The 143,468-nt window shown below is 42.3% G+C and overlaps 6 protein-coding genes across 22 annotated transcripts in view; 3 read left to right on the top strand and 3 right to left on the bottom strand.

The window, feature by feature from the left end:
* The first annotated feature begins 6,134 nt into the window (after window positions 1-6,134).
* On the top strand, window positions 6,135-48,864 carry arhgef9a (Cdc42 guanine nucleotide exchange factor (GEF) 9a). Of its 11 annotated transcripts, XM_026188334.1 has the most exons (16): window positions 6,135-6,421; window positions 7,760-9,441; window positions 11,443-11,781; window positions 12,575-12,701; window positions 12,789-12,898; window positions 32,194-32,373; window positions 33,292-33,381; window positions 34,382-34,582; window positions 36,575-36,754; window positions 36,992-37,224; window positions 38,356-38,485; window positions 40,288-40,419; window positions 42,314-42,557; window positions 44,946-45,014; window positions 47,605-47,672; window positions 48,592-48,652. In XM_026188334.1, the coding sequence occupies exons 2-16, from the start codon at window positions 7,834-7,836 to the stop codon at window positions 48,595-48,597; spliced, it is 3,717 nt and encodes a 1,238-aa protein (XP_026044119.1). In that variant the 5' UTR covers window positions 6,135-6,421; window positions 7,760-7,833; the 3' UTR covers window positions 48,598-48,652. The 11 variants fall into 11 exon arrangements, with proteins under 11 accessions (XP_026044119.1, XP_026044098.1, XP_026044105.1 ...); XM_026188313.1 differs by lacking the exon at window positions 47,605-47,672 and having other exon boundaries at window positions 6,136-6,421; window positions 48,592-48,864; XM_026188320.1 differs by lacking the exon at window positions 47,605-47,672 and having other exon boundaries at window positions 6,136-6,421; window positions 12,792-12,898; window positions 48,592-48,864.
* Window positions 48,865-53,203: 4,339 nt separating this feature from the next.
* Window positions 53,204-58,688, bottom strand: asb12a (ankyrin repeat and SOCS box-containing 12a). Of its 3 annotated transcripts, none has more exons than XM_026188414.1 (4): window positions 57,583-58,688; window positions 57,058-57,381; window positions 55,719-56,247; window positions 53,204-55,017 (listed from the first exon to the last, which is right to left on the bottom strand). In XM_026188414.1, exons 2-4 carry the CDS (start codon window positions 57,340-57,342, stop codon window positions 54,872-54,874), a joined length of 960 nt encoding a protein of 319 aa, XP_026044199.1. In that variant the 5' UTR covers window positions 57,343-57,381; window positions 57,583-58,688; the 3' UTR covers window positions 53,204-54,871. The 3 variants fall into 3 exon arrangements, with proteins under 3 accessions (XP_026044199.1, XP_026044182.1, XP_026044191.1); XM_026188397.1 differs by having other exon boundaries at window positions 57,578-58,688; XM_026188406.1 differs by lacking the exon at window positions 57,583-58,688 and having other exon boundaries at window positions 57,058-57,571.
* A 1,686-nt stretch (window positions 58,689-60,374) lies between these two features.
* zc4h2 (zinc finger, C4H2 domain containing) lies at window positions 60,375-73,118 on the bottom strand. The gene is made up of 5 exons (XM_026188425.1): window positions 72,931-73,118; window positions 72,111-72,282; window positions 71,727-71,899; window positions 62,584-62,746; window positions 60,375-61,095 (listed from the first exon to the last, which is right to left on the bottom strand). Exons 1-5 carry the CDS (start codon window positions 72,984-72,986, stop codon window positions 60,982-60,984), a joined length of 678 nt encoding a protein of 225 aa, XP_026044210.1. The 5' UTR covers window positions 72,987-73,118; the 3' UTR covers window positions 60,375-60,981.
* Window positions 73,119-75,109: 1,991 nt separating this feature from the next.
* Window positions 75,110-86,971, top strand: LOC113034125 (moesin-like). 4 transcript variants are annotated; one of them, XM_026188471.1, is made up of 15 exons: window positions 75,110-75,206; window positions 76,371-76,418; window positions 76,627-76,710; window positions 76,790-76,885; window positions 76,990-77,112; window positions 77,544-77,695; window positions 77,799-77,882; window positions 77,987-78,133; window positions 78,568-78,664; window positions 79,222-79,385; window positions 79,542-79,672; window positions 79,870-80,030; window positions 80,291-80,383; window positions 81,125-81,358; window positions 86,345-86,971. In XM_026188471.1, the coding sequence occupies exons 1-15, from the start codon at window positions 75,198-75,200 to the stop codon at window positions 86,507-86,509; spliced, it is 1,788 nt and encodes a 595-aa protein (XP_026044256.1). In that variant the 5' UTR covers window positions 75,110-75,197; the 3' UTR covers window positions 86,510-86,971. The 4 variants fall into 4 exon arrangements, with proteins under 4 accessions (XP_026044256.1, XP_026044273.1, XP_026044264.1 ...); XM_026188488.1 differs by having other exon boundaries at window positions 81,200-81,358; XM_026188479.1 differs by lacking the exon at window positions 76,371-76,418.
* Window positions 86,972-88,738: 1,767 nt separating this feature from the next.
* On the top strand, window positions 88,739-99,043 carry LOC113034111 (androgen receptor-like). 2 transcript variants are annotated; one of them, XM_026188461.1, is made up of 9 exons: window positions 88,739-89,870; window positions 90,921-91,057; window positions 91,284-91,400; window positions 91,548-91,691; window positions 91,819-92,025; window positions 92,616-92,760; window positions 93,668-93,798; window positions 93,948-94,099; window positions 97,825-99,043. In XM_026188461.1, exons 1-9 carry the CDS (start codon window positions 88,993-88,995, stop codon window positions 97,987-97,989), a joined length of 2,076 nt encoding a protein of 691 aa, XP_026044246.1. In that variant the 5' UTR covers window positions 88,739-88,992; the 3' UTR covers window positions 97,990-99,043. The 2 variants fall into 2 exon arrangements, with proteins under 2 accessions (XP_026044246.1, XP_026044237.1); XM_026188452.1 differs by having other exon boundaries at window positions 88,740-89,870; window positions 91,548-91,694.
* Window positions 99,044-136,739: 37,696 nt separating this feature from the next.
* Window positions 136,740-143,468, bottom strand: part of efnb1 (ephrin-B1) — a 55,440-nt gene continuing 48,711 nt past the window's right edge. Inside the window, exons 4-5 of the mRNA XM_026188509.1 lie at window positions 139,755-139,865; window positions 136,740-137,516 (exon numbers count right to left, since the gene is read on the bottom strand). Of these exons, the coding sequence (XP_026044294.1) occupies window positions 137,125-137,516; window positions 139,755-139,865 (503 nt within the window). The 3' untranslated portion in view covers window positions 136,740-137,124. The remainder of the gene's footprint in view (window positions 137,517-139,754; window positions 139,866-143,468) is intronic.

The raw sequence follows: 143,468 nt of genomic DNA on the forward strand, positions 1-143,468 counted from the left end.
AGAGTTGAAAATGATCAAGTGGTATTTGCTTCTTTTTTTAATTCATGCTACATACCTTTGATTGGCTTGGGCTGAGCACACTGTGAGAAGGACTGATTAAAACATAATGCCCTTTCTAAGTGAATATCATATATTACCCATATGAAATAATGCACACGCGAGCTTTAGCAGCATTTACCTTCAAGCAAAGATCAGGCTGAGAGCCTGAGACACAGATCAGTGGAGGAGTCTCTGGGGAAAAGTAAGTCTCCCTCCTGCTCCCAATGATAATAACATCCATGGTTACAGAGTCGAGAATGCAAAGATATCACTTTCTTTCTTCTTTTAGGGTCTCTTACACACACACACACACACACACACACACGCATGCACGTGTATATCAATATATAGAAACATTGCAATTACCTTCATTATTACCATAAAAACAATCTCTGTGTATATTCACACACCAGAGGGACCTATCTAATCGAATCTATTTCCTTTGCAGATGATGGATTCACCTTCTGTCATGGTGGATGTTGTCACATTTCCATGCTGGTGGAAATATGGTTTTATTTCCCGGCTTATCTCGACTGCCTCTACCTCATCTGCTCCCTGTTCCGACAGCATCTCACACCCGTCTCTGCCTCTCTCTCTCTCTCTGAATCTCACTAACATTACCACCAGCAGCAAAAAATGATGGTAATTGGCCATTTTGGACTTGGACAGCTGCTAACATGAAAGCAAAAGTGGCTTCAGTTTGGAGTGCTGGGCTCTATAACCTCTTCAACAGTTTTCCCCTAATAACCAGGATATCTCTTTCCTCTCACATAACCTCAATAGGAATGCATGAAAAGATGAATGTGGAACTCAGGTAATACATACAGGACACACAAACACACATGTGAGAACCATCTCTACTGGTTTTGCTCCGTCTTGGCTGATTGGAACTGAGAGCTGAAACAGAGGTATGTCTCCCCATATACAGATTAAAAAGCCTCTTATCTTGCTTCTTAAAGCCTTTAAGCAAGGACGATGTGCTTCACTGAATTATAAACGAGAAAGTTCCACTTGACTTGTAGTTTTTAATTTAAACCAAGCCATTACCTAACTTGCATCAATTAGGCATCCTTGGATTCTATGGAACTGGCCAGGAAAAAAGTGGCAGATCATGTTACTGTTATTTTTCTCAACATTTTTGCAAATGTGCAAAGCAAATAAAATGATTTCACAGTGTTACATGGGAAAATCATGATATTGAATGGAGGGATTCCGCTGTTTTGAAGAACATCCCGAGGCTCGGTACCTTGTAACAGAGATCCAATCGATGCCTGTGGCTTTAATCACATCTAAGTTTAATGCTAGCCACATCTCCGAGGTCTAATGCTTTACTTTCACACCAAATTACTTTTTAGCCCAGGGCACATTTTCTGAAAAAAAAAATGTATCTGTGGTCACAGCTTGAACAGTACGGCCATGATCCATTGATTGACACACGGCTAAAGGCTGAATCCCACTGGAGAGGATTCCTCGTAAAGCACATGCAGTAGCAGGAATCCTGCCTGTTTCTGTGGAATTACTGCACATGTAACGAGATATTTATTACAGAGTACGGTGCCCAAAGCCTTACGACAACTTTTTTTCATTTATAGCGAGCCTGGATTCAGGTGCAGACTAGTGCTGAACACAATCACAACCCCTTTATCAGGTTTGGTAGCAGTTTCTTATTGAACCTCCAACAATTGCCAATAATCCGATGAGAGAGTGAAATAAACCTTGGAACTCTGGTAGTTAATTAAAATCCTCATTGGAAATTTGGTTCATTTCATTTCATCATTTTAGATCCATTCCTCCAGTTTCACTTTATCATTCTGATTCCCCTGAAAACTGGATTTGCCTGTGTGAAATAGACAATATTCTCAAATGCATTGTATATCTGATTTTTAATAATAAAGGATTGTCTTGTAATCCAAAGCAACTTGCGAGATGAAGCGGTACGCTTTAAAAGAACCAGAGTGCCATCATGTGGAGGACATATTTAACTGCAGGGTGCTGTGTGGACTGCATTATATAAACTGTTACACTATTAAAAGTATTTACAGGAGTGACAGCATATTTCAGTGACATAAGTTATTGTTTTTTGAAACTTATTGTGTATTTTCTGTTTAGAGACTTGATTTAGTAGAAGAAAAAAACATCCCTCATGTCCCTGGTGTAAAAAGAGGACAGTTTCAGTTGGTTCCTCCAGATGTCTCTCTTTACCCAATTGTATTTGCATATTTGGCAAATCACACAATCCCAAACAGTGAGGATCTAGGGGGGGACAGTTGTTCAGATGGCACTGAGTGTACACAAGTAAATGCAAAGTCCAGAATATACAATGTCTGTCCATTTTCCATATATTGTAAATACTGGTATGTTGGCATTTGCACATTTATGCACTCTTCTCAGCGCCAAGAGCTGAACCATGTTCTGCTATTGTAATCTAAGGGTCTGCTGTGGCTATAGAAATAGCACACAGAGCTGGGTTGGCCCATAGACATAAAAACTGCAACTAAGTGAATAAAAATACAATTTTTAGTTTAAAGAAATGAGGCTTGTGTTAGAATTCCAGACAATACTTAGTAAGTGACTACCAGATAAGCAGCATTTGCTTTTGGATGAGTTTTGTGGGATTATAAAAGAATAATTTTGTTATGCTACTTATAGAGGCATCCTTTTACCACCTTCCTTTATACAGAGTATCTGATGATTGGAAGAGCACTTCCATGTATTTCCCTTTGCCAGGAGACAGTTCACAGAAAGCTGAGAGGACACAGGGAGAAGAAAGGGAGATAAATGATAGGCCTCATTATAGAGCTATTGTTTCGTATCTGTTAAAAACACAGTTGGTTAAACTTGATTTCAACAGCTAAACCAGCACAGCGGACACTGACCAGAAACAATGACGTGGTCAGAGGTCAACATTCATCACGGAGATAAAACAGACAACTCTAAAAGGACTTTTCCAGTGACGACTCAGTGCGAGGAATGCCGGTTTACTATCAATCATGCTACTGATCGTGTAAGAGATCTCGCCTAAGATCTCAGACCTTGACTCAGCTCAGCTGTACTGACACATTGTGCTGAGAAGATGCAGAATGATCTTCAAAGTTTTTATATCCTTTTGTTCTCCTCAGCCCTCCTCTGCTGACTATAATCCCACCCTTCTTTTCCAAAGTCCCCTGGGTTTTCCCAGTCAGAAACACTGCTCTCTGAAGAATCTGGAAGCACCCAGATGAGTGGAAATGGTGCCAGGGTGCTTTTCTGTCACTTTTACTGACCCAAAAACACAGCCAAGTTCAGTTCACCCCGAGGGCCCGTATAGAAAGATACAAATAAACAACGCACTGATAAAGAACTGGGGTGAATATCTGCATCATCGAAGTTTAGATTTTTGACAGCCACAAAACACAGAGGACATGCAGGAAACTACTGAGCCACATGCGAAACTAGGCCGGACAAATGCTGAATGCTAAAAATGCCGAAAATGCCAAAAAACTAGAACATTTAATGTTTTATGAAGAAAGTCCATCCAGAGTGCACTTATGACTTAAATTCCTAAAAAATCTGCTGTTTCCTCCCTTGCTCTAAAACAGGAAGTAGAACTGTGCTTGCCTTCCGCTCGTCTTGTTTATTGGAACCCGCCTTCCTGTTTTCAGATTCATCCTGATAATGGCTGAAAGTCCCCAGCTGAAAGCCTCTCTCTCTCTCTCTCACACACACACACTGTCAAATCCCCCTCATTCCTTTTTTTTCCTCCCTCCCTGCGCCTCTTTCTCCCTCTTGCTGTCTCTCAGATCACTGCTAGATAAGTCATTTTGTGAGACCTTCCAATCACCAGCAACATTCAGACCTTTCAGCACATTCCAGCTGTCCGTATGCGTGTGCCGACTGAGGTGGTATTTATGTGTGTGTGTAAGTGTGCAAAAAAAAAAAAAGGCTCATGATTGATTAACCCAAGTGATTGGAAGGTTCAAAGAGTCAAATGTCAAAGCGTTAGCTTGTAGGATGAGCTCAGATGTGTGTGTGTGAGTGAGATTTGGGGATTGTGCCATGTGCACCCAAGCCAAGGAAATATGCAGGTCAGTGCAGAGGGAATGTCAGGAATGTCAGTGTAATTCAAACTCTTGTCTGCCACCGGAGGCGAGTGCTACCTGGAAATAGTTTTTACACCAAAAGTGGGCAAATATGGGTGTGTGTGTGACTTTACATCAGAGCATGGTCATGCATAAGGAGTCTTATACACGGTCGTGACAGCAATCGGCGCCATCTAGGGACATGTGCTAAAGTTCCACAGTGTTTTCCAAACACCTGCACCGAAAAACAAGATTTCCCCGACTTCCCAGCTGTTCTCACATGACCTACACCTCCCGAATCCAGTTCCCAGGCTTTTAGTAAGCCTTTCATTTGATATCACAACATATCGGCCAACCCCTCCCTCCCTCCTTCCCTTCCCTGTCTGTCTGGCTTTTTCACGGCAGCCTGTTTTCACTCAGCGGCTTTGACAAAGACTGGCGAAATAATTACAGCTGGGCCTAAACTGGGTTTGTCTCCAGTAATCTCCACCAAAAACCAATGAGTGCGGACCGTGTCATAGGAAGAGGAGGAAGAGGCTGATTGTTCTGAAAACGAGAAGCCAGTGACATCATTTCAAAGAGCTCTGTTCCGAGTGTTCAACACTCGGGGTAAATGGGCAACAAAATAAACTCGCTGTAATGCACGCGGCTCGCCAGACACCAACAGAACTTATCATTTCAGGCAGAAGCCCATCTCCATTCATCGCCCATTTCCCCGCTTTCTATTCCCTCATACAAGATGCTGCTTTAATGAGTTTATTTTCCAAAGATCAGAGGCTGCTTTTTCTGTCTGTACAAACCAGATCTGAGCTGAAACATTTGTCCCGTTTCAGCCAGGATGTCTTTTGTGATGGCCCGGGGACAGCAGGAAGACTGCTTGGGGTTCTGAGGAAGTGTGAGTAAGGGAAGGGAGGAAAGGAGTGAGGGACTGGAGGCAAAGGAGAGGAACAAAGACATAAGTTAACTTTATGAGAAAAGATGAACAGAACACATAAGAAATGACAGAAGGCATTAATTTAAATCAGTCAAATGTAGCTTTCTATATGTATAGTATAAAAAAAAAGGGGGGGGGGGGGGGGGCAAGCCATTAGCTCGGCAAATGAAGACGTGACCTAAGATGCTCCATCATACGAGGGGGTCATATGAAGATGAGGTGGCTTTAATTCGCAGTGACAGCTGCTTATGAGTTATCTGGGGAAGTGTAGCATGTAAATCACCGTCTTGCTGCTACTACAACCGCTGGAGCACTCCAGGGACAGCAGAGGAGAGGAGTACGGCTCCATGGGCAAGCAAGGGAAGCATGGACACGCAGAGATATTTACATACAGTCAGACAGACTTCCTGGCATTGTCAGCCCGAGAGCGTTGATGTCAGATCCACTCCTTCCTGTGCAGAAGGGAGAACGCTATGTGATGACAATGGGCCCAAAAACAGGACAAAGAGGAAATGTTTAAATTTAGGCCCCTTCTTCCACCATCTCCTCTTTCACAGCTATGGAGCTCTGGAGCTGTTTAGTTTTGTGAATTCCTTCAGCCCCCCCACCACCCTGCCTCTCCAGAGCTCCCTCTCCCCATTGTGTCATTTCAATAGAAGGATTTTCACATTCAGAGCAAATCCCAAAGGAGGATCAGCTAGTGAGACCAGAGTTCAGTCAATCACTTGTTTTCACTGATGTTCCTTTAGAAATTATAAGTGCTTTCTCATAAATCCACCCAACAAATAGAAGAGAAGAGAAAAAACCAAAACATACATAAATATGTGCTTAAAAAGCGAGTGGAAAACAGATGAGGGGTTTTTAATGAACTGAAGACTTAAAATGGGATTAAAAATGTGATAAATATTATTTATAAAATGAAATGTTTCCAGCATAATTTAGCTCTAAACGCGTTGTTATGAGCCTGTTTAACTCAAATAATTACAGCTGCTCTGCTGGTGTGCAGGCATGTGTGTCTAGGTGTGTGTGTGTGTGTGTGTGTGTAGGGGGTGTTGGTGTGTGTTTCTCTGTCTGCGTGAGAGCTTTATCACAAATCAGAGTGTCGGCGTCTGTAGAAGCTTACAGGGCAAGAGTTCACCGGTTTGTCCAACTCGTTCTCGGAGTCTTGAGGATAGCGGACGGACTTCACAGGCAACAAAAAAAGCCCCAAAACACACGTGATCGGCAAAGGAGTCGCTGCAGTCCACGACTTAACTCATGGATAGAAGTTAAGCCCGCAGAGGACGGCGGATAAGTCTGGCTGACGTTAATAGCGACTGCTGTTATTGACTTTGACGACAGCAGCGACGATGCCTGTTTGACACGGAGGGGGGAAGCTTTCTGCTTTCAGGTAAGTTGTGAGCTCCAACAGCTAACTTCTCTTCAGGAGGACTTGTAAGGGAGAAAAAGACAGTTCGTTTTTCGCGGGTGTTACTTGACAAGCAAGTTTATGAAGTTCGTGAATTTCACAGCGAAGCCCACATCGGCTGACTTTTGCGCTATTTCGACTCCTTGTTTTCACTTTTTAAAACACTTTTGAGGTGGTTAAAAACTTAAAAGACCGTTTTACACTTCAGCCTAGCGTTAGGCAAACGTTAATTTTATTGACGCCATTTTTTTAAAAATGACTTAAACGCCCAGTGCGGCAGCCGTCTGTCGTTCACTGACAGCGGGGTAGAGCGAGCTGCTGGTGCCATTAAAACTTTTGTGACACAATAAATACTGAAAGCCAAAACTTAGTGAAACTTAGTGTATATCTCATTACAGTATAACTACCAAGCAGGGTGTATAACACTGAGCAAAACTCATAATGCTGCTATCAGAGAATAACAGTCTTTTAAAGCCATTTAAAAAAAGTACATGAACTTTTCTGTTTAAATGCTAAAATAAATACTAGCTAATGTGTGTAATTAGACAGCGCTTGTAAAACTGTCATTTCTTCTTTTTCTAATTATTTTTTTTTAAACTTTTTGCGCAGCTACTGTTTATTTAAATAGCCCTCTGAAAGGCTTATCAGTAAATTGAATTGTAAAATTGTGCTGAGAGGCCAGCTTAATTGAAACGCATCTTTCGTTGTGATCTGAGGGAACAACAAAGATTTGTGCTGGGGGGCCTCCAATTACACAAAATGCTTCCATACATTTAAAGGGATTACAGTAGAAGAGGGTGCTATTAGCATGTGGTGGGTTCGCTGTGTCACCGAGCATCTTCTTCCTCAGAGGGAGCTTATCTGAGCTCTGATGATGTCACAGCTGGAGCGGTCCTGAAATAACCACACATCTCTGTAGTGGGTGTTTCCATGACAACACATCCTCTCGGTTTAAATGGTGGATGGCAACTGTGTCGTAAATAATTACTTTGAATAATATGGGCAAAATACTGGGAAAGTGGGGAGCTGGGTGTTGACTTGTTGCACAGACGTCTGCCTCTCGCAATCACAGAATGAGACTTTGAATACTGTCATGGCGTTTCAGTATTTAAGCTCATTGTATTGGTTATTCTTGAATGTTTGACCTGCGAATAAAATTCAGTTTATTTAATATCCTCCGCTGATATTTCCCAAATTTGTGGTGCCCATCTACAGGCAGGCATTCTGAGCGAGTTACATTGGAGTAAGGATGATATAAAATGACAAGGCAGTCAGTTTAATGTCAAACTCCTGAATAAAAATGTGGTTTTGTTCCTCTAGGTGATTGAGAAAGGGAAGGGCCTGAAACATGATGTCCATTGGAACTGATAGCTGACACCGTAGAATGAGAGAGGATGGAGCAGACAGGCAACCCTGCCCTTGAGAGCAACAACCCTAATGGGTTTGTCAACCGAGTGTTTAATGTTTCTCTGGATGTGGAGAATGAGACCAGCAGTGTTTATATTCAGGAGACTGGAACAGGGCCTGCAGAGGGGCAGGGAGAGACCCAGGCTGCCTCTTCTCAGACCCCTGTCAAGGACAGACAGGAGGTCAACAGGAGGCCTCGTGCCACAGGGGGCATCTGGAGGATCCTGAACCGAAAGCGAGCTGTCTCAGAGCTGGAGAGGAGACCCCACTCCATGATTTTGCCTGGGGAGGCTTCCATCCCGAAACTCTCATTCGCTGACAAAGTTCGATCCTTCAAGAAGCTTAAATCCCCGGCTGTATTCAGAGGGAAGGCAGGGAAATTGTCCACTGCAAAGTTTACCAGCTCTTTGGTGGATGAGGAGTCTTTCTGCCGCGATATTGGCACACCTCAGCAGCCCAGTGGTGGCACGCTTAGACAGCGTGGCCAGAGGCATTCATATGCTGGCTATACAGCACAGTTTGACTGTTTGTTTGAAGACATTGACCTCTCAACTTCTATGGATGGCCATCAATCCACTATAACGGGCGAGGCTGTGACTCAGAATGGCTGCAAACCATCTGAAAAAGTTTCTTATACTAAAAGAAGCCACAACAATTCAGCCAACTGCAACAAAACTGCTGCAGCTTGTGAAGAACTAAGCACTAGAGATAGCCCGAGGACCCACCGGAGTGGAGGAAGGAGGCACAAAGATGTGTGGAGTTACCTGAGGAGGATTTCCCTTTTGGGGAAGACCAATCCTGTGTATTCAGAGAGGAGCTTTGACTCTGAGCTTCCCTCACTGGACAAAACAATAGACTCAGACTATGGCTCTGTGGACTTTGAGAGTGTCAGAGACTTTCAGCCACCTCCCCCAAAACAGTCGGACACCAAGGGGCACTTTGGTGGTCTCTTCAAATTTTTCAACAACTTTGCAGAGACAGCTAGACGATGGCGAACAACATCACGCTCCTTCTCTCCTCCGGAGGGGGAGAAGACTCCGATGAGCTCCCCACGGGCCCCACAGCGCGCAGTGGACAATGTTCACAGTGTGTCTCTGACACTTCACAATGAAGGACTTCCAACATCCCAGCCTACCCCTTCATCACCAGTGACTAGTAAATTCTTACACTCCAATAGCTTTAATGGTGACACTCCAGCACCTGTGACAGGTGGACGATCACCTCCAGTGGTCCTTAAAGCCTTTAGGCCCTGCTCAGGACCTCAGGCTGTCAATGGCCTTCAGAGTTTTGAAGTTACAGACAAACCTGCTGACAGAGAGACAAACCTCCGGTCCAAGGCCATAGTAGAAAATCATGTCCCTCATTTAGGCTTAAACACGGAGGCTGAAAGTGAAGCAGAAGTTGAAAGGGACCAATCAGATTCTCTCTGTCAAGAGAAAAATGTAGCGGGACAGACAGGAAATGAGCAGGATTCCCAAGATGCTCCGCTTGACTCCCACCAGATACAGGAAGTGAATGTCCAATCACAACAAGGTGATAAAGAGAGCACAACCAATAGCGTACCAGCATCAGATTCCACAGAGGAAATATTTAAGGTAGGTAACTTTAAATAGCTAATGAGCCACCAAATTCAAATGAATGCATTCAGTAAACAAGTGTATACTTTGTGTTGTTAAACCACCTTTGGTTTTCTGTTATTTTTTAGACAAAGGCATTTTCATGTGTAAAGGGTCACGTTTTTATGCCATAACTACATTCCATTGCAGGCTTTTATTCACAATATTAACACTGCCAGAAGCATGCGTCATGTCATTACTTCATAAATGCTGGAAATATCATTTATGTAACTGCTTTAATCATGGTCATTCTTTTGCTTCTGAAAAAACAACAAACATAGAAGCTAAAAGGGACCAGGGGTGATTTGGTTGCATGCAGGTAGCATACGTGTCAGGAAAAAACAAAAATCATTCAAAGAGCTAGACTATGACATGATTTGGGCACCTGCTTTGCAGTTGTCCTTTTGCCCCATCTGTTGGAGAAAAGAGGAAATAGTAACTGTAAAGGTGCACAACATCATAGTGGAGGAATTTGGCCTTTTCTTGCTTAGTCGGCCTTTTGTAGCCTGCAACAAAACCCCACGTTTCCCACAGAGCTAGGCGTGTGTGTGTGGGACTGCGGCAGCCCAGAGTTCTGTGACATCCGCGCATCATGACAGCACCCTTCCCTTCTCACTCCAGTGGCAGAATTAGTCATCTCCCTTCTAGTCACAGCAACGAGTCAGGACATGTTGGCCCCAGCTCCTAATGACAAAATCAGATATGACATCTCAGTACTCAGCACACTTTCATAGGGGCTTATTATGCAAAGGCAAGGGCTTTGGGAGCATGTGTTTTGGGAAGGGTGCTAATGTTTGGTCCCACTGTAAATTAGCAGGGTTCTATGCTGATACCACTCTTAAATGGAAAAGATAATAGGGGCAGAAGGAGGAATTAGCAGATAAAAATAATTCATGTTTAACAGTATTACAAGATGTAACTTAACTTGAAGCCTACTGAAGAATTTCAAGATGGAAAATGTTTTGAGCCTTAAGAAGGGCAGAATTTCACTTATTTAACCCAAATCTTTTTAAAGGGCTTAGTAAACCTGCGTGTGTTGAGAGTTCTGCTTTTTGAAGTCAGTGAAAAACTAAACAAGTAAGCCTTAAAAGAGCTAGCTGAAATCTGTAGGGTGATAAATGTCAGCCTAATTAAGGTTCACAAGCCAAGTAGCTGTGCCATGAAAATGGAATAAAACACAACTTCATTTTTTTGCAGAACTGTTTGTGCCAAATGTGTACACAGATCAGCAGTAGAAGAGAAACTGCAAACACTGATTATGTATTCACACACTGACTTAACTGCAACCCACTGGCTTTGGGGGAACTTGTTTCCCTACTAATACAAGTACCATAATACTTAAAGCCTTGCTTCAAGTATTGTGGTACCTCATTAAGTGAAATTGATCTATTTAATTCAGCCGTGCACTCATGATTTTGAACGTGAGAGGCTGGTAGTTACAAAGTTTTTGCTGCTATCAGGTTTGTATCACCTGCTGACAGCAGGTGATACAAACCTGACAGCAGCACAAATGTGTTTTGGCCTGTCATCAAGATAAGTTATTGAATTAACACAAGTTTGGCAAGAGCATTGCACATGGACAGCAAAAACTGTGAAGCTGTGTACACCGAGCTTTGCTAAAAAGAGCGTTACAGCTCAAAGTTGTGCCAAAATAATTTGTCACATTTACACTGCAAAGCCCTGTTTAGGGGACGTGATGGCGTGTGACAAGAAAATCCTTCTCAGTAATCACAAATTATTTAAAAATGAAATCCACATGTCTGTTGTGCTGATGTTTCCCTTGATTTGCCAACAGTCTTGTCATTCAGTTACCTACTGATCCACTGCAATTAAGCTACTGGGTAGAAACTTTTAAAATAAAAAAAATTTGAGGTATATTTTGTTGAACCTGCAGAGACATTTTTCTCAATTCCCTACACAAGAAATGTATTGTTGCACCTTTATCTGGGCCAAACTGCTGAGTATCTGTGCCAATCGCAGCTGTGTGAGCAGATTGCCAGCCAGACAGGCTGCAGTGTAAGACAGCCTGGCCCGGCCTTGCCCCACTCGAGCACAGAGAAGACCTCTGTACCTCAGAAGCGCTTGCGCCCTCATCCTCGCCCGGCATCAGCTGTCCTGGACCTTTGGAGACCCAACCCGGACCGAGATCTCGACAGCCATTACAGTGAGGTCGGCTCACTTTCCCGAAGGAGACGCAGGCCTGCTACCACAGTGCAACACTCTCTGGGGCAGAGAGGGATGACTTCCCGCGCCAGGCCTTGCTCTGTCATAGAAACCAGTGTTACTAGGGAGACGCAGTCCACGGAACTGCATCACAGAGTAAGATGTTAAACTCACTAAAAGCAAACATATAAATATGAACATAGACACGACAAGTAGTCCCATATATATACCAACACATGCAGCTATATAAAGTCTATGTAGGTGTGTCTATTACACATAAATATATCTCATTTTTACACTGAAAAAGGGAAAATAGGTAGGCCAAGTCTCACTAGTAGTCTCCACCAACTCACTGACAAATATAGCACAAGCCCATAATGAATCAAAGACACACCACAGACTATGAAGGGCATCCCAGTACTAACCCAGTATTTATATACCACTCACTGTTTAGCTGCAACAATGCTCAGCCTCTGCCTGCATTTTTGGATGCAGCTTTTATCCCTAGCTCTCATACTCCCTTTCTGCCTTTCTCTCTCTCTTTCTTTCTTTTTACTTTCTTCTGTCCTCCCTTGTGGTTCCCCTTTCTCTCTCCTTCACTCTCATTCTTTTTCTGTGGCCAATTTTCTGCCTCATCGCTTCCATAAGCTCTACCTCTCATTGCCCTAACTCAGAGTCAGTTCATTTTAACCTGAGAGACTGCCTGGTTGGCATGATGTATAGTCTCTCATGGTTTGCTGCAGGGCATGCACACTGACCAATGCACCAGAATAGACTTGCTGGATGTGAAATACTTTAATTCTCTGCACAAAAAAAGAAAAAAAAGGGGGACAAGGCAGTAATGTGAAGGGCAGGAGAGAGTGTGCATTCAGCCTTGTGTGTGTGTGCGTGCATCTGAGTAACCGTGTATGGAATATTTGAGGTGTCCTGACTAGTCAGTGTTCTCCAGGCCTTGTCTCGCCCCCCGGGTGTGTCACCGTTAGAGCCCCCACACAGGGCGTCTCTCCAGCGGTGTCGCTCCCTGCCTCTCCCCCCCAGCACTCTCACTGCATTGGCCCTGCTCCTGCCACAGTCAGGTATTGTTCCATATTTTTATTCGTTTAAATATGCAGATTGTTAATTGATGTATGCTCAGTTCTGCATGTCTTCTTGTCTCTATCCAGCAGACATGGGGCAGTCCTCATCTTCAGTGCGCCTGCGGTCTGGAGGTTCTGGTAGCTGCAGGAGGAGGAGGCTGTTAAGACCTGGGTCAGAACCGCTACAGGTCAACATAGTGAGTATAATATACACACGCTTGCAAATAATGGCATTGCGTAATTTTATTTCTTTTATTTCCTTTTAGACTTTTCAGGCCTTTGGACAGATTTATTTTTTAAAAAAAACACTGCACACAGTGGACGGTATGATGACTGATAGCTTCTCTCTGATACCGTTAATATTGGAGTTTACAAGGCGTTGCTCAGTGTTTCATCAGATAATGAAGGGACTGATCCGTGAAGATGGTGGCCACGTGGATTAATGTCACGCAGTACTCTTTGGCCATTACTCATCCTGAGTTGCACACCCAACATTTCAGATGTGTTGTTTAATGTGTCGAGTGCAATTCACTCAGACCAAATTGTTAATTTTCACAGCAGATAGAGAAATAGCAGTCAATTCTAAATAATACTCTTTGCATGCTGGATTCTCTTAAAACTGTCTAGAGTGTCAGTTGTGTAAAATTGGCTGTAGAGTATGCTGGAATAACGCTGCTCGGGAGGTGAAACCAGGCATTTCGGAATCGATGCTTTGAAGTGGAAGTGGCCTCTAGAGGATTCTAGTGAAAGGAGATACAGAGTCTTCTGATACATCCTGACAGGGTAGTGGCACACATTTCTAGTGCTGGGTCCAGCAGCTCTACTTACAGAACTATAATGCACAAGACAAACACTGTTTTTTGTTTTGAAAAATATTAAGACTAAAAATAAAGTGTCAGGAAACCACTCCTCTTTTTGATACACGTGACCCAATATAGCAAACAGTGCCCAAAAAGGGTCTGCAAACCTTTTCATACGTTGTCTGGTTGTCTTCTTTATGTTATTCTTTCTACCCCCAAACTTGCCATGATTTGTCTAACTTTGAGCAACATTTTAGGGTTTTTTCTACCACTAAAATTATGCTTTTAGCTTTTTGACACAAAAAAGGAAAAAATTAGGTTCACTGATGTTTGTTCCTTTTTTAATATAACTGTGCTTTTGTGGGTACAATCCAAGTAGAAATGACTTTGGGTCTAATGAAACTTTTAATAATTTGCTCACATTACTTTTTCCAGAATGTTTTAATCTCTCTGCACTCCCAAACTCACTGTTCCTTTCACCTCTGTGCATCATTCATTTATTGTAATAATTAAAGTGCTTTAATCTGAAGCGCATCTGAGTAGCTAATTTCCAATCCTCCGCTGAGATTTCAGGTTCCAAGTCTTTGTTCCATGTGTGTTCAGTTTTTCTAGGTCTCTAAAGGACTCGATATAAACTCGTAAAAGATATTTTTTCCCCAGAAACAGTCTTTTGTCATCATTATTTCGACAAGTGTAGTGAGTGAATTATGTTTATTTTTAAAAAGCTCAAAATAAAAAAAAGGCTTCTTTTCAGATCAGATGTATCCTTCAGTTCTTTAACATCACAGTTTGGATGAGACAGCTCTTAAGCCTTTTCATTGCTTTAGAGGGCCAAAATTTGAATGTAGAATCTGCATTTCCTGCGGTGTAAAACCGGTTAGACCACACTGTGACAGTCTCTTTGTTTTAAAGATTTTTCTTACATTATATCAGAATGGAGCTACATGTTTAAAAGTCAGCTTACCAGCCTGCTTTGGGGTAAATATGGAAACTTCAACGAATATTATTTATTTGTAGTATCAGAAAAGTATTTTTTTATTTTACTCAGAAATCACATAATTCAATGCTTTTAGTTGCAAAGGTATATTGCTACAAGTTGCATTTTCCACATCAGTCTCAAATTTCCAGTTATTTACAAGCAGTCAATGAGGACTGACTACAATATATGAATTACATTAAGGAGTCTCTTCTCATAGCAGTAATGCTGTCTGCTCAGCTGCTGAATTATGATCCCCGGGCTTTCGGTCCTGGCATGTCTTCCCATTGAAATTTTGTAAGCTGTGCCTTTGAAGAAGTGACACTACTGCATTTATAGGCTTTGATTATAACTTTTTTCTCCTGCTGATCTAAATAGTGTTTGTGAAACACTGCGCACTGTTGCCATGACACTCACTGGCTCCAGTTCATCTTCTTGCTTCTATCTTTAGGCAGCCTTTTTAAGCGTGAGCTAAATAGAGAAAGTGTGTGGGTGAGAGAAAGAGAGAGAGGCAGAGAAAAAGGGGTGGGAGAGAAAAGAAGAGAGATGCTCCCTTTGTCGTGGTCCTCCCCTGGGGTAGGGAACATGGACACATAACACTGGCAGTGTCTTATGTGTGCGGTTGAGTGGTGAGAAAAGTTTATTTGGAGCAGGCTCAAACGCTGGGATCCAAATAAAATCAGTAACGATAGCTTTATTGTCATTATAGTTACTGTTTAACAAAATTTCATATGACTCCTTAAAAAGCAAAGGGGCGCATGGTGACTTAACCTGATAGTATATAGATGATTGATGGATGGATCTCTCCAGGTCTTCATTGTTAAAAAGCTCTTGTTTGTGATACAGCGTAGTGTATATTATAGTCTTCCTGTTTGGATGACTGGTAGAGGCCGGAGGCCGCAGGCACAGAGAAAGCATTCTCACTGCAGTGGATTAACTGCTAATGCTGACGCCTCTCTTCTCCCTTTCATTTAAATGGATTTCTCCCCCAGTCAACCTCCTCTCCTCGTCTCTCCTCTCTTCTCCTCTCCTCTCCTTTCCTCTCCTCTGACAAACTCTGGCAATAGGCGTCTTTAATTCCTATGCAGATGAGAGGACAGTTTCCTGTGTGTTACTAATGCTGTGCCTGAAGCTCTGCTGTCAGCTTGTCAGTGAAGGGGACTGTCTTATTAACAGCTTCATGCAGATTAAGAGTTTCAACAGAAATCTTCTATGATTAAGTTTGGGCGAACCTAGGTCTGTCTGGACATAATCATATTATGCAATGCTATCTATTTATTATGAACGCATGACTCAGCAGGCAGTGGTTAGCTGGGCAAGAAATGGAGCAATGATAAAAAAGGACAACGTCCTTATGCACACACTTAAACACACGCGGGGAGTAACAGTGCACAAAATTTCTGTTCACTAATTTAATCGGACACACTCGCAGATTTCGTTTGTATTTGCATCCTGGGTCTTTGGCCCCCATGTGATACACCCTCTTTGCAACCCTCTGATGCACACACACACTTCACATGCTCTTCTGATGTATTCAGTATTCATCTGTCAGGATGTATGAGTCATTGCATTGACAACTTCATTATTTGGTGTGGAATGAACAGCACCAGCTAGTGATATTTCTGTCAACCACACTATGAATGTGTAGCGTTTGTTTCACCCTGGGCTTTCTTTTAGAGTCCCGAGAGAGAAACCATGGGAATAGCTCCACCTCAAAATAACTGCACGTTTGTACAGTTTGCACTCAGAGCCAGTGGCGACCTAGAATCCTTTATCAGTGTTCATTCAGCATTGTTCCTCAGTCAAGGTGCTGTAACTTACCGCAGCCACCAGCTAATGCTGTTTTGTAGGACGCTGTAGAATCTGATAAATAGCAGTGCCACTGACTAAACCCGAGTAGATGGTTGTGTTAGAGCCTCCCCAGGCTGTTTCTTCTTAAGAATGATTTTCTGCCTGTCAGGTGTGTGCATGTTGTTGTTAATGGCGCATAAATGCCCATGTGACTGTGCTTACATGTATGGGTGTGTGTTTCTGCGTGTCAGCGAGTGAGGCAGAGAGGCTAAGGGCCTTTCTCTTATATAACTGAGGAGAGCGTTGCCTTCACTGTCTACAAAACCCATTTCCACTTTTCAGATGGCTGCACGTTCCCTGGGACTGGAAGAACAGTGCCTGCGTATTAATTCTCTGAGTCACTGGTGTATCCTGTTTTACAGTAGCTCCGCATTACACTCTGTATTTTGTCAGAGCATGCATGCCTGTGCAAGTACTGATTTGCGTTCATGCTTTCTTGAAAAACACTCCACCGTTCTATCTCTCAAACTGTGATATGTTGTTGACAGTGTGGGACAATGGAGAAATACTGGTGGATGATTTCAGCAATATCACAACATGCAGTCATTTCACCTATGAGACCGTTTCAGACCTAAAGGACTTAGGGCTTGTTATCCAGCACCAGTTGTAGTTCCATGTGTACAAGTCTTCCCTGGCTGATTTTACCCACAGCCATCACTATCCACTGCTAGTGCTACTGTAGCACCTTGAAGGTGCACTGCATTGTCCTGTATAATATATAAAACCAATTAAACTAAGTTTGTGAGAGAGACTTGTAATGATGCCAGGTTTAGCAGAGAAAGCTGTAATTTGAATCGCCTATACAGAAATAGGTTAGAAAATACAAATGTCAATAAATAAAAAGTAGCTAACTTTCAATATGACGCATATTCATAAGGAATATGTGTAAAATATATTTATTATATTTAACAATTTATTAAAAGAGCTAACCCTGGATGTATTCAGTTAATATTGATGGTCAGCTCTTTGAAACCCCTATGTTATCTGTGATTCTTTACTCTCTCTGTGCACATTTAGAGACAGTCTCTCTGATTTGAATTACTATAACTAACTTACTCTGCTGAGTGTTTGGAGTCTGAATAAAGAAATAGCTCCGGCCCTGGTCACTTTATCCTGCATTAAAATAATGAGACAGAAGCTAACTGTCTGTACAGTGTTCTCCTAGTTAGAATGTATCCTGCAGGCCTCTGTGAAAGATGGGGTGTATTTTTCTGGCAGCTGCCACTTCTTGTGTACATTATTTAGCTTAACTTTCTGCCTTTGACCTCCCTGACTCCCAGCTACGCCACATGCGGCATCAGAGAAAACCCTCCATCACATCCACATATTATGCAATCTCCTTGCTCCTTGTAGTTCTTCTTCTTCACCCCCCCCCCCCCCCGTCTCGATCCGCCTCCCTTTCTTCATGACCTCAGCGCTCGTCATCCCTTCCTCCATCACATCCATCTCTGTTTTCTCCTCTGTTCACATCAAGTTTTCTTCCCCCCCACTTCTTTCTGTGCTTGCTTACCTTCTCCCCCCTCTTCCTCTATTCCTCCCTCCAGGCATGTGAAAACACCTGCTTCCTGTGGCCTGTTGTGTGGATGTGAAAGCTTGTGTGTGAGCACAAGAGCACAAAGTTTTAGTGCGCATCCATGGCTGTGTGCAGTCGTATATTTTAGCTTTTCAATGGAAGATGGTTATCAGACAGCCTATTAAGTCTTTGATGGCAAGAGCTACCCTAACAAAACAAAAAAAAGAAATAAGGTGCTCAGCAACAGAAAACAAGCCAAACAAGCTTTCACCCAAATATGGTTTCACTGCAGAGTTTTGCATTTCAATCTGCTGTTCTGCTTTTGAACTCTTGTGGCGTGGAAGCAGTGAGAATGTAAAATCGTTTTCGCTCAGAGGACAGGTAGAGGTTTCTAACCATCCCTGCAGTTTGTAGCTAGTCGCACATCTATGGCATGCACTGTGTGATAGTAGATTAGAGTGAAAGCATGGACTCATCACTGCTAACTGCTGTCCCACAGACTATGTGAGAAATGTTTTACAGGAAAAATCTAAACATGGACGTTTTTTTTACTCCTGAAAAGCCGTGCCCAACAAGCATCGCATGCAAATCATCCTGAGTTGGAAAAGTCAGGAAGAACAGGAAGGCACTTCTCTCTACATGCTTCCGGGGGGGTCTGGGCTGCAGGTGGCACCCAGTGGCTCTGATGAATGGTGACAATAACACATGCTTACTACACACACAGCCAGCACAGTTGAGTGTAGTGAAGCAATGCCAGTTTTTACAACCAACCTAGCAAATGCCACTTGACTTTATCCCTCACACCTTAGCTGGGGTCTCTCCAGCGACGAGTCTGTGGGCTTCATGAAACCACACACTGACTCTCACGCTGAACAGAACCATAACTAAGAAACTGCAGTTACAACAGTGCTTCGTATTGGTTGCAATGTCTCAAAAGCTGCCTCACCATTACATACTTTGTTATGTTAAGTAAATATTTTAACAGAAACAGAGTTCTCCCCTATATTAGAAGACATTTGAAAGCGGTCATTTAAATGCATGTTTTATCACTGAGATGATTCAGGGAGGCAGCTTAATGAGTGAAAGGGATATCAAGATGATAATTTAATGGCATCATTTAATGAAATAGTCACTTCTGTTATCTTCGTTAATTGTCTTTAAAGAAACATTTTTTCTGTTTGGGAAATTACACGTATTTCTCAAAGAAGAGAGATGAAACTATCGTTACAACTCACATAAATGTGAAGCTACAGCCAGCAGCTGTGTGGCTTACAGCAAACAGTGACAGCTTGAACAAGTGCTTTCAATCTCATTAGGATTTTTTCTTAATAGAGGTGCGGGAGGATAATGCTGAGATTCATTTGTTTATTGCATTTTTGAAGCTATCAATGCACAATTAAATTACTCTGTGTTATACGGTTATGACAGTAGCGTGGTAAGCTTCTGTCACAGAAGTGCGGAAAACAGGTGAGGCGTGCATCAAATGAGTTTCTAATTTTATATGTTTCAAAAATCTTCAAAGGCTTGCTTTCATTCCACAGAGAGACTTGATGTGGCATTCCCTAAGTTCAGCCTGTGTTTATTCAAAGACTTTCCGTCTTTAGTTCTGCTAGTGCTGCACAATGCTATGCAGTCTCACCAGGGACTGACCCAAAGACCACAGTCGCTGGACAGATTCAGTTTGTTTTGCAGTCTCAAGAACACACAGATACTGTATTGATTTGTGATTAAATAGCAATTCATTCTCGTGACTGTATCATGCATGAGCAGGACTATTTCTCTTGAAGCTATTAGGCCCTGGAGTGTTTTGATATCACTTTTGAAATATGTATCCGTGATTTTGTCTGCCCTACTTGGCATCTATCTTACTCTATTTCTCAAATCTCTGTGCGCTGACCCACTGACTCGACTTTACACTAAAAGCCAAATTGAGCTGAACGAATAAACAGCTGATGCCTGAACAATGGTGACAAAACTGCGTTCAGGAAAAGTCCAGCACTTTATTTTTAGGGCGCTTTTGTGGCTGAAAGGCCTGGGAGGAAGCAGGAAGTCAGTGTGGTTGCCGTGGGGATGGGAGGAGAAGAAAAGAATTGGAGCAGACAGAAGGGAAATGGGTGTGGTGGGCTTTGCCGCCTATTAACTAAATACCTACTGACCACAAACAGATTCATTTGCTAGCACTGAAACTTAGCAGTCTTTTTCAGAGAGAGGTCATAAGATAGTGGCGGCTTTTAACTAATCCAAAAATGAAAAGTAAGAATTAAAGTAAGTCTCAAAAGAGCTGATCCCAGACCAGCAAATGAGCAGCACTTGTCTTAAACTGATATCATGTAGAATCCAGCTTTTACCCTGGGGCATAAATTACTGGTTAATGTTCTGTCATATGCAGGGTGTTTTTTCCACATTGTGCAAGCCTTGTTCAAGGACGGCAGTTTTTACTTAGCTTTATTCTAATATTATTTAACCACCAAGTTGATATATAAACACGCACTGCATTAGCTGCTGTTCATTGGACCGACGCGTTTACACAGCTACCATATTGTTCAGGGGCATCAGTATCCCCTAATGTATTCAGACCTGTAGGAAAAAAGTCTGTCTACCTATTTTAAGCAGTTTATCTCAAACAGCACATGTTTAGTATTAGATTTAATAAGCATTACACGTGTTAGCAATTTACACTGTGACAGAAGAACAGCAGCAAAAGTGAAAGGGATGATTTACAAGATGGTATTGAGACCTGCTGTGATGTATGGTTTGGAGATGGTTGCACTGATAAAAAGAGAGGTGGCAGATCTGAATATGTTAAGATTTTCATTAGGAGTAAACGGACAAGAATATTAGAGAGACGGCTAAGGTTGAGTGGCTTTGAGACAAAGTTAAAGAGAAAAGGCTGAGATGGTTTAGACATGTGCAGAGGAGGGATAGTGGATATACTGCACAAAGGACGTTAAAGATGGAGTTGGCAGGCAGAAGGAAAAGAGGAAGACCTCAAAGAAGATTTGTGGATGTAGTTGAAGAATGACCTGCAGAGGGTTGGTGTGACAGAGGAGGACGGTAGGGTTAGGGTTAGATGAAGGCAGATGATCTGCTGCGGGAATCCCTAAAGGGATCAGCCGAAGGAAGAAGAAGCAATTCACAGGAAATTTGTAAAGATGCTTAGGAAATGTAAAAATGCTCCTTAATTGCATTGAGTTGTTTGTCAAGTCTTTGGGTGTGTAATGACAGCAACAGTTGACTGAAAAGTCATGTGACTCACTGTGTTTTTATCAAGGCTGCTGTCTACTAACTTCTGGGAACTTACACAGTAAATGAGTCTGTGTGAATGACGCTTTCTACATGCTGTTACAACTTGATCACTTGCATGCAAATGGATTGTCAACAGTGTGTCATGGACATAGTTTGAGACTCGTTAGCAACATAACACAATATTTTACAAAAACTTGTCACCATTGGAATCTTCTTCCTTTGGTGCTTAGTTTTGACTTTTAATTTTTTTTTTTTTTTAATTAAAACACAGTAAGCAGAAAAAACATTTTACAGTAATAATATCTTCAGAGAGTACAAAGTCACTGTGAACATGAACATCATGTTATAAGGTTGTATTGAACTCATTTTTTTTTTTTTTTTTTGCCTGTCCCGTTTGGATCTTTAGCCATCAGAATTGTTGTCTGAAGGCCAAGAAAGATGCCAAGTGGATTTACTTTACCAAGTGGATCATCATGGCCTTGCCATATTGGTCCATTTGATTGACCTTTATTATAATTATGTATTTATTTTATTTTCGTTTTTTAAAGACAGGACAGACATGACTGGGGGATAGGACAGGGAGAAAGAATGAAAGAAAGAGAGGGAGAGAAAGAAAAATAGAGGGGAGAAGAGATGGTGAGAAAGGGGGGAAGAAAAAAAAAAGAAAAAAACAAACAAAACACCTGGATCAACCGTATGGAGATAAAAAACCAGAAGGAAAACAAAAACAAACAACAAAGAGCAACATAATAAAAACAACACCATCACAATAAACTAGCTAACAATAGATAACAGTAGATACTTTTTTAATTTCACCTGTTGAGAATGAAAAAAGAAAACAAGCAGAAGAAAACGAGAGCAATAGAGTAAACAACATCACGATGATATATGGGAATATAACTGTAAATACTAAATATTAAACATTATTATTGATCTCATATTAAGATCGCTGAGGTCTAGACAATGGTTTTTTTTTTCTTGTCAATAAACCCATAGAATAGAAAAAGGGTGCACTTTCTTTTTCACAACTCGATATACAAATGAATCAGTAGTTATATTCAGACCTACTGAGGCTGGATTTCACCCATTAAAAAAAAGAATTCCCACAATTTACCTTTTATAAATTTCACTCATCTCTCCTTCAAGGTCATCTTCTGATTGCCCTTTGGACTGCTTTCCACATAGATGCTATTTTTAGATCACTCTGCTCTGTCCCCTTGCACTTGTGTCATTGGTATGCACAGTGGATCTTCCCGAGTATGTGAAAACAGCAACATTTCAACTTGAATTTGAACCCTGAATTGTGTTAGTGTGGCTTAAGTAACCTATGTTTTCAGTGCACAGAAAGACTATTGTCTCCCTCAGATGCTGCAGTCTGACCCTCTAGAACGAATTAATACTGTACAACCCTGTGAATACTTCATAAAAACTATAACCATGGTCCTGGTTTTGCTTCTAACCTTAGATGCAAATTTGAGGTTCACTGTAAAATTGCAAACCGTGCAGTGCAGGTAGTCGTGATGGGATCTAAATATAGCAGCAGTCCTGGAGAAAGTCCAGAGGTGCACGATAAGATCACCTTCGGAGTAGGATCGGATAAATACTGATCTGGTTTGGTTTTTAATGTCTGTAGGCAGAATCCCAGAACTTCCTAATTGTTACTCGGGTAAATATGAAAGGCAGTTATTTGTAGATTAGTAAAATAATAAAATAACATAGGAGAATCACTGAAGTGATTCTCCTATGTTATAAATAAAATAGACCTTTGTTTGTGTGAGCTGTTCTCTCATGGGTAAAACATGTCCCAGTGAAGTGGGGAGCCAGCAGCTGCTTCTGTGAAAGCGGTTCAGGGTCATTTTCACATGAGAGGATGAAGAGTGATGTCACTAAATTGACTGTCAGTTTGGTTTAGTGGTTGACAGTCCTGAAATTGGTGCAAGTCATACGACTGAGCTGCGTCTGTGCTCGTTCCCTAAGTAATGCACATTCACTAAGTGTAATTTCAGACTCATTTAACGTAATTCTCTGCCAGTGGGAAATATTCTGCCGTTTATACCATCTTTTTTTTTCTTCTGTATATGTATGAGTATATTAGCATTGGTGTCTGTGCAGATTTAGACTTTCAGATGTGACCTTTGTTGTCTAAATGTCAGGGAGATTGGAGAGGGAGCCCACAGAGGTAGGGTAGGCTTATGTAATCTCCTCACTCTGTGTTGCACACACACAAGCAGAGAGAAGGGGGGGGAAAAGCTTGTTTGAGGACGGTTGTCATATCTCAGCTGTGATGCCTTGTATGGCTCTCTGTTCTCTGAAAGCCAAGCTTTCAGGAGCCATTGCTTTTATCAGCATGTATGTGCAGAAAGTGCCCTGGAAATTATTTATGGCTTTAAAAATACTGATATATTGCACTCCTTTGGTGTTATTCTCTTAAAATGATTCTGAGGTCTTTTGATTCATTCCAAAGCTCACAGCTCAATGTGAAGTTAGAGTGTAGTTTGGAAAGGGAGTGTGTATCCGTGTGTAGGATGGTTGACTAGGGAGATGGAACTGAAGTGATTCTCCTATGTTAATTTATTCACAATCACGTTGTGCTCCACTCATAATCTGCCAACAATCCCGCAGGCTGGGATGTGCTCATGTTCATCTAAGGTATCACTGTGAACATGAAGGCCAAAATTATGTGCATGCCAATGGCAAACACGTGCATCAGATCGGAGCTTGGGCCATTTTGTCCTGTCACTTTCGATAAACTTAAAACAACTCAACACTGAAAAACATTGCACTGCACACCAGACACTAGTCTCCTTTAGGTCTGAAAGGCTGCTCTGTAGTTGTAGTAGTTGTTCCTCTCTCTTTTTCAGAGGACTTCACCTGTTTCCTGCACAAACTTCTAGCAGTTAGAGTTGATTTTGATCCGCAGAAACTTAACAGAACAACCCCACAAGCACAGCCTCCTTTTCAACCATTCAATCAATATGCTCAAAATGCTCCAGTCACACTAAAAGATATCAAACCACAGCTGCACTTGTTTATGTTGGCCATAGGTGTAAAACGCTAACTAAGCTAGCAGTAACAGCAGTCTGTGTTTCACATATTTCTGTTGCAAATGTGACAGTTTAGAATATATTGCTACTGACTTTTAAATACTTTATTTCTACAGTGGGCTGCTGTTGAAATCCTCCTCATTTCCCAGTGACCGTAGAGTCAGAAAGTTGTTCTTGAGTTTTGTAACTTATGCTTCACCGAATCACAACAGTAATCATCTCAAGGTACTTTACAGTGTAAGCTACAAAAATGACAGAAACGAGAAATGAGCAGGCATTTGGCAACAGTGGAGAGAAATAACTCCAGCAGAACCAGGATCAGGGAGGGAGGCCATCTGCCACGAGCGGTTGGGGGGGCAAAAAGAAAAGCACAGAGATCACAAGTAACAAACAGGACAACACGCAAACAAGAGGAGAGAGAAGACAGAGAAACGACATGCAGTTGTGGCATCTAAGCACATTTGGTGTCGAGGGGAGGGGATCGAAGGAGAAGTGATTTACAGGGAGCCGCTGAGCCAGTGTGGGCGGGAGATTTGTGATCTCCCTTTCTAGTGCCTGCACCTTCAGTTATTACTACTACAGAAACATAATTTAAGACTATGATGATGTCACATGGCCCATTATGGCCTTTAAAATACACTTTGGGGTATAATTACAGTTGTTGTTTTTTAAAATATCCTTTATTTTTGGGAAACAGTTACTATGATCTGGTTCTTTTACAAGTGATGTATATTGTTTAGTTTTTCGCAACTCTAGCTGGGGGTCTGAGGTCTACCAGCACTGTCAGGTTTGACATATCATGTCCATAAATCCATGTTTGCATAGATCATTGTCAAACAAAGCACATCAAATACCCAACCATTTGATGTCTAAGATATTAAAATGTAAAAACGTCCAATGGGTGATTTCTTTTAATTAGGCACCGCTTGGAACTGACATTTCCTCCGTGAGATCAGTTTCAGCCTTTTTATTGCAGCAGGCAACTGAAATAATTTTTCAAAAGTGGATACCAGTGCTGAAATTTACACGTTTGTCCCTCTGGAGCCATTAGTTTTATAAATCCCATTAGCTGCTTGAAGTTTCAAAGTTTTCCAACTGACCCATCACTTCTATCTAAGGAAACTGATTTATTACACAATTTCAACCACTGGATACATTTCACAGGTATTTCTCTTGATTTAAAATTTCTATGAAGTCAAATTTATAACTTAGAAACCTAAGCACCTAAGAGCTTCTTCTTTTCAAGTAAAATAAAATGATGGCAATGACACATACAGCATGTTCATTAACGTTCATGTAGTACCAGTTTTCCCCTTTTTCCCCCTCAAAGCACTTTTTACACTGCAGGCTGCATCCACAGATACATTTTCAATGCTAACACACATCAGGGGATTCTTGGGGTTCGGTTTCTTGCCCACGGTCACTTCAGCATATAGATCCAGGAGCTGGGGATTGACTCACCAATCTTCTGAAAACTATGCAACCCACTCTAAATCCTGGGCCCCCATGAACAGGATATCCTGTTCATGGGGGCAGATATCCTGTGAGAAATTTGCCACCAGTGAGGAGTGCAAGGGTCCACCCAAGAGACGTGACAAACCCCATAGAAATAGTGAGACTACTGAAGACTTGTACATGGTTAAACGTGTATGATGTAACAATAAAGTCATTCAGAAAAAATCTAGTTTAGTGGAAAAAAATTTACTTTGTTGCAACTTAATTGATTAATACTACATTTGTGGAGGCATCTTCCATTTTAAAAAAGCAACAACAGCAACAGGTAATATTAAAACTGTACAGAAATTGAAAAAAAAAATAATTGCAAGGAAATGGTGGTCTTAATTTTATCTCTGCCCTCTATAGAGAGTAGTGTCAGTGTCCTTTTATGTAAGGAACTCTTTCTTTATGGATGCACTTCCTTTGTTTTTGGAGCACTTTATTAGATACTAGAGCAAAGGTAAGTCTGCATCAGGCAGAATTATTGTAGCATAGATGTGGCTTGGACTTTGAACTGCATATGCAAAAAAGGTTGCACTGCAAATGAAAGAAATAACTTTTAAGGTTAGCTCCACAGAGTACATCTAGTCCAAGTTCTCCAGTTAAGTGCACGCTGGACCGGTCTTCACACGAACTTAGAACTTAAAACTTGAGGTTCATCTCTTGAGGTTCATCCACTCCAGCAGGACTGAATTGGACACCTTTGATCCCCGAGAAACCGTTGCATGTCCGAGAGATGGCACCTTTAAACGGTCTTCTTGCATCAGTGAGGTGCGCCCGGTGCACCAGTGGTAATGCAGAAAGTGCATGTATTTGAATATCAAACCAGCTCCTGTCGATGAATCTGCTGCCACTGATAAATTGGCAGACATTATGCCAATAAAATTATAAGATGGTGATCACTTTGAGGAACATGCATCCATTACTCTGACATTTATTCTCCTTCATGCCGGGGTTGTTAATGGTAAATGATAAATCACCACGGCACCACCACGATATTTTTAGATGGGGTGGGAGATGAATGAGGTTATGATTCTGGTCTCAGTGGTCGATGTAGTCAGCGAGGGGCTGGCTGTGCCCCTCCCCCGGCTGTAGGTGATGGCTGACGCCGGTAGTCTAGCGGCAGAGAGCTGATCACTATTAACACAGGACCGCCTCTCAGGCTCACAGCCGTTCTCCCTGGTCCCCCACTCACCGGAAGGCAGCTCAGCAGCTGCGAACAGCCTGCGCACAGCCTCCCTCTTGTGTGCTCTGAGAATCTATTGGCCTGAGAGACGGTCGGGTTGAGGGAAGAGGCGAAACACCGGCAGGTGTTGACTAGCGGGGAGAAATCGCGGTGCAGACTGATGACGATGATGATGGTGAGGATGATGCATCTCTTCCCGTTATCTTTATGAATCGCATCGCGCTGTGTGGAGAGAAGTAGGGGCATCTTTTCGTCATTTCTTGCCTAACTGTAATGGAGGATTTCTGGTTGCTTTGAGGCTGCGTGTCTAAGTGTGGAGAGCTGAATACCGCCCGTAACTGAGAGCACAGCTCAGCATCGGCCCGCAGCGCTGCGCCATGGCCTTGGACGTCCAGACTTGCGCGGTGTTTACGGTGATCGCGGTTCTGGTGCTTGTGAACGTGCTGTTGATGTTCATCCTCGGTACTCGTTAAATGGATCTGCGCTTGGGGCCCGGTTCGCAGCGCAGCGCACTTTCACACAGGAGAGGAGAGAACAGCAGTGCGCGTTGGTCGAGAGCGGGGACACCCGGCGCTCCATCACGGCTACGCGTTGAAATGAATGACGTTGGTACAACATAATGTATTTCTGTTTCTTCCCACCACCCTACCACCACCCCCCACCCTCTCCCTCCTTCCAATCCTTCGTTATGTTTTGTGTCCTCCTCCCCCCCGTTTGTGATAGCTAGTGTTGTCTGGTGGTGGTCGTAGTTGTGCGGATACAGATCTGTGATGCGCTTACCTTTTTCTGTGGTGACTGGAAATTCATTTTCCCCGCATAATAGTATAAACATCTCCTCTCCAACCCACCTTCCCCAACCCCACGTCGATCTTCCCCTCTCCTCCATGTTGAATATTGTGGATTATGCGCATTGATGAATTTTATTCTATAATAATATGACTTTTAGATGGGAAATGAATGTGACGGTGTTTTTTAAAAATTATTCTAACAACGTCCTACTGCTGCATAAGGACTTGTTTTTTTTCCTCCCTTTTGTGATCCACTGTAGCCTCATCCACAATATGGCAGCTAATAGCTGTGCTGTGATATCTCCCCACAAGTCAGTGTGATATTTGTAGCAAATAGCGGTGCAAGTGAGAGGTTTGTGCTGCTGATCACACACTCTAGAGCATCATTGTAGTCTCAGCTGAACAGTAACCAACAGCATGGCAGGGTAGGCCTAATAAAGCAGGGCCTCATCACTCCAGGTTTCCCCCATTTTAGATTCAGCTAAACTGAGCTCCCATTTCACAGCCCCCCCCCCCCCCATATTGTGCCCTGTTTTCTCTCTTGCACTTGTAGCACCTGTTTCTGAAGCCCACACGTTATGTCACCCAGGCACTAAATGGTGACTAATAAAAAATGCATCATTATATATTTCTTTCAGATGCAATGCAGTCCAAGTGAAAAGGCTTGTCAGCTGGAGATGACAAAAAAAAAAGTCTTTTTCCTTCCATTCCCTTCCAAGTGCATCGCCATAGTCTAATAAAGGATTGGAGGCAGGTGTCATGAATGTTGAATGAACGTCTGAAATAGATATTCTGAAAGCCCTATCCCAGAGCTGTCCATGACAGTCCTATTAATAGGGATGTTAGACTCACCAGGTTTTCTGAAGATACTGTATGTGCTTCCTCACACTCACTGCTAAGTGCTGTGTGTTTTCTGTGCGTGTGCAGTTAAGTGATAAATGTTGGACTGCAGGTGCTGTGAGATGTGTATTATGAACACAGATACCTCCATCACATGCTGTTGCATGAGGGCTGGTGTTTTCATCTCTGTGGCTGGTACAAACGCATAAACAGCATCCCCCTTTCGGAGACCCTCGCAGGACTGTAAGCATGCAAATCGTCGCAACGTCACAAGATCGTAACGTGGTTATGGGTCACATGGCCAACAAACGGAGTGCTAATTACAGATGTGTTGCTCACATGTAAGTATGCGAGCATGTTAAGTGATGTGGGTGAGAGGTAGTCTCAAGTGGGTGTTATGTGCTGTGCCTTTTCAGTCTGCATCCTGCGCACATCCCGAGCATTCACACGTTTGTAATTCCACCAGGGCAGGTGCCTTCTAATAGAGTTCTGTTAAATGCTGTGCAGTCAGAAGTGTCAATGTGCAGATGGTGTGCGCGAGTGGGACAGCGGCGTGTGTGAGGATGTGTGTGCATTTCTCACCGGTTTTAAGCAGAGCATCTTTGATTGGCTCCCAGACTCGGGGTATAAGTGTATTACATAACAGGGTTGGCAGACACAGGGAGGACGGACCGCGAGACTCACTCGGTGCATTGGAATACACTACCTTGTTACTTTACGGCTCAGGCTCTCGCGGAGGACCGTCACCTATTCCAAAACAGGAGTTCGATTATCATGATCGTATGAACCGGACTTCTCCATGCATACACTCTCCGAACAGTTACATGCCACAAACATGGTAAGGTTGGCTAAAGGCGTATGTGTGTGTGTGTATGCGTGCTTGTTCAGGGATGCTATTGGTACTTTGGTGCAGCTGTGCTAAGGTTGGATACAGAGGAGGATGTTGGAATGCAGTGGCTTTGCCAGTGCAGTGAATGCTGATGTGTTGCGCTGCAAAGATGATATAAGCAAGTGAATCTGCTTTCTATTCATACACATTTCCGTGTCAGGCTCCATGTCTGTGCTCTGACATGTAACAGAAAGCCCTGTCACAAACGCCTATATAAAGGGAAAGATTCCTCTGCATTCATTTGCATTGACCCAAATACGGGTTTTGCAGTTCAGAGATATCTGCTTAGCCCTCTGATCTTTCATGTAGGAACTGCAGTGTGCCCATAATGATGACATAGGTCATGACAGCTGATAGACACACATGTAATGATGAGTATGATGAGCAAGCCCTCTCTGTGCTTGGCTCTGTGTGTTTACTGTATTATCCAGCTAGGTATGGGGCCGTGCTTAGGCGGGAACGGGGGAAGATTGATTATGTAATGCTTTTAATTTATTCAGACATGTAGAGGGAAAAAAGGATGCAATATATTGGAGAGGGCAGTACTGATCTCATTAGAGAGATGGAGGGATAAACGGAAAGAACTGAGGAGGGAGGAACACTGTGAATGGATCTCCATCCCTCTTTCCTTTGCTCTTTCTGTCTGTTGCCCGTATTACAGCAGATTGATGGGGACAAGAGAGATTGCACTTGTAGTGAATGGGGCTGAAAATGGAGTGGTGCTGGAGGGACGACGAGGGGGTGGGAGGGCAAGAAGCAAGGCTGACCTCAGTGCCAAGGCTCATCTCTTCTATGGGCTTCTTTTTATGGTGTAAGTCAAGTGGAGCTGATTTGGCTTCCACTAGTTATTCCTTCAGGTGTTTTTTCCCTAATAGATCATTTAAATTCCCTTTCCTGAACCAGCAATGATTTTTTAATGTTTTTGAGCACTACTTATTGATCCTGTTTCCATGGCAGCGTGACACATGTTTTTGCGGTAACCCTCCTCTCTTCCTGAAGTGGAGCGCTTTGAGATATAGGCTACAGCTATTGTTACCCCAGCTACCTGTCCAAAGTGATGCCTGGCTAAACATCTTTGATCTCCGAACTGTCTGCAGAGGCCCGTGCTGTTTTCCTTTGCATTTTTAGATTTAATTTGAAATTGCAGTTTGTGATTGATTTTAATATTTAATAGCTGAGTGACACTGCAGTTATTCGGTGGTCACTCTTTGTGTGTGACTACTCTCTCACACACGCACACGCGCCTAAATGTGGAAATATTGTGGTGCACCCTGAAATGTCCTTGCCTCATCCCATCATCTTGTCAATATCAGTGAAGCATCCTCATCTGTCACCATGACGACGGCTGTTCTTTCACTTCCAGGCATGGAAGTCCGTCCCTCCCTGTATTCACTTCTCTGCCCTGATTGGCTTATAGCCCCTGTAGCTGTCTCAGTAATCCATCAGGGTGGTGGTCTTGTCTACAGGTTGGAGGGCCCATGTAGCTTCTGAGTTTGACACATGCACACACTGTGTTGTTTCTTATAGACACACTGCAAACTCACTGCATCGGCAGGAAGGTAGAAAAGCAATTTTGTGCTAGACTGAGGTAGAGGTAGGAGGGTCATTTTTGTCTTTTACAATAGACAAAATAATCTTAGATAATTAAAGAGAAAAAAAACAATTAGCTAAATGTATAAAATGAAAGTAGCTCAATAGGATTATGCAAAGGCCTTAAGAGAAGTAAGGAACTAATTTTGTAGCCATCCCTGTGACAGCTATTTCTGCAGGCCTTTGATAAGTCCTTACCTAGAGCCACAGCATCCCTTGTCAGGGTTGGTTAGCGCTGGCTGCTCTGCCCACAGCCCCAGGGACTGGATGCGTGGTTAAGCTCCGGACTGGAGAATGCTGATGAACACTACTGTGGAGAGAACAATTGGGACAAACAGTTGGATTTGTTCCACGGATGCATACACAGGTTTCATGCATACAGAGTAAAAACGTGGGGCTGCACGCATGCATGGGGTTGTGCTTCACAAGGTAACAGAGCTAAGTGATCAGTGTGACAGATGGTGACGCTTTAGATTGATGATTTCAGGCACTAAAGAACATGTCTTTTAATGAGAACAACCTTTAGCTTCTCCGGTTCCCCTTAAAGACTACTGATCACCTTACAATCTCTAATTGATGCACATCAAATAACTTTGCTCATGTACGTTGCACAAATTCAATCTTTATTTTTAGTGTCGCATAATGTCCACATTATTTATTCATGATTTTAAAGTCAATAGAAAAGATTTGATGAGTCATCCTTTCATGTTTGGTAGAAGACTGCTGCAGATAAAATAACAAGCCCCAGTGACAGCATGAAGGAAAGGAGATTATCCCTTCACATTTGTTTGCTCCTTAGCATTTATATTACATTAACACATGTAATTATTCTAATGTCATAATGGGCCAATTACCGTCCCTGTGTGGAGACTGGTGCTGTGCCACTGAACACAGAATGTTTTCCCCACTAACGGCTCTGCCTTTTTTGTATCGTTGTTTTATTGTTGTGTTGTACTATGATCTGTGTTGGCTATTGTGCCGTTCTATTTGCTGTGCAGTCCCCGAGCTGCTAGCGGGCCCTGGCTTTGAGGGCCTATGTTTAACTCCATTAGAAATCTGAGTGGGTTTAACAACAAGGACTCACACATACTGGAGCCAAAATCTGGCATATTACTGTACTGCATTCAGTTTCAGATTTGATTCATTTACCGTTTTGGATCACGTTGGATTGTGTTCTGTTGATCAATGTTTAGTGTTTACTCCTGCTTCACAGCTTCACGTGATCAGAATAATACATAAGGTATTTCTTGTCTCTCCTTCCAATTCCTACAGTTGATAAGTGGAGGTTCAATCGTCAACGCTGAGGCGGTATGGGACCATGTGACCATGGCGGACCGGGAGTTGGCGTTTAAGGCCGGTGACGTCATCAAGGTGCTGGACGCCTCCAACAAGGACTGGTGGTGGGGCCAGATTGATGAGGAGGAAGGATGGTTCCCTGCCAGCTTTGTACGGGTGAGTTAGCTGCAGCCATGGCTGGCCAGCGACCACAGACACAACAGACACCCACACACGTACACAAATGGAGGCACATGAACATATGCACCCGAGCTGATAAATAAACATACTGGAAGGTACACATGCACAATTATTCCGCCTTACACAAACACACTTTCACAAAGCACACACATTAATATGCTTCTTCCACAGTTCCACTGTTAAGTGCTGCTTTATTTTAATAATACATAACACTGAAGAGAGGAGAAAACAGCTAGCTAGGTGCCTTTATCGGATGTTCAGGAACAAGAAAACAAAGATGCTGATGAGCCCCCTTTTCTTTTTTTTTTAGCGTAGCATCACCTTCAACTTCTATCCTTGAAATCCAATTAAATTTACAACATCCTCGCATTACATCATGATTATGTAATAGCACCCATGTCTTAGTTCAGCTGAATCCAAAAACTGCACGCTGCCGCTGAATGCCTTTCCCTACTACTTTTACTTCTGCTTTCTGTAATTGCACTTCTCTTGGAATGGTGAAGCGTGACTGTACAGGAAGATGTATATTCATAGTTTAACTCTGCGATATGTTTTTGAAATTTCTTTGGATGAAAGCAGAAGGCTTCTCGCCTAAAGTCTTAGTCCAAGGCATATAATAATAAAAAATATTTTAATTAGACACAATTTATGATGCAAAGTAGAATATATCGTTGAACATTCCTGATATGGTTTAGTGTCTTTATGAAGGAAGGAAGAATTAGCATCTTTGCTGTAGTTGAAGGGATCCCACAGCAGAGCACCCACCCAGACACTTTCCATGGTCATTCCCACCTGTCCACCCTTCCATATTCACTCCTGAGAGGGCAGGGCAGACAGGCTGACTGACTGTCAACCAAAAAGTATCTTTCTGTTCTGTCATTCTCTCTTTCCAAGGTGGAACCCCACCCTCCTCAGCCCCAAACAAAACAGGTTTTCTATATCAACCCCATAGCAACTCCACGGTTCCAAAACACCACGTCAAAGGTGCGTTTTTTTTCCCAGCTTCATCTACCCATCCAGCCTGCCCGCCCACCCGCCCGCTCCAGTCTGTCCACGCAACGTGCCCTCGACATTACCAAACATTAACGTTATCACATCATTCCTCAACGGGCTCGATAGAGAGGCAGAACTGATGAGTCAAAAGTAAAGCTAATGTGAAATGTCTCCTTAAAGGGCCATTCTAAAAAAAATTGTACAGATGTATTCACGTAGAATTAGATGGATTTGGGAAAAATTACTCATGTTTTTTTTTTATAGTTCAATTATGGATCATTCTCTTCAGTACTCTATTTACTATTGACTCTGACTATTTCTCAGTCTTAATGCTGTGCTACTAGTTCTCGTCTGCAGTCAGTGCTCTACCACCCGTCACTCTGCTTGTCTGTGGCGCTACATTCCTCATCTTGTGTTTGACATTCTACCCGTCGGTTCTTTGATGTTCTCTTGGCAAACTGTGTGTCATCAGGTGTTGGCTGCTGGGCATCTGAAAACACGCTCACTTGGCCCTTTCTACGAGCGAGAGTGGAATACACGATGTATGTGGATATCTATGTGTGTGCGTGAGTGTCGGTGAAATCACGAGGTGGTATTTGAGCGCATGCATGCATATGTGTAGGGGGCAGATTTTGAGTCACACATTAAATGCCCTCAGAATATGTGCTCGGTCTCTGAGAGAGGCTTTTTTATACTCTGGAGTGTTTGGCAGTGTGTTTTTTGACATGCTGGAGAGCAACTCACTGTCTAAACTACCAGAGGACCTCTTAATGAAGCGCTGTGTTTATGTGTGGGATGTTTGGGTGTGTATGCTTTCATGTGTGACTGGTAACACATTAGGAGAGCTAATATTACTTGTTAATACTAACAATAATCATTATATATAAATATGTTGTCTAATCCTTTTTTTCCCCACCCAACCTTTAAGAAAGCTCTTTACTCATTCGAATGCATGTGGCTCTTGTGTGTGCATGAATGTATTTGTTCTCAGCTGTGGGTGAACCAGGAAGACGGTGGAGCAGAGCCAGCTGAAGGAACCAGCGAGGTACAGAACGGGCACCTGGATCCAACCAATGACTGCTTATGTCTGGGCTCACCCCTCCAAAACCGAGACCAGATGAGGGCTAACGTTATAAATGAGATTATGAGCACAGAGAGACATTATATCAAACACCTCAAGGACATCTGTGAGGTACTAAACACCGGCACACATTCATAAATCACACATCTATATACACTGCTGTTCCCGGCTTTGCTTTAATATGTCAAGTAAGAGCAGGGCAGGTTATAAACTATATGGTATGAAGCTGAATTAATTAAAAAGCAGCAGTCTTTTTGATGCTACGCATCTAGTATCTTGCATAAATTCGTAACACTCCCACATTCACACTTTTATTCCAGGCATTTTTTTTCTTTCTCGTTTGCTAAACAGGCCAAAAATAATGCTTCTTTAGCTAAATGCAAAACCGCAATATGTCAGCTGTACACAGTGGTCCCAGCAGTCCAGACCAAATTTGTCATTATATTATGAATCATCCTGAAGTGACAAGCTAAAATTCACACCTAATAAAAATAAACAAAACCCTGGCCATTTTTATATTATTAGAATTGCAGCTCTTTAAAAATGCTCCCAAGCCAGGAATCTCAGTCTAATAAATAATAAACAGGCATGTATCCTCTATAAAGTGCACACATTGTAACATTTGAATATATTAATAACTTAATTTCTAAAATATTTGGAGCTAGTACAATTTTGCCTCTATATGCTGCATCATTTGATTTAAATGTCTTTACAACATACACTACATACAGCCTGCTTTTCCCTGGCATGTGTCTGGTCTTTAAACAGTGGTATCTAACTCACTAATCTAAGTGACAATCACTGTTATTTACTGGCCACCACACTAATGATAAAAGGCACTTGACTGATTAATCATCAGCAAGTGTGAGCACCTAAAGGAAGACGTTTTGGCACTTTGCTGTTCAGGTGTGTGCTCACACAATCCCACAATCTTCCCAGGAGTACACGTCCCAGCATATTCACTCCATCATCAGACTGCGTGATGCTCGTAAAAACCCCAACGCTACATCTCAGACTCTGCAGCCCTCAGTTAGCATGTTTAAAGTTCATGACAGTGCAATCAAAGAAAGACTGAACAGGTATGGCTTGTTTGCAACCTTTGCCAGGAGAAAGCCTCTTCTCTTTAAAAAGAACATGCTTATGTTTTGATAAGCATCTGAAAAAACAACAAGACCTCTGCAACAATGTCCTTTGAACAGACAAGACCAAAGTGGAGATGTTTGGCCGTAATGCACAGCACACAGCAGTGCTCTATGCTAGAATAAACAGTTTTGAACTTAGACGATTTCCATCACATATTTTCCAATCATCTTTCCCTAAACTGCTCTATACATGTTTGTATTCCAGATCATATCTAGGTAAGCATCTTGTTTAAGAATAGTTGCAATAAAGCGTGGATTTTACCTCTGCACGTCTTGCTAATGTAAGCAACTTTGATCTTCCAAATATTCAAGGACATGCACGGGCAAAGGATTTTCTGAGCTGAGGAACAGATTTGAACAAGCTCACTTTTAAATAATAAAAACTGAAGTTGAAGAGCTAAAAACCAGACCAAGCAATCAAAAATACAGATGTAGAATATTCTGGATTTAAAAAGCCGGTCAGTTCATTAAAGTAAGTTGCTTCAGTGTTTTAGAAAAGTTACAAAGAAGAAGAAATTTTGCACTGCTGAATTCAAAATGATGCTAAGATATTTTTTTTTTGTTATTTAAAAAATTATTTATTAGATGCCTGTAATGTTTTTTATGTTTCTCAGATGTTTTAATTCATCACCAGTAAATGACTTGATCGTTGAAATGTCACATTTCTCAGATACAATAATGTGAAGTCCCTGTTGTGATTATGCATATTTGAACTGAGCCTGACTTTAAGAAACAAAACAAAAAGGATTAGCATGCATATTTCACAATGACAGCAGGGAGAAGTCTGGCTATCTTATATCAGATCTGTTCCCAAAGTGCCAAAGCTTCAGGGCATTTAATTAACTACAAGCAGCCATGGCACAGTTCGAGACCTGATACTCATTTTGAAAAATGTTTGTGCTCATCTGAACAGGATCTTCTGTCAAAGCCTCACTGTAGCTGTAACCGGTGTTGTTTGCAGGGCTACTTGCGCCAGTGCAGGAAGCGCGTGGACATGTTTAACGACGACCAGTTGAAGGTCATCTTTGGAAACATCGAGGACATCTACCGCTTTCAGATGGGTTTTGTCAGAGATTTGGAGAAACAGTACAACACAGAGGAGCCGCACCTCTCTGAAATCGGGCCGTGCTTTTTAGAACACGTGAGTATATTTTAGACAAACTTCGACCAAAAATGAAAGAAGAAGAAAATAGATTTTTCTTTTATCTCGTCCCGTTATCTTGAGATAATATTTAAATTGTGGAGCTAATTAACCAGCTAACAGCATCCTAAGATAAGAAGAAATTAATGTTTTAGAAACCATAATCACTCCCCTATTTATATGATTTTTCTTTTTAATTATCCTGACGATGTCCATCTCTACTCCTTTGCACTACAGCAAGACGGTTTCTGGATTTATTCAGAATACTGTAACAACCACTTGGATGCCTGTATGGAGCTGAGCAAACTGATGAGGGATGGCAGGTACCAGCACTTCTTCGAAGCCTGCCGCCTCCTCCAGCAAATGATTGACATCGCCATAGATGGCTTCTTGCTCACGCCCGTCCAGAAAATCTGCAAATATCCACTCCAGTTGGCCGAGCTTCTTAAATACACCGCACAGGAGCACAGGTACAGTACGCCGAGGCCACGAATAACTTTTCAGCTGTTTCATTTGTTGCCCTTTCATAGAAATGCATTTGCTTCTAAAAGTGAAGTCATTACTGATGCATCATTTTGTTCCAGATGCATTGTGTTGCAATGCAGCTGTTGCAGGTGTTGGGTTTAAACCACTGAAGCGGTAATTATCCATGCATGAACTGGAGCAAATGTTGTTTTGTACTCTTTTTTTTTTTTCCTTTTTTTTTTTTTGAAGAAAACATCTCATTACGAACTCTAAGTTGTCTTGAAAATACTAAATTCCACTGTTCATATATACAGTATTCCATTCCACACACACACACATATATATATATATATATACACACATATATATATGTGTGTGTATATATATACATCAAATAACTTTGCTATATATATGTGTATATATATATATATGTAGAGAGAGAGATAACAGGTTAAATATGAATTGAGGATTATTTTCTTCGGGTGTTGGCACACACACAACAATCTATGTTTTTGCAGCACAGAAGCAGAGTATGTAATCTAAACATTTGCTGATGAGCTTTCATGCATTAAACGCATATGTGCGCATCCAGATGTGCAAACTCATGCGTGCAAACCCACGGAAACATGGTGTAAGTGATTCAGCATGTCTCAGCCAGCTCCAGGTCATTCACAAACCACGCGTTCTCAGCCAGAGAGGGACAGGTGCCAGCTCTGCCAGCGAGGCCTGCCAGATCGCAGTGTTTGACTGTTAGGAGCAGTGGAGAATCTGCCAGATATAGGACTTTCTCTGTCACACAAGCACACACACACATATTATCTTCCAAAGTGAGGATTGGATCTGCAGCACATCTAAGCCAGAGGGATAAATCCAGCTCAGTTAGCAAAGACGCAGCCGGAGTTAACTGTGAATAGAGAAAGTGGCTGATTAAAATTAAATAGCAGTGTCTTTTTTCCCTTTTTTTGAGTGTGTTCCAGCAGATTTACTACTGTTACTTGAGTTTATAACCCCGCTCTTTAATAGGCTACTCTGTATCATTAACTACTACAACATTACATGCCTTTGAGTGGCCAACCACCAAGAGCTACAACCCTCTTAAACACCCAAGAGTAATTATGTGTGCACTGTGTCTGTAGTGACTATCGATACGTGGCAGCAGCGCTGGCAGTAATGCGGAACGTCACCCAGCAAATCAACGAGAGGAAGAGACGGCTGGAGAATATTGACAAGATCGCCCAGTGGCAAGCCTCGGTTCTGGACTGGGAGGTATGTGTATGAATGTACCGTACTGTACTGAACAAAAGCTTAATGTTTATGTTTTTATGTTTTCCCAAATGGTGCCATTAATTCCTAAAATGTGGGGCGTAGACAGCATTTACACCCAAAGCATCTCAGACTAAAGAAAAGGGTCCATCAGCAACACCTATGCCTTTGTTTTCATTTTACCACCAGAAAGGGTCTTTGCACAAATGGCAATAAAAGAAATCCAGCCATGGCCAGCAGCCCGTAGTAGCAATGTAAATTACATTGAATGGTTGTGATATGCTACAGTAAGCTCCCCCGCCACTGCTTTTCCCTGTGGGCTTTTCTCTAATTTTTTCATGGCAGATTCGGGTCGAGTGAGTTTAAAATACTGAGATATTTTGGCGGCATTTTCAGACGTTTAGTGTTAACTATGAGGTGTCAAACTGGAGAAAAAATGTTAAGAACAGCGATACAGAGAGATTAAAGCGGTTAAATTGCCCGTTAACGTGCTCGAGACTGACGTGTGTGAGAAAGTGTTTGTTTGAGAAAGGGAAACAAATGAATGCAGATGATTTGATCTGCAGACTCTTTTCAAGAAACTCTGTGAATCAAGCACAGGCCTTCCTGGGGGCAACAGTGCTGCTCGTTGATAATAATTAATTTACTCTGATGGTAGAAATTCACACTGCGACACACACTTACTCAGAGCATACTTTTTATTTTACCACCAACAAAAACAGTAACATACAATAATAACAATAAGAATATATCATAATATATTTATGCTCTCTCTTTCAGAAACAAGCAGAAGAAAATGAGCAAAAACGCAAAAAATAAAATCCAAAGGTTACGTTATAGTCTCCTGCTGCATTTCAGATGTGTCCTTTGTATTTAATCTTAAATTTAAACATTTACTTGTGCCGGTAATTTTTTAAATAATAAAGAAATAATAAACAAAATAATGTCTTTATAACTACTTCAAGGCATCCTGGTGCATTTTAGTCGACAGATGATCTCCTGTTGGGAAGTTTTAGTTGTACTTACAGTAACGTAGTGGCTTGACTTGAAGTTGAGTAACATCTTTCCTCTGCTCCTTTTTCATTGTTACACACATAGTCGAGACACGGTGAAACACAAAGCAGAGGAGACTAATAAGGCAGAGACTCTCACGCTGGCCTTCAAAGTAATGACTGCAGTAATGTAAATAACATAAATAAGGTAGTTTGTTTTGACTTGCTTTGCCAGCTGAACACTCTGGACCGCCATCTTATGTTTAAATGATGTGACTGTCTTAGTCTCTTTTTAAATGCCTGTAGGCCAACGAGTGCTTTTTTACTAACATACCAAAAAACAGATGAGCTAGGATTGAAACACACACAGCAGGAAAGCGAGTGTTTAAAAACTGAAAAAGACACCTTGATTTTCAGAGCAGGACGTAACTGTGTGTTGACTGATTTCCAAAGGATTAATCCAGCAGTTTACTACTGCACTTTGCAAAGTTGGGCAGCTTGTAATAAGATTTTATTTTATTTACTAGTTGGTTTCAAGATTGGTTGGTTTCAAGCACTCCCCCTTCCTAACCTGGAGAGACATTTAGATGTTTCAGCCTGTAAAAAACGTTCCATAATTCCGATTTATCCCTGATGACATGATTATGACATTATCAGGTTTAATTTCCAAGACTTCTTTGTGAACCACAAAATATATTATGTAACTGTTTCCACAGGCTGAGTGCGACTAACGGTGATGAGTAAATAAATTTTTGCTGTAGCAGGAGTATTCTTTTCATTCGTTAACTCTTTAACTGTTGTGTTTATGTCTAGGGGGATGATATATTGGACAGGAGCTCAGAGCTCATCTACACTGGGGAGTTGTCATGGATCTATCAGCCGTATGGACGCAGCCAGCAGCGAGTCTTCTTCCTCTTTGATCACCAGCTGGTCCTCTGTAAGAAGGTAAGGCTGTGTCTCTCTTCAACGTCTTCCCTTTATTTAAAGACTTTATTGAGTGAAAACATGCTTGGAAGCTAAAATGTAGCCTCCACTCGTGTTCTTGGAAGTTGCAAGATCACATGGCTGGTGACAGAGACGCTTGAAGACAATGTGAATTCTTACAACCTGAAAACAGATTATATAATGCTGCATGAGACGCACCAGCCCTCGCTGAAGATGCGTTCAAATCCTCAGTGCCTTTCACAAAATGGAGCTTTGGTAGTTTAGGCTCTAATGCACCAAGGCTGTGCTCGCCTGTCAGACGAATGTTCACGCCTGGATTGACTCAATACACGCACAGAGATACAGACACAAATGCAGGCAGACACTTAGACACAAACACACACAGAGGCTGAAAAACTACATCACGAACACACACGTGTGGAAGCAGAGGAACAATAGTTTTATCACTACACAGACAAACACACACACAAAACAAAAAACAAAGACTTGGAGTTATATTGTCTTTCCACGCACACACACGCCCTCCACTGACTTGTCACATTTGAACATCTATGGCACCAGAAATGAACTCAGGTGTGTCCTCAGACCTCTCTGTGTGCCTGCTGTTCTGGTCCACTAACAAAAATCTGCTCCGAGTCATTCTACATTATAAATTCCAGTCTTTGTTTTTATTCTTGCTTATCCAGCATCCTCAGTGCTACATATGTATCGGCTCCTAAGAGCCCTCGAGATGCGTGAGGAGCACATTACATGTTGCCTGCCTTCTTTTCCTCTCATCTCTTCCTTATCAGCACAAAGATGCACATTTGCCTCTGCATGCTTATTAAAAGACGCCCCGATCCTTTCTTTGTACCTTCGTCGACCTCGCAGCGTAACGGGATGTTCATTTCCTCCTGAGGGAGGGGTCGCGGCGAAGAATTTTTCACGTGGCCATCTTGTTCCTGCAAATGATGAAAGTTAGAAGGGTTACAGTTATTGTGCTGTGTGCGCGCGTGGAGAGCTGAAATGCAAAGCAATAACAATGTCAGTCAATACTCATTCATTAGTTGTGTTTGTGTCTTTTGCAGTATGTGTTTTATAGCTGCTGGTGTGTTGGGCTCAGGTACTCAAAAATCATGTTGCTCAGAAATTAATAGATAGAAAGTTGAAATTTCAGAACATAAATTTTGAACCTTTAACTGAAATTTCTTCTTACTAAAAAGGACATATTCCATGACCTGACATACACCAAAAAAAGCCCTTTTCACAATTTACAACAGAATTTTCAGTTTTACACAGTAAAAAAAAATATGATATTTTCTATGAATTCACATGAGATGTATTTTTTAAATTTCAGGTTCTTTTATTTCTTTATTTCCTTTACAGTGTAAACCCAATGGGCCGTCCTGAAACATTTCTGATTTAATAAAATTTTCTTTTCATGCGAAAAAACAAAGATATTGCTAAAATTAAGCTTTTTCATCTTAAGATAGCTCAGGAATTACATTTATAGTTGAACGTCTTCATGTGCTTAGTAAATGGACATTTTTTAAAAAGTTACTAGGCACTGTTATCAGCCGTTATTAGGCACCTTCACTGATGTGGCCCATTTAATATGAAATTACACTGGATGCACCCTGTGATGTTAGATGAGTTTGAGACCCCTGCTATACAAATATTCGATTCATGGCGGTGTCATTTTACAGTCATTCGTCTGGTTTTAGTGTGTATCTGATAATCTAGTGCCATGCGTCCTTTTTTGTGATATTAGGCAAAGAACTGAAAAATAGGGCTGTTTTCTGCAGCGTGTGAGTGAAAGGTGTCACGTAAGGCAGACTCTCGAGATACCGTGTTTGTCGGCTCCTCTAAGATTCAGCACACACACAATGACAAAAATCTATCTGCTCTTCACCAGGATCTGATACGCCGGGACATCCTGTACTATAAGGGCCGCATTGACATGGATCGCTACGAGGTGCGGGACACTATAGACGGGCGTGACGAAGACTTCAACGTTAGTGTGAAGAATGCCTTTAAATTGTGCAACAAAGACAGCGAGGAGATCCACATCTTCCTGGCCAAGAAGCCAGAGGAGAAGATCCGCTGGCTCAGGGCCTTCGCCGAGGAGAGGAAGATGGTGCAGGAGGATGAGAAAATTGGTTAGTCACACACCGCTCTACACCTCCCTGTTTGAAAACTATTAGTTTTGTTCACAAAATGCTGGAACTTCAGTTTATTCTTTTGTATATTTATCACATTTACATAGATGAGATCGTCAAGCACATTTTAATATTTTACTAAGAAAACCTGAGTAAATCCCGAGTTTTTAAATGGTGATTTCATTCATTAAGGGAAAAAAGCTATGCCAGTCTACCTGGCCCTGTGTGAAAAAGTAATTACAAAGCCATTTCTAAGGCTTTGGGACTCCAGCGAACCATGGTGAGAACTAATATTCAGAAAGCGGTGACAGTGGTGAACCTTCCCAGGAGTGACTGCCCTACCAAAATTACTCCAAGGATGGATGCATTAGCGGCTCATCCAGGAGGTCACAACAGAACCCAGAACAACATCAAAAAGAACTGCAGGCCTCACTCGTCTCAGTTAAGGTCAGCATTCATGATTCAACAATAAGAAAGAGGCTCGGCAAAATGTTCAAGGCGAAAACCACTGCTGACCAAAAAGATCACAAAATCTTCTGTTGCATTTGCCAGAAACCATCTTGATGATCCATAAAACTGGGAAATATCTTCAAAAGCGGAACTTTTTGGAAAGTTTGAGCCCCATTGCATCTGGCAAGGAGCTAACAAGGACATCGTACCAACAGTCAAACATGGTGGTGGTAGTGTGATGGTCTGGAGCTGCTTTGCGATCGTGGCTCAAGAGTTGGGAGTTCACCTTGTAATCGGAAGGTTGCCGGTTCGAGCCCCGGCTCGGACAGTCTAAGTTGTTGTGTCCTTGGGCAAGACACTTCACCCGTTGCCTACTGGTGATGGTCAGAGGGCCCGGTGGCGCCAGTGTCCGGCAGCCTCGCCTCTGTCAGTGCGCCCCAGGGTGGCTGTGGCTACAATGTAGCTGCCATCACCTGTGTGTGAATGTGTGTGTGGATGACTGGATGTGTAAAGCGCTTTGGGGTCCTTAGGGACTAGTAAAGCACTATACAAATACAGGCCATTTACCTTTGCTGCTTCAGGACCTGAATGACCTGCCGTAATTGATGAAACCATAAATTCTTCTCTCTACCAGAAAATCCTGAAGGAGAATGTCTGGCCATCAGTTCATGCCTTGAAGCTCAATAGCACTTAAGCTATGCACCAGGACAATGATCCAAAAACACACCAGCAGGTCCACTTCTGAAAACACAAAAATTAAGGTTGTGGAGTGGCCTAATCACTTCAGCCTGATTGAGATGCTTTGGCATGACCATTCATGCTTGAAACCCTCCCCTGTGGCTGGATTAAAACAAATTTGCAAAGAAGAATGGGCCAAAATTCCTCCACAGTGATGTGAAAGAGTCATTACCAGTTATTGCAAGCACGTTATTACAGTTCTTGCTGCCAAGGGTCACACGGTCAATTATTAGGTTTAGGGGGAACTACTTTTTCACACAGGGCCAAGTAGGCTTTCGATACTTTTTTCCCTTAATAGATGAAATGCTCATTTAAACACTGCATTTGGTATTTACTCTGGTTATTTTTGTCTAATATTAAAATTTCCCTGATTATCTGAAAGATGAAAGTGTGACAAATATGCAAAAAAATAAGAAAGAAAATAAGAAAGGGGCAAATACTTTGCTGGAATTCACTGCAAAAAACATGAGCTAACATCAAAGGGACAGTTCACCAAAAAAGTTACATTTTTTCTTCCTCGGCCATTTAACCATTTAGATCGTTTCAGTGCAAGTTGTCTAGTTTTAAAAATACAAGTTTTAGAACTATCTGCCTTCACTTGAATTGAATGGAGATGCAGGTAATCAAACAATTTTTGAAAACATTGCAGCAGCGCCCCTTCCTAGAAATCATGACCTGCATAGCCCACAATGTCTACAAACCTTGTTGTCAGCAGTTTCATGTGCGACCTGTTCTTTCCAACCAAAAGGAGCGTGGTTGTAGGTAACGTTACAGTTCAGCAGATGCAGACATCAGTGTTGTTTTCTTGTCACAAGCATGAGCCTCTTGTGATGGTTACAGGGCCATTGCTGTCTGCAGGGTGATGCACCTTTTTTTTTATCTCTGAGGTTTATAGATTTTGAATCTGAAAGACCAAAGTGATGATTGGGCTTTTTCTCCGGCTGGCTGGGCTGTGATCAAAATGTAGCAGAAGGTGATAAACTACAAAGTGTTTTTCAGACTGGACAGGATTTTGTTTATTGCTGGGACTGAATGATGCTTCCTCTAGTTTCCACATACAGTAAAATTAGCTCTCAGGAGCTCTGTGAATTCCAAATTAAAGAAGTTTTACTGTATTTTAAAGTTATTTAAATAAAACTTTTTTAATCTGCAGACCCTGTGTGAAACTTCTCTCCAGCACATAACGCTGTTGTCTTTTAGGTTTTGAGATCTCTGAGTACCAGAAGCGACAGGCAGCCATGACAGTGAGAAAAGTGACCAAACAGAAAGGTGAGGCAACAAGAAGATATCAGGTGATTTCCCTTTTTTTTTTTTCTTCGCTGGTGTGCTCTGTCTTCTCATCGCTGTTTACTCTTCCCTTTACCTGCTCTGTTTTTTTGCTTTCTACACCTTTTTTGACACATACTTTGTTTATGGATGGACCTAGACTAGCCTTGTAAGTCTAAGTAAGCTAGAAAAGTCACGAGCATTCACGCGTTCTCGCTATATTACTTCAGATGTATCTCCTTTTAAGTTAAATGTCTGTCAGCCTATACATGAGACTACGTTGAAGATATGACCTGATATGAGTTGTAAAGCAGCTGTTAAGCATCAATGAAAAGACAGAGGGCTGTTTGCATGAAGTATTGAGTTTAAAGGAGGATGCCGGTGTTCATGACATGTGGGTCCTGTGTCACGCTTGCCTTGAAAGTGATTTAAAATATCGCACAGAGCTTGAATTTTTCTTCTCTTACTGAGGAAAGGCCTCTTCCCACTGCACATGTTTCGCAGAAGGTGCCGAAAAACGTTTTATCACTTGTAATTCTAATGCTGAAACACTCAAAACCCTGTTTTAGATTTAAACAAACTGCTTGGTTTCTGAGCCAACTACTGTTTTGTCTATTTTTATTCAATGCAGACCTTTTATTTATTTGTTTATTCGAATAGGGACTACATAGCATGAACCATGTCGCACAGCACAGCATGGGCTAATAAGTTAATTTGCATTGCTAAGTATAGAATATAAGAACTTCAGGACTCATAACATAGCAAAGCACACACTGTAGTATAGTGAATTATTATCCAATTATTCGGGAACAGCAGGATTGATCCCTCTTTGAAGGAAAAGTGATCCTAATCCGGATCCAGTTTGAGTCCCCCTATACAAAAAATCCTGAAACCTGTTTTTTACAATTGAGGATATAGACTATATTGCCAAAAGTATTCACTCGTCTGTCTTCACACGCATATGAACATGAGTGACATCCCATTCTTAATCCGTGGAGTTTAATGCCGGTCCAACGTTAGCAGCTTTAACAGCTGGGAGGGCTTTCCACAAGGTTTAGAAGTGTTTATAGGAACTTTTGACCATTTTTCCAGGAGCTCATTTGTGTGGTTGGATAAAAAGGCCTCCACCCTAATTCATCCCAAAGATGTTCTTTCAAGTTGAGATCGGGACTCTGTGCAGGCCAGTCAAGTTCTTCCACACCAAACTCGCTCATGCCTGTTCACTGGTGCACAGTCATGTTGGACTACGTTAAGAGTTCCTACGGGTTCAAGCCCAACTCCTGAAAAACAACCCCACACCACAATATCACGCCCACCAAACTTTATACATGGCACAATGCAGTCAGACATGCACTGTTCTCCTGGCAACCACCAAACCCAGACTCGTCCATCGGATTGCCAGACCAAGAAGCGTGATTTGTCTCTCCAGAGAACTGATCGAGCTCTCTAGAGTCCAGTGGTGGTGTGCTTTACACCACTGCATGTGACGCATCAGCTGCTCGACCATGGAAACCCATTCCATGAAGCAATCTACGCACTGATCTTGATCTGAAGGCTGCATGAACTTTGGAGGTCTGTAGCGATTGACTCTGCAGAAAGTTGGACACACAAGCTTGCAGTGATTTTTAAAATACATGGCTTGATTTAAAGTTTTTGCATACAAAACGTGTTTTGTTCCCCAGACACAATACATATGTGTGTAAATTAGTCAAACTTATCCCATTCTTTACATACTAGCATGTGTGGAGTCACTGCAGCCTCTACTGACAACCATGTGAGACTCACGAATCTCCTCCTTCTAAAAGTACGTGTTTTGATAGTGAACGACTAAAGCATTTTGAAATCATATGATTTTTTTTGATTCATCCTATATTTACCGAAAGGATTGTTGAAATGCAAACAGTGACATCCAATTGATTTTAATGATCAGACATTATTGTCTGTCTCATGCAATTTTATAAGACAAATGCTGCATTCAGTGGGAATTGGCCATGAGAGTGGTTGTTGGTGCTTTTGGTGCAAACAGAAACAAAACAATAGCTGTTTTGGTGAACACTGAACGCTGTGATATCTCGTAACATGTTCCACAGTTGGTCATGATTTATAATAAAATAGGGAGATTATGCCTTTTCTTCTAATTTACAGATTGAAAGTGTTCTGTTTTAATGCTACATATGTGACATTAAAAATCTATGACACATGTGTGGTATCAAAAACTGCATAGAGACCTACACTTGCCACTTATCTCGGTAAAAGAAGGAAGACGTTGAACAAGTTATTCAGAATGATAATTCTCGACGAAGCATCGGCGACAAAGCACCCACATGTCCAAACTGCCGGTATCATCCTTTACTATTTAGCCATTTTAGTGCTAGGCTAGATGTTTGTACATTTACCATTACTGATGTTCTTGCCAGTTTCACAATAAGCATGACCATCCATTAAGGTATTAATGAACTAATGACCACTGCTGGAATGTTCTCTCTGACATTAGGAACCCAGTAGATGTCTGTCAGAAGTAAATGTTGTCTGTTTCTAAGTGCTATATGTGTACATTGGCTGGCACAAGGTGAAGTACTCTCTTGAATTTCAGATTCATTTATAGATTTCATCTTGAGAAAGAGGGCCATGTTGTATGGACATGGTTTGAAAATGATAAAGGTATATGCATTAGAGTTCTCCTTAGAGCTAGCACAATAAGATGCCATGGCAACTGCTAAGCAGCATTGGGAGGTGTTGTGTCTAACGTTGGCATTGGAGCATGCGGTCACTGTCCAATCTGTTTACAAGCATTATGCTGTCTATAAACAGATAAACAGGTTCCACTAACACAAAGAGATCGAACCCTTCTAACTGCTAAAACAGTGTCTGGCCAAAAACAAAAGACACTGTTTCTCATCTTCTCATATTCTTTTCCTAAGATGCCATGGCAACTTTTGAATATTTCATCTCCAAATATTGATTGTATTTAATAATGACAGTAGCATAGTTGTGATGCTTGTAGACTGTAGCTCGACGACATTGTAGACTGTAGTTAAATGCATATTAACAGCTTTCTGTTGGCTCTATTTTCGCCACTCTTGTGTTCTCAAGTGTCGAGGGTGCTATTCAAACAAACGTGCTGTTAACAAACATGGTGGAACAGCGCCCCTTTGTCCAAATGCTCGATTTCATCGGCGTATCAGTTGTAATCTGCTGCTTCTCTTGTTTGCCTGCCACAGAGTTTGATTGAATAGCATCCTTAGTCTCCCTTGTGTCATTGCTAGAGCTGAATCTCCCAATTCAGCTTTCATCATATATTCATCATATTTTCGGGATTAATATGCAGGAATGTTAACAGTGAAGACCCATTTTGTATGTCTATGTGCCTGTTTTTGTGGAAGCATGACTTGATGTTGTGTTGTTGTGCCTGTTCCAGATGCAGTACTGATAACGTTTCCTCTTTGCTATCTGCCTCCCTCCTTCTTCTTTTTTTCTCTTTTGCTTTGTGCCCTGCGCTGCCTCCTTGTCCCCTCTCCCTCCCCCACAAAACCTTCTTGCTCTTTTTTTTGTTTTGTTTTTTTGGCGCCTGCCTTCCCAGGTGTAAACAGGTGCACGCCCCCTTCATACCCGCCCCCACAGGACCCCCTCAGTGTGGGGCAGTATGAGGTAACGGAGGACATGGCACAAGGAGAGGTTTTTGAATTCAGTCAATCCAAAAGAGGCCAGGCTCCTTTCTGGCAGAATTTTAGTAGATTAGCTCCATTTAAGAAATAGAGATACACAGACTCTTCCGATGGACCAGCTATTTTTCTTAGAAGCACTAAACACTGGATGATCATGTCCCCCCTCCCCCCCCATGATGAAGAAAAAACAAAACAAAAAAACACACAAACACGAGACTTTGAAGTTAAGGACCAATGTTAATATAGAGTGTGATTGGAAGCTGCGAGAGGACTGAAGACTTGGATTTAAAACAAAGAAAAAACATATAAAAAAATAAACACAACTTTACAGTTCATATATGTTAGTAACATTCTTAGTTATCATGCTTCTCCGGCTGAGTCAACTGTCACAAACTCTTCCCCCCTTTCTGGATAATCACGCCATCTGAATGTCCTGAAGTCATCGAGATTGTTACATGAGATCATTTTCAATCCATCTTCTGGATAGAAACACGAGGCCAAGCCAAGTCATTCCCAGTAGTATGATTGTGACCAAAACAAAAAAACTACAAAAAAAGCTGAGATCTTGCTGTGCTGCTATGAGAGATTGTTTGATGCATTCTTCTGAATGCGAGACGACGACCTCAGCCGATCGCCGCGGCCTGTGAAGGACTTGCCAAGCTCGGCTGTCAACCTCACCTCTGAGTTAGCTCCATCCTGCCACTGATCATGCACCCATCCAGCCATCTCTGCGCTGCTGATGTCTGCGTCTGGACCTCCTCCTCGCACTCAGAGCTTCATTCTCTTCTCTGTAGCAGCTTGCATATAATAGCCCCCTCCTCTCTCTTTCTTTTCACAGTCTGACATTAGGTGTTCCCTTCCTTCTCCACATCCCACTCGTCCTCTCTATCTCTCCATCCACCTGCTCTGCCTCTGTGAGTCAGTGGCTCTCAGAGGAAGAGTTTCACTCTTTTGTAAACCTGCCATTGGCCGTGATGTGATGATGGGTCAGGGAACAAATCAATAGGCGGAACATCAATAGTATATTTACATCCGTTCACCAACCACTCGTGACAGGGTATTCATGTCCGATCGCGCTGAGGGGGTGTGTGCGCGCGCTGGATTTGGCAGTGAGCTTAGATGAAGCAGCTGGGAGCAGGAGATAGGCCGGCAACGGTCCGCCTGCCTTGTGCCACAGCCCCTCTCCCATCCCGCCCTCCCTAGAGACCACCCCTGTAGCACTGTGCTGGCACCTGGGTGGAAAAGAGAGAAAAAAGCACAGCCTACCTCCAGAAAACGAGCGGTAAAAGTGAAGTTGTGATGCATTGGCCAAAAGAATAACATGTCAGCTGTCAAAGAAAAGACTTCGGTTGATTATTTTGTGTCACTCCCACTGTAAAAAAGCACAGCACGTACTCCCGTTTTGAGTATGAGCGATACAAATATCAACACGTCAGTGTGACCAATAAGTAAGAAGCCCATCCAGTATTCAAGGGGGTGGGGGGTGTCTAAAAAAGTGATAATGATTTGTGAAGTGGACCAAAACTAACTGGGGAAACAAAAAAGTCCACCGCAGCAGCGCAAGTCGATACCGTATACGGAGGTAGAAAGGCGAATTTAATCTGTAGCATGCAGGTTTCCTCTGACACATTCATACATCTCTATAGACTCCAGCTCCAAACCTCTGCTTTCTGCCTCACCCCTCCTCACGTTGCCCCACTCCCCCCAGATCTGGCAGTTAGCTCCAGCTCTGCTTAAGTGATTTCCAAAGGACTGTGGCGTGATCAGATTGGTTTTGTTTAATCAACAAAAACGTGTGTGAAGCCGTGGTCTGCGAGAGATCCTAGCATTATAGAGTCCTTCAGCAGTAAAAGAGAAGATCTGAGGAAGTGAAGAGGAAAATCTTACATGCATCGTGAAGACGTATTCTTTTTTTCCCACACTTGGAATGTAAGTGAAACATCTGTCCACGGTTTGTGACCACGTTTTGACCTCAGACACAGGAGTACATTTTGTGTTGAATTATATCACCAGATGGACAGTACATATACAGTTTGACAATTTGTGCAATGTGATATATCATTCTATATCTATCACTATTCACTACAGCGTGATATGAAAGAGTTATATTGTTCTATGTCATTTGTTTGCCTTCTTATAGGCCTTATAACCTGTTGGAGAAAAAACAGACCTTACAATTGCTTTGTATGTTGTAATTTATGTTTTGTTTCAGTAAAGGAAGTTGAGAAATTTTGTGAGTTGGCTGCTGGTGTCTGTAGAGATGGCTCCCAGTGAGATTGTTTTGGAAGATAGTTCTCCTGGCTGGGACGGCAAAAAAAGATATGGTTCCTAGGCTATCGTAACCTCAGGTCCCTTGTTATGGCCCGCTCTGCCTACCTTCCCTGCTCCCTCCAACTCCCTGCTTAACACTACCACCAGTACCAACATACAGATACAAGCATGCAGGCAAACGCACACACTAATAATCATGCTTACTTGCTGGCCCGTTCTGCTGCGGAGAGGAGAGATGCTATCTAACAGTGCCTTCCAGCATTCCACTAGTGATTATCTATTCAGTTTCACAGGCAGATTTGAATTAGTCATGTATTTTCCCTTCAGTGCATCTCTCACTCTCTCTTCCGTTCTGTTCCCACAACCCCCGCCCCTTCCCTCATGCACACTGGGAATTCCTCGTTCCCCAGTGCACGAGAGCCGCTCGGACAGAAACTTAGGCTACGTTCACACTGCAGGTCTTAATGCTCAATTCCGATTTTTTGATCAAATCCAATTTTTTTTGTCTGCTCGTTCACACTACAAATAAAATGCGACAGCAAACGCGCTCTAGTGTGAACCCTCAAAGCGGCCGCATGCACAAAAGAAGACGTCACACACAACGCGCTCTGTTTAGACCCAGAGCAAACAGTATTGTTTGACTGTTTCAGACTTTACGTTTCCCATTTTTGCTTTAAGTTATAAAGTTATTTTGTTATTTACATTTGGCCTAATAATTATCCTTATTGCTGTTTTAGAGAGGAGCGGTGCTTCAAAGGATAGTTAAAGACTTCTGTCAGAATCTGCAGATTATACACTACTAATAAAATGTTCACATTTCTCCAACGTTGTCTTCCCAACAGTTTCACTGACATCTACACTGGATGGCCAGGAAGCGTTCGCGATGTCTTCTCGGGCGCTGATAATTGGTGTCTGTCTTGTGTCAGTGACATAAAAGACAGATTTAATGCGACATGACCATTTAATTAATGACCATTCAGCAGTCGCTTTCTAAAACATCGGATATGTATCGGATTCAGTACCACATACGAAAGTGACCCAGATCGGATTTGAAAATATCGGATTTGTGCCGTTCACACTGTCATACCATGATCGGATATGGGTCGCATAGGGTCAAAAAAGTCGGATTTGATGTGCTTTAGCCTGCAGTGTGAACGTAGCCTTAGAGGTCAGCCCACTTTTTCCATATAAGTAGATACTGTGCTGTTTGACTGCGACCCATTTAAAAATTGAAAGACGACTCATTTTCATATATTATCGCACATTTACATAGGAGCAGTTTTATTGCACATTAGAAATGTATTCCAATTTCAGATGTTTAGAAACATCGACTTCTTTTATTGTGTATTTAACACGCTGAAAAACAGTTTAATTTGAATATATAGTAGGAAGCAGATTTCCATTGGTCAACTTAGGTTCGCGTGTCGATCTATATTATTAAAAGTGAGTTATGAATCAAGAGTCATCTATTTTACCTTTATCAGCTACACACTGTAAATACTGTAAAAAGAACAGATCATATATTTGGATATCGGTATTTTGCGTTGGAGACGAATGTTGTTCCAGTTCTAGCGTGCGGTAGATCTCAGTACCAGGTAATTGCATGCTTGTGGCATCCAATATTTTGCATGAGACTTAAGGCAACACTTAACGAGATCATTTAGTTTTGTTTAACTTCCAATTGAATCTTCTTTTCTTTTTTTTCCCCCCGGCAACACAGAACCATTCATTTGTGTGTACCCATACCATCTCACTAAAGGGAGTTCTTTTCTCTGTCCACCTGTCTCCTGCTCACTTGGCATTACAGGTTGTAGCTTCTGTTTTTTGTATTACTATTATTACTATTATTATTATTTATTGACACATAAGAGGGGAACATCTTTTCCTGAATAAAACACTGAACTGCTGATAGGGAAAATCAAAGGCACTGATGTTCTCTTAGCCCAGATATGATGGGTACTATAAACTCTAGCATCGTTTTAAACCCACACTGCTATGCTACAGACTGCTGGTTAATATTTTTTTCCTAAATATATGACTTTTTTTGGTTTGTTTTATTTTTTTGTGGAGTGCCATTATGTGCAGAGGCAAAACGGGTAATCATTTTTCTACGACAACAGTGAACCAAATATGAGTTAGCACTGATCTTGGGTGTTTGTGTATAGATTTAGAGCTGAATAAATTCGAAACCTCTTGGGACGGGCTAAAAATAAACATAATCCTGAAGAGACACACACACACAGTATTTCACAGCTGTTCATATCACACTCTTGTTCCTTTTAAGTACAATGACTTGACATTACAAAGCAGTTCCTCGCTTGTATTTATTGACAGCAGTATTAAACAGTACCATTTTGGCCACATGGTTTCAATGATGTATATACGCTGGTTTGAGTTTTCTTATAAAGCTATCAATCTGACCTTGTGCTCCGAGCTGAGAGGATAGCCTTCTGTGCAAATTTATTTCTGTTTTTTCGCTTTCTCTTTCCAGTCATATAACTAAGGCCAAGTTAGTTGAATGCATCAGAAGTTGCACAGATTTATGTAATTCCTTCTAGTCCAGGGTGAGCCAGTAGACGCGTTCACTCACAGTTAGCATAGCAACATCTTCAGTAGGAACTCCTTGGAGTCGGTTATGCAGTCCTGTGCTGTTCCAGAATAGTCAGGGTAAAAGTCTTCAATGAGCCATATGCCGATGTTGGTGTTCAATGGCAACAAACAGAAGACTGACATCCCACATTTGGACACTATTCATTGTATATTACCATCTGGTTTCAGGGTTTGGTTTGGGAGGGGGGGGTGTCTGGATTTTTTTTTTTTTCTCAAGTGAAAAATGTACTCACAGAATCCATATCCTTTGTCATCATATGCAAACATTTGTCATTTTCTTTCTTGCTGGCTTTTGAGTTTGATTATTTGTTGTAGAGATGAAAAACCTGAAAAATAATGCCTATTCAATCCAGAAACTGTGAATGGGAGAGTGGAAATGTCAACTGTATGTACATTATATGTTTTGATGTAATCAGAAGCACTGGGAATATGTTGTACTTTGCTGTAAAAAAAAATCAATCCATATCTGATATAGCTGTACTTTTTGTTGAAAATAAAACTACAGAACTGCGGGGGGGAGGGTTCGAGGCATCAGTCTGTGAGTGAGAGCATTGTGCTGGCCTTCCTGTCGTGTGACATCATCTCCTGTTTGTTTGTAGGGCCCATTCCTAACAGTTGACACATTAACTCCAGGATATATTATGTACGATAAATAATATTACAGTGGTAATCACTAATCACACACACACACAAAAGAAAACTTTTTTTTTTAAATCAACAAACTTCTAAACACTAAAATTGAATCCTGAAAATAATTATGCTCTAATCAATAAGTAATGAGCGTTATGGAAATATATTCTCCCAGCTGGAGGCACTGAAGTGGAGGCTTTTCATTCTGCTTCCTGGTGTTTTGAAGTCCAAAGACACAAGAATGTTTTTCAGGCAAGATCTAAGACATCCTGTTGTGGTGCAGACAGTGTGTGTGTGTGTGTGTGTCTGGATGTCTAAATAAGTAAGGTGACTACATGTGTCTGTGTAATGTTACCCGAGTGAAGGAGTGAGCCAAAGTGGATTTAGTGAGGTAATATCAGAATAACAATAGTGCCTGTGAGGAGCCTCAGATTTTGATATCCACAACGTATGGTGTTACTGTGGTCTCTAGTGGCCACTGATGTTGTTACACTTCCCAAAGATGCAGTGGATTTTCCAACATGGAGCCCTCCTTTTGCTTCTAAAAGCTTCATAGACATGAAAGAAAATCATCTGACTTCACAGCTATAAACAATTCGGATGTAAAACAGTCCTTTAGCTTGTTCTGGTAAAAATTTAAAAAATGTATAAAAGAAAGAAAATTTTTAAAAAAGAAGAAAAGCATCACATGGCGTCTGAGGTTTCATGTTTCAAGTAATTTCTCAGGATCAGAGGAATGTCCAAGCTGTCAATTGCAGGCTCCTTGTTAGCAAAAGGGAGGTATCCTCTGATTGCCAGTCGAGCCTGTGACATCAGAGATTTGGGGCAAACTGTTGAAGAAACAGAAAACAACATTTGTATGCTGAGGTATTATAGCACCAACTCATAACAAAAGGCACTTTATGACAATTTAGGTAAAGACCCCACAGAGTATTAAAGGGAAAACCACAACCATCAGATGATCCCCTATGAGCGAGCGCATGGTGACTGTAGGAAGAAAAAACTTCCTTTGAACAGGAAGAAACCTCTGGCAGAACCGGGCTCAGGGAGGGGCAGCACTTCTGCCATGACTGGTTCGTGTAAAGAAGAAAGATGAGAGAATATAAAATTGAATGGCATGCAGCAGTGGTGTATAAACATATGTGAAATGTAAAGAGTAAAGAAGAAATCCTCATTGCATCACGGGACAGCCCCCTGCAGCCTGAGCCTATTACAGCATAACTAAGTGATGGTTGAAAGTCACCTGATCCATCCTTACTATAACCTTTATTAAAAAAAAACCCAAAAGGAAAGTTTTGAGTCTAATCTCAAAAGCACAGAGGATGTTTGTCCCCTGAATTCAAACTGGGAGCTGGTTCCAGAGGCGAGGGGTCTGAAGGCTCTGTCTCCCATTCTACTTCAGAAACTCTAAGAACAATAAGTTAGGCTGCAGCGTGAAAGCAAAGCTCTATCATCATGGGGTCTGATCATTCAAGATTTTGTATGTGAGGAGAAGGATTTTAAATTAAATTCGGGTGTGACTCGCTCTCACCTCTCTCCTTGAGGAGAAGAAGCAGAGCTTCGTTCTGCTTAGTGGTTTTGTCAATGATGAGTGTCGGCAGATAGACGTCTGCTCCAAAGTCTATAAGAAGCTGAATGTACTCCACCCCACAGCCGTAGCGGAGACACACCTCCAAAACTGTCTTCGGCTGTTTGATCCTGGCCAACATTTTCTCATCTGTGCAGTTGTAGTTGGAATTTGCACCGTGAAGAAGGAGCAGTTTAAAGCAGTCCAAGTGTCCATACACAGCTGAGATGTAGAGGGGCCCTCTGCACGCTGTGGCGTTGGAGGCCCATTCGGGGACTTTGGGCTTCACATCTACCTCAGCTCCAAACCGAAGCAGCTCTCTGAGTATGTCGACGTCACCCTCTCGGGCAGCGGTCAGCACCGGGGAGCAGTTGTTGTACTGGCTGCCATTGGGATCTGCTCCAGCATTCAGCAGTGAAACTACACAGTCCAGATGTTTCCCACTGACAGCTGTGAACAGAGGCGTCTGGGCCTTCACGTCCAAGCTGTCAACCTGGATTCAGACATAAGAAACCAACAGGCTTTTTTAAAAGTAGAAACAAAGTTTGTTGATACAAGAAATTACGCCACTGATTTATCACCGCAAGTACTTTTCCCCTGAGTAAGTATCAAATACCGTCCTGTGTGCATGCGAGTAAGTGACTGGATCACAGTTTAACACCCTTCTAAGTGAAGGTATCATTTGCACAACCCAACATCCACATGTGTGCCACCGCAAGCTGTCACCTTTACTTCAGTACGATATGGTTAGCAGCTCTGTAGCTCACTGTAAGTGAAATGCTGAACTGACAATGTTGACTCTGCTCTGCTGCTGTGGGAAATCTAACCCCCCAAGGCTACTGATTAGGCTTTGACTGAAGATAATCAATTCGTTCTTCAAATCTGTTGATAGACATCTGCTGGCTTGTGCACTGAATGCACTGGAAACAAAGAGAAACATTGTTAATAGCTTGAAAAACCCAAAGAAGCATCTAATAGATGCTCTGCAGAACTGAGACGTGCTGCGAAGTTGGACTGTGTTGGTCTTGTGACTCCTAGTAACTGCTTCCACACTGCACTTAAAAATTTGATCTATTGTTCGAATTTAAAAAATCATTACGCCAGCTTTAATGCCCAAATTGTAAAATGTAATGATGCAATATATTGTAATATCACACCTTGTTTTATTACTCTTCCCTTTGAACAAAATAAAAAGAAAGAAAATCCATGATGTCCAAGTCCAAAATGTCATTTTTGTTAATAAAAAAATGAAGGCAACTTGTTGCACCCTCAACATTTCATCATCCTCTCTACAAAGTCTCACCTCTGCTCCGTGCCCCAGTAGCAGCTCCAGGCACCTCAGATGTCCCAGTGCAGCAGCAGTGCGCAAGGGAGTTACGGGGACCCCCCACCCACTTCGAGCATTGATAGACTTTCTGTAATCCTCCTGAGACAGAAGCTCTGAGAGCAGAGCTACATCGTCGCTGCTCACGGCGTTGTTCAGAGCCTGACTCTGCTCGCCGTCCTCATCCTCCTCCTTGGGCTGGAGCAGGGAGAAGATCTTAGAAATGTCCATCAAACTCATGTTGGCAGCTCGGCCCAGAACCATACTGGGACTCCAGGCTAGTTCAAGTTAAAACCCTTTCATCTGCAACAGCAGAGAAAGACCATAACACCATAACTTGTCTATCGGCTTATGTTTTGTTAAGACTCATTTTTTAACATCAGAATAGCAGAAACATGAAAGAATAAGGCTCACAAGCATACACCGCAATCACGAGATAAATCAGTTTGTGCCAACTGCAACTGCAGCAGTGTGGGATTTACACTGGGAAGACACCTACCTCACCTTGTTGCTTGTTGATGGTGTTTCCAACGGGATAAGTCGAAACCCTTTCAGAGCTCCAATAAAACACAAGTCACGTGAAGTAAAGGTCCTTGAGGAATGCCCAATGCTTCCACTGGTGCAACGAGTTGAGAAAAGTGCAGTGTGTGTATGTGTGTGCTTAAACTGACAAAGGTGCCAGAGCTCCTTTCTGGGGTGGGGCGGGGGGTGTTTGGGGGCTAATTTTAGGCCACAGATGGGCCTGACTAAACTTCCATTCTTGGAGACTTGAGTCTCATGTTTATAATTAGAAAGGTGATAGAGTTGTGACACTTAGCGATTGCCCAGTGTGACTTATCTCTGGGACATTGCTGTCTCTTTGCCACAGGTCAGCGTGTGTGGCATGTTAAGCTGGAAGGTGCTGCGCTTCTATATTTCTTTTCTAAGAAGAGTGGTTATTCTGCTGCATGTGTCCTGTCATCACCCCGCTTTGCCTGGTTCACACTGAGGGAGCCATTTTGGTGAGTGTCAGCTGTGTGACTGTCAGGGTCTTCAGAGAGGAAGCCAGTCAGCTGTTACCCTGCCAAACCCACCCATGTCTTCATGCTGTCCCACGTTCAGAAGGGAGGCTCTGACACACAGCACTCTTTCAGCAGATGGCACAAGACACCAGATTCCTAGCATTGTTCAAACCCCACGAAGAGGTTTTAATTTATTTGAGCACAAAGAGCAATTAAATACAGACATGGAGGATTGGCTTTTAATGCAAACTTCAAGAACACGGACTGAAAAATGGCGCAATCTCTAAGCTGGAATAAAAATGCAATAAGAAATACAGTGGGCTTTTTTTTGACCACAGCCAAACTAATAACATCAGTGAGACAGTTTGAAAATAAACTATGCAGACCATGAAAGCAATGCGGTTGCTGGAAATGTTTAGTCCTTCACGTCACATTCCCTGCTGTGACATATCACATCAAAAAAGTATTGTGTCACTAAACTTGACTGTACTACTTTTATAATTTTTTACAATTAATACATTGCACACAAAATAGCACCAAATTTTAAACACAACAGTCCCATTTTTAAATTTCTTTTAAATAAACATATGTGTAACTAACTGCACAACATCGCTCTCTTTTTTAAAGTAAGAAGTTTCTTAATTTAAGTCTGTGAAGGTTCTCAGTCATCCAGGTCATCGTAGTCAAAGGAGCTTGCAAAGAAATTTAAGAAACTTCACCTAGCCCTTAATAAAACAATAATGTAATAATAATAACATCAAGAACAATAATGTTCTGTTTTATTAAAGTCTAGAAATAGTTTCTTAATTTAATTGAATTGAAAGAAAAGAAAAAAACTAAATATGCTTTATTGGTACCCTTTAAATTCCCCCGTCGACCGCCAGATGGAGGTAGTGGCGCAGTGATGGCAGGAAGTGCAGCTGTAGTAAAAACTAAAGAAGCGAGTGACGTGTTGGGAAAGCCACTTTCTTAATGAGCCGTGTGCCACGTTTTCAATTGTTTTACTAGGGCCTGGTTTAGCTAAACAACAACGATTGGTTTCGATACTCTGTTATCCCTCCCAAAAAATAAACACTTGGTGCCAACACTTAATTTAGCGCCATAAGCTAAACTTAGTCGAGGTTAATCGGTTGCGGTATTCATTTTCTTGAATGCCACTTTATCGTTTAAATAGATAGCAGTGAAGCTCTGCGTCTGTTTGGCACAGAATGGAAGAGGAGGAAGCGCTGAGAAACTACTGCAGAACAATGATTTCTCGTGTCCGGAACAAGCGCCAGTGCCCCCGGGAGCACAAACATGGAGGAGCCAAAGGGAGCAACTGGTCCGAAACTGAGAGACAAGTTGCATCAGCGCACAGAGGGAGTAACCTCCATGTTCTTGAACGCAACATAGACCCAGCCTCCCCTCATGTGGGTCAAGGTCCCGCTGTCCCACACGCCCCCTTTCAACTAGTTACGATGCTGAGGATCAAAACCTTGAAGGAGGAGATGAGACGGGTTATGAAACATCCTTGTGTGACTCTGTTTCGCCCTGTCTGGATGTCATTACGGCTGTTTCAGCCTTCATGTGCTCTTATTTGTTGACAGGCTGCAGAGGTGGAGCTGCACGGTCCCGCTGTGTGCAGCGTGTGCGCGCAGGAACAGGCTTCTCTGGCCTTGAAAACTTTTATCAGGAGGAAAAAGACACAACTGCAGATCCAAGCCCTAAAGTCCAGACTAAACACACGTTTGGGTAAGTGACTGTTAAGAGGTGATCATCTTAAGCTAACCCGCCAGCTTACATGCATGTCAGAGTAACTGATCACATCTGTTATCTGATTCTGGGTTTTTTTCTCTTATAGGATTGGACACTTTAGGGGGAGTTGGCACAGAATCTCTCAAAGCCCTCCAATGCCCCTCTCTGGATCTGAGAGGAACTACTTGGCAAAGATATGCAGGTCACAGCAACCTGGGTTTCCTTAGCAACCGCTAAGGAACGTGGAGTTGCCCTGGCAACAGATGAAATGAGGGGTTACCCTGACAAAAAAGCTACAGGAACTCATTTAGGAGACCTCGCTGTCCTTTTTCAGACAGATAGCTGCAGACATGACAGCTGCGGTATTAATGGAGCGAGGGACAGTGGCGTAAGTGCAGTCGAACATATTCTTGCCTCTTTATTTTCAAACACAGGCTAAACCCACCAACTTGCACTGCTCGGCAGCAGCTGTTTACATTCACACCCCTAAATAACACAAATGTCCAGCCTTTGTTTTGAGTGTAATAGTGGTGGGGGGGGGGGAAATGCACACTAACAGGGTTAGTACAAAACAGCAGTTTATTTTCTTAGCATTGTATTAAACACACAAAACTATTCAAAGCAAATGAGTCTGGCCTTTTTTCCCCTCCAGTTTTGGTGGTTACTGAAACACTGTAAACATTAAAACAACACTGTGTTGCATTTCACTTTTAAACCTATTCGATTTTATCTTGGCACAAAAAAACAAAACAAAAACACAACAGACAGCCGTGGCAGCAGGCATGCACTGCAAAAGAAACGAGAAAATACAGTAAAATATCCAAGGCAATAACCAATAGCAACACGGGCAACATTATTCAGACAAGTTCAAATTTTCTGCATTATTACAATTACAATTGTCAGGTGCTAATAAACTACCATGGAAGTCGTACATTACATATAAACACATCCAAAGCACTGGAAAAACTACAAAATAACATTACTAGATGCTCAACCAAATCTTGACAGGTTAGGAGCAAGTTACTAAGACAGTTTGTTAAACTGGGGGGACTGTGTGGAAACTGGAAACACAGACCTGTCAGACCAGTCGTGGACTGTACACGGCTGATTCAAGGTCAGTGTCTTGGACCAGTTGTCTTTATACTCCTCTGAAGCTAAAGGTGGGAGTCTACTCATCTGGCTTCCTCTTGGGCTTCTTTGGGTTGCGGGAGCGGCTTTTAGCCTTACATAATGGACAGATGGGAGCGTTACGATGAATCTGCTGGTGGCAGGACAGGCAAGCCTGGAGAAAGGTGGAGGTGGTTAGTGCGAGAACTTAATTTGAGGACTTTCTTGTGTTGTACAGATAAGAAGCACCACAGGTTTCATGCAGCTACGTAATCCATCGGATAGTGTCTGTTGACTGAAGCACCACTAAAGAAAGACACGAGTGAAACTCATCAACTTGTACAGAAATAGCCACAAGCAATGAAAAGTGGGCAGGTCACAAATTAAATTTATCTTTTGTCCTTATTTTGTCCCCAAAGCTGATTTTAGAAGCAGGAAAAATGGGCAAGTGTAAAGATTTGAGAGAGTTTGACAAAAGGCCAAACTGATGGCTAAATGACTGGGTCAGAGTTTAAAAAACTGCAGCTCTTGTGGGATGTTCCCAGTCTACAGTGGTCAGTATCTATGTAAAGTCCGAGGAAGGAACAGTGGTGAACCACTGACAGGGTCATAGACGGTCAAGGATCACTGACGCATGTGAGGAGTGAAGTCTGGCTTGTCTAGTCTGATCCAAGAGACGAGGTCCCGTGGCTCAAACTGCTGAAAAAGTTAACGCTGGTTCTGACAGAAAGGTGTCAGAATACACAGAGCATCACAGTTTGTTGTTTACAGGGCTGCAGACCAATCAGGCTGCCCATGCTGACCCATGTCCACCACCGAAAGACCCAAGATTGGCATTAATAATAATAATAATAATAATAATAATGGATACTTTATTGATCCCCATGGGGAAATTACTTGTTTTTCTCTGCATTTGACCCATTCACTCAGTGAAGCAGTGGGCAGCCCACTAAGCAGGCGCCCGGGGAGCAGTGTGTAGGGACGGTACCTTGCTCAGGGGTACCTCAGGGTAGCCGTTAAGTGGATTCGAACCGCCGACCTTCCGATCATGGGGCGACCACTTTACCTACTGAGCTATCCCTGCCCCCCTGAACTGGACCACGGAGTAATGGAAGACAGTGGCCTGGTCTGATGAATCAGGTGTATGTCCGTTACTTACCCAAGGACTACATGACACTAGGATGCCCTATGGGAAGAAGGCAAGCCAGCAGAAGCAGCGCAATGCTTTGGATATTGTTCTGCCAGGTTGACCCGTACCACCTACCACTGTTGCAGACCATTAACGTGTTCTGCCACAAAGCAGAAATAGTTCAGGAATGGTTTGAGAAGCACAACAACGAGTTTGAGGTGTTGACTTGGCCTCCAAAGTCGAGCATCTGTGGAACGTGCTGGACAAACAAGTCTGATACATGGAGATCCCACCTCTCAACTACAGGAGTGAAAGTATCTGTTGCTATGATACCACAGCACACCTTCAGGGGTCTAGTGGAGGGTCTGCGGATCGGGTCTGAGGGTCGGAGCCGTTTTGGCAGTAAAAGGGGGACCGACCCAATATTAGACGGGTGGGGTGAGAATGTTATGCCTGATTGGTGTATAAATAGCTGAAGTTTATGTCAGTTAAATTCACAGTGCTTTGGCATCATTATCTGTGTGTAGGTAATACCTTCATAGGTGGAGGTTGCTGTCTGAAGGTGGCTGTCTGACGGGCATCTTGCTTCCTGGACACCTGAAGCTGCTGTGCTGCGGCTGCGGCGGCAGCAAGGGATTCTGGAATGGCAGGCTCATGCGTCTCCTTCTGCCACTCTGCCTTCTGCTTCTCAAAGTAACTGTTCAAAAGGAAAAGCGAAACCTGGCTAGCAGTGAGTCCTATTTAATGCTTATGAATCATATTCCAGTTGAGATTACCCCATCTACACCGTGCACCACGAGACGAGGGGCGGCAAAAACTGAACAAAAGGAAGACTTAAATTGAACATTATAGTGGAACTCACACGTTCTCTTTTTATGCACAACTTTGAGCAAAAGCACAGTCATGTGAGACTGTCTGCATGCATACAAACGTGTGTGTGTGTGGGCAGGGGAGGGCTGGAAAAAGAAATGTGGCCTTGGACTTTATGCTTGACTGGCTCGTTTTCAAAAAAAAAAAAAAGTGATATCCTATTTCATTACGCTCTGATTTTTCTCAAAATAAGTCTGCGATAGAGCAGAACTTTGAGCATTCACAAACCAAACTCGATGATCCACCAATGCTCCGAACAATAAAGATCATTTGCAAGCACCACATTAACACACACATCGATTCATGCGCTAAAAGTTTATGTGCCATTTTTGTTTTCATACAAGTTAATACCTCAGTGTGAGGTTTTCTTGCTATTATGGAGGTGTAGCGTGCTCATTTGTGTGCTGAGACATCACTCTTATACGGTCTCTTTAAAAAAAAATACCCAGCAGCACCCCACAGGCCTGTGAGGTGTGATTTAATTTTCTCAGAAACCGCTCCAACACAACTTGTGATACAACTACAGTGGCTACTATTACTACTAAGTACGGTTACTCAACGAAACTCGAGCAAATGGTGCTTCAAACGTCTCCTCCGACATCTCATGAATCTTTTTCTCACTGTGGTGACTTGTGTGTATGAAAAGCACTTAAGAACAACAGCGGTATAAGCCAGAACTTGCATTTACCAAGTACTAAAGTTGGTATTCAAGTATCTCATACATTCAGGATGAACATGAAGGAGCATGCCACTAAGAAAAAAGGAAGATTACCACCTGGCCAAAAATGAATTAATCAGCTAAGCTTCCTCATAGCACGCGGCCAAATTAAGAATCCAAACTGCCAACAATGTCAGCCTGCCGAATTTCCCCAACAGCAAATATATTGACACCCCTTTCTTTCTTTTTTTCCCCCAATGTGCTTTCAAGTTAGAAAGTTTTTCCTTGCATAGGGAGGAATGTCACATACTGCGAGAGAAATACCAGGGCCCGTATCCCTAAAGATTCTGAGAATCCTCTCAGAGAGCTCCTAACTTAACCTAAAAATTCCTTGCCAGGAGTTTTAGCTTAGAAGTGATTCCAGAACATTTTCAGTGAACTCTGAGCAAGGAATGGATGGAAAATCCTATCTTAGTGAGGAGGTGTGGTTGACCCCGTTGCTAGGTATGAGTCATCATTTCAAAAGCCGTGATTGGTTGATCCTACAAGTTTGATGGAAATGAGCTTTTGGTGATAATGAGCAAAGGATGTACCCTCAAATCAATAAACATATTATATACTCTAATCTTATGCTGACTGTAATTGTAAATAATATTTCACATTCAAGAAAATATCTGGAAAATGAATAGTAAGCTGTAGGGGTTATAGCCTAACATTAGAATCTAAAATATGTGAAAACTTAAACTCATTACACCCTGTTAAAATAATGATTTGTGTCTTATTTGCTCATATTAATATCCTAGCTGACATATTTTGTACTTTCACTCCCATATGGACCCTGTTGAAAACAAGATGGCCTATCTCAAGGGGCTGTCCTTAATGAAGTAGAAATCACAACGTTACAAGTCCAGTGTGGTCTTAACGAGGGTAACACGGCTCAGCTTTTAGCAATGTCTGCGATTGCAGACCCAAGTCATCACTGCTGCATTGTTGCATTTTCCCGGTTGCCAAATACCTCAGGGTTGTGATTACTTTAGTCTCCGGTGTAATAGTGTTGTGGCGTCGAGTTGGTGAAGTAATTGCATCTCTAAGGAGATCCACCACAAACATGATTCCTGCACGGTCCAATCTGTAGCGTCTCAATAATTCTCTGTCATCCAGTGTTTGCAGGACATCTCTCCTGCCTCTTCTGTTGGCCATTTTGTGCAGCTGCTTAGGGGAACTCCTAAGCCACTAAAAGTCCTCTTCCCTGCTCTTAGCAGATCTCGCCTTAGGAGCCCTTTTAAGCGCTAGGAATCTTGAGGAATAGCTTTTATATTAACTGGGATTGTCGTGTCACTTTTAGGGGAAATTCTAAGAAAACGTCATGACTCTGAGAATTTTCTTAGAATTTGGCCGCTAGGAGCCACTTTTTGCACAAAGATTCTTTAGGGATACGGGCCCAGATCATCATCAGTCTGGTAGAATCATTAGTGAAAATACACAAGTGTGATATCTCCACTGAAGACTGCTTTTCTACAGCTGTGCTAGCACAGACCTGAAAAAAACAACATGCATTTGCAGTATTAATTTAATCACTTTAAAATATTTGCACCTATACAGCAAAATGTAAAGGATACAATAAACAAAGCCAAAGCTGTGGAATACTTCACTTCCTAGCCCAAAAATGGGATCCACTGCACTATTAGGACCATTAACTATGATTTCCTCCACATCGTAAAATGTACAATCACCTACTGTTGATGGATGTCAGCCTGCAGTTTGTGCTGCTGGGAGTCTACTTATCAGCCCCCCCACCCCGCGAAGATGTACCTCTGGTGTTGTGGATAACAGGAACTTTTTGAAGCAAGAAATTTCTGTCAGCAGCTGAAACTGGAATCTAGACAAGTGGAATTATTTTATATTAGACTTAAATGTCTGAACAGGCTAACAAATCTGTTGATCACAAGAATACCTATCTGATGTTTAAACACCTAAGTGTTCAAAGGTTCCTGCTAAGACAAGAAAATTTGCCAGAGACTCTAAAAGTGTGTGAAAAAAAAGTAAATACTGGTCTTTAGAGTTTTAATGCCAGTTTCTAATAACCCCTATTTTAGGTGCCAGCTTCTAATAGCACATATTTCCCCAGTTACTCTTTATATAGTCATGCTGATTCTGTTGAGGTGATTTAACTTGCCAGTCTTTACAAATAACTGCAGTTGTTTCTCTGTTGCCATCCAAATACAGTCTAGGGATGTCACCAGACGTAATACTTACAACAACTTTAAAAAATGGAAAGACTGAAAATGTCCTGGAACTTGTTTTTTTGCTTTTTCCTTCCCCAATTCCATATGTGCTGTAGGTAGCACAGGCCTAAGTGTTTGAATCTATCTGTACAAGCTAAAGAAGAAGGAGGCAGACACGCTCAGGCATAGGAATACACGTGGAAGATGTGTTGCAATGGCTCCACCCAGACTTACTGATAAGAAAGGCAGAGTGGGGTACAAAGATATTTTGCAGAACTGTTAACTGAGTTCCCAAAACGTAATATGTAAAAAATGTTACTGTTACTTCTTTACTGTAATTCGAGAACCAAGAGAGGAATACTTCCAATTTAGCGAAGCACCTAAAAGCCTGTAACTAAGTTTGATTTGCATGAACATCCAAAGCAGGACTACACCTCATATTACCATTTTGTTTGAGACAGCTGGCACAATTGCTGTGGTATCCACTATTTTCATAGACTACAATGTTGGCAATGGCTTATGTTAAATGTGTGGCACTTGTAGGTTGCTTTGCTTTCACTCTTCTTTCCAGTTCATCCCAAACCAGCTCGATGGGGTTTAAGGTGAGAGACTGTGCTGGCCACTCCATGTTTTCAAGCTTACTACCTTATCCTTGTTTCCTAAGGTGGTCCTGGCATAGCTTGCACTTATGTTTTGGATTATTTTCCTGCTGTACAATGAACTCCTCACCAACTAGGCGCATTCCAGAGGCAACTGCATGGCGCCGCAGAATGCTGTGGTAGCCGTCTTCAGTGTGTGCCTCTCACTCTCTCACAAAGCAAAACAGCCATAGAACATTATGCTTCCTCCTCCATGTTTGAAAGCTGATGTCACACAGTGTGGAACCATCCTTTTGCTTAAATCCTCAGTGATGAACTGAATATTTAAAATTTTTATTTATCAGTCCATAACACCTTCTTCCAGTCTTCAGTAGTCTATTGGTGATGTTTCATGGCTCAGACAAGCCTCTTTTTCTCATTCTGATGTCTTAGGTTTCTGATGGCTTTCATGCTGCAAATCGACTTGTAAAACCTGCAACATGAAGCTTCTCTTCACAGATGAAACTGAGATGTGCCTACAACTGCTATTAGGCTGTGTTTGAAGCTGTGTTCCTGTGAGCCGCCTAGCAAACCAGCTGTTGACTCTCAAAAACCTGTCTTCTGATTCTGTTGTGGTTTCCTGTCATCGTTTCCCCCAGTTTCTCAGTGCTTTTTGATGGTGAAGGAAACCGTACTCGCTGACACCTTGACTTTCTTCGCAATTTCTCTGTAGGAAAAACTTACACTTTCAAATGTTATGATGGTCTGTCTCTCTTGCATTGGTAATTGCCTTTTTCTCACCATTTTTATAACACACTACTTTCTGCAGTACAATACTGTTCAAATAATGCTCAAGCAGGTACGACACCACAGTGTTTGTACTTTTATGGAGACATATGGAGTTATATGGAGTTGTAAGTAATCAAGAAAATTTGGGACACCTGTAGGAATCGCTAGCACTAACTTTGAAAGCTCAATCAACCTCCATTGCTGCAGAACAGCTATAAATTGTTAACCCATCTCTTGTTCCTTGAAATAAAAACCTTTTTGGATAGCTGAAATATACATCGTTTTCAGTTTTGGATAACCTTACTACTAAAAAAAAAAAAAAAAAACTTCAGTTAGTTCATCACTTACCTCTGTACCATTTATTTTTTTAAATATGGTGTTCTAAGACTTTTGACTGGCAGTGTATATACAGTGGGGCAAAAAAGTATTTAGTCAGCCACCGATTGTGCAAGTTCCCCCACCTAAAATGATGACAGAGGTCAGTAATTTGCACCAGAGGTACACTTCAACTGTGAGAGACAGAATGTGAAAAAAAAAAAAAAAAAAAAAAAATCCATGAATCCACATGGTAGGATTTGTAAAGAATTTATTCATAAATTAGGGTGGAAAATAAGTATTTGGTCAATAACAAAAATACAACTCAATACTTTGTAACATAACCTTTGTTGGCAATAACAGGTCAAACGTTTACTATAGGTCTTTACCAGGTTTGCACACACAGTAGCTGGTATTTTGGCCCATTCCTCCATGCAGATCTTCTCGAGAGCAGTGATGTTTTGGGGCTGTCGCCGAGCAACACGGACTTTCAACTCCCGCCACAGATTTTCTATGGGGTTGAGGTCTGGATTTTTTCACACCAAGCTGCTTGCCTATTGTAGATTCACTCTTCCCAGTCTGGTGCAGGTCTACAATTTTCCTGGTGTCCTTCGAAAGCTCTTTGGTCTTGGCCATGGCGGAGTTTGGAGTCTGACTGTTTGAGGCTGTGGACAGGTGTCTTTTATACAGATAATGAGTTCAAACAGGTGCCATTCATACAGGTAACGAGTGGGGGACAGAAAAGCTTCTTACAGAAGACGTTACAGGTCTGTGAGAGCCAGAGATTTTCCTTGTTTGAGGTGACCAAATACTTTTTTTCCACCCTAATTTACGAATAAATTCTTTACAAATCCTACCATGTGAATTCATGGATTTTTTTTTTCACATTCTGTCTCTCACAGTTGAAGTGTACCTCTGGTGCAAATTACTGACCTCTGTCATCATTTTAAGCGGGGGAACTTGCACAATCGGTGGCTGACTAAATACTTTTTTGCCCCACTGTAAACTAAACTTAGTATAAACCAAATACTCCAAATATTAAAAACACTAAGGGATCCAACACACCAGAGATGGCCACGAGACCACACAATGAAGCAGTATTCCAGGAAATCATCTGCCTCGCCACTGGAGCATGCCAAATTTCTGCTCTTAAAAGAATTTTCTCCTTCTTTTTCGCACCTGTGTTTTAGCACTGTCAAGTCTTCCTTTAAGGACCTGGTCCACCATATTGATGAGAGGGAAAGGCAGCTGTCATTCTCTGTAGATATTTATCCAATCCAATGGTCTTTCATCTCAGCAGTTTTCTCCAATGACTTAACTACTGTGTGATGGTACTAAATAAGCCAAGGCACAGAAGTCACAGGAGAGCCATTACTCTGCCAATTATAGCCACATAAGTCACTGACTGTTTTCATTTGCGTGATCAGGCAGATTCTCTCATGAACATTACATCACAACTGTTGAAATACTATCCTGTTTGCTCAAAAGATAACGTCTTGGACTTTGATAACTTTGTAATCACTTGAATAGACTTTGAGCCTGATGCTTAGATAATGCTGTTTGCGATCCAAAGCCAGAAGTAAATCTTCCTTTCTGTAACTACTGCAATCTCTGTTTTAATTACAGCAAAAGTAGAGCAATAGAGCAACAAGAACAATAAACGTTTTTAAAGGCTAACTATTTTATGTCTCATCCTGGTGTCATTTTCTTTTTAAGTACTGACAGCGAAATTTTTCTAATCTTAGAAATTTAGGAGTGTGTTTTTAGATCTCTTTATTGACATTCCCTACCCTTATCAAAATACAGTGAGATGCACTAGACTGATCCCTCTGTGTGAATTAATTCATCCCAATATACAAGTCCTCTAGCCCCGTCAGCAATACCTCAACAGAATCCCGCTCATTTAAAATTGTGTAGAAACCAAATTGCTGTCTGTCCTTTGGTTGTGTGTGAATATTTTTATGTGCCACATTTGCCAAAAAAATAAAAAATAAAAAAATAACAACATGCCTTTGCACAAACCACTTTCCATTAGTGACTGGATAATGCAATAATAAATTTCAAGTATGAATTCCGCTGTTGCTTCATCCCTCTGACACAGTGTCTCTGAAACAGATCCTGTCATCGGGTCATTAATTACAAGTTGGGGCCTGTTGAGAAATAAAACCTGCTGCTTGGTTGTGTTTCATGATTAATGTCGAACACCTGTGTATCATTATTACCTGAAGCAACAGACTCTTAGATTTGAACTGGAGTGTTTTTATTTCTTTTTTACCAAATGGAAATTTGCATCCATTTGAAATTCAATGATTACACGAGGTGTTCCACAAGGTTCCACTTTTGGACCTTTTTTTTGCAAATGCAATAATAAAGTTAACTACTAATTATGATTCTGGTTACCTTTGGGCATTGCAAGTGACAACATTTAAATGTGTAAATACTTCTATTTCATTATAGTAAAATGACTACAGGGTTTCTATTAGACCTGATGGCTGTGATAAGGGAGTTAAGGTTTAGTGATTGTGGTTGGTCAGATCTATGTGTCCTTCTGAATGCTGGAAAAGCAGCCAAAGAGAGACACCAAGGAATTTGCTAATTCAATCTCTGAAGAGGATGAGCTTTCCTAGCATACTCATCTGTAGTCTTAATCCATCAGCCGCAATCCAGTGTCAAGTATCCAAAGGTAAACAGGTAGCACTTCCACAAAACATAATGTCAGTCTGTTAACATCACCGAAATACATCAGCTAAAGTGAGATTGTCACCTTTTCCTGAAGTTTTATTCAAATGCTGCCTGTTCAGATTTGGATACTTGAGACTGGAAACATCTGGTCATTTATTTCCCACATGTAGCATAAAAAAAATGGTGTATGCATATAGAGTACTGTGCAAAACTCTTGTTTTGTGCCTTGTTCGTTTATATTTTGTTGGGAAATGGGAAATAAGTGTAGCGATTTAATGAAACATGCAAGTATACAAAACGTTTTTTTACCACTTTAACTAGCTTTAAAGTCAATATATTGTATGGAAATCTTTACTTTTCAACAGAGCCTGAAATCACTTCCTTGAAATTTGAAAAAGTAATACTTCTCCAGGCTTCTTGAAGGACATTCCAAAGCTCTTCTTTGATTGTTGGCTGCCTTTCTGTGCCTTGTTTTGTGGATCAACACAGGGCGTACAAGGCACCAGTTCAAAGGGCCAAATGCAATTCCCACTAATCAGTTTCCTCAATTTTTTTAAAGGACACAAATATGCTAAGTTATTGGCTAATATCTAGGAATCAGCTTGTCGGTACAAAAATGCTATTTTATGCCTGTCAAACTGTGGTAACGATGGTATTTTTGTAGATTCAACTAAAAGAATCGGTTGCTAGTAATCATTTAAAATTATTGTTTTGCTAATTTATCTATTATGTGTAGATACAGCACTGGTTTGTCTGGTTGGGTTAGGTGTCTATGCTTGAATGATTCAGTGTTCAGTGGCTTAACTAAAAAATAAACAACAGTCCTTTGAAAATGGGCAGGTAAGGCTGTATGACCACAAATCAAAAGTCACAAGTCACATCCATGACAGCTTTGATTGATTTTCAATCAGTTGTCCAGCCCTATGTACAAGGACTAGAATTCAGCCAGTATCCAAAGAATAAGTTTGAAAAACATTCTGAAAACCTGGAGAACTATTGCTCAATACCACTTTACAAAAAGTACAAGAAAGTCTGGGTCTTTGAAAGGAAACTAAAGAAACAAGAGGTCACTCAAGTCTACTGTTCCAGCAGGAAATCATATTTAATGTTGTTTACGTGATGCAGCTTCCCTCTAAGTGGAGATAAGTTGGTGGATATTAGCTGCACAACTAAAACAATATGAAGTCATAACATTCTCACTAAATTTGTATTCAGTTTTTCAAACTGCTGTATTTTTTCTACCCATGACACACTGTAGATCACATTGTCTTTTAACAGCACTGCATTCTTTGTTATCATTTCCATCCTGTTGCATCTAGACAGCAATATCTCAAGAGGGCAATAGACAAACTCAACAGCTGAACTACTGAACAAGTAGTAGTATGCACAACTACTTAATGTTGACAAGAAAATTTGATGAGATTTACTGCATAAATATTATGACGTTGGATGCACTGTGTGTGTGTGTGTGTGTGTGTGTGTGTGTGTGTGTGTGTGTGTGTGTGTGTGTGTGTGTGTGTGTGTGTGTGTGTGTGCGCGCGCGTGTGTGTTTTTACTGACTCCAAGGAGAGCTTCTCCTCTTCTTCATTCAAGTTAGGGAGTCTGTGTAGACCTAAAGTCATCCTCAGGGCATCAACATGCTCCTTCAGTGGTTTGTACTCATCATGCAGGCGCCGAGTTGTTTCAAGCAGTTTATTGAGGTCATTCTCTGATTGCTTGATCGTGCTCTCCATCTAAAAGCACAAGCAAAGCAGGGGCTGATTTTTGAGAAATGCACATGTAATATACTCAGCCTAAGCTATCTGTAGTAACATATAACCACTGGAATCTTTCATCCTGCTACATTACACCAGCAGACACTGCAGTGACTAGAAGTTGTTGTGAAATCACATGAAAGTTCACCAGTGATTTAGTGGCACTTACTAGAGAACAGCACCCACTCACCACATTGATATCTGCATGGATGAGGCGCAGCTCCTCCACATGGGCCATTTTTTCTTGAAGCAGGAGATCCATTTCTTGTTTGTACTCTTTCAAATGTTTCTCCTCAGACTCCAGAGCCTCAAACTCAATCTTCAGACGAGACTTAATCTTCTGCATTTGGATAGTCTTATTCCTGCAGGCAGTGGGACAAGGAAAAAGACATGAGCTGCCAGGTTGTCTCAGTCACTCCTATGCACACGGCGCAAAAGATTTTAAACATAAAAGCAAACACAAACACATTTCCATCTGCTTTACGGTATTGAATTTGTGCATATTTCTAAGCTCTAATTGCAGTAATGTTATGACCTATTTAAGTGAGCCTGCACTGTAATTAATTCATACATAATTACTTTATCAAAGCGTTATAGCAAGGGAAACATTACTTTGCACTACACTACATTACACCGACAGCCTGCTAAGCTAAGGAGCTACCTGGCAGACAGTAACAATTAGCAACGCACATCTGGCATCTTGTTGTCACACATCTGGAATGTGGATGCACATGGCTCAAATATGCGGTTAAATTACAACTTGCTTATATGTGTCATATTCAGCCCGCCTGCCACTTCGGTCAAAAACAAGTTAACACAGAGCTACACTCGCTCAAACCTGTTTAAAGAAAGGACACAGAGCAGGTCGGCTAATATTAGCTAGCTCAGTAACAAAAGCGAAGCCAAAGGGGCTTTTACCTTGGTCGGCTAATGTTAGCTAACATAGCGTATACTTAGTACGTGCCAAACATTCAGGCAACCTTTAACTGTATCCGACATCTGAGTTTTACCGTATCTCCAGGATGTTCTCCAGTTTGCACATTATTTCTTGTTCGTCTGCCATCATTCACCAGTCACTAGTCGTTCAGCTGGCCAGCTCAGTTACCCGCGAGGCCAGGGTGGTCCCCTTGTTGATAAAAACACAATAGCCAACGCGAGCGCGCACACGAGCACGCGTCCGTACTGTAAAAGCGTGGCTACGTAATGACAAGTGGAACCGCGAGCCCCCCTGCTCCAAGCAACCCCAAGCAACCTGCGAGACACTCAAGTACAAACTGTCCACTCCCTCTCTCTAAAGTAACTATATAAAAGCTATTTAACAAACAAACAAAGCACAAGAACCATATATATATATATATATATATATATATATATATATATATATATATATATATATATATATATATATATATATATATATATATATATATATATATATATATACTTGTGACTGTGTTAAGTGCTTTGTGCAACAGATCACGTTTCCTTAAGTTGTAACCTTTCACTGAGGTTCAGATGGATTTGATGTACTCATCAGAGTCTTATTCAGCTAAATCATCATGCAGTCATTGTTCACCACCTGTTATAAATATGGCTGTGCCTCAAGTTTCCAGCTTACGAAGTAGCACTGGCAGTGGGAAACATGGCATCAGATCTAAGCCAAAATGTCAAAGTCTAAAGTGCTATTTCCAAGCATTAATTTGCAGTACTGAATCCATAGCATGCACAGTTTTTACAAATAAGACCAGCTTAATAGTTTAAATTAAGAGAGTATTCTGAAAACTTGTTCATGAAATTAAGAATTTCTCTATTGTACTTCCCAAGCTCTCCCGCGGGGTTGATGCTTGTTATGCTCCATGAAAGTGTGATGGGGTTGAGGTCAGGTGACTGTGGAAGAAAAGCGCACAAAAGACAGCACTCTCTGGTCTTCTTTCAAGTAGTTCTTGCACAGCTCGGAAGTGTGTTTGGGCTTATTACGGCACTGCAGTATGAATCCTTTTCTACAAAGGTGCAAGCCAGAAGTTGGAGCATGTCCCTAAATAACTGAGTGCTACTCTTTGGTCAGACTGTCGCTGATTTTGTCAAACTCTACATTGCTCATGGTTTCCCTTTGAAATTTTCTGCTGTAAACTGGCAGGACAACCAAATTTACCTTAGCCAAGGAGGTTGTGTGATTAGTTTGAGCTGCCTGTTCTAATTTGAGAGAAGGTTTTATCAAAAAGTTATGGAAATACGGAGGGAAATGGGAGACATTATCATGATGTCTTCAAGAAATAACACAAACTAATCCAGATCAAGATATCCTTTTGGATCTGGGAGACTAAACTCATGTTATGGAGGAAATTTTCAGTCTTGGAGGAGGTATGCAGTCCCAGACTTCTCTTGTTATACCACAAGAACAACGGCTGGAAACTCATTTTCTTTAACAAGGCTCTGATGAGTACACTCTGATGAATCCCCCCGAGTGTAATCTGAACACTGCTTCAGCAAAAGGGATGCAAATCAGTAACTTCTGACAATGTGCACAAGGCGGTTAGAGGGATCAGTTCCATAGAATTACTTAAAAACACACTGCTGGTGTTTAAATACTGCAGAAACATAATTTTTTCACTTCACAAGTTTAGATGTTTCTAACTCTTCAAACTTTCTGTACTTGGTTGTGTGTGTTTGTAAAGCTGAGAAAAATGTACTTTTGAAAATGTATGATCTTAGAGTCTATGGAGTGCATAAACAAGGAATATTTAGTATAACTTTTTTTTTGGGGGGGGGGGGGGGGGGGGGGCTTATTGCAGTTTACTTCCAGGTGAAGTAAAAAAACAAACACTCTTCCCTTTTTAAACTGTATGCCATAACAACATATGCGTTGAACATTTCTGAGAGGATTAATAGATTAGAGGAATGCACTGCCGCATTCACTGATACTGAGAAATAATGGCCTGTGGTTAGTTACTGGTGATTTGTATCCGTCTACAGACAGGTTTGGCAGACGCACATCATGCCTCATTCAGATACTGCGAGTGATACAAGGTCAAAACCTCAATGATTCATGAAGAAAAGCGTAGACAGTGGGTGAAGGCTGCCACTTTAAAACCTGTGGGCCAGGGCTGCCACTGGATTAACTAAATGAAAAGTACTTGGGAATAATACAATGGCCCATTCTCATTCAGTATAATCCTTGCAGGTATTGCAAGCAGTTTCATATGACTCGGCAGCAAAAAGGCAACTACAAGCACCTCTCTGAAGAAGTGTTTTGACTATAGGTTAAAACAGAATACAAATGTCAACTGTAAGTAATCTGACTTTTATTATCTTTCTATATTTTTATTATACTGCGCTACATAAGTGGTTTAAGTATGGCAATTGGACCTCGTCTGTAAAAGCTACAAGATTCTTAGAGGTATTTTTAGTGCTTCTCTTATCAAGCTGTGATATTAAAAAGGTGTTTCTGATTATTTGCATTTGTGTTCCTGCATGTATCGAAGCTTATTGTTTCAGTTTTTTCTCTATACAAACAAAACAGTTGCAAAGTTGAGCTTTCTGTTCTTTCTTTCATGTGTAGCCTATTCACTGAAACAGTGTGTTCGGTGAGACTATCAGCTGTGCGACATTGTTATTGTTTCTGTCATAATTAAATCAGGTTCTAATGGAAGCTTAATAAAGCTTTAAAAAGCCTTACGGGGAACAGCGCAAACAATTTTCCCCCCACGTTGGTGTTTTTTTGTTTTTTCGCTATTTTACAAGTCAATCTATACCAGGGATGTCAAACTTACATTTTAGATTGTAGGCCACATACACCCCACTTTGATTGGCCTGGAAGAGTGAAACTCCCCTTTCTGTGGGTCTAAAGAAATTTAACTACACATTTAATCTCTGAGTTATCTTTGTTTGCTACATGATAAAGAAACGCTGCTGTAGTAAGTGAGAGAAATTTGTCAGCTCTTTGTGCTTAAATTGTGAGAAATACATGTGCAAAATTACAGAAAAGCATCTAGCAGCTCATTGGCCGGACTGTGCTGTAATTATAAAGCAGAAAATTTTTGTTAAGTCACAGAAAATGTTGTTTTTACTGTCGACAAATTTGGAAAAAACAGACATTTCAATAGTAGATAGTGAAAAAACTGTTGTTTAACTACTTTAGTGTAACATGAGGGATGTCTTTATCAGGAGGAAAAACATAAAACGTCTGAAAATACAGTTAAGTTTTAAAATGTATGCACTCCTTCACATTTTCCAAAGTCAGCTAGTGGACCAGAGTGGAATCTTTATTGGCCCCCAAACGACATGTTTGACACCCCTGGTCTATATCAACAACTGCAAAAAATATGTGCTATATATATGGTGTCGCTACTTTGACCCATCATTATAAATACTACTAATGCATCATGGAAAAAACCCAACATGTTGCAAGTTAAGTCTAAAATACACTGTGGGCTTCATTTTTTGATTGTAGTCCCCACCAACCTCTTGCGATTGGATGCTCCTGGTTGAACAGAAGAATGTAAGGAACACTCTCTTTTTGTTTTGCTGTAAAAGAACCAAGAAATTTAGCATTTTTTTAACGAACAATGTTAGTACAGATTTTGTAGTGCTCTTTTTTTCCACCCAGTTGCTCTCCATGCTCCTTGATGCTTCTCCAGTGACGCAGATGAATGCACAGCAGGGAGCATTTCCCCCTGTATCTCAGTGAGAGTGTTTTTCTCTGGCAGATAAATGTCCGAGTTACAACCATGGATGCAGAGCTGGAGTTTGCCATCCTGCCCAGCACAACTGGCAAACAGCTTTTTGACCAGGTATGCCGTGCAAGTACAGTCAAAGACATCATCTGACTTGCAAAAGCATGACTTTGATTGTGTTCCTTCATGTATTTAGATAGTGAAGACAATCGGGCTGAGGGAGACGTGGTTCTTTGGGCTTCAATATAAGGACAGCAAAGGCTTCTCCACCTGGCTCAAGCTGAACAAGAGGGTGAGGTGAACGAGATGTAAATTGTTTCCACTGTGTCATATTGTGAGGCTAATTATTAGCTACTTATTCATCCCTCTGCTTGTAAAAAAACACAAATAAATCAGGTGACTGCTCAAGATGTGAAGCGGGACAACCCTTTGTTGATCAAGTTCAGGGCCAAGTTTTACCCCGAGGATGTCGCCGAAGAGCTGATCCAAGAGGCAACTCAGCGGCTCTTTTTTCTGCAGGTTGGAGATGAGCACATTTACAAAAACCCAAGCTTTTGAAAGGAAGGTTATGTAAATTTGCACCAAAAATTGCAATGATGAGCATTCCTAGTCATTCTAATTCATGTGGAACCATTTGTTTTTTCCATTAAGACGACTCACACCTGTCAGTTTATTGCAAATGGCAAATTTACTGAAACATAAGAAACATTTGCATTTAGATAAAAAAAAAAACACAACAACAATAGGAATAATACAAATTTCAGTAAAAAGAAACAGCAGGTTTTGCATTGTTTCCATAAGAGAGTGCTTGCCTTGGAAAATGTGCATTCGGGTGCACTAGTTAAAGACAAGAATACACAGGGTTTCTCTCTGTGTATTTATACATCAATACTGCAATCCTTGTCCTACTATAAAATGGGTTATTCGTGAGTTTTTGTTCTCTATTTTAGGTAAAGGAGAGCATCTTAAATGATGATATATACTGTCCACCTGAGACTGCGGTGCTCTTGGCCTCATACGCTGTTCAGGTCAAGCTCGGAGACTACAGGGACGATTATCATGTACCGGGATATCTCGCAAAAGAGAAGCTGTTGCCACAGAGGTAGCACATCCTGTGAATATTAGCATTAGCCAGAGTTCACCTTAATTTCGAGTTTCTGCGACCTTAACTCTAACTGGCGTACCTACTCTACTGACTGAACCAGGGTTTTGGAGCAGCACAAGCTGAACAAGAGTCAGTGGGAGGAAAGAATCCAGGTGTGGCATAAAGAGCATAAAGGGATACTCAGGTACTACAGTTTTACTGCAAAAAAACCAAAACAAAACAAAAGGTTTGAATACACTTTTTTTGCATTCTGGTGTTTTGTTCATAATGATACTTTCTTCCACACAGAGAAGATGCAATGTTAGAGTACCTGAAGATAGCACAGGATCTGGAGATGTATGGGGTCAACTATTTCAACATCAAGAACAAGAAAGGCTCAGAGCTGTGGTTAGGGGTGGACGCACTGGGGCTAAACATCTATGACAAAAAGGACAAGTGAGTCATAATTCATGAATGCCTCTGAGACATTTACATACGTCACAGTCTGTAAATCTTTCTGTTCACTGGTGGATCACAACCACTGGCATTCATGGTGGCCAGATGACTTTGCTTTTCTTTATCCTAGAGACACCATTTTTTCATTTGAATGAAATGAGCTACTTTTTGTCGATTTTTCTATCCATATAATCAAGTGCTTGAAAAAGGCTCTACCATGTAGTTTGGTTCTTGTTTGATTATCAAATTCTATCATGCTAATATGTTAAAGTGATTGTGAAGATATTTGCATGCTGATGTTAGTGCTAAAGTCACAGAGCTCCTATCAGTAGGCAATCAGTTTCCGTCTGTTTTGTATTTTCAACATGCTAACATCTGTTACATTCCCTGTACACCACAGTATAATGAAAAACCACACACCATTTTTTTTGCAGGCTGACTCCAAAGATTGGCTTTCCCTGGAGTGAGATCAGAAATATTTCCTTCAACGACAAGAAATTTGTCATCAAGCCCATCGACAGGAAAGCTCCGGTATGCGAAACGGTATCGTTAACGGTGGCAACATCGCCTTCCATGAAGCTAAACTAAAATCTGGCAACAACCTCTCTGTTCAGCTTGATGGTGTGCTTATCGTAACTCACTTCATAGATGCTCATGGACGGTATTAAATAGTCTTTCCTTGTGTACCAGGGAGGGTACATAATATGTTAGTATTCAAACATAGGCTTTTTTCACGATATTTCGCTGTGACTGTAAACAGGAGGTGTGAGCGAATCCCATATTTTTATTACTGCCAAAATAAAAAACTTTGCAAACGCATAAATTACAGCAAGTAGTGTAATGAGCTTCTGCTTGATCTCATTTACAAACATGAGTTTAGACCCTCAGTCCAATTTGCCTTCTGACTGCATGCAGAGACTTGGAAAGTGCCCAAGAGTTTAGAAAAACTAATGCTTTCCTCAAAAACAAAACTATCCTTTTTGAATATTTAAACCCATCCTTGATGGTAAAATGGATTTGATGTGCTAGGGGCCTATCACAAACCAACCCTTGGACATTCAACGATTGCTGCGTTGTGTTTGGTATAGGACTTTGTCTTCTATGTACCTCGTCTTCGCATCAACAAACGCATCCTGGCATTATGCATGGGGAATCATGATCTGTACATGCGCAGACGCAAGCCCGACACCATTGAGGTGCAGCAGATGAAGGCCCAAGCTCGTGAGGAGAAAAACAAGCGACAAATGGAGAGGTAAGAAAGTGGTGGTGGTGTTTGGGGGGCAGGGAGTGAATAATGAAAGTTTATTTTTACAGTTTACAGTGTGTTCTCTCTGCTTTAAGAAAGGACTGTCAGGAGATGATGTTTTTTTTTCTTTGGATGTGTATTTATGCACAATTCTCCTGTCAGGGCTCTGCTCGAGAGTGAGAAAAAAAAGCGAGAAAATGCTGAGAAGGAAACAGAGAAGATTGCTCGGGAGACCATGGAGCTGATGGAGAGATTGAGACAGATTGAGGAACAGACAAAGCGAGCTCAAGATGGTCTGACGACTTTCTGAATGCAAATATTTCTTAACTTTGGTTTTATTTTTCTGTTAAAAAAACAAAACACTGAAGCATGGCTGTGCGAATTTAAACACTTTATATTTCGTGATTGTAAAGTTTAAACGGGCATGTTTGGGTGTGCTGGGACGGATGTGTGTTGGATGTGTCTGTGTGAACGTGCACGTTTGTTTCAGAGCTGGAGGAGCAAACTCGTAGGGCGCTTGAGTTAGAGAAGGAAAGAAAAATTGCTCTGGAGGAGGCTGAGCGCCTGGACAAAGACCGCAGAGCTGCAGTAGAGGCTAAAGCAGCCCTGCTGCACCACTCTGAGACCCAGATCAAAAATCAGGAAAACCTGGTACAACTGCACACAGCAGCCTTTTATTCATTTTCAGTCAAATTCACAGAATCCTATATTGACGAACCTACATACAGATTCAATCCGTGAAGCTAGGAAAGAGATTATTTTATAAAATCTGATTTTTAATTTCAATTTCAGTTAAATGCAAAGTGCATGCAAGCATACGTTCTCTCCTACACGTTGCACTAAAAGAGCACAATGACCTAATACCAGGAGGGCTTCTAACTCTCTGTCCATTCCTAACCATTGTTGTATAGGCCACTGAGCTGGCAGACCTTACTTCTAAGATCTCTCAGCTGGAAGATGCAAAGAAGAAAAAGGATGAAGAGGCGAAAAGATGGCAGAAAAGGGTGAGGGTAAATTAAAGAATCATGAGAGAAATCAAGAAGGGCTTCAAGCTTATACACATATCTGTCAACAGACCTGAGTACAAAAGACAAATACAGTGTTACCCACATCACTGCACTATCATATACAGTATATCTATCTATTTCTCTATCTAGCTATAAATGCTATACTGCAAATACTATAATGTAATTACATGAAAGACAAAAACATGAAACAGATAATCCAAACCATAAACTGTACATCATCATAGTTCTTTATTTATTCTGCTAAGGTCTGGCTTCTTTGATCACCTAAGAGCTTCTATGAAAAACCTTTTAAACTAGCTGTGAGTCCACATAGTCTACTATCACATAGCACCCATGCCTTAATACTAAAAATATGTTGATATCAGTGTTGCCAACTTAGCGACTTTGTCGCTATATTTAGCGAGTTTTCAGACCCCTTAGCGACTTTTTTCTAAAAAAAAAAAAAAATTCGTTTGATGAGGGAATCTGAAGCATTAACAATTATCAGTCATTACCCCCTTATATATCATTAATAAAAATAATCATAAATGTCAAGCAAAATAATAAATAGATGTCATGGTCAGCTATTTCAGTGATTGTACATCCATAAGACCTTTTTTAAGAATGGGACTCCCATGTTAGTTATATTATAATAGTGAATAATTACTTCAATTACTCAGTTACTTTTAATGTAACATTCCAACCCAGCACTTCAGTACAAGTCATGTCTGTCAACAGGCAGTGATGGTAGAAGCTGGTTTGGAGCAAACAAAAGAAGAGCTGAAGACTAAACTCATGGGTGTCCACATCCAGGATTCGGTCCATTCTAACATCCTCGACCACGATGAGACGGATGAGAGCAGCGCAGAAGCGAGCGCTGAGCTGACTTCTCCGGGGATGGTCCGAGATCGCAGCGAGGAGGAAAGAGTCACAGAGGCCCAGAAGAACCAGAGACTACAGAAAAACCTAAAGGTGAGGTCAGCTGAACACAGTCAAATGTCTGTCTAGTAACACATCACCTAGTCTGGCCAGAGGTCCTATTCAGCTAGAAGTTAGCAGTCATGGATTGTTTAAGAGAGCGGACAAATTATTCACAAAATACCCTCGATTTTTGTTGTTGTTGTTGTTTTTAATTGAAAAGCTTTAGGTTCTCTGAATAATATTCTGTAAATTAGAAACCACTCAAGCTGAATACTGAGACTAATGTGACAATGAGTAAATGGCCAGTTCCTGCAAAATGAGTCTGGATTAAAATGAGCCCATTCTACCAATGTGGGAACAATTCACACAAACACACACATGCAATCAATTCTAATTCCTTTTGCATTAATTAGTAAATCCAAATGTTACAGTTTTTCTTGTTGACACGACAGGATTTGAAGTCTTTCAAAGCCCTTTGTCCTCTGCACAACCTAAAGCATTTCTCATTCTTTGTTACCGTTTGCAAATTTTAGCACATTTAAGTAAAAGACTCAGCGTAATTGTTTACAGGGTGAAAAACTGTCGGTTGTATAAACCTTTGTGATTGAAATAGATTATGTACTTTTTCTCAGTTTAATGTCTTTACTCTCAAATATGCTGGTATTATGTAATGGTGTATGTACACAGTGTTAGACATGACATTCAGAGCAGTCCTACTGAACAGTCAAAATCTGCCCCAAAGTAAACATATTTACAGAGCATATGCACAACAGAGAGCACGGTCGCAGTGTGGGACCATGCACGGACTGCTCAGATGAAGATTTTAGGAGGGAAACAGATTGCCCAAAGAAAAGGAAGAGGAGTAAAAGGGTGTGACAGTGAAGAAAGGGGAAGACGACAGTGAAGACGCAGAGACATGCAAGTGGCCATCCTCCTGTTAGACTGCATGTGAGCAGTTATTACAGTTTAATAGTTTTTAATTAGTTTTTATAATTTCGTTTTGACATTCTATTTTGGTTCAGTTTTGTTTCAGTTCGTTTCCACAAGGGGTTTCAGGTTAGTTTTTACAGGTTGAAAATGTTTAGTTTTAGGCTTGATGGATGCTCAATCATCCAGGTAAGTAAATCCCAAAAGGTTGATTCTGAATAGAATAGAATAGAATAGAATAGAATAGAATGTCTTTATTGTCATTGTCACAGGTACAATGAAAGTGGTCTCCGATCGGTGCATCATCCATAAAATTAAAATTAAATAAAAACAATAAAGATAAAAAATAAAAAAAAAACTTAAAGTGCTAATAAGAATAATATAGCAGTTTGAACAAACAATTCCCGTACATTCAAACACACATACCTCACTCAGTGCATAAACCATATAAGCTGCATAATGACCATTATTTTGTAGCAACATTAAGAGCTGTTATTGCAGTTGTGTAAAAGCTGTGTTAGAGTCTGTCTGTCCTTACATTGATTGCTCTGTACTGTCTGCCAGAGGGCAACAGTTCAAACAGGACGTGGCCATAGTGAGTAGTGAGTAGTATCTCTTGTAATGTTCTGGGCTTTTTTTAAGACAGACAGCTGTGTAGGTCTTCCAGTGTGGGGAGAGGGCAGCCAGTGATCCTTTGGGCGCTGTTAATGACCCTCTGGAGTCCTTTTCTCTGAGCCACTGTGCAGCCAGTGTACCAGGTGCATATGCAGTAGGTTAGTATGCTTTCGATGGAGGCTCTGTACAAGGACACCAGCAGTCTCTGTTTGATGTAATTCCTTCTGAGAATTCTCAGGAAGTGCAGTCTGTACTGGGCCTTTTTCAGCAACTCATAGGTGTTCACACTCCTGGAAGGGTTCTCCTCTATATTAACTCCCCAAGAAGCAAAAGTCTGCCACCCTCTCCACACAGTTAACGATTAGTGGTGTTCATCTGGATGTAGTGTTTTCAATGGGAGAAACGTTTCGTCACTCATGCAAGTGACTTCTTCAGTCAGCTGATTGCAGGTTTCCCCAATCTTATAAACAGTACATTTGCACAATGAGTGACCAGCCCACTGAATGAGCAACAGGCTGTGAAGTCAGTTCCTTGATTATTAATATGCAAATTGTCATGACCATTGATCAACAGCCACTGATCAAAGCCCACTAATCAAAACCCATGAGATCCATTCACAGAGAGTTGGGGAATGGCTCCAGTCACAGCATTGTACAATGGTGAAATATGTACCCTTAGGCCCCCTCCTCGATTCTGAGATGGTCTTTCTCTTTTCACATAAATGGCCTCCTTGAGTCCGCGCTAAAACCAGCGTTCCTCCCTGTCCAAGATGTGTACGCTCAGAGTGTCCACTGGCCTGTAGGTGTAAATAGACTGCAGAGTCCTGGCCCGACGAGGTAGCTCTTCTGTGTTGTGCCATCCGCTTCGCCAGAGGTTGTTTGGTTTCCCCGATGTATAAATCCTGGCAATCCTCCTGGCACTTAACAGCGTACACTATGTTACTCTGTTTGTGTCAGGTGACCCGATCCTTGGGCTGGAACAGTTTTTGGTGGAGCAGGTTTTGGGGTTTAAAATCCACGGAAACGCTGTTTTCAGAAAAAATGCGTCTCAGCCGTTTCGATACTCCTGACACGTACAGGAACATTAAGGGTGTTCACTTTTGGCAGCTTATGAGCAATGATCAGTCAGCTTTGATCTGATGTTGTTTATCAATGGACATGACAGTTTGCATATTAATAATCAAGGAACTGACCTCATTGTTCATTCATTCGGTGCTAGTTTCAGTCATTGTGCAAATGTACTGTTTATAAGGCTGGAGACACCTGCAGTCAGCTGAGACTGAAGAAGTCACTTGGACGAGTGATGAAACATTTCTCCCTCTGAAAACGTTACGTTCAGATGAACAAAACCAACCTTTCAGGATGTTTAGTTTTAGTTTAGTTTGAATTAGTTTCAGTGTTACTTTTAGCTTTTGTAGTTATTTTATAAAAGCATGAGGCAGAGACAAGATATAGCAATAAAATCATACATTTTTGAATACATACATTTATTTTATTTTAGTTAATTTTACAAGTTTTACAAAATAACTTCTGTTAGTTTTTATTTTCATTCTAACTTCCATCAAATATTTTTCACATCTAGTTTTAGTTTCTACTTAACCAACTATAACCTTGCAATGGACAGCTTTAGAGGTCAGGTCACTGGGACTCTGTGACCGAAACAAGCGGCTGTAGTGTAGCACAGAGTGTGCCGATTATTATTTATTTGCTTTTTAGTCTTAATAGTTTAAATGTTTTTGTTCTGTCCACTTTTTTTTTTTGCACATTTTATTTTGTTTTTTTATGTTTTTTCTTTACTGCATCGCAATATGTTGAGTGGCCATTGCATTGTGTGCCTCCAAAATAAACACTTTGTTCCTCTCATTATATGCAAAGGGCTCCTTTGCTTTACAAAACACAATGTAAAATCATATGCATCTCAAACCATCAGTATTTCCTTTGATACACAGCGCTCAATGTCAGTGTAGGACAAGACTGGAAGGATAGGAGTACACTGTCATTATCGTAGAATATCAGCAATTGTTTTACCACTTTGGTGTCATGTTAAAGTTACTTGCCCTGTTGCTCTATTTGTTGACACAACTTTGGATTCTGAAGCATGAAAATAAGCTTTTAAGCAAGTTATGGCTTTTGTAGTTTAACTAATTTGTGTATCAGTTATAATATTTTCAAACATGTTTCAAGAAATGTGTGAAAGCGATTGAGAAAAACTGCAAACTTGTAAGTGCCACTTGGTGAATATAATAAAATATAATAAATACAGATTTATTTATATTGACCCAAATCACAATTTTATATTGTGAGGTCAAGACCCTGCAATAATACAGAAAATAGAGAAAACACCATCAATCGTACAACTCCTGGCGACAGTGGGAAGGAAAAACTCCCTTTAAAGAGGAAGAAACCTCCAGCAGAACCAGGCTCTGGGAGGGGCGGGGCCATCTGCAGCTGCAAGTTGTTGGTTAGGGGTAGGGGACAACACAAAGACAAGATGTGGAAGAGAGCCAGAGATTAATAATAACTAATGAGTAAACGCAGAGTGGTGTGAAAGCACACAGAGAGTTAAAAAAGGTGAGTGAAGAAAAAACACTCATTGCATCATGGGAACTCCCCAGAGCCTACACCCATCCAGCTCCAACTATTAACTTTGCGAGAAAAAAAACGAATTCTAATCTGTTATTAAATTTGTATTGGTGTTACATACTTTGTAGTAAGTGGCTGAGTTACATTTTTAGAGATTATTTATTTGACATTTAACAGTGGGACCACACCTCAAACCGACCCTTTCCAGCAGCGAATGCATAACTGTCCGCCGCAGCCATTTTTTTCTCGTTTCCATGTTCCACTTGCCCTCCCAAATTCTCTCTTAGTCATGCTTTTCGATAGATATCAAGCCAATCCTCAGTGAGCCTCATCCTCTAGTGTAGATTGTTGTTCTTCACCTAGCCGTCATGTTCATTTTAAATAACCATTGCAATCTGGTTTGGAGTTGTGAACTCTTACCTATTCCGCCAACCAGCTGATTGTTCTTTCCTACAGTCTGAAAATCGCATCTTTAGTTCCTGCTGTCCTGTTGTGCTGTCACAAACATTTAAACTAGTTTGTTAAATTTTCTGTACATTTTGTTGACACATTTGTATGGAGGTTTTGACTCTGCTGTAAAGACGTGCCACATAATTACTGCCACAAATTGTGTTTCACCAGAGCTAAGTGCACTTTACATAATTAAACATTGGTGGGTCGGTACATTATCATTCTTTTGTTTTTATTCAAGTTGCAAATCCCGTCTGTGCCCCTATCTCACAGACGTGACGAGAATTGATGCTGCATAGACAACGCAACACAAAAATAGACTTTATAACTGGGCACAATAGAGTGTTTTTTAGATGGGATTGAGGGGGAGTCTAGGGGAGTGGGGTAAGGCTTGTGAACAGTCTTGTACTTTGAGGTAAGAGGATTTTATTCACTTTGTGTTTGTGTTCTTTTTTTTCCCCAGTTCCTGAGCACCGAACTGGCTCGAGCTGTAGACGAGAGCAAAAAGACCCCCAATGACCTGATCCACGCTGAGAATGTGAGGGCGGGCCGTGACAAATACAAGACCCTGCGTCAGATTCGTCAGGGCAACACTAAACAACGCATCGATGAGTTTGAGTCCATGTGAGCGGGAGTGCTGTCGGCTGGCTCAGCCTGCAGGAGAGACTAAGTTCGGATGAGCTGGACACACACACAGAGATTTTAGAAGTGTAGGGGAAACATTATCACATTAATCGTAAATTTAGCTTAAGAATGACAGTGTGAACCCGAAAACAAATTATATTATAGACAATGTTGACGATTTCTTTAGTAAGCAAGTCAGTGAGAATGTAGCAGCTGTTCTTCTAGATGCATTTTTAATTTTGCACACACCCACATTCCCACTTCTCATTTATAAACAGGTTTGCTGTTGCCCTTATCAGTCTGATTACATCTTACTGCACTTCCAATATGTCCTATTGAAAACCTTATTAATGTTGATTAATTGAAGCAGTGACATTTAAGGCAAATGTTTTTATTCTAGCAAAATGTGAAATCATCTTTTCTTTATCTTGGAAATAGAAGTAAAAAATAAAATAGAGAGACACAACTGATGTGGGTTGGGTGCATTATTTTCCACATGAGCAATATTGGGTGTCTAATGAGTAAATCTGCTGCTGGTTATCAGTTTTAAATGCATGTTTGTGTAATATAATGTGATATAGGCGAAGTTAACTTGCCACTGTGGAGCAGGGATGTGGCTGAAGGGGGCTTAAATTCAACTGGCCCTGTCAATGAAAACAAGGGAAGAAATGAACCTTTTTGGTATAAATGCACCTTTGTAAGCATATTTATAAATAAAAAAACAACAACTTTATTTGATGATTTTGATTTTTATGATATGAGAAATGAAAACAAATTGCTGTAAAAATAAAAATCTTACAACATAATTTTTCAGTATTTCAAAAAATACAGTAATATTCTGTAAACAGCAATGCATTCTGGGAGCTTGGATAAAGTCTATAGGCTACTGTAAAATTCCATATTTACAGATGCATTGTGGGATTTAGAGTAGTCGTGAGAATTTCCAGCAATGCGTGGAGGGATTTCTAGTGGTGGTAAGTGACTTAGTTAATTCATTTCTTAATTTTAATATTTCACTCTTTGTGTTTAGCAGCTTTAAATTTGACATTTTTGAAAGTAATGTTATATCACCGCTCATTTTCTGCTAACAAGGTTAAGGTTAGCTTGATTGTTGCTGATGTAATAATAAGTGAATACAGAGGAGCTGTTGGCACTGATACATAAGGTCAGCTTTCAGCATTAATCATAATTTTGCAAATCACGAATTTAGTTTATGGTTAAATTAATAAAAGTTGATGTGCTCAGCAAGTAATACCAAACCTTTTCATTATATTTATTTTAACAGCATCTTTAGGATTTTACATAATTGTCCTGTAAAACAAATACAGCATCATCCTGTAAAAAAAACGTTTTCAAAAACTACAGGGCAGGCAACCCTGCTGCCAATATTTTTACTCTAAATTTTACAGGGTTTTTCTTACAGTGTTCATTAAGTCTTTCACTCTGCAAAGAGGAACCTAAAACAAGATGAGTGCACAGACTTTTTTTTTATTTCGCCAACTCAGTACGATAAACCATATTTCTGATTAAAACCGGACAAAATTATCTTGTCTTGTCCTGCAAAGCACAACATTTTTGATAGGATTTTCTCATTTCCCATGTGCCCACCCTGAATGTGAGTGTGCGCCACTCACTCCCTCTTGTGTCACCCCATTAAAAAAAGGGTCTGCCTAACTTCTTCTCCTCCTGCAATCCAAAAAGGAAGCTTTCCACAAACGCCCCAACCCAATCCAGACCTTTTCTATATACTGGGTAAAATTAATTTGCAGTCCCCAGCTCCTGTCGTGTGCTGAGTCATCACAAGCTATCCAAAAATAAATAGTTGAAAGCACTGCGTGACTACCTATCAGAGCCTCCACTGACCACCCCGTTCTTTTTAGTTGTTATTTTAATATGGTTTAAACACATCAATGATTGTGCATTCTGGTTTGTTGTTAACCTGATTCTCTGTGTGAATCAGACCGACAAACACAAGCAAGCTTATATAACTCTAAGTAGGAAAACAAACTACTGCACAGAGTGCTGTAATTATTAATCGCAGCTATGCTCTTGAGACGCCATTAGATTTGCACGTAAAATAGTGAGAGGCACGCAGCTGGGTTTTAAAATTGCTAAAAGTTAACCTACACTGGGTTCATTAATCACTGTATAAAGAAGAGTCTGTGCGAAAACCAATTCTCACTATGCTGGTGTTTCTCTTTCTTTGTTTTTGTTTTTTGGTAATTCGTGAGGTGAATTTTAATCCTGCGTTGAAAAAAAAAAAGAAAGTTACTATAAAAGTGTCGAAAAGCCCCCGTCATTTGTAAATCATACCGGCGGGACGTCCCTTCCCCTTCGTAACTTACGTCGACGACTGATGTGCATTTCCCATCCGCCTAGACGCACGAGAGTAGTGTCACTGGGTAGGCGTTTTCTAGCCTGGAAAGTGTTGTTTTGTTTGCTCGCCGCGCACCCAGTGCACTCTAACTCCGAGAACCGGAGCCGAAAATGTCCTTTCACTCGGTTTTGGAAGGAACAAACTCTTTAACGATGAATGAAGGGGATCGGTTGGATACCACCATCTATGCGTGTCCGGCTTATGAGCTCAGTAAAGCGGTGTCGGTGTCTTTGGGTTTGGATTCGGTGTCTTCTCCGCCCAATAATATGAACCAGAGCTCCAGCAGCGCCTTCGCAGAATGCGACTCCACTGTGGCGGATACTTCTCGGGGAGTGCCAGAGTTGAGAAGGACTGGAAATATGAACTCCGACAGCAGCCTGCTTGTCCTGGGTGACAGCAGCCTTAGAGAGGACGACTTTGGAGAAGTGTGCCAGGGCATACAGCAGGTGAGCTGTATGGATCTGTTCGGATCGGGCGAAATGGACGGTGCGCAAACTGTGACGCGTGGCTCGGTGATATCCAGATACGTCTGCAGGGAGTCAAATGTGTTTATGAACCCCACGCTGGAGCTGCCCGCGACCCCTCAGGTGGCCGAGGTCGTACCCTTAAAACCACCTTCGTCTTACTATGACAGTTCAGACCTATATAGGGATTTCCCACCGCAAATGTGGTGCGCAAATGAGCGCGCATACATCGACCGATCCCAGCCTCAGCCACAGCCACAGCCACAGAGGGGAGAATCAGGGGAACATAATTTTTTGTGCAAATACTGTAATTGTGGGCAAGCTCCTCGCGGAAACAGGCAGGAATGCCGCTGTATCTGGTACGGTAGAGGTGAGAAGGGTGGCAAAGGTCGCATGCGAGCGACGGCACAAGGATATGGTCAAACGGAAAGTTACCCAAGTGCGATTCCTCAGGGGCAAAGCACTTTCTCCACTATCAAGAGCGAGCCTTCGGTGTGGATGAATTGCACAGATCGCAGTTTAAGGTAAAGATCAGATTCGAATGATTTGTTTTGTGTGCGTCAGGTCAAAAGCCCATTCATACTGAGTACAGTACATTCAGTATTACCGATCCCTCCCATCTCTCACACGTTTCTTTAATGAGAAACACACAGCATGAGCATCGTGCCAGTAACTGCGCTCAATGCAGTCGGGCTTTGGTCATTTTGTCTTCTAAAAGGAGTGCTGTAATGAGTTTAGGCGTAAGTTCGCAGATGTTTAACGGTGCACTGTCTTTCCGGATTTCATGCTTAGTTTCTTGACGTTTCTGTGAGAGCCACAAAGCATAAGCTAATTGGATAAGTGTCAGCACAAATAAATCAAAGGCAGCGAACACGATTATTATATATCGCTATCAGCCATGACTTCTATTGATACTCTGTGGAGTCCTGAAATGTTCAGCAGCACTGAACCCTTTGTCCTCCAACAGCATGGTGTGTGTTTTTTTTTTGTTTTGTTTTGTTTTGGCTTTCTCTAAATCATGTTATAGCATGCAGCTACAGCAACTTAAAGTTTATCCTATTCTTAAGATTTTCCAGAAATGTCCTTATAAGCCCTGGGACTGCAGCAGTAGGAAATGTATCAGTGTCCCTATAAAGAAGAGATACAGCACCTGTTGCTGTTTCTGCTTCTAGAAAGAAAACCTTCTATTTTATTACAAGTTACGGATTCATTAAAAAAAAACTTCACTCTGGCATGTGCTAATCACAACTTTTACTTTGGAGCAAACTGACTCCCTTTGCTGACAAATTGTCAACCACATGATGGAAAAAATTTTAATTTGATTGGATTTTAGGGAATTGGCACGATAAGGCTCAGTGAAGGCAGACCTACTAACCCAAAACCGATAGCGTCTGTGTGAGTGCTTTTTAATGTCTGCTGCAATTCTTCATCAGTGTCTTCCCTCAGTTTTTACGGTAAAAGGGTTTAAAAACTGAGGGAAGACACTAAAACAACACCATTGCGTGCACGTGTGTGTGTGTGTGTGTGTGTGTGTGTGTGTGTGTGTGTGTGTGCGTGCGTGCGCGCGCGCCCAGGCATGAGGATTTTTTTCCAGGTGTGTATCTGTCAGAAAGGAGAGTGTGTCAAGTGTGCGGAGATGACGCCTCGGGTTGTCACTATGGAGCAGTCACCTGCGGCAGCTGCAAAGTATTCTTCAAGAGGGCCGCTGCAGGTGGGTGCAACACACACACACACACACACACACACAATTACTCACGCACTGATTTTAATTTCTTACACCCACTTGCTCTCTCCTGTAGACAGGGCACAGTGACCCTGACATTATGAGGTCGAGTTATTTGTTATCAGTAAACGCCCACATATCGTTGCTATGAGTGGAAGCCTAGGCATTGTTGAACTCGCACTCCTCATCCCCCAGCACTCTTGTGTGCCTCCAGGTAAGCAGAACCACTTGTGTGCCAGCCGAAACGACTGCACCATCGACAAACTGAGGCGGAAGAACTGCGCGTCGTGTCGCTTAAAGAGATGCTTCATGTCGGGAATGAGCCTTAAAGGTGAGCTACCAGAGACAAGGAAATAATGAGACATAAATAAAGGAAAGTATTTTGCAGTTTTAAAAAAATAGGTCAGCATGGTCAGATTCCTTACATTTATTAGATTAGAAGCCGTCCATCTGAATTCTAACAGAATCATCTCTCTAGGTCGCAGGCTGAAGGGAACCGGGCAGGCGAGTAATGGAGAAGAGGAGCAACAGCCAGCTAGCTGGGGACACGGAGAAAAAGAAGAGAGGGCAGCGAAGAAAGATGCAGTCTTGGAGTCCAGAAATGCAGCTGTCAGGGCTCAAGGTGGTAAGGATTAGTTGCACAGAGCTCAAATGTCACGTTTATTCAATGTTACTTTTGCCAGAAAAGACTCGATCTTGCCACACTTTCTGCTTCATGTTGTTTTTACATATCTACATATCTCGAGCAGCTTCCCAGGCCCTGGTTGCGGCCATCCCCCCACCCCTGCACTCCTGCCTGTCGCTGCTCAGCATCCTACAGGCTATTGAGCCAGCACTGGTCAATGCCGGGCATGATCCTGCCCAGCCAGACAGCCCCGTGTCCTTGCTCACCAGCCTGAACGAGCTGGGAGAACGGCAGCTGGTAACCGTGGTCCACTGGGCCAAGGCAATACCAGGTAAACTAATCTGAGCCAAGGTAATTAATTCCAAGTAGCTCTTCCAGAGAATCTGGTAGGGAGCACATTTCCATGGCTGCTTCCGTTTTGGTTTCTAGTCAAACATACCACTTGCATTCCTTGTTAAGCAAAACCCTGAAAGATCAGACTTGTAAACAACTTTGACTAAGACAGTGGATGGTAAATGGGCAGTTTGAGAAGAAATAAGCGTAATTCAATCAAAAATGACATTAGAATTCCCTGCGGTTTGGATGAGCAGTACCACTGTTAGGAAATGTATTTAATCTGCCAGCACTGAGCAAGGCCTCAGTATCTAGGTCAAAAGATGAGATACCTTTCCAGAAGTTTGCGCTGGTTTAGTGTCCATGCAAAACAAACAAAGTTGTTCAAATATTAGCCACTAGAGGGGGATGTTTCCCATTTAAACAAAAAAGATAAAATAGAGGAAGGCTGAGAATGGCCATCATTGTATCCATGTTTGCCTCAACAGTTATTTAATTAAGCCAAATCAGCTGATTTTTTTTAAAAATAATAAAACTGTGAATGCTTAACCCTGAGGAGAGCTTGATAACAGCGACTTTTGTTAACAGGGTTTCGGGACCTGTATGTGGATGACCAGATGTCACTGATTCAGCTGTCATGGATGGGGGTGATGGTGTTTGCCTTAGGCTGGAGATCCTACACGCTGACTAACAGCTCTATGCTGTACTTTGCTCCAGACCTGGTTTTCAATGAGTGAGTTTCAGCAAATATTCAATTTAACATCAAACAACGAATTCACAAAAAAGGAGACACAAAATCTTTATCAAACTAAGAAACGAGAAATTATCACTGTGGCATGGGGTTTGCTGCGATGCCATGAGACTTCACTTGTCATCGTGAAATGCGATGAAAGGCACGGTGCGACACTTTTCTGGTGTTTTTCAGCAGGAGGAAAACAAACAGCGAATGTCTCTCCGGGCACACCAGCAAACCCGTCACTTTGCATTTGATAAATGCGGCTGGCGGAGGGAATCGTCTCAAATGCTTTGCTCTTTTTCATCATCGCATAACCATTCATCAGTGTCCAAGAACTTCCACTCTGACAAGTTTTAATTTACACTCCAACCTCACCCCTCGGCCCCTTATCAAAATGTTTCTGACACCTCAACTCCAGCCTTTGTCTTTTTCTTTCTACTCCCAAAAGAAACCCAGACAACAGAGTTTGTGTCACAAAAATCACTGCACATGAGTCGTCCCCCCCCCCAGGCTGTTATCAGTAAATTGTTGTGTCAAGAACAAAGAAGGTATGACGATGTTCGCCAACTCTCATGGCAGCTCTGAATTGGTCAGTGTTTTGCGTGACGTTAGCACTCATTCTGTCTGTGTTACACCCATGTCACTCTATTAGGCTGCTTCTGACCTGCATAGTAATGGATACGCATGCCCTTGTTGCTGACCCTCATTTTTCAGTGCCTCACTGTCGTTCTCTATTTTCCATTATCCATCTAACTCGTTTTTTCTCACCTCTGGTGCCTTTTTTCTCTCCCTTTTTCCCCTTCATGTCCCCAATAACTACTCCTTTCTACATTTCTCACTACGTGACCCTCCTCCTGCGTCACGCTTTTTTTTCCCCTTTTTTCTTTTTTATCCCTCCTCACAGCCAGCGGATGCAAGTGTCCAGCATGTATGAACACTGTGTGAGGATGAAGCTACTATCCCAAAGGCTGTGCATGCTCAAGGTTACCCAGGAGGAGTTCCTCTGCATGAAGGCCCTGGTCCTCCTCAGCATCAGTGAGTCACCCGGGACCATGAGTAATGACGCGAATGTCAACTCAACATGTGAAATACAACTGCAATAGAGTACAGCCATACTTTAGAGAATTGATGGGCTGGATAAAGTCTGTGAGAGTTACTGTTGTGTTCTGGCTTTGTGGTCACAGTGCCAGTGCAGGGCCTGAAGAGCCAGAGTTGTTTTGACAAACTGCGGACCTCCTACATCAAGGAGCTAGACCGTTTGGCCAGCCACCACGGAGAGACCACCCGCACGCAGAGACTGTTTCAGCTCACGCAGCTGCTGGACTACCTCCAGTCGGTAATACACACAACTGCATTCCAAAAAATGCACCATGCTGTGACACTGGACATGGATGCACATGTCATTTTTTTAGAGTGAGCGCAAATCACTTGTATTTTTATTTTTATTCCTATTTATTCTATTTATCCCCTTCGTATATTTTATTTATATTTTTCTCTGTATTTATATATGTGTGTGTATGTGTGTGTGTCTATATATATATATATATATATATATATAATATTCTGTAACTGTAACTTCTGTCGGTGCCGTGCTTTTTGGAAATCGAATTTTCCAGAGGAACCCACCCAAGGGATTAATAAAGTTCTATCTTATCTTATCTTATCTTATCTTAAAATAATGCTCCTTCCTCTCGCACAAAATGACAGACACAACACTATACAGGCTTGCAATACAACTGTAAACTTATTATGAACACACAAGCAAGATTTTTATTGTTTTAAAATTTCACGGCTGGATTCATTCAACCGAATCTGTCAGCCATTGCATTTAATATCTAAGCCCTTGTTTTCTCCACAGGTTTAAGCCTGTTATTTTTTTATTCTCTTTTAGCTACTGTGTATCTGTGTTTCGGATTATATGATAACCTGGATTTGAGATTTGCTTCCTTGAAACGCCTAATCCATAACAGCCTACCATGATAATTAACAATTATAAAAGAATAGTGGTGCCAGATGCTGCTGTATTAAAGCCAATAAGATGATTTCCATTTGTAAATTATTTATATGGACTGAAGAATAACCCAGACACAGTAAATGAACTGCTAACTACAGTCATGTGAAAAATAAAGTTTAAAGAGGCCTTTACTGCTTTGTGAGTAGCTCTGTGAAAGCGTTCATGTGTGTTAACACAATGCCACAGTCTTCCCAGGAGTGGACGTCCCAGCAAATTTTCAAACCTCCGTGAGAATGTTAAATGTTAAAGTTCATGGCAGCACAATTAGAGAAAGACTGAAAAGGTATAGCTTGTTTGGAAGGGGTGCCAGGAGAAAGTCTTCTCTCTGAAAAGAACATGGCAGGATAACTTAATTTGAAAAGGTGCAACTGAATATTTTGCTTCTGGAGATTTTGAGAAACAATGTTTTCAACGTCAAAAAAATTCAACTGGAGATGTTTGGTCATAATGCATAGTACTCATTTGGGCTTGTTTTGCAGCCGGAGGACCTGGACACATTGCAGTGATTGAGTTCAACATGAACTCTTCAGTATACCAAAGGTTTCTAGAGTCAAGCACCGCAACAAATCTCTAACAGAATGGCTCACAAAGAAAATAATCAAGGTGTTGCAAAGGCCCAGCCAAAGTATAGACCTTAACCTGACAGAGATGGTGTGGCAGGACATAAGCAAGCTGTGCTTAAACAATTGCCTGCAAACCTCAAAGAACTGAAGCAATGCTGCAAAGAACACAGGGCCAAAATTCCTCCAGAATTATGTGAGAGGCTGATAAAGGTTATCAGCCTCTCTCATATGACCTTCATACAGAAAATTATTATTTTGAGTTATTGCTGCTTAATGTGGTTTTACAAGCTACCAAATTATGGGCTGTTTTCACATGACTGAATACAGAGGTGGAAAAAGTACAGACTTTCTTTACTTAAGTAGAAGCACAGATACATTTGTCAAAAAAACAGTAAAAGTTGAAGCACTGAAACAACTTTACTCAAGTAAATGTGAAAAAGCATTTTTGGACAAAGGCAACTGAACTTTGCACTATAATAATATAATAAAATAATGTTAGTACATGAGAATACCAATGCTATTGAATCTAGAGTCTAACTTTAAGAAATCCACTCAGTTTCAATCTGTTGTGCAGTGACAGGGAATTAAAAGTCGAAACTACCTAATATTTTCATGCAACACAAAATGAGTTTAGCTTAGTTTGTGTTGCAGGACATTTCACAACATGAAAACACATAATTTATCAAAACATATCATATGCAAATCCAATATGTGATTAAAATGAAGCTTTAAATTTGCAGTTTATCAAGTATTACTGAGCAGTCCTTACCTTCAAACCTCTCTTCTTCCTGTCCTGTCTTTCTTATCTTAGCTGATAGAAACGTTGAATTTGAAATTACCACCTTTTAACCACCAGAAAACCAAAAAACATGTCACTTCCTTCCTTCTTTGTCCTCCTCTGCAGCGCTAGCTAGATGCTGTACCGCGTACCGTGAACCTGCACTTCTATCGGTCCACTTTAACCCCGAGTGTAAATGCTATAAATGATCATTTTAAAACAAAAGTAACGAGCCTGTTTTGAAAATGTAAGGAGTAGAACGTTCAGATATTTGTTTAAAAATCTAGTGAGTAAAAGTAAAAAGTTGCTAGAAAAAGTATTAAGTATAAAAAGTATTTGTACTTCCTTACTTCCAACCTCTGACTGAATTTGACTGCATCTGACTGCTTTTTCTACTCTCACTCAAAACACTTTTCACTACAAGCCACATGTACCTATTCACACACCAAACACTTTAATCTGTGGCCATAATTTTGACGTGATGTCATAAGAGTAGTGTTAAACCTCGAAACAAATGCATAAGCAATAAAAAAGCAGGTTCATAAGATTTGCCTTCATATGCGCGACCATGCAGAAGGTTGATTAACGAGTTTCATTGTTATTTCTGTCAAACATTTGTGCACATATATACCCAATACCAGCAAAATCAGCAACACCTGAAAAGATTTTTTAAAAGCGCTTTTTATTATATTTTAACAAAATATAGAAAGGTCAAGTTGTGCTGTGACCTTCAGTAAAAAAAGAAAATGGAAAGATTATGAACCAAAAAAAAGGCATAAAAGTCCAAGTCCAGGCATTTGAGGTAGATTTGAATGAGTAATAAAAGGTCTTTAATTTAGTTTAAATTCACCCTAAATAAGACACACGCTGATAGCCATCAGTGTATTTCTAGATTTATATTCTGTTTATTTTGTTAATAATATTTTTTCCTTTTTACCTCTAAGCCGTAAAAGACTGACGTGGTATTGTAGGTACGCAGGTGTATCTACCTAAAAACACATGTAGTTTTCCTGTTACGATTTCTCGATGTGCATTTCTTGCATTTTTATTTTCTTTTTATTTGGTGAACTTTCTTTTGTTGTTGTAATACACACTAATCACTCATCTCATCCTTACTGAGGTTTAGGAGGGGGAAGTGTGTTGATGTAGATGTGCAACCACTAGGGGGTGTAAATGCACTACTTTTAACCCTTTTTAGGATTTTTTTTTTTCTTTTTGTACTTTTATCTCAATGATGAGAACAATTAGCTATCAAAGGAAAAACCCCCTACATCATTATATGAGTATGACCAGAAGAGTTAAAGCGCTATGTGGAGAGGAGCCACAACAGATTGAGCCTCCTGTCTTTCACTGTGGATTTACCTTTAAATGCTCGGCTTTGTGGCTTTTGAGCTGGAGGGCAGCCAGAGATTGTCTGGAAGGGCCCTTTAGGAAGAAGATCAGAGTTGATGAGGACTCCTTCAGCTTTGCCCTGTCTGTGGAGCTTAGTGTCACAATAAGTGTTATCTCCTAAAACCGCCTCTTAAGCTGTGCCATGAAAGTCTCGTTTGTTTTTGTTCATTCGTATTATTATTTGGGCATTTTTAGTCTTTATTATACAGGGACAATAGACAGCATCTACATGTTTTCCACATTACATATTTATTTATCTCTTTGTTTCTAATAACCCCAACACATGTATGTATCATGTTTGTCTCTTGACATAGGTTGTGAGGAAATTACACCAGTTCACCTACGATCTGTTCATCCAAGCTCAGTCCATGCAAATGCACGTCAGCTTCCCAGAGATGATCTCGGAGATTGTGAGCGTCCACGTGCCCAAAATCCTCTCTGGGATGGTCAAGCCCATCCTTTTCCACAACGCGGCCTAGTGAGTGAGAGTCTCCAAGACTGTCTTTTCATCAGCCACACCGACCGGAAAGAGTTCTCAATGATTTTTACACTTCTGTCCTGAGAGTAGGGTGCAGTCAAGGTGTAAGCAGATGTTAACAGAAGGGCAGACAGCACATTCTTCCAGTCTAATGTAGTTTGATTTCATCTTCTCACTTCTTCTTCTTATTGCCTGTTTGAATGTATCCCGCACATACACAAATGCTTTTTGGGGGCTGATTAAAATACTTGCATGCATTTCTGTCCACATACTAATGGTGAACCTCATGGCATGTGAACTTCTTCGGCTCTTCATGTGGATAATCACAAACTCTTCTGGGGCGTGCGGTGCAGGGGGCCAAGTTTGAAGGCAGCACATCCCGGTAGCTTGTCTGTGTGCATTAGCATGACATTTTGAACTAGCTATTTTTCACAATGAATGTTACTGTGTGCACCTGAGATGAAAAAAGGAAAAAAAATAATAAATCAGTGACTGACAGTTAATAAGCGGTTGTGACGTTCATGCTTGGAAGCAAAGCTATCTGGCCCGGAGGCATATAAAAACATTTTTTTGACAGCTGTCATCATCTATTAAAAAAATATCGGACTATTACTAGATTTCTGTTTTGTCAAAATGAAAGCACTTTCAAGGTGCGACTGGAGCGTCACCAAATTTCAAATGTATATTTATCCATTTTTGATGCCAAAAAGGTCACAGCAGTCACAGTGAAGGACGTAATTGGACAAAATGACTCCATTAGTCGAGAAACACCACGGGTGACTTTATTTTTTTTTTTTTTATCAGGAAAAAAAAAGGTTTTTCAGTGCCAAATATTATTAAAGTAAAGTTTTTCCACAGTGGACGTTTCATACTGTTGTAACTTTTCTACAGTTTCCTAAAGTGTTCTTTGCAAATGTTTTGTTGTGTATTACCATGTAATCCTCGTAGCTTATGACAGTTTTTGCTAAAGGTCCAGCCAAGAACCCGCTCTATTGTTGCAACATTTACAGCTTGACATGTAATAAAACAAAATAAAGCCAAAGTCTGAGTGCATACCTGATGGGTTTTTCTTTTTTGCTAATCTCATTGTCTTGATGATTATACGGGTGAATATTCCAGTTTTTCCCCTCCGCCTCATTCAATTCAAGCCCGCGAGGAGTTTAACTGGCTGAGCAGGGCGAACGAAACATCAGGCAGACATTTCTACTACTGCATTACCCACAGTCGGGGTTATCACACATTCTCCATCCAGTCAAGTAATACATTACAGCAGAACACGGCACAGAGCTGGATATTTAATAGCAGGCCTGGAGGATTTCTTTCATCAGTTGAGCCTGTCTGCCAATCAGTAACTCCAGCCTTTCGCTACCATCTAGTGGCGGCTGCGATAACCTGCACCAGTGAAATGAAACTTGGAAGTTGTGTAGTAGCACAACATCTGTTGGATCCATTGACATTTGCTTTGTAATGTAATTGGACACGGGTTCACTCAATGTTTGAGTGAGGTTACCATTAAATAGACCGAGGCACGAGAGTGGACTTGAGTGCATTAAAGAGTAACAGCAAGTAAAGGCTGCATGAAAAGCATGATTCAGGATTGAAAAACTTAATATAAATGTTGAGTGTAGGACCCTCACATTTAACCAGGCTGTGATGTTGAAATAACTGATTTAAAAAATGTTTTTCTTTCCTTTTCCAGAGAAAGACTCAGGTATGAGACACTATAAACAGTATATATAAAGCATTTACATAACGTCTGTAAGTCTAGATAAACAATGAGATTACTTTAAGAGCTGGCTCATTTTAGTTACGTGGTACATTTGAAAGCCTCATCCATAAAAACATGGGTAACCTCTGCCGCCATTTTTAGTCCCATTTCCTGAACCACCTCTTTCAGCAAGTATTTGTCCCTCTCATAAATGAATCGGAGCTGAACGAAGTCGGGATTGAAAGACACGCTGAAATATCACTTATTTCTAAATACGTCCCTTGCTCGGCGTGCCCCTGTGGCTTCCCTTGAAGGGAATTGCATCTGGTAGGTTTGCAATGATCAAAAATGTATGCGCTGAAGTCGACATTTGAACTTAGTTTGGATTCCATTTGATTTTTTTTGTGTTTCTCCGAGTCTGTTCCGCATCAATATTACATGTCTGCTCTGAGAGAGGAGGGGATTTTTTTTTTCTTTCGGGTAAGGACGACCACAGAAAGCGCAGTGACTCTGACCACAAACAACAAAAGTTAAAACTATTTCCTTATGTGTAGAAGAAGGAAAGATTAACACGAGGAAAGACAAAAAGGGCGCCCAATTAAAAGAGAAAGGGCGCGCCGAGCTTGACCCCAAAGTAACTGAACACCCACAATACCAGAGTGGTGGGGAAACGCGCTTTGCGCTTGGTACAATACTTTCTTTGCCAGAGCTTATATAAAACTCAAGCGATAATGTCTTTAACACCAGGTTACCGCAACTCAACTGCTACGGTGACCGGAAACCAATTAGATGGTGGAGGTGGTAAGATGACACCCCTGAATGGGGTGTTTCAGTGGCCTATCTAATGGAGGGTGATTCCTACCCAAGCACCAGTCCATTAACAACCAATTAACTTCCTATTAATATTTTACCAGACAGGGCCTCTCATCCTGACATGTTTTTAAGGAGCTTTTCCCAGGAGTGTTTGAACATGAGCAGCTTTTAGCGCAGCATAAAGAGGCCTGTGTAATGGGCTGGAGGAGGAGGAGTGGCAACCTGATAGCACTGAGAGCAGAGGAGGGGAGAGAGGAGAGGAGACAGACTTCTGCAGCTGGTCTGCCCCGAGCCGAGCCAAGCCTGAGCAGGGCCAAACGTACAGAGAGGGTGTAGAGGGGGGTTGCAGTGATAGGAAATCCACGAATTTTGAGACTGTGACACCACATCAGACATGATGAGTAATGATCTTGAGCGTAAGCGTGTTTTATCGGTTAAAGATGTCAGCGATGAGCGTTTTTGCTGTTTGGTCAAAAAAGAAGAGAAGGGGGGGGAAAAAAGGCTGAGTAGCAGTTTTGCTTCCAGGACCATAAGTGCTTCTCACCATCACGGGGTTCATCGTAAAATAAGTCTTAAAGAGCAACATTCCTGCTACCGATCAGCCCTAAACTTGCTTTATGCTGCGTAACGCTGGTTTTTGTGGACATTTCAAACTAGTTCAGGGAAACTCCCTGCCTTCAGAGAAGAGGAAAGCGAGAGAGAGAGAAAGGCCATTATGACTATAGCCTGCAGCTACTCCCAACGGATAAGGCATTTGTCTTCACTTGAAAGTATGATTTATTTTTCCAGCAGTCAGAAGGGTTATGTTTGTCACCGCGCACTGAAAGGACTTTTGGAAATAGCAGCAGAAATGGGGAAAAAAGAATGTCTGCTGGTTTTCTAATGTAGTCTTGATGTTTTCTCAAATGCTTCTCCCTTCTATGGTTACATCGCCTGCGATCGCTTTCAGTCTTCATTAACTTTAGTTAATCATACTGAACCTCGCGTCTAATTTATCAGCGGGAGCGTTTAGTGTGTGTGAGCTGATGATTAAGAGAAAGACGGGTATGTGGGAAGGTGGCGGAGGGGGGCTGCAGGGGGGAGGAGGCGACGTGGTTGTATCAGGTTCCTCCACTGGGTGTAGATGTGGTCTTAGATTTCTCTCCGGGCTGCTGATTAGCCGTGCGTACGTGTTTGCGTGCGCGCGTGCTCAAGTGTGAGCGCGCGAGCCGGGAGTTGCACCGGAGGAGGAGACGAGAGGAACTTCGGCTTTAATTTCCCCCAGCTCCAGATATTACACCCCCGCGCACTCCTGTTTTTATTGGAACGGAGACCAAAAAACACCAAGTGTTTATGATGCATTAAAACATGGCGGGGAACTTGAGTGTGGAATTGTAAATCTATACGTTTGGCCCCGTCTCTCCAAAGCGAGCTTAATTCTTTTATCGAGGATTTTGGCGTGTTTTACAAAGACTGATGATTGTAGTGCTCCGTGAAATCATGTTTATCATCTTAATGTGGAGGACAGAGGTGAGAGAAGCAAATGGAGGCAGAACTTTGGAAATAAAATGGGTTGTGGTTGAAGCACAGAAGGAGAGAATTATTCTGCATTCCCCTAATGGACATTTGAACAAACAGATAGGTGAGGAGACCACATTACATTCTATTAAGACCACTTTTGTTGTCAGTGAACTGTTAATGATGTACAAAGGGAGTTTTGCACCTCTCTCCAGGACACTGCGAGCTTTGTGTTTCTCATTATTCTCAGGAAAACGCCAACAGCTTTTATACCTGGAGACACATTAGCTGGCTCTAATTAGAGCAAATATTCTTCTGGTATAACAGCGGTATTGCCTCACCAATCCGGCAGCGATTAGCTCTGTGTTTTTCTGCAGGGCTGCTTATTCATTCCCGGCCCCTCTCCATCTCTCATTCTGATGTTTTTTTCTGTCTTGATCATTGCTTTCGCCTCTTCCTCACTCTTTCCCTCTCCGCACTCAATTTACGTCTCGTCTCTCTCCGCCGCTCTCTCTATCTCTCCCTCCCTCCATCCTCACAGCAGGCACGGAGCACCGCTAGCTGTGACAGAATCACACTGCCTGCCCATGCTCCACACACCTCCCAAGTTCATTATATCTGTACACACAGGCCATCTCTTGTAGGCCCTCATACCGCCTATGTCCCAGCCAAATACAATGTGACAGCGCCGCCAAAGCCCTCATTTAGGGCCATCACAGGACAGATTTCCCCTTCCAAGGCTCCCGTCTGCAGCCTGATAGATGGTACCCCTGCTTTTTTCTTGCGCGTGCATGCTCCAGTGTTGTTATTTTGTGGGCGTGCACACAGTTGTGTGTGCTTTTACATCCCTACATTCATCTACGTCTGCACCTGTGTTAGTCTTTGTGTTTGCAGCAGGCCTGACTTAGAACAGCAACGTTTCCCCTGTCAGTAGTAATCGCTGAAACAATGTGTTATGATATTACCGGGCTTTGCTTCCACTTACTCACACGCAGTGTTTTTATATCTAATGCACTCTGCATACGTTGTTCTGATTTTGCGCTTAACTTTCAGAGCGCTGCTCAGTTTTAAGTGCACGCTTCGTGCGAGACCCTCCATTCCTGTGGCGTGCTTATTGGCTCACCCTTGGGGCGGGCACATATCTAGTTGGGGGGGGGGGGGGAATGCTGCAGCACACTTTAGTTAGCGTGCACACTTTCTGGTATCTTGTCTTTTCTTCCCTCTGAATTTTAGACTAAGAGTGGCCGCCCCGGGCATCAGTTCTGTGTCATACTGGGAAGGTCAAAAACAGACACACACACACACACTCATAGATTTCGAATATCTCCATCAGCCCTCAGAGGATCAGATTGTTTTACGGGAAATCATGTCACGGGTCAAATGATTGAATTATTAATGGAGGTGTGGTGCAATAACAATCGGCCCTTGTCTATTATGATTCCAACGTGATATTCACAGGCCCCCTCTCAGCCTGACTTACTATGTTACAATCCAAATCCAATAATGCCGACTCGGCAGAAGAATGTTTCCCCTCCTCCTCCTGCTATTGTTTCATCAGTCGAAGAGCGTCTTTAGTCTGTTGAATCCACAGGCACGAGTATTTCCAAGTCTCTCAAACCATATCGACTGCCGTGCCATGTTTCCAAGGTTAAAGCAATACATTTTCATCAAAGGAGTCATGGTAAAGTAATCCGTGACGTAGGACTCTTTCACAACATGCTGCTCTATGAAAAGTGTATGTTTTTGTGCATACACTGGGTCTAATACAGTATGAGGGTGCGTAATCTAGCATTCCTTCAAAAAACTCTAATCTTTGTTCCTTTTTGCGGTGCCAAATATGGATTTTGTTTCTGAGCATAGCTGGAAATCAACCAAGCAAATCTAAGGCCTATTCATGATTCACATTATGGAAATGAAGGCAGACAATTCGGTATTCCCGCATTTGCATATGTAAAGATCCACACTCTGAGAGGTACAAGTATTTTAACCTAATTTGAAGCACAAGAGATTCAATTGGAAGCAATATGTTGGTTTTATGATGTTTTGAGAGGGGCTCAGTGCAAGTAGAAGCACTTCTTATCATTTTCCCTCGGGCCTGCTTCTCACACAGAGCCGGTATGGAAATGCATGTTCATGTAGGGAAAAGGGGAGGGGGGGATGGTGATGGATTCTTGACCTCGACTCAGGAGGATTTCTCGGGTCTGTTTTGAGAATGACCGTAAAGCAACACGGGGGAAAGAGACGTTAGGTCAACCATTTCGCATTTATTATCTGCTGGTGCCAGAAAACACAACTCTTTTAGACATCCTAAACATAGCACACTGGACACATGGGCTGACAACTTCACTTAGGCAAAGGAAATCAAGCAGGCTTGTTAATGCAGCTGTTGAAAACAGTCCCATTAGGAGCAGTCACTCCTTTGCTTTGTTTTTTAATCATTTGTTCTTGCCTTTTCATCGTCTCTCCCTATTGGGTATGGCTGTGGGGTTTTTTTTGGTTTTTTTTTAATTTTTAAAAAAGAGAGAAATGAAACATGTTCCCAAACATTTAATGAAGACATCTCTCTTCCTCTTATGGCTCGAAAAAGGATATCACAGAGAATAATAGAAGAAAAGAAAAAGAAAAGTTGTAATAGGTTTCTTGGTTTCATGTTCCCCAACAAAGGCGCAGGCATGTCTAGCTTAATCAAGCTCGTTTGTGTCATTATGCATTCTCATTACAGCTTAACAGAAGTTTCCCATCTGGAGAAGCAATGTCGCTGTTTACGGTCCTCTCTTCCTCCCTTCTCCTCCCATTTCAAACCCCATAGACATTCTCCTAGGCCTAAATGAGCTTGAAGACAAAAAGAGCACTGTGTAGCGTTACACGGTTCTGTGTAGAAATGAGCTTTTTCCCTCATTATGCTCCTCATTTTATGGGAATAGAAAACAAAAGAAGACATATGTAATTACAGCATGAGCAAAGCATAAACATGCCACATACAATGAGGCTACGCTCTCGGCAGCAGGCTAATTGTAACTTTGCCCTTCTCCTTCAGTGCCTGAGTTATGCGATCGCTCACTTCGAGACCCAGAAAACACGCATATGTGCTCCTAAACACGCACGTACGCACCCATGCTGTGCGTGTGCGCCCGACCGAGCTTCACTTTCAGTTTCTCAAAAACGGGGACAATTCCCAAGGTTGTTTGTGGTCTTTATTGCTTTATAGAGAGAGGCACGTGGCTTTAATGAGGGTAAGTGACACTGCAGCTATTTTGTCAAGCACATGATAGTCATATAGTTATATCTTCTGCACTTTGCTCAAATAAAATTTTGTTTTTTTAAAAAAAAAGATTCTGAAGCAAGCAGCATTTTTTTTTAGACGCAAACAGCGTTTGAGATTGCGACAGGCCATGTGTTAAAACTACTGTAAAGAACTTGCCAGTCACAGCCTTAAAGTCTCCTCAGGCAGTTAAAACCACAACACTACAACCATGAATGGCATCCCAGCCTTGGTCCACACACACATCATTCCACACATTACTCCCTTCAGCTCCCCTTTTGATGTGTCAGAGAGAGAACTAGCCACTGTTCCACTGTTTTTTTATTGCTCACACAGCAATGTGCGTGTACATATATGACTCTGTGTGTGTGTGTGTGTGTGAGAGAGAGCAGCAAAGTGTTTGCTCTTCAAAGGCAGCAAAGGGGTGTGCTACTTAAGGCCTATTAAACCTGGAGCTCTGTTCATTGTGGCTGGGAGAGAGAGCACTGCATGCTGAGGCAGACAAAACGGCAAAGGCGTACCTTTGAACTGGAATCATGTGGGAGCTCACATTTTCACAAGTGCTGCAGAACAGAAAACAATGTTTTGGAGAGTCCCCTGATATATATATGTGTGTGTGTGTGTGTGTGTGTGTGTGTGTGTGTGTGTGTGTGTGTGTGTGTGTGTGTGTGTGTGTGTGTGTGTGTGTGTGTGTGTGTGTGCTAAGGACCAGCTAACAGAGAATCTGTTATGGCTTTGCCCCTGACGGTGTGATATTACAAGCTCGCAGTACATAATCCAACATACTGCAACTTATTAAAATATGACCATAGCAGCTCCCTGAGGCTACATAAACTCTCTCTCTCTCTCTCTCTCTCTCTCTCTCTCTCTCTCTCACACACACACACACACACACACACACACACACACACACACACACACACCCACATTGGTATACATTCCTGTGGCACACATGGGAACGCACTGTCCATACTTCTGTCTCGCTCTCTTTCTCTAATAGCACATTCTGTAGACCCAAGCTGCACTGTGGCTCAGCGGCTGTTAGCACTGTTACCTCACAGCACGTCACTCCTGGGTTTGAACCTAGCGCTGGTGCGGATTCATCTGGGGGCTCCATTTCCGCCATAATTAAGCCAAGATCAATATTTTCTCTGTATTTGCTTAACTAAGGCTCTGGCTTACAGCTGGAGTTTTGGCACTTCGTTGTGGTTGCCTGTTGCTCCTTAAACTCTTTTTTGAATAATCTTTATTTTGTTATAAATAATTTACAGAAAAGAGGCACAAAAAGTACAAATATGACGGTGGGAGTTATATAAACAGACAATCATTTAACAGCATGCAAACTATTGTTCTTGGGAACACTTGTCAAATGTCAAATAGTATAAAGCTGTGCTGTAAAGTGATGCTAATACATTTTTCATACAAAAACATCATCATTTCAGTCCAGAAAATCCTTACATCACTTTGCATTTCATCATTAGTTATTATTAATCTCTGTCTTCCACAGTGTGTCTCTTGTCTGCCCCTCCTTGAGCCTGGTTCTATTGGAGGCTTCTTCCTGTTAAAAGGGAGTTTTTCCTTCCCGCTGTCGCCAAGTGCTTGCTCAAAGAGGTCATTTGATTGTTGTTGTTTTCAAATCAAATCAAACCACTTTTATTGTCACATCACATGTGCAGGTACATTGGTACAGCACATGCAAGTGAAATTCTTGTGTGCGAGCTTCACAAGCAACAGAGTTGTGCAAAATACAATAACATAAACAGGCAAAATATACGAATGGCTAAATCTGAAACTAATAAATATATGTACAATATATAATAGTATATGCAAAAATAATAATAATTTCTGGATGTGTATACTAAATGTTTTTCTACGTGTGTGTGTGTGTGTGTGTGTGTGTGTGTGTGTGTGTGTGTGTGTGTATAAATATTTTACAAATTAAATAGAGTCAACAATAAATAAAATATATAAAAATATACAGAGTTGAGACATGTGCAAAACAGTGGCATTACTGTACAGTATGTAGTGCATAATGTTGAAGTTCCAGTAGGTAAGCTGAGGTGTCTATGACGTGTTCAGCAGTCTGATGGCCTGATGGAAGAAGCTGTCTCTCAGTCTGCTGGTTCGGGACCGGATGCTGCAGAACCTCCTTCCTGATGGGAGTAGTCTGAACAGTTTATGGCTGGGGTGACTGGAGTCCTTGATGATCCTCCCCGCTTTCCTCAGGCACCGCTTCCTGTAGATGTCTTGGAGGGAGGGAAGCTCACCTCCAATTATCCGTTCAGAGCACCGCACTACTCGCTGGAGAGCTTTGCAGTTGTAGGCGGTGCTGTTGCCATACCAGGTGGTGATGAATCCAGTGAGGATGCTCTCAATGGAACAGTGATAGAAGGTCCTGAGGATGCGGGGGTTCATGCCGAATCTTTTCAGTCTCCTGAGAAAGAAGAGGCGCTGCTGCGCCTTCTTCACTGTTTTGTTTATGTGTACTGACCACATAAGATCCTCAGCCAGATGTACACCAAGGAACCGGAAGCTGCTCACTCTCTCCACAGCAGCGCCGTTGATGGTGATGGGGGTGTGTACTTCTCTGCACCTCCGGAAGTCCACTATCAACTCCTTTGTCTTTGCGACGTTGAGGGTGAGATGGTTGTCTTGACACCAGTGGGTCAGGGCGCTGACCTCCTCCCTGTAAGCCGTCTCATCACCGTTGGTGATAAGACCCACCACTGTAGTGTCGTCCGCAAACTTCACAATGATGTTGGAGTTGTTAGTGGCTGTTCTCTTGTTGTTCTCTTTATTATTGTAGGGTCTTTACCTTATAATATAAAGGGCTTTGAGGTGACTTGTTGTGATTTTTGGCTCTATATAAATAAAACTAAATTGAATTGTGTGGGAGCAGTTGCAGAAGAGAGGCATCACTGCTCACAGTTAGGATGGGTTAAATACATAGAATCAATTTCCCCTAGGGGGATTAATAAGGGAAAAAAATCCAGGCATGAGCACACACTTTTATTTAAAACTGCATTTGAGTTCACATCCCGCCATGGGAAGATAAATGTCGCCAACAAATCAATACTCTGATGGAGTTTCGTACTTTCATTACACACCTCTTACTGCAGCTAATTGTCCCGCAAGGTGAAGAAAGGCATGCCTCAGGAAGAGCATACCAGTGTATATGTTACTCAATATCACTGGATACAGCTGATAAGCATATCAGACACAGCTCTCTCTGTCAGGAAGCAGGAAGGAAGTGAGTCAGACGCACCGAGTCTGATCTGTACCACAGACTGCAGTTTATGTATAGGGAATCTAAAAAACAGAGTGAAAGAATTATCATAACCTGCAGGGCGTTTGTGCAAAGCAAAGTTTGGCTGGATTGATTTCCAAAACTCATTCCAAATAACAAGAAGCGAGTTGAGCGCAAGGGCTGCAGTAATGATAGATATGCCCGTATTGGATTCTTTTATAGAGTGGGAGTGGAGCACTATTGTTAGATCATAATTCAGACAACCTGCTTCTTTCAACTATGGTGGATGAGTCTCCCAGGAGGGTACTGTTGTAGTCATCTGCATTATGTGTGTGCTTGCATGCTTACACATAATGCATCCACATCCACCTAGACACGCACATGCACACACACATTCTGTGGGCTCATACAATTTTGGTGTTCGTGCAGTCCCCAGGGCGCTGAGCAGGACAGGAGATTTATGTTCTCTGTCGTCCAGACACGGTTCTCCCGGCTAGCTCCCCACTCATTAGAGCTCCTACATGGTCATACGTGTTACTCTAACAAGCTGAATAAAGCCTCCCTCCAAAGCCTGATGGATTCGATGGGTGGAGTGAGTTCTCCTCATTGCAAGAACCCCGAAGGAGACGTCACAATACACGAAGCAGCGCAGCAGCAACTTATCTCCATCGAAGCGGGAGGGGGGGGAGGGGTTGTTCAGCCATCCATCATGGTTATACACATTTATTAGGACTTAGTTTAATGATCCTTCCGTGGACATGGAGATGCACTTAAATTAAAATGTTTGGTTTGCGCTGTGTCGTGTGTAAAACTGAGGCGAGAAGCCCTGTTATCACCGCTACGACTGCAAGTGAAGCCAGAGAGCGTGTTTGCTAATCTCTATAGTTACCAGATATGAAATGAGTGTTGTACTCATTCACTCCCGGTTACAGAGACCGGAGTAAACATGGAGGCCAAATGAACAAACAGATGAGTTGTTTGTGAACTGCTCTGCTCACAGGGTTTATCAGTATTGTTTCTAATCCACCTGATAATGAATCCAGAGTCTATTTTGCAACCCGTGCCTGACTGGTCATGGTATGTGCACGTGTCTTTGTGTCTCTGTGTGTGTGTTGATTACAGCAGAGCTACTGATGTATCTTCCAATGAGAGCTGTTCGCATTGGTGGAATTGATTGCAACGTAAAAAGAGCTGTGCTTTGTTATAAATTTAATTTCTTGTGAAAGCTCGGGCAATAAGCGGTAATATTGCTGCCAATGAAGCTCATTTCATCTAAGTCTGCACCCTGGGATTTAATCAAAAACCCTTTAGCTGTTCGCTTACAAGTGTTGAGATCAGGCTCTCCACTACAGAGGAATACATTATAATGATTTCTGTATGGCAGATATATTGAATGTTCTCATGCTAACTGCTGAGGCTCGGATCAGGAAAATGACTGACCAAGCCACAGTTAATAATCTCCCACTGGACTAGTTTTTTCTTCTCTTTTTACAACCAAGGCAACAAAGTTGCACACAGGTGAAGGTTGCAATGAAGCAGCCATTAGTTGGTAAAGCGAGATGGGAGACAACCAGCCAAGCATTATTTACAACTTAGTTGGCGTAAGACGGGCTGAAGAGATGCCCCTACATGCTCCACACGGCCCATATTTCACACACAGCTATCAAGAAGTGGCAAATAAAATGTCTGCAGTCAAATTTTACAGACCAGTAAAGTGTAACTTAATAAAGGCGGTGAAATGCATGGTGCATTGACTGCCTGTGCAACAACATAGTGATTCCAGAATGATGGAGGATGCCATTAACAGCATCATTAATGAGCCAACTCAATGCCTTTGTAATCAAATGAATCCATTCAACGGCCTAACTTATTCAAACAAACAGCAGGGAGTGAAAAGAGCGGTGATAGCACAGCCACAGCCGGCAGTGCGTTCTTCCCAAGCCTTTCCTGATTAATCGCGCTAGAATTTTTGCGCGCTGGGTCATTCACCTCAGCAGTTCTGGCACTGAGAAGGACTTGGATGGCTCTTGGAAAAAGCGCTGTTTATCATCGCACCAAGAGCAGGCTTTTTTTTTTTTTAATGTAGCACAAGTCAATTCATTCATCCTAAAAGTGTTTGAGTTGGCATGCGGCGCAGGTTTTTAAAAAGATATTTAGTGATCTGGGGAGAGTTTCACTTTTCTAACGCAACATCCAAAGTAAACCTTTTTCACTTCCAATGATAGTGGATCAGCGCGGCACAGACAGAAAGCCATGCCATTGTAAATTAATCAGGTTTGTGGAGGAGAAAGAGGAAGAAAGCATTCCTCAAATGAGACAAACCCCAGCCCCAGCTTGATGCCGGCAAACCCTGGCTGTGTGATATGGCCAGCTTGCATTCTAGAGCCAAGGCAAATTTAGAGCTGATAAAGTTGGCCAGGTCTGTTACAGAGAACCTCTGCGTTATCACAGCTCCGGCCAATTATCTGTACAGATTCCTCCACTTGTGCGCTTGTCTATCACTCCAGGGGCACAGATGAGAGCCAATAAGTATGTAGGAGTATTTTTCTTTTAGGGAAATAACATTAGAGTCAAGTTGTGTCTTGGCTGTGTGACTGGGATTCCACCACTGAGTCACTGTCAGATTTGTGCCTTTTTTTCACCTCACTGGGGAATAGAGTAAGGGAGACTGTTGTGTATGCAGTCTCTGTACAAGCTGCTCTGTCTGGGGGGGACACCAAGCCAGCCTGGCTGCCCGGCCCCTTCATGGAGACAGTGCTGGGTTTAATTATTCCCAGCTGTGTCTCATCTCCCTCCCCAGCTGGGCTCTGTGTCCCAGTGTCCTCTGCAAGTATGCCACCTTCAGCAAAGTCAAGGTGAGACACAAAGATGAGTGTACCCACACACAGAGCCGGTGCTGGGGCTCATTCAAATCCACACAGAGAGAATCTCCTCTGCATAGAAGAAGAGAGACAAAGTAGCATGAATTCCATTTGGGACAAAGGTTTAGTTTAGTCAGCTTGCAGAAGCTGGCATTGTTCTGCAGGCTCAGTCAATTTGAATTATAACAACCCAGTTTTACATCAAATAGCACTTAGAGGAGTGTTATGTCAATATAAACAAGTGTGGCCAAAGTTATACCAGATGAACTAAAATAATATTTGGAGGTTTGTGTAAATTCCTCTGCAGTCAGTGACCGCCTGGAGTCTTTGACACAAAGACATCTGCAGATCCTTTCAATCCACCTTCTCTACTGCACACACGTTTTCAGCTTTTGCTTTTTTTTGTGGGCGCTCTCCACCTTTAGTCTGCTCCAAGAAAGTGGAATGCAGCTCAATCAGGTTGAGATCAGCAGACGAGGATTTCCCGCCTACACATTTAAGGCCGATTCCGTTGTGTGCTTCAGCATTGTTGTCCCGCTGAATTGTGAAACGTCCAATATGTTTTGATGCGTTTGGCTCAACCTGAGCGCACAGAAATCCCCCTGCAAACCTCTGCATTTATCCTGCTGCTTGCAGCGTCAGTGAAATCATCAATGAATACCAGCGTACCGGCGCTAGTGGCAGCCGTAATGATGACGGGGGTGCTTTAATCATGTCGCTGTTCTTTTTCATCCGCCTGACAGAGGTGAAGTTTTGTTTCATCAGACCAAAGAACTTTGTTCCACAACACTGCCTCACTTTTGTACATTTTTGTGAACTGATGCTTGGCCTATCTGTTTCTGAGTCTTACCAGATGTTGCATGCCTTCATCCTGGAGACCATCGAGGACTTGTGCAGCCATAAATGGTTTTTTTTTCGGAACTATTCAAATGGGTTGCCATTTTCAAGTTTCTTGTGTGCACAGGCTTCTTTTTTTTTTTTTGTAGAAGGAAACCAACTGTTGATTTTACCTTTGATATCTCTCTCTGACAGATTCTGCCATGTTATCTCATCTTACTCTCGCTCTCTCTCTCTCTCTGAGCCACTTCGGAGCTCTTTTATGCATGAAGGAAACTTTGAATAAACACACACCTGGCTCAAAGGGATATTGTGGCAGTTTCCAATTACTTTTGAATCTTGCCGTCTGGGCACCGTGTGGTTAAAATAGCTATATCTCCCACACAGTTTTTCTTTTTCATCACTGACACAAACCCACTCAAATCAATGCTGAAATTATTTCATTTCAAATTAAATATACAGAATCTCAGGGAGAAGGACGTGACAAGTGGAACTATCCAAAAAACTTGTATGTTTTTGTGCTTTAATTCATTTCAGTTTCATTTATATAACACAAAATCACAACAACAGTCACCTCAAGTTGCCTTATACTGCATGGCCCTATCTAGGTCCTATAAGACCCCACAATACTACAGAGAAAAGCCCAACAATCAAACGAACTCCAATGAACAAGCAGTTGGCAACAGTGGGAAGGAAAAACTCCCTTTAAACAGGAAGAAACTTCCAGCAGCAGCCATCTGCCACAACCAACCAGCTAAAGTTGAGGAGACTAGATTGCATTACTACAGAAACACAAGTGAGAGGATGTCAGGATAAAATGCTGTCGTTTTTATCAGAGAAACCATTTCCACGGGTATGTCTCCATGTTTTTAAGAAGAGCCAGAAACACTATCATTGCTCTAAGTGTACCAAAAACATGGTCAGTTACTCTTCCAGGTGTCCTTTACCGGTCCTTTTTGCAGCATGTCGCCATGGTACAAAAGTTTTTAAAATAAAGGTTGAATTAAATTTGGTCTACTTTAAATAGCTCGCCTAGTATTAATGCTGTAAAACTGAGTAGTTGGATTTCACAGAGTTGGATAAATAGAAGGAAAACCAGGCTGATCATACCCCACCCATATCTGACTTGTATTAATCTAGAGCTCTACCTCATATTGGGAAATCCCATAATCATCCAAAAAGAAAACTGAATTAACAGTGTTTTCAAGGATCTCAGTCTCAGAACATGAAGTATTTTTTGCTAAACCAGCATGTTACCGAGTTGCTCTTGTTTCCGTGAACGTGGCCTGTGCGGAAGGACAGCGACGCATTAATCATGCACACTTTCGCGTAAAACAGATGTGATGTGCTGAGATAACAGAGCAGCGATGCCGCATACTGTTTTCAGAATGAGACAAATGCTTATGAAAGCTGTCCCTGCGTGAAGCTTTTGCGTGACCACCACTCTGGCAGTTTTGATTGAATCCCAATCTGACTGAGTTTGACTTGGTCCATCTGTGCGACTGTCCTTGGCCTTGGTTTAGGGTTTTGGGGTAGAAGGGAGGGGTGTAGAGTTATCACACTGAGAGGCTGTTAGGGTCATTACAACCCTCTGCTTCGATATTTCAATTTTTTCCCCTTTTTTTTGATGGGAGCCAAATGTTGTGCTGGAATCCCTGTGTCTGTCTGTCTTTGTTCCTGTCTCTCACCATCCTGTCCAGGGCTATGCCAGCACAGCTGTGAGCGGCAGCGTGTAATAAAAGTCTAATGCGAGCAGCTGCTGGGGGTTTAAACTGTAATGAGATGGTGTGTGAGATTACCACACTTCGCTAGTCGCTGAGAGAAAGCCTGGCACCCCTACAACACTGTCCCCCCCAATGGTACAATTACACTTTAGATATGGCTAATAGAATATCCACACAACGCCTGTAAGCAAGATGCATAATGAGCTTTAGCTCTGCCTCTTCTCCTTCTTTTTTATCTGTCTCTCCATCTCCCTCACTCTCTCTCTCTTATGCCCACAGCTGCACAGAACGTCCACCCCCAAGGAGCTGCTGTAAACTGTGAGGGGCTGATGTAGGAAACAGAGACAGTGTTTTTGAAATCAAAGGCACGCCTAGTCAGAAGATTCCCACAGAGGGGGACAGTTTTTTTCTCCCCCTTTTTTCTCTTTTCTGTTTTTTTCCCGGGTCTGATCGCTGGAAACACAGTTTGCCTTCTTACATCAACCCAACAAATAATTCAGGCCTCAAGTCATGAATAGTTGAAAGCCCTGTGTCAACTTCATTAGTCATCACGGGGGAGTTGGTGGTGGAGGATGTATGCATACCCACATGGTGCCCATGCATTGAATGGCAGGGTTACAATAGAAAGGAGGCTTGCTTTAGGTCTGCTGTGGAGCCTTTGTTACGAGCTACTTTATTATGCAAAATCTTTTTTTCCCCACTTCTCTGTTATTGTCTTGCTTATTTTTCTCTTCTCTTCTCTTCTCTTCTCTTCTCTTCTCTTCTCTTCTCTTCTCCTTCTGTGTCATCCTATTATTAGAGCTCTCTATCCCGGGCTTGATTCGATGAATGTAGGAACATAAAAGTCCTTGTTATGATTCCCGCATCTCTTCTGAGTCTCTCTGTAATGAAAGTTCAGGGTGTCTGGGTGTGAGGCGTACGTACCTGTCATAGCGGTGCTGCGATAATAGGCCCATTGGTGCCACTGCCTCATCGTGGCGGATGAGGAACTCCTCTGAATGCATGCTGCTATTCATTACCTCATGCAGAAAGGCTAAACTCCAGATTCACAGCTCTGTAGGGCTGGATATTGTGAACGTGACCCCAGGGAGCAGAGCAGCGGAATTTCAATACGCCACTCGGCCAGTATTATTCCACACCTGAATGCAGAGCCTTCCAGACAATTAGCGGAGAATTATAGCAGGGGAGACGTTGGGTAATTTACAGAGTCCGTCTCGCCTCTGCCCCAGCCTTGGCCTTGCCATCCGTGGAAGGATATTACACATTTTGCACAGCGGGGAGATTGCAAAGTCGCTGGCAGGAGAAAGAAAATGGATGCTCTCAGAGTACTTAAATGGGAGCAAACTCCATTTCTACAGGTATTTAGGAGATGTCGAGTGAGGCGGCTCCTGCCTTTCAAAATCTTAAACATTACTGTGAGAAGTGTGCACATCAAGCCTAATGTCTGACTCCTTTTTTTTCTCCTCCAGCTGCACTCATACGTCTACATTCCCTGCAGGTATGGCTGTGAGGCTTTACGTGCAGCAAATGGCCTGTCACTGTTGCCAACTGTAACTGTTTTATCAATCCAGCGCAGACGAGCTCCATCCCATTATAAATGCAAAGGATGATCAAGTCATTAAAGTAATGTTTGAGCCTGGACCGTGGATATGCAGCCTTATCGGCGTATTCCACCGTCCCTTTCATTAGCCCACCTCGTCTTGTTATTATCATCAGCAGCAGATATCGTCTGCTGCAGATAACGGTTGTCATTTAACCGCGCCGCAGCCCTTGATTAAAGTGCTCCATTAACTGACACACTGTTGTTATTTTTGCCATGAATCCATCTCTTCATCTATACAGAAATTTGGGTGATTATAATACGGCATGAACATAATGGGAAGTTGAGCAGAATCTCCAAACAAATGCTCAAGCGAATGCATCAGTCAGCCTCACTTCTGTTTGCCTTGTCATCTTGTCGTGCGACGCCTCGGCTCGCCGCTCGATGTGGAATGCTCCTTGCCACATGAGATCTTCTCAGTATCCCAGCCCTCTCCTTCCAAAACGTGTGTTCCAGCTGTTACCACTCTCCGGAGTTGTGAGGTTATAATGAGCATGGAAGCAGCTGCTTCCTCCTACAGTAGAGGCCCCAGCCTCTCTAATCCTGATCATTAAGAAAGGAAAGGGTGTGTGGAAGCCAGAGCGCGCAGACTTGTGGGCCTCGACACTCCAGGACAGGCTGCGGAGACTTGGGTTACTCGACCATTTTATTAGTCCGCCCAGCAGGTATAGCCCTATTGATCTGCCTGAAGTGGTAAAAAGAACCAACTTATGCAAGGCAGCTGGAGCAGCGACTACAAAGAAGCACTGCCACTATGGTTTCCGCCTATCGTTGTCCAAAAATATTTGCCTCCATTACTCCACGAAGCTGCTTACCCGAGATTAAGACACAGTAGCCTGATATTTCGGTATTCTCCCAGCCTTAACGTCGCCATGCATAAACTCAATCTTACACAGAAAATATCAGATTATGAAATATTTATGTTCTGACCTTTCTCAGTAATGATTTCATGATTTAATTTTCTCTGGCTTTACCTTAAAGTGCTGAGAGAATACAAAACAGACCAAAGCACCAGGCACGGGCGGGGGGTGTAAAAAGATGATCTATAGAGACGATGACATTTGCATTCAGCTTGTAAATATCAACAACACTCAGGCAGATTATTCATAGGTTTAGACTTTCCTGTTCCACAAGTGTCTCTCACTAATCCTTCAGACATTGCCAAAGACATCTCTCTCTGTCTTTGATTTCACTCGGATGAAACAGTAGAGTGAGCAAAGTTTAAAACACACCGATACCCAACGCAAAAGCTGGAAATAACATACCGTGGATGCGTCGCCATTAAAGCGAAATATATGCAAGCGCACAGCATGGAATGTACCAGTGTAAAGTTAATAGAGTTACATTTAGAATAACAAGCTCGCTCAACCTTGTCATGGTTCGGTCGACGCGAAACTGCACCCAGAGCTGTGTCTCTAACAAGGCTCTGTCTTTGGAGATATTTTATGTAGATTAGTTATATGCTAATTTGAAGCATGACCTCACTGTTTGCCAGAGAAAGTCTGTCTCTCTTTTTGATCTGCATATTAATGCCCAAAGAGTCGATGGAAGTTGAGACATGAAAAGGTTTAATAAAATCAGCAGGTAAAACGCGGCCTCATAATTAATCCAGCAAAGAGGAAGTCTTCTGCAGACAATGGCTGCACCTCAGATTCATAATTAGGCCCTTTATTGATATTCCACAGCCTCTCTGGCACATCACCTGAAACAGTGATTAATCTTTCGCGGTAAGAAAAAAGCGAGACGTGCTTAACTTCCTCCTGTACGACTGGCTTAACCGAGCAGAATCCTGAATTATCTTGACCAGAGTCATAATACACCCCCCTCATCCCCCGATCCCCATGCGATAAATACACAAACTAGCAAAACTACTAACCAAACTCATTTTTCAGCTCCAAGCCCAAACGTAGATGGAGTTCACGGGACGGTGCAGCGGCTTTGTGTGTCATTGCGTTTGCTCTGCCTAACCTTTCCTGACACCTGGAGTCAGGGACCCCCCTCTAAATGTGTAATATTCAATCTTCCTGACAGCTCTGCTAATGACCAGAAGGAACCAAAACAGAGGTAATAGGTGAGCCTCAAAATTGCTTTCAAATTATCCCTGATAATGATTCCCGTCCAAGTAATAAACTCTGCTGTGTGAGCGAGTGTGTGAGTGGCGGTGTGTTTATGTCGAGGGGGGAATGTTAGAATGGCAGGGCTAATTATCAGCACTATTAAAGGTAAGTACATCCAGCTGCATCCCGGACAAGTCCTAATGAAGGACAGCAGACGAGCTGGACTCTTTCATCTGTCTGCTGTTGTTGGTCAATATCCACACCTCTGGACCACCGGTGTCTGTGCCACTCTGCTCCGACTTGGAGGAGAGAATTAAACATTGCGCGGTGACAGGGGTCGTATTTCTTCAGCGCCTGCTTTCTTTTCCACTTGTCAAGCAAAGGGCGATTTTGTGATGGATTATAAAGTTTTCAAATGAAAAACTTGTTGTGTTAGGTTGATTAATTCTCTTTTGTCCTCTTTTTTTACCTTCTTCACTGGTGGATATAATACAGCCAGCCTGACTTTGTCTATCTGTGGTTTATTCTTTATTTATTATTACTTATTTATTTATTTTTGACAATGGCGTTAAAAACGTACTGTCGTCACTCTTGAGTTGGGTTGCTTTCCCTATAATTAAACCATTAAAAACCCCAGTCTGCACTACATAAGAGTAAAACTGTACTTTATCTGTTGAGCATTTAAAATTGCTCTTTAAAGTCCTATGATTTATATATATATCATAACTGGATCAAGATTTTAATATACCTAGACAATTAGAATGCAATACAAAGGTATTTGGTGCTTGTATAATTTTGTCATCTGTCCAAAATTACTTCCATAAGCTTTCAGATGGTGCCTCACCAAACAGCTCCAATAGAAGGATTTTATTAGCTGTGTAAAGTTTGGAGGACAAGCACAAGAAAACACGTGAAATATGTAAGCGTATAAATAAATGTACCCCAGTAATATTTTATAGACAAGGTGCACATATATACATATATAGTAAAATCGTGTTTCCCAAATGCTTTGTGCTCTGTAAAAAGCCCCTGTAGGCTGTGGAGCCTTGGTCTCTTTATCTTTTTTGATAGGGGATTTAAGGCGTAACACAATAGGCAAAAAATGAAGCGTACAAAAGTGAAACACACAGACTTCCACAGACATAAAACCAGTGTTACTGTTGGAAACATGTCATGAAGTATTCAGTTACGAAAAATGGTGTAATGTCAGAGTCCTCATTAAGACCCTGAGAGGCTACGATACTCAGTGTATACCTCCAGAAGTCTGATGCAGGGTACTGTACTGTAAGCACTGTACAGCTAAAAAAAAGGAAGAAAAAAGGCTGATCTGGTAGCTGTTTGGAGTGTGGCTCGACATGTTCTTACATCTGCTATTTTCCTGATCCGCCACCCTTGGTATTGAATTCTGGGGTACGTGTGATTTTTCTCATTTTGCCTTTTCAGATAGCGCTCCCATCCCGTTACCATCACTTTCCAACATCTCCAAAATTGTTTTTTCTTCCCTTTTAAAAACATTCACGGCCTATTTGTGTTTTCTGATCCGTCACCTCTGTGAGATTATCATTTATAAAGAATTGGCCAGGTTTAAACACAACAAGCGTTCAGAGGCTGTGCTCAGTGTTAAACAGACACCGACACGGATTGTTGGTAGCGGACAGGAAATAGCAATTTTTGGTGCAAAGTCTAATTTTTGATTCGTCACACTATTTCCACCTCTGCCTCTGAGAGAGGGAGCAGTCATGAGGCAGGATGCTTGTCAGGAAAATGTGCATTTCAACCAACCCAACAAATGGGAGCTTCAACCAAGTTGTTGAGTAGTGACCCATAATGCCGCAGTGCCACGCCAAGCACACAAATCCCAGGTAACACTCAGTCAGAGGCTGTAAGTGTTAGTTAAGCTTACAGCACTTTGTTTGTTCTACTTGGAAGCCTGCAAATGTTTTTCATCAGGGTCATGGGTGAATATGGGGTCAGGAAGTTGTTTTACTTCCGAAATCTATGCAATACACTGATTTTTTTGTGCGCTGCAAATGATAACAAAAACACTTATTCCCCTTTAGATAGTGTTACATGACTATATAGGAAGTCCTGGCTTAAGATATCTTGTTCCACTGTGTAAAGCCTGCAGATCTTTTCCCACTATCTTCTTGTAGGGTATGTTTGGTGCCAAAAAAGTAAAGAAATAGCTTTTAAAAAATAGCCCTGTTTCTTCTGGACCGCAGCTCATTGTATTTACAGTGCTTCACTGTAGTTCGTAAGCCAAACAGCAATCCATCAGTCTCTATTTCTCCTCTAATGCATGTAATGTAGCAGTTTGTACATTTCTAATCAGTGCTGTGTATACATCACTGTCAGCATTCAGCACCCCACCGACTTGTTTCTTTTCTCAGATTACAACCGTTGTAGTCGGTCGTATATTTCCAGAGCTCGTGAATTATGAATGATAGGAAATATTTAAAAAAAACCCAGCACAGAGCAACAGTAGAAAGAGCTTCTCGATCAGTCGTGTATGCATGTGGTCTGTACTTACCTAAATGAGCCCAGAGCTGTGCACAGTCTAACTGTCTGACCTCTACGCTGCACATTTATTTTCCAAACATATGTTGGCTATTTCGGCAGCTCTGGACTGTGAAACTGAGACAGGAGGAGAGAGGTCTGTCGAACATGTGAGCATGATCTAACTGGCTGTGAATACGGGGCAAATGGACCAGCGGTTAGCGGTTGAGGAGAAAAGCTAGCAAACTGACTGACATGTTTTTGTGATCCAATGCAGATTTTGCAGAAGTGCTCTGTAGGACTGCGTAACCCCGGGCCTTGGGGCTATGAACTTCCAATCATTTCCGAAAATGCATGAGCGCACACGCACACACAGCCACACACAATCCCCACCAGCATAAACACTCATGAGGTACAGCTGTTCTACTGTGTCTGATATTAAATGACAAGGTGACTTGGTGTCCTGTGGGCCACCTGAGAGGTAGGGCTCTGCAAGGGGGACACAGCAATCTATTCTCCTCAGTACTGAGAGGAACTTACTCAAGCAGAGCAGCAGTTATTTCCCCACTCTGCTCTGCCCCTGATCCCTCCCCGTTTGCCTTCAAGTCAGCACCAGTTAGCAGTTCCTTCAGTGTGTGCACGCGCGTGAGCATGTGTATGTGAGACCGCGCGCCAGGCTAATTTCTACCGCCGTGCACTGCAGTGTGTTACGAGCATTCTCCGGGATATTGATGTGCTGCATATTAGGGAGCCGAGTGAATCAGTGCTGTGCGCTGTAAATATTCTATTGTCACTTTAATGCCTCTGTCAATGGCTTTGTCCGGGGTAATTCTGTCCCCCGTAGCGTCCACACACTTCATGCGCACACATGCAGACACTGAGACTGAAACAGAGAAAATGAAGGAAGAGAGATGGAGAGGATACACACACACATACACTTTGCCTGAGGTTTTTTTTCTTGCCGTCACAGATGATCAGGCCCAGCTCTGGCTTTAGCACAGCTCTGACCAACCCCGGGTCCTGAAGCCAAACTGTTAAAAGACATTAAGTCAGCACAGAGACGCGCCACTGCTTCCTCTCTCTGCTAACCACAGGACAACTAAAAGTGTGTGTGTGCATGTGCGCATGTGTCTGCGCTATGAAAACGGAGAGACTTTGGGGCTAAGATCTGCACACATGTGTATCCTAATGAGTCTTTGCATGTACTACCGCATGTGTAGCCCTCTCCTTGCTGAGGTCAGATAAAGCGGGGGGTTTGGTGGGGGGGTGGCAGAATATTTGGAGCAGCCTTCCGGTCTCTCTGGGCTCACCACATGCCTGTCGCAGCTCAGTGAGCAGACTGTGAAAAGCTTATGTAAATGACGAGCCGCTCAGATGTGAAATCAGCTCTGTATTAAATTGTTTTGTTCCACTTGTCAGAGCTGATTAGTCCAAAAGCTCTCCAAAAGCTGCACAGGTATTGTGTTGATTGTATTCATATAGGAGCGAGTGCAGAAAGAAATGCGTGGAACACCTCGGGGAAGAGCATCTGTGTAGGTAGCGGGGTACAATTGCCCTCTCAAGTGTGATCACTAGTCAGATATCCGATGGCAGATTAGTAGATTCTGAAGATGCTGGATGGCCCCTCACAGATGCACACTGATTGAGATCTGCCCCCATACGAATCCAGAAACACTCCACTTGTCTCTTCAAAAGAGGCCGTTTTCACTCCATTACAAAGCCCCAGATCACAGGCTCCATTAGTCTAACCTTAGTTCACTTCTGAGAGAGCCTCAGAGCTACATCCCCCTACCTTGCCTTCCTCTGTTGCTCTCTCTCTTACACGCACATGCACGTACACGCTTCTGGGATGCAGCACAGGTGACATTGTTTTTTCAACTGAGTATTCGAATAGTGGGGGAGAAATTAGAGTGAAAGAGTGGGAGAAAGCGGGGAAGCAGGTCTAAGAGACGTGTGCAGAGAGAAAGAAAGAGAGGGGGAGAGAGAGAGGCAGTGAGAAGATTGCAGCACTACGTCTGGAGGGCTCCCAGCATAAAGCAGGTCTTTGAAAAGGGCAGACAAAGAGAAAAGGTCTCGGCCAAATACCTGAAAGAATGTAGAGAGGAAAGAGGAGCGCGGCCAGAGGGAGATAAGGCAGTTAGCCGCACACTGAGGCCAGCTCCTGTGTCATTGGATCGGGTTACTCCTGCTCGCGTTCGCATGTGCGTGTGTCTTCGCATGTGCTCATCTGCGCGCTCGTCCATTTGAGCCGGCCGAGCTCGATGCCGACATTCCAGAGTGGTCTGCCTCTGTTCACGGTCCAGTGAGGTCGCTGACAAAGCTGTGATGGGCAAGGATGTGTGTGGCGCCTCCGGGGCGAGCCCAGGTTGGTCAGACAAGACCCCCGGGCTGCAGATGTGAGCATCAGGCCAGACTACAGGGTAAAAGAGGTTTAACAAAGTCTCAATATTTCTGTTAAACCCAAGAGAATCTAGGTTCCTGTGCGTCACTTTTTTCTTTTTTTCCAAGCTCTTCTCCTGGGCTTCAAAGCATCTAAAGATGAGAGCCTTCTTTGAAAATGATTTTCAAGTCTGGGCTTTATCGGTGTGTGGGAAATCACCCTCTAGCTATTTTGTAAAGCTTAGGCACCTTTGAATATACTAACAGAGCCTAAGGATAAAGGGATCTACTGAGCTACCATACTGGCAAGGCAAAACGAGGTGCAGACCAGCTTCTCCCCATGTTGGGGTGGCAATGACAACAAATCCGTCAGGATATTAGAAGTGGATAATATGAGTATCGAAACAAATCTAAGCAGTTATTAGTTGTGATTGAGGTCTGATAGCAATTAGTCTCGCTCCGGCACACAGACTGACTCCTGTCTAATGATGTCATTGACCTTGTCACCTACTCGAGGTCAAAGTGTCCATGTTAAACCATGCGTAATGGTTCCGTGTTTAGACTACAAGGGCCCGTCCAGCTAAATAGTGATGGATCGCTTCTTCTCGCTGCTGGTGGTGTGTGTTGCATCAGATGATACGGGTCTCAACATGATACGCAGTTGATTAAATCAATACTCCAAGGAAATATGTGGTGAGCTCAATTTCAGTCCAATAACACAGGGGTTTTAGGTGCACGTGTGAGAGCGCGCGTGTCTGCGCATGTATGTCTCTCCACGCGCTCCCCTGAGGAGCATTTCCACAGCACACAGAATAAAGGACAAGGACATTGTGTTTGTTTGCAATATGCTTTTTCAAATGAGGTCATCAGCAGGAAAAAAAAGAAAAAGCTATCAGTGATCATCTGAAAACACATGAAAACAAAATTCCCTTCCCTATCAGCCATGACAGAGCGGATGACAGCGTGGTTATTTACTGCCCCGGGTGTCAAAATCATAAAGGCGAGATGGAAAAATTACAAAAAACCCAAAGTCGGCTTATGCAAAAATTGGAGAATATTTTTCTATTTTCTCTCGCTTGCTTATTAGATTTGCTTGTGTGAACTGAATGAGGGAGGCAGTACATAAAGGATGCCAAATTTGGATGCAGAATAGCAGATCTGAAAGAATTTCCACCCATATGGCCACTGCTTTCTGTCTGTGAGCCGGACAGGTGCTGCCCTTAGGCAGTGAACGTTAACGAATGCAGGCACGCTGTTCAAAACACGAGCAAAACAGGGCTAAAAACAAGAACAATCATTTGTGCTATTTTAGTCCTTACCTGTATTTTGTTGTTTTCTCTCTTCCCTTTTTTCTGCCTCGGCCCAGCGGTGACCCACAGCAACCCTCAGCCTAATGACTGCTGCAGTTTAACACTCATTAAAGGTGGTCAATTAACCAGAGGGCCCAGAGTCACTTTCATTAGGCGACTTGTAAAGGTCTATTTTAGTCTGGCTTTAAATACAAACATAAGGGGGGCAGACAGGACGGGTTGCTCGGTGCCTTGACCTCCAGTGCTTGTAGCTTTAGATGCAAGAAAATAAGGGTTGGAGAGGGGGTCGGTTAAAAACCTGCAAGAGGAAGAAAAAGAACCTCAGGAGAGTCATTTGTTTTGTTTATTATTTGTTTTGTTGAACTGGATTCTGTTGGTGTTTTATGGAAACAAACTCAAATGGTAAAAAAAACAAAAAAGCAGAGAAATTGCTGAACAGAGCACAGAAAATGAGATCTCATGAGAGTGAAGATGAAAAACAGAGCCATCTGCGCCGAGGGTTGGCTCTCTAAAGACGATCTGGTCTCATTTCAATCCTTTGTATCACTCCTTTATAGTAAATCAAGAGAGAGACTTTTTTTTTCTGTGGTTTTTAAGTTTTTGCGTGCGCGCGTACTTATAGATGCTCGCGCTCGACACAAGACCAACCACGTTAAGGGGGAATGACTGTTTTTTTCCCCCATTCCTGTAACACATCTTAGAGAGAGAGTGTGCGTGTGAGAGGGGAATGTGCGGATCTGGTTTTAGGCAGAAAGCGTCTCCTGGTCCCAGGCCTCTGGAGTCATCAGCCTGTGAAGGTCAAGTCTGATTCAGAAAGAGACAAGGCAGATTGGCATGGAAATGGAATCTGCTGTCTCTGTGCCAAACGTCCAGACTGACTGACTGGCCTCAGCCTCTCATCACATCCAAGTCTATCCTCTCATCGCACCGTGCACTCCTCCTCCTCCTCTCGCGGACGCCTCTGCATACCAATATCAGAATAAGACAGCGGAGGACGGGCTCTGAAACAGGCCTGTTTTATAATCACGATGTCAAACAACGTCCGCATGAAAAGGAAACACGAATACAGCTGTTAGTCGCAGCTAGGAACCATCTGCTAAAAGCAAAACTGTCTCTTCTTGCTGCCTTTTTTTTTTTTCTTTTGCATATGGCAGATTTAGCCTTAAGACATTTCTGAGGCAGTTATTTCATAATGAAACAAGAAATGCACTTATTGTGCTAATGGATTCATAAGCAGCTGCTGCTAAAAGATATTGTTCAAATGTTTATTATATCTTTATGAGAGACAGCAAGTTAGATGAGTTGCACGATGGCTAATGGCTGGTGTGCGAGTGTGTGTGTTCTGCTGTTGTATGTAATGAGCATGCGCTTTTGATATGAATGAGTGCAGTGAGGCATGAGATGAGTATGTGCCTGCTGGTATGGAACGAGTCCTTGCACTTCTTGCGTGTGTGTGTGTGTGTGTGTGTGTGTGTGTGTGTGTGTGTGTGTGTGTGTGTGTGTTAGTGTGTGTGTGTGTGTGTAAGCGAAGGAGAGAGGGAGAGAGTGTTCACTGGGCTGAAATGGGTCCCTGCCCTTCATGAATATTCAGCTGCTCTCCCCCCACCACGTTCTACTGATGTCTCACTGATGTCAGCTTGCGTGTGGGAAAACGAGTTGGCCCAGTAAAACAGCACTCCCCTAAAGCTGTTCTTGCTGCTGCAAAAAAAGGGGATGTGCTCTCTAGGTCATCCCCGAAAATGCAGAAAAAAAGGGGAAAAAAAAAGTGTGCCGGTGCAGAGCCAGTAACAACATACAGATGAGTGAAATGTTCTTGATCTCATGTGGCACTCCTAAATCTAGGGCAGCACTTAGGTCACATGTTTAGGTCAGTCACCCTTCACTCAGAGATCCTCTAATGCATCCTGTCAAGCATCGCGCAGCCGCGGCACGTCTGCGGACGCTCTCTTGATACTTCCCGGCTGCTCTTCTCCGTTTTTCATTTTTTTCTCTGTGTTTGTTAAGCTAACAAGCGCCGATACATACGCTGTCTTCAAGTCGGGTGACATTGAGAGATCCTTCACCGTGCTGCTGACTCAGAGACGTTATTATTCTGTCACTGTCGTTGAGGAACAGATTTCCAGACAAAAACACAGTGGCATGCACAGACACACACTCCACTCTGCCCCCACAGATGTTGTTCAGTATTTAGGTCAGTTAGTGTGCAGATGGGTGGTCAGCGACGCTTGTATTAGCTCGGGTTTACAGGAACTGATACAATAGGCCAGTCAGCTCTCAGTTGCCACCCTGGAGAGACCGGAAGTGCAGCTCTTTATAATCACAACGGACAGTGTTTGCTCACGGACACCAAACAGCATTAAGGACCAGTTAATGACTGTAGCCAGAAGATTTAGACTGCTGTGAAAATTTAATATACTTCTACAGTACTGTAGCTGTGGAAATAAGATTGCTCATATGACTAAGTACAGCTTACAGCATGTTCCTAGAGGTAGGCTATTCCTTTTTTTGGTATTACTCTGCATGGGGGCCATAAATGCACAGACCACTAAGCAGAGACTGGCATGCGGTAGAGGACAAAACATTATTACTGTGTGCTGAGGAAACTGGCAATCAAATACAAATGGAAATGCAAAGCTATGAGAGAGAAATCTGTGCGATAAACTAGGACGAATTTTTCATTTAAAAAAATTATCCCACAGGTTTGTATGTGTGATATGAAGTTATAGAACAAGATACATAAATGAAATCCTATGCCAGCAATTCTCAACAAGTCATCACAGAGCCATATACAAACCAAAAAGATATGGAATACTTTGAGGACTGGCGTTGGCTGTTAAATGCATTGCATTGGGATGGTGGCGTTAGTCATGCGTTTGCACAAGCATGACCGCAATGATTCTTCCTCGGGCTCAGCTTTGTGAGGTTTATCTGTGGTGACACTGTCACTGTGTGACCAGAAAGCAACCACCCATCCATTTTGCAAATGGACTATGTAAAGGTCATGCATGTAGTGCTGGCTGACTGGCAAATGCACAGCCTGGACATGGAGGGGTTAGAAAATACATATAGGAGACAGACTGGTCAAAGGGGCCTGAAGTCTATGACAGAGAAGAAAGCAAATATTAATCGACCACCGATGCATAGCAGAAGGTAGGGATGCAAAAAAAGTGACAGGAAGAAAAGAGTCCAAACTACTATACAAACATGAATGTAGCTGAAACAGTAACTCATACACAATGTAGGCAAACATCTGGACTAATTATTTGCAGCTTAATGCAGCATTTATCAAACACAATGATGGTAAGGACATAATGCTGAAATATGTCAAGTACATATAGAAGGCAAATTACAGGTAACTTTAACAGTCTCAGTAAGGTGCTGGACAACAATGTGCTGCCGGCATTGATTCTCTAGTGCAGTGCTAGAAGGATGAAAGACCACTCGTCCAAATAATATTCCCTCATTTGGTGTTTTGATGTTGTGTGCAGACAGCATAGTGCACCGTGTGTTGCGCTAATTAAATCTGATGCAATCTAGTGGCTGCAAAGGCCATACCCACCGGCCACTTCATTAGGTACTATCACTGGGTTAAACCCCCTTTGCCTTCAGAACTGTCTTAATTCTTTGTGGCACAGAGTCAACAAAGTGCTGGAAACATGGCTCAGAGGTTCTTGTTCATTCTTACATCATATCACTCAGTTGCTGCAGATGTGTCAGCCAGCACATCCCATTTCCATCCCATGGAGGGCATTTAAGTACAGCGAACGCCCCATCCTGTTTTTAATATTATAACTTTATTATTTTTAATCTCTGCCTCTCTTCCACAGCACATATTTTCTCCTGTCTCTCTCCATTCACCCACAACCAGTTGTGGCAGGTCAATGCTGCTACCTCTCTTCCTGTCAAAAGGCAGTTTTTCCTTCCCACTGTTGCCAAGTACTTTTTCATAGGGGGTTACAACATACAGCACCTTGAGGTGACCATGTTAAGGTTCTTACTCAAAAAAGTAACATATTACACATTACTCTTAAACACAGTGGAGTAGGTTATTCAATTGCTCGCTGGAGAAAAAGTAATGCACTGTTAAATGCACTCTCTCATAATTACTAGTTTACAATATTAACCTGAGGCTACAGTCCCACACACCAACACAAATGGGTACCCCTTTTTTTTGTGTTCATGTATGAACACAAAGCCAACAGCACAAAGCAAAAATGAAAACCAACCCAAGAAGAACTCAAAACAATCGCCACAGTGATTCTACTTTAAACACATGAACAGGTAGAAACGGAGACTTTAGCCCAACTGCTCATCAACTTGTTACCTGTTGAAGTTGAGGGTCTGGCTGCTGGGCAGGGGTCAGGATTCACTCAGCTTTAACATCTCTCTAGGCTCTTGGTTAGCTTAGCATTAGCATGCTGCCTGTGCAGATGCTTGCAAATAGAGGAAGTTGCATAACACAGGTGTTTCTGTCCTGGATGCAGATTACATTCTACTGTTGTTATCCTTTTGTTGAATAAAAATAAAAAGTAGTGTCCACATCTCCACTCCTGAAAAAATGCACATCACTCTGTCATTTTTGTCCTCCTGGCACATAAACTGAAATCAGTGCACAGGAAGAAAAGAACGCATGCTTGTTTGCTGTTTTTCTTTCTTTCTTTCTTTCTTTGCTCCCTGCGTGCAGATACTTTGTAACGAAAGTAGCAATATAATTGTAACAGTTTCTAATGCATTACACTCCACACATGTGGGAGGCTGTGGTGTTTAAATGATGCTCAGATGGTACTAAGGGGCCCAAAGTGTGCCAAGAAACTATCCCCACACCATTACACCACCACCATCCACATTGACTGTTGATATAAGGAAAGAAGGGCGCATGTTTTCACATTGTAGCAGAAATCGAAACTCAACAGACAAGGCAATGTTTGTGCAGTCCTCTGTTGTCCAGTTTTTAGTAAGCCTTTGCTGCTTGTACCCTGAGTTTCCTGTTCTTACAGGAGCGGCGCATGGCGTGGTCTTCTGCTGCTGTAGGAGAACTGTTTCAAGGTTTGATGTGTTGGCTGTTCAGAGATGCTCTTCTGCATGTACCTTGGTGGTAACAAGTGGTTATTTGAGTTACTGTTGCCTTTCTATCAGCTCAAGCCAGTTGGACCATTCTCCTCTGGGATCAACAAAGCTTTCTCACCCAGAGAGCTGCTGCTCAACTGGATATTTTCTTCTTTCCAACCCTTCTCTGTAAACCCCAGTAGATCAGCAGTTTCTGAAATATTCAGACCAACCCATCTGGCATCAACTTTTCTTCCCCATCTGATGCTTCTGTTGCTTCTGTTTGGTCGACATGCCTAACAAAACGACTGGTGAGTGTATATGATTTAGCCATTATGTGACATTAATGCCATACGGATAGGAGCATTGCTGTTTTAGAGACATCTTAGAGTTTCATTAAAGGTTAAAGGTCATCACTTACATAAATTTGTATTGATTTCCCCTCTTTCTATGGAGTGTGCCAGCAAATGCTCCCCAAAGACTTACGGAGCCGTCAGATCCCCTCACTGAATGCACCCAGAGTTAATCTTCCCCACTTTTCAGCCTGTATTTAATTTGTGTTTAATATTTTTTGGTAATTATATTTTTTTGTATAGTTTTGTAGAGTATTCTCAAGGGTTCTGGAGACTTTGTGAAACATTCAATTCATTCATTATTCACTTCAGATTAAATACCCTCAGGTTTTTGAGCCACTAGTTGATGGTTTTTGTTTAATAGTTTCTTATTGCTATTCAAAATCTCATTTTAATGTTTATTTAGTCAAAAAAGTTTCTATTTCATTCAATGTTTCTTGTATTTCTTCAATGTTGTAAAGTTTTTGTTTAATTTCACTTAATATTCTCATGTTTTTGGCTCAGTTGGGCATTTGAGCAGTGATTTTTTTGTCATGTTTGTCGTTCTTCAGTGCCCTCGAGTTCTTACTCTTTCAGTAATCTCCATTTTTTATGATTAGGCATTTTCAGATTTTTGTTTATCACTCATGCAGACTCAGGAAATGTAAACATTTCTCAAATATTCTGGTGTTTTAATTCCAATTTTTTTATTCCCCAGGCATTCTTTAAGATTTAAGTTTTCTTTCTTGCTACCCATCAGTCACAGGGGGCCAGGGCGCAAATGATTAAGCTCGAGGTCCTGAAAGTAAAGTTTCGTAAACACCAGCAACACATGAAGAGAAAAAAAGGTGCCATTATTTAAAAGTAGAAATGTATGTCTGTATTTGCAGGGGTGACTCTTTTGTAGTGTTACACATCAAGAGCGGTTTGAGTGAAAAGGGGGGAAATGAGAGAGACAGAACGAACCAAAGCTTCAAGGCATAATACTGTAATTGGAAAATTGTGCAAATGCGTTTTGGAGTCATGTTATATAAATGGCCAGCAGAGATAATGCCTGAGATTCGAGGCATGGCCTAATTGAGAGTAGGAGATGGAGGAGGAGAGGGGTGTTGATGCTGAGGGGGCAAATGAAGTGTGGGTTTTAAATTGGGAGAAGAAAATGTGGATGGAAATGGCGTTTTCAAAGACATGGGAGGGCGGCACAGGGAGAAAAAGAGCCGTTTCTCTTTAAAGGGGAGAGGAGGGAAAGAAAGAAAGGGAATAATTCCCACTTTCTCCCTTGCTCTCCACACCTGTGACCCAGCAGCCAAGCGGCCCCAGCTATTTCTCCAGGTTTTTTCTTTTTTTTTTAATGCATACAAGTCTCTTTGGTTCCCTCACTCTGTATGATTGATGAGTCTCGGTTAGACCTGGATCCCTGCCACGGCCCAGGTCTGATCAGGCATGTTCTGGTCATAACAATGCCATCAATATGTGGCTGACAGCTGTGCTTGTGCATGTGTGTGTGTGTCTGTGCATATGTGAACGTGTGTTTATAGTGAAGCATAAAATAGAAACATACTATAACCCTTAAGAACCAAGATGCTTTAGTGGAATTTCCGTTTCCTGCCCCTCCGAGGGATTAAAGAGGAATGTTGTTTAGACACAGTTCCCCCCACTGATTGGAATTTGAATCACATTAATGAGCCCTTTCATGAATGATCTAAATGTTACTGTTTGACTAATGAACTCTCTTTTCATGTCTCCCCTTCCCCTCCCCTCTCGGTTTCCCCTTTCTTTGTGCCATCTCAGGTTTCCTCCGTAACTCTGAGATTGAGCAAAAATCTGCTTGATATTTGATGAGCAGCATGTGATGAAAGGCATTAGAAGGCCTGCATTATTTATGAATGGCGAGTGATGCATTAAGTCATTAAATATGTATATGTACATTACATGAGAAAGAACATGTCCCATTGCATGTCATATTGATTCTGGTGTGAGTTACGAGTCTTCTGTATGATCCCTATGAAAAAACATTAAGAGATCGCACACCAAAATCAGTTAAGAGCTCTATTGACCGCCTTTCCCTCTGGATCCCCCGGTCACAGTCGAAAAGTTGCAGAGTTCTGAACTCACTTGCTTCACCAGATCAAGGGTAGCATCTGCACGCGCAGCAGATTTTGTGAGCGAGCGGATTGTGTGAAATAACGTGAGGGGGGGGGGGACTAAGATGCGGTGCCAGCTTACACCGTTTGAGGAATCGCACCAATGTTCCTAAATTCTTTCCATCATCTGGCGCGGTGTCGCTTTTCTTCTCCAACTTTATTTTTCCATCTGTGGCTTCGTGGCCTTGTCAGAACTGCAAAAGGCTTGCCTAGTAGACAGCGACGTAGTAAGCGAAATGATAAAAATCTGAGGGAGATAACTACCAGCAGAACTGAAAATAAATTACTTAGTGCAAAGGGAGAAAAAAAAACCATTAAGCAGTGCTTCTTCACCTTAAAAGACCCTGCTCTTGTTTAGTTTACATCACTGGTGACAATAATTAGTATGGTGGCCACACGCTGTGAATTTCTTAATGCATTTTTTTTGTCAGCTTGAAAATAAAGTTCAACTCCATTTCACAAATAAGACGTGAGTTTGCTTGTTGGGCTTGCTGACTAAGTGTGACGTTAGACTCTCCAATAATTCAAATCTTTTCCACAGTCAAAAAGAAAAATCTTCCTTGGAAGTCTTCTTCTGAATTAGTATTCATGGTCATGGATGAATATGTAAGTTAAATTGTTCCCAAGCCACCACAAGCTGCTGGCAGTTTCTGCTTTCCCAGGTGACTTGTTTCATCTATAAAGATGTTCCAGCCGCCATGCTACACGATTAAAAAACATAAGACATGCACATACTTACATCAAGTGGGAACTCGTGAGGACGGGGTTCAGCTGCTGACAAGTAAATAGACAATACTGAGATGCAATCAAAAGGATGAATTACTGCACACTACAACCACTGTATGCTGCCAGAGAGTCTCCTAATGCTGCAGCAACATATGCAGCGAGGACACGAGGCTAATATTTGATTTAAGGAATGACGAGGAAAAATGCTGCAGTGCACGCTGCAATGCTATTTTTTCCCTAGGATTTTTTTTCGTGTGTGTGTGTGTGTGTGTTAGTGAAAACAACAGAAGAACCCCCGTGGCAAATCCGTGCACACACACACACAAACACACACTTGCAGAGTCACAAACACAGAGACATACACAGAAAAAACATGCAGTCACACACAGTAGCTCAGTGGGGGGAAGGATTTAATAAACCCACAGTAACATGGATCTACGGGGGTGTCTCGGGACCGAGCCAGGAAACCAGATGAATGTACCTGCCCTCGGGCACAGAAGGAAACAGCAAGGGTTGGGTGGGTGGACTGAAGTGAAGGGCTATGGTGTGTGTGTGCATGTGCATGGGGGGGGGAGTGAAGCCACAGGCACATTAAGCCTCTCATTGCCCTGACTTTTTCTTTCTTCTGCCATCAGTCTCTTCACTCGCCCACTCTGTCTCTGCTCACATCATCAGCCACAACGAAAGCCATGCCCACAAACACTGATGTGTTTGTCAGAGAAAATGCCCAATCACTTTAATAGCATTTCATGCCATCTCCACTTTCACCAAGGACTTGGAGTTTGCTCCTCAGTCGGATAAATGGGGACTGTAATTTCAGACAAACGCAATGGAAATGCCGAGTGCAGCCAATCAGATGTAATCATGTATGAAGAAATGTAATTCTGGAGGACACTGGGGCAGAGCGGGTTGATATGGATATTAGTTACTATGCAAAAAGGCGTGTCCATACTCCCCGAATATGAATTTATGAAGCCTGCTTGTGATTTCAATCTGACTAATGTATCAGAACAAACCCATCTGTGCAGCACTGACCCCTGAGGTGAGGGTTTTTGGAGGGGTTTGGAGAGGAGGGGGCACTGAGGGGGAAATGCTTCGAGCGTGGGCGACTGGTTTGTGCTCCCACCATGTACGAAGGTGGTCAGTGGGAAGGCAAATTAAATCTTTTGCCCACATTCATAAGGCTTTGAAGAAGGGGGGATGACAAAATGAAAAGAAAAAACATCACTCCAGACCAAGTTCCATGGGAAAAATTTTATTTATCAATATGCGGTAGTTTCCAAACTGGTGGAACGTTATTTCCATTGTAGCTGGTGCCAACAGGTTATGCTGAGAAGCTGCAGAAAAAAAAAGTGAACGGCAAAATGAAATAAAAAAACAAAAACTCGACAGCTGTGATTCAAACAAAGGGAAACGAATTCAACAGGTTCTGCTTACACATGCACATTGAAAAATAATACTGTGGCTTTGAACAATAGCAGAAATCAACCTACAGTGAGGCTCGTGCCACGAGCGACCAGCATCCTTGTGCTAAATTGGGAAGGGAGTGATGACAAAGGAGAGGGGCGGAGGGAGGGAAAGAGAAGGAGAGAGCATCTTTAAAACAAAGGACCGCCTGGGAGATAATGAGTGGTGTAAACCAGATGATTTATTGGCGAGCGCAGTACGGCCACACACTCATACATGGCCTCCTTTTCTCCTCCTTTCTCTCCCTCTCTCTCTACATCTCTCTCTCTTTCTCAGTCTGGCCCGACAGACTTATTAAAACTGAGGAAAGATTCATCTTTGCGGGCCCAGAGTGTTTTACATCTTATAATGGAGTGGAAGGTGCAGGTAACTCAAAGGCAGTGGAATAACAGTCTTCATATGCAGAGTTAAGTGGCGTCTCCAACAGGGAAGGGCCTTATCACTCACAGCTTCAGCGTGACGCATCCTTTTCAAAGCCACTCTGTGACAAAGCTTCAGTCCTGAACAGCTTCTAGTACAATTTGTGTTTAATGGCAATGTAAAAAATAAAATAAAATAAAAATCTGAACCCCATTTTTTTCTTTTTAAAACACATGTGGTAACAAAGACTTTTCTTTATTTTGACAATACTGGACAAAGCTGCACAAAAAAAGGCAGCTCATGTGAACTTTTGCAATATTAACTCTAAAGGAAAAAGTAAATAAAAACATGTTGCAGAGACCAAACAAAAAAAAAAATGCAAGGATTCATACAAAACACACTTTAAAAAGACAGCTATTTACAAACATCCTCCATTACAAAAATCTAATCTTAATTTTTTTGTCCTTGTGAGCAGTGTTCGGGTGAAATTACATCTTAAATTGGGCTCTATCCATATATTTACATTTACTGTTTTATACCCCTCCCCCCCCCCCCCCCCCCCCCCAAAAAAAAAAAAAAAACTCGAATAACATTAAGTGGTTTACTAGAATGAATGAAAATGAGATATGGGTTTGTGGTAATTTGGTAATGACTCCCTAAGCTGGTGTAGGTGAACGGATGCGCGGCGATCCGAAACAAAAATATTTGATCTAGATGTGTTTCGCAGAGGGCCGCTGAGGGCTGCATGCTGAGTTAAAACACAGGACCACAAAAGCACAAGCAGCTGTTTAGGTTGTTAACTCTGAGGTTAACGACACGCACAAAAAAAAAAAGCCACTGGAGTCTTCCCAGAGTCTTCAAGCTGGGCTGCCTTTTAACTCAGCAGTGTCTGTCGGTGGATGGCAACGGTATGTGGCAGCGGATGATGGGTGTCTCTACCGGTGAATAAACATTAACCGGCAGCCTGACCGTTTGACTGGAGATAAACCTGGACCCGTCAGTCTTGGTGTGTTTGTGTGTGTGTGTGTGTGTGTGTGTGCGCGCGCACATGTGCGTCAAACGTCAGCTCATGTCTGCGTGCCGAGGAATGGCTGTCCTTATCTGCTCCCCTCTCCTCTCGCACATCATTAACCGGGACTGCGGCACTCTGTACTTTGGCAGCCACACTGTTTGGAGCACCTACTTCCACAGTCCCAAAAAAAAAAAAAAAGTCTGTTCAGAGGCTGGACCACAGAAGGGTACACTTACACACACTCACACATGTGCGCATACGTACAGAAATAAACTGCAAATATAAGCACAAATAAGCACTCACACATATGAGCACCTACACGTTCACGCAGCGAGCCTCTGCGTGCACACACACATCCAGCAGCAGTAAATCCTGTTTCGGTGCCGCTGCCCTGGGCTGTGTGATAGCTGGTCTGCAGTGTCCTCGCTGGCTGAACACCTTGACTGTGGAATAATTTGCGCAGCATTTTTATTCACAGCACAACTGGCGAGAGGATGGAGGGGGGTGAACGCTAAAAAAGCTACCTCCGCCTCACCCGTCACCCCCTCGTTCCCACCGCCATCACCCTCGCAGGTTAAAGCCAAGTCACAGGAACATTTTCTCTTCTAGCCGCCGCTCTCACTCTCTCTGCTCCCCGGCTGGTGAGTGTGGGCATGGAGATGGCACACAGATTAGTCACACGCTGGCGACACCGCTAACTGTGCACTCCACTGACTCATCCACAGATGGCAGCCAATTGGCATCTGATAATACTGTAGCTCTGTGTTCAGCTGTAGCTCTCCATCCAACTTATATATAGGGCATCCTACCTATGTAGGCCAGCCAATCAGTGCCAGCCTACGCCCACCTTGCCCAGGCAGCGAGCATGAAATTGTTTGATGCTTACACTGTGGCTCCAAAAGCTAGAATAAACAAATATCAACCTGCCTGCTGTCTTAAAAACAATCGCCCTGAAAGCTCATCAGACACAGTAAAGATCAGTGCCAACTGGAGCACTGAAAGGGTTTTGCAAGAGCTCGGGCTTGTCTCTCTGCAGGCGCGTCGTTCTGTCTGTGTGTGTCATTTTTGAAGCTTGCAACAGTAACCTAGTGTTCTACCTCTAAGCCAATAAGGCTTCTCAGATACCAAACGGGTCTGGACATGTCCAAACACACTAATGGAAGACACGCCCTGATAAAACACACACACACAGAGAAGTTGTAATGGTAAAGCTCATATCAGGCCAGCAGAGATAGGAGTATTCCTGGAAACATACATACTCACGCATACACACCTTGACATCAGCAGTCCAGGTCAAGGTAATTCCTTACGGGGAAGGAAAAGAAAAAAAGAAAAAAAATGGGAGCAGTGGATGATATGGGCGATGAGAAGATGGAGAAATAATGGTGCTCTATGTAACTCTATACATTGTGCACTTGTAGGAAAAGTCTAACAAAATACAACTGCTTTGTGAACTGAATCGGGGTTCAAGGAAATCCTCCATCAAAAATAGTAAGGCAAACATCAGAGGTGCGAAGGGAGAGGAACACATTATTTCACACACTGTGTCTGATACCTGAGCTATCTGGAGAGTTTCCTGGCCCAGCACGGAGCCCCGACTAACACACACGCGCGCGCACACATGCACAGAAATGCACGCATACACACACACACACACAAACACACACGTTTGTTTTGTAGTTTGTTTTTTTCCAACACTTGCACACAAACTGCAGGCCGAGCGGTGTTCGGGCCTGCGTCTGCCTGCTCCTGCCTTAGTGTGCTAGGGTGGTGTGTTTAATTGGGTGTAGAGCAGACTTTGGGGAACTGAGATAAGTTATATCCCGTCCCCACAAAGGGACAGCGAACGACGAAGTTTGAGTTCCATCTGTTGGTGTCTCCCCCCCCCCCCGCAACCCCACCCTCCTCGCGGTCAGAACACAGCTGGGAGAACGGTACGGGAGGTGGGAGGTGAGGCAAAGTGGGGGGGAGGAGGAGGAGGGAAGAAGGTGGGGATTGTCAGGCAAGCCAAACAAACAGAATAAACCTCTGTCTCTCATCCGTCAGCTCCTAACCCCGCTGGTTACTGGTCAGTGCACGGTTCTCCAGATTTGTGCAGCAGGTGGTAGAAATAACACGGGCTTGAAGAAACAAGTTCCCCGAAAATGCAAAAGGAAAGTGTCCTTCCCACGAACATAAGTCAAGCGCTCCTCTCTTTTTTTTCCTTCTCTCTCTCTCTTTCTATCTCCTGACCGCGACGCCGGCTGCGCAAAAGCGCGTCAGACTTTGTAGTAGATGTTGGCGGGGCTCTGCGGCGGCATCTCCTGGACGATGTAGACCGGGTGGCCATAGTCGCCGCTCACCTTCTCATAGTGAGGGCAGTAGTTGTTCTCTGTCCGCAGCGGAATGATGATGTCGCTGGGCTCCGTGCCAGCCGTGCCCCCCGGCAGCTTGGGGTTGGACAGGGTGCTGAGGGACAGCGCGGAGGGGCGGGGCTGCGAGTGGGCGTTTTTCCTGGCCCGCTTGCGCATCTTAATGAGGAGGATAACGAGGAGGAGGATGAGCAGGAGGAAGATGATGCAGCCGACCCCGATGACGGAGAACAGGGCCGCTTTGGACCTGAGGATGCCCTCTGAATCTGAAGACCCGGACTGGTCCTGATTCATGTGGTCTGGAAAACACACATAAAAAGAGAAAAAGGGGGTTTAGGGACTGTATAAAAAAATTATTACAGTGGATAGAAGGTCAGGAAAATCGAGAATATCGTAATTTATACTTTTTTCCGTCTGACTTCTTGCAGAAAAAAACGACAAGTCTTTTTATCTTTTTTGGGGGGGCCCATATTTCTGCTATTTCACATTTTGCATTTGTGAGATTTATTATTCAAAAAGATCAAATGCATACATGAGAAACCTGCTTGTCATGCGCTCTGCAGAGTTGCATTTGGCCATGTGTAAAGAATATGTGGTGGTGGTTGTGTGCTTTCCATTCGGGGAGGAGGTGCAAAGCTATCGCCTCTTGTTGCTTCACTCATTTGGTGGCTGGAATCGGCCTAATCTCACTATATTCAGAAGTACACAGTAGGGGGGGCTGGGGGTAACAGTGTGCAATGAACATATTAATAAAAGCATCAAGCTTATTCCGTTTTCCTTTTTTTTGGTGGTGAATAAGGCTGAGCACCCACCACCACCACTGTAATTTTCATATAGTCCCTTAGAGACTGCAGACCATTTACAGTAAGCCCGTCCTGTCGTGTGCACATCTTGCAGTCTGAATCGACTGCGAGCACGGCTCAGTTTGTTGTTTGCTCAACATGACTAACAGCCCCATTGATGTAATCTAATTGAATCAGCTCAATCAAGAATAGGCCTCTAATGAAATCTGTAGTCATCACTCAACATAACAAAGATTCCAGCCATGATAGGATTTGTGCCTGGGCAAGTCGTACGACATGTCAAGGTTTATATGGCAAAGGCCAAATGAGATATGGAAAAAAATGAGGAAGGCATATCTGAGCATCTGATTTTATTTGATCCCTTTGTTTAAGGGGTTCAGGGTGGAGGGGGAGGCGAGGTTGGTTGTTACTGGTTGGAAAAGAGAATGACTGGCTCCTCCAGTGACTGAAATATGAGAAGAACCAAATCTGTTTTCCATGTATGCATGCAGCTGCTGCCAAAGAGCAGCACTCGCCCCTCTCCCAGCACCACCTTTTTACTGTCCGTGACCCCCGCACAGGCACACAAAAGTCTCATAACTCCAGAGACTGCCATCCCCGCTTAATGACTGTGTCTCCGCAATCATCTGGCCACTCCTGGACTTAACCATTTAGCGAAGGAGGGGCTGGCTCTGCTTTTGTTTTCAAACTTTTTTTTCATGCCTTATCGCAACCAAATGGCATCAAGGAAAGCTACCAGTTCTGGCCTTATCAGCGAAATCAGAAACTGGAGGAATTTTCTACACTCTGGTTGCTGGAGAAAGCTGGAAAAAGAGGCTGTCAGAAATGTCATTCCTGAAATATCTGCCCCTCAAACCGCATTGCCTCGTCCTTCATTCCGCCCTCCACTTCTTCACTTGACATAATCACTGATCTAACAATGGCAGACAGGCAAAAGCCCAGGTATGAGGAAAAGTGACATTAGGAAATCTTTTTATAGAGCAACTAGTGTCAAATAAGCAATTATTAAATGAGGACAGCTTATCACATTGGGACAGGCAGAACAGTCTGTACTTGGAGGAAGTTTGTAGCATCGAAAGTTGTGGAGTAAGTCAAAAAGTTAGCACGGGGAGTGATCAAAAAAAGAAAAAGAAAGCAGTCCCTCCTGTGGGAAGCAGCTATGAAAGGTGCTGGTAAAAACAGGAAACAAGGAGGGCCCAGAGCATCCGAGGAGGCTCATGTGACTTCTTCAATTATCGCTGCCTCTAATCTTCATTTATCTGCAATTCTAATGAGGTTTAAAAAGATATATAATAAAAAAAAGTGTGTCTTTGAGTCTCCTTGGGTGCAGTACACCCTGTGTGTACAGCATGAATAAGTAAAGTGAGCTGTATTTGTTTTACGGTGGCGTTTCATGTTGTTGGACTGCACCTGTACTTTTGGGGAGTTTTATTACCTGTGATTTTACAAGTATGTTAGCATGCTGACCCCCAAAATCAAAGGACTGCTGGAGGGGTGAAAAATCCATATGAGAGAATTCAGACTTCATTTTTTACTTTCTCTTTTGAGGCTAAATGTGACTAATTATGAAGAAGCCTGGAGGCTGTGAATATTCTCTCCCTCTCTACTTTTATTTTCTTTTACATTTCACAAACCTTTATTTTACTAAAATATTTGCACTCGAGAAACTAGAAAGCATTTTTAATGAAGTGTTAAGCTGCAGTTTATGGTAATAATATCAGTCAGTCTGCTCACCAGTGTTTCCTGGTATCTCTGCTCCCGGCCGATCCTGGTCAGGCAGACTGGGACTGGACTCGGGTATGGTGTTGTCTGGAACCTCCGGCACGGCAGGGTTTGCATTTGGAACTGTAGGAAATAAAACGCACACAGAAAAACTTAGCCTTGACGAGCTGCATATGCTGAATTACAATGACTTGTTCTCTGCGACGCCACGGATTACTTTTATTATCTTTTGATATATCTTTTGTGTTGGGAGAAGGTTATCTTTGCGTGTGTTGAAAGCGTTTCACAGGCAAAGATGAAAGCACAAAAAGAGGAAGGACAAGTTAGCGAGTGTCTGTGAAACACGCCAACATCCCTGTCCTGCTGTAAAAAACCCAAAAAAACGAGCTCACATCTACATCAGCAGCTCCTTCAGCAAACACTCAGACAGCCATTTCCAACACTGACACATTCATGAGACACACACACACACCGCCATGCGCACACACCAATGCACACACCTACAATATACTTACAATACACTTAGGCATGGCAGAATGAGGGTAAAGTAGTTATATATTAACTTTTTATTGTTTTACATTATTCATCACGTTAAAAGGCCATAATATGCCTTATTTATTGCTTCGGCTTTAACTCTGCCAGAAAGAGGCAGACTTCTGAGGAGAAGAGAATAGAAGGACAGGAAAGAAAATGGGGGAGACAAGGAGAGGAAGGGATTGCATAAGCTTTGAGGTGAGGCGCAAAGGAAAGAGACAGTTTATCTCTCTGTCTGTTGTGATCTCAGCCAACACACTTTGAAGTCTTTGTGCAGTAAACACTGGTGGGTCCACAGCGTGGTTTTTACAAGGGCAGGGTCGGCAGACAGAAGACAGTTATAAGCTATTACCGTAGCCAGCCAGATGGATGCCACAGTACACTATCAGATGCTTCTTCTCTATCAGGCCTTATCTGCATCTGCCCAAAGGGCTGTTCAAGGGGCGTGTGTGCGAAATAGAGAGGAGGGCGTGTGAGGAGGCAATTTACATTCGAGTCCCCCATGGCAAGTTTGTGTGTGTGTGTGTGTGTGTGTGTGTGTGTGTGTGTGTGTGTGTGTGTGTGTGTGTGAGTGAAAAGAGCCTTTCAGTCTAGGAGTGTACTTCCTATTTCCACCCCAGCTTGGCCAAATCAAACTAGAGAATGAGCAGCGTGGGGAGTGCAGGGGGAGGTGGTGGTTTTGGGGGGCGTCTGGCAGATATGATAGAAGAAAAAGGAAAACAAAGAAGGAAAGAAATATGAGAGCGTTAATTCGTTTTCTTCTTCTTCTGTTTTTTGGAGCATAAACCGCACTGTTCCCCCATGTTCTCCATGTCCACACCAGCCCATCGCTGCTTACTGATTGCAGCGGTGGTGAACCTTAGGCGTGAGCTGTTGTGCGCTGTCAATAATTGATGAGGAAAGACAGGAGTGAGAAGTGGGAACATTCACGCATGGCAGAGGATATGAGAGGACACAGTGATCTGATTCACTCCATGAATATAGCCACAACACTGTGTCAACCACTGAGCATGTGCAGGGAGTGTTCTAATGTTCTGACCCATTTTTCGAGCGTGTACTGCTGACATTTCCCTTAGCTATGCAGACAGCAACTACCTCAGAACTGCCAACCCACCAGAAGGAGGAGGAAGGTGGGGGACGAGGAGGAGAACGCGAGTGAGTGAGGGAGACAATGATGGAGCGATAGAAGGGAAAGACAGATTTTGCTGGGGAGAGAAGAAGAGAGGGAGAGAAAACATGAGGGGGAGATGCGATCGAGGCGGTGAGTCAACACATTTCTAATGAGCACATGAGTGACACGAGTGTAGCGGAGGGGATAAGAGCGTGCTGAACAGCAGCGTAGGTATAAAAAATAGGCTTCCTGCTTCCCCTCGAACGCCCCCCCTCCAATCGGCTTCTCTTCTTTTTGAAGACAAAGGAAAGAATGCGAGGCATTTAAAAAACAATTAAATATCAATGTGTCAGAGACGGATGACTCGACGTGACTCTGCCCAGACGTGTTGTCACAGTGAAATGGAAATGCAATGCAAATGTAGCATTAGAAGAATGTGCACATATCTCACAGTGGAGTGAGTCACCAGAATACAATCGTGGTGAAAGTGCAAAAGGAGTACAAGGGGACATATGGGAAGATCTTGGGGATCTGGCAAGAGGAGGAGCTGGCATTCGAGCTACAGATACGCAGGGAATGTGAAGCAAACAGTCAAACACGGCAGCATCTGGGGTCAGAAGCAAGCGGAGCCCAGGTTTTAGCGTTTGCTAAAGCAAAGCCTTATGTGACTGCAGAAGATACGAGTATAGGAGTGTAAATAAGGCCTGCTTTCTGTAATGATTAGTCCACTGAAGATTTTAAAGCTGAGTCATTTAAATGTCAAGATACTGCAGAAATTACATTTAACCATGGAGTAGATCAATCTCTGAGCCAAATGTATTCAATTTGTGTATTAATTTAAAAACTGATTTCTTTAGTAATTTAATTCCAAGTCCATGAATTTGTGTTAAAGCCTGTCGATATGGATAAAGTGGTGTGTTATTAGCTGAATATACTCCAGTATTCAGCACTAATAATTGTTCGCTGGATTACAGATGGTGAAGGTAATATCTTAAAGTTAACACTGCAGAGTATGCACATTATTTATTTTTATATATATACATACATATACACACACACACACACACACACACACACACACATATACACATATACACATATATATATATATATATCAGATAGACAGATTCATCTGTCTTTAGTGAAAAAAGAATAATAATGTGAAAAAGTACACAGTACAAAAAGTACAAATCAAAGTTCCTGTCAACGCTCTAATTTCTCGAGGACCTTCTTCAAATAGTTACTGGGTTGGACGGGAACATTATACATCAAAAGTTCCGCCCGCAGAAATAGATTTAAAAGTAGTAGCAGCAGAGCCAACAGCATCTTTTCTATCAAGGTTTTTAGGGCACATTGATTGTGAGTGACAGCTCGCTATGGACCATTTTGGAAAATGAGCGCATCGCTCTGGCGAAGTTGAGGAACAGCCAGGAGGTACAGGAACACACTCCAGCTGAGACAAACTTTCCTCGAACTTTCCTCGAAAAGGACATTTCCTTTCAACTTTGATTAACGTTAAACGATGAAATTGTTTCCCCCCAGTTAATAGCGTGGCGTAAAACCCCGCACTCATGCATCCGTGTTGTCATTCTGCGAGGGGATTGCAATCCCAGGCTATTGGATGCTCAAATTGACCTACATGGAAAGATAATGCAACGGCTGTCTCCTTGTGAGATTGCTGTGGGTATTTTTCACTGTATTTGCTGAATTTGTTCCCACTCAGACCTTGCTAGCATCAGCAGCTTGTTAGCTTCTATTCTCTCTCTCTCTCTTTCTCTGGCTGCCAGGATATGCTGCTGTCATCTCGCAAGCCAGAATTCAAATATCTGCACACAAATTTGCAGACACACACACACACACACACACTGGAGATTTCTCAGCGAGACTGAGCGAGTTTATTTTTGACGGGATGTTGGGATCGAGCTTTTAAGCTGGAATCAGATCACTGTGGCAGGCAGATGTTCCTCTCAGATGGTGGTTAGTGTCTCTTTCGGTCAAAACAACCAAACTGAGGATTGGGGAAATGTTTACAGAGTAACACATCTGTGTACTGTATTCTGTCAAACTCAGGATATGGATGT

This window comes from Astatotilapia calliptera, chromosome 2, assembly GCF_900246225.1.
Source record: "Astatotilapia calliptera chromosome 2, fAstCal1.2, whole genome shotgun sequence".
Taxonomy (NCBI): domain Eukaryota; kingdom Metazoa; phylum Chordata; class Actinopteri; order Cichliformes; family Cichlidae; genus Astatotilapia; species Astatotilapia calliptera.

Bases quoted from the DNA above. Each gene is read 5' to 3' on its own strand.
- arhgef9a (XM_026188313.1), top strand. From the start codon at position 7,834: ATGGAGCAGACAGGCAACCCTGCCCTTGAGAGCAACAACCCTAATGGG. The intron at 11,782-12,574 runs GTAAGATGTTAA...AGTGTTCTCCAG, and splicing joins CCACGGAACTGCATCACAGA to GCCTTGTCTCGCCCCCCGGG. The intron at 42,558-44,945 runs GTTAGTCACACA...GTTGTCTTTTAG, and splicing joins GCAGGAGGATGAGAAAATTG to GTTTTGAGATCTCTGAGTAC.
- asb12a (XM_026188414.1), bottom strand. From the start codon at position 57,342: ATGGTTCTGGGCCGAGCTGCCAACATGAGTTTGATGGACATTTCTAAG. The intron at 56,248-57,057 runs GTGAGACTTTGT...GTCTGAATCCAG, and splicing joins TACTGGGGCACGGAGCAGAG to GTTGACAGCTTGGACGTGAA. The intron at 55,018-55,718 runs GTGAGAGCGAGT...TTTCTTCAACAG, and splicing joins TCTTCTCCTCAAGGAGAGAG to TTTGCCCCAAATCTCTGATG.
- zc4h2 (XM_026188425.1), bottom strand. From the start codon at position 72,986: ATGATGGCAGACGAACAAGAAATAATGTGCAAACTGGAGAACATCCTG. The intron at 71,900-72,110 runs GTGAGTGGGTGC...TTGTGCTTTTAG, and splicing joins TCCATGCAGATATCAATGTG to ATGGAGAGCACGATCAAGCA. The intron at 62,747-71,726 runs GTCAGTAAAAAC...CCTTTTGAACAG, and splicing joins GAGGAGAAGCTCTCCTTGGA to TTACTTTGAGAAGCAGAAGG.
- LOC113034125 (XM_026188471.1), top strand. The intron at 76,886-76,989 runs GTGAGGTGAACG...CAAATAAATCAG, and splicing joins GGCTCAAGCTGAACAAGAGG to GTGACTGCTCAAGATGTGAA. The intron at 79,386-79,541 runs GTAAGAAAGTGG...TTCTCCTGTCAG, and splicing joins AACAAGCGACAAATGGAGAG to GGCTCTGCTCGAGAGTGAGA.
- LOC113034111 (XM_026188452.1), top strand. From the start codon at position 88,993: ATGTCCTTTCACTCGGTTTTGGAAGGAACAAACTCTTTAACGATGAAT. The intron at 91,058-91,283 runs GTGGGTGCAACA...GTGTGCCTCCAG, and splicing joins CTTCAAGAGGGCCGCTGCAG to GTAAGCAGAACCACTTGTGT. The intron at 91,695-91,818 runs GTAAGGATTAGT...TATCTCGAGCAG, and splicing joins AGCTGTCAGGGCTCAAGGTG to CTTCCCAGGCCCTGGTTGCG.